General features: G+C 39.8%; 2 protein-coding genes, 1 long non-coding RNA gene and 1 pseudogene across 4 annotated transcripts; all 4 read right to left on the reverse strand.

Annotated features, from left to right (window-relative positions):
• Positions 1-1,739: 1,739 nt before the first annotated feature.
• Positions 1,740-55,665, reverse strand: dhx36 (DEAH (Asp-Glu-Ala-His) box polypeptide 36). Its single transcript, XM_088345261.1, has 26 exons — positions 55,156-55,665; positions 54,855-55,012; positions 54,228-54,305; positions 46,072-46,318; positions 45,935-45,973; positions 42,518-42,688; positions 42,372-42,451; positions 38,681-38,755; positions 29,737-29,903; positions 29,561-29,642; positions 29,349-29,489; positions 28,291-28,396; positions 25,745-25,832; positions 24,791-24,846; positions 24,647-24,711; positions 23,605-23,748; positions 23,243-23,360; positions 21,119-21,217; positions 12,937-13,110; positions 12,788-12,874; positions 12,625-12,708; positions 11,242-11,341; positions 10,399-10,489; positions 9,117-9,237; positions 4,645-4,797; positions 1,740-2,147 (listed from the first exon to the last, which is right to left on the reverse strand). The coding sequence occupies exons 1-26, from the start codon at positions 55,381-55,383 to the stop codon at positions 1,902-1,904; spliced, it is 3,198 nt and encodes a 1,065-aa protein (XP_088201387.1). The 5' UTR covers positions 55,384-55,665; the 3' UTR covers positions 1,740-1,901.
• A 7,979-nt stretch (positions 55,666-63,644) lies between these two features.
• LOC148357615 (putative G protein-coupled receptor 149) lies at positions 63,645-96,604 on the reverse strand. Its single transcript, XM_088346353.1, has 5 exons — positions 95,638-96,604; positions 91,570-91,746; positions 87,598-88,025; positions 69,072-69,215; positions 63,645-65,785 (listed from the first exon to the last, which is right to left on the reverse strand). The coding sequence occupies exons 1-5, from the start codon at positions 96,509-96,511 to the stop codon at positions 65,288-65,290; spliced, it is 2,121 nt and encodes a 706-aa protein (XP_088202479.1). The 5' UTR covers positions 96,512-96,604; the 3' UTR covers positions 63,645-65,287.
• Positions 96,605-97,720: 1,116 nt separating this feature from the next.
• LOC148357616 (uncharacterized) lies at positions 97,721-111,854 on the reverse strand. Of its 2 annotated transcripts, XR_015851583.1 has the most exons (4): positions 111,772-111,854; positions 110,550-110,703; positions 98,743-98,966; positions 97,721-98,331 (listed from the first exon to the last, which is right to left on the reverse strand). It is a non-coding gene; the product is annotated as an uncharacterized LOC148357616 (long non-coding RNA). The 2 variants fall into 2 exon arrangements; XR_015851582.1 differs by lacking the exon at positions 110,550-110,703 and having other exon boundaries at positions 111,772-111,832.
• A 19,317-nt stretch (positions 111,855-131,171) lies between these two features.
• LOC148357617 (U2 spliceosomal RNA) lies at positions 131,172-131,318 on the reverse strand (annotated as a pseudogene).
• Positions 131,319-144,179: the final 12,861 nt, after the last annotated feature.

Below are 144,179 nucleotides of genomic sequence, written 5' to 3' on the forward strand. Positions count from 1 at the left end.
CATGCGGTTTATATACAGGTGCGGCTTGGGTAAGTACAAAATCGGTTTTCCTCTTAAAATGTGGTGGGTGCGGCTTATAATCAGGTGCGCTCTATAGTCCGGAATTTACGGTGTATATATATGAAAAAGGCAAGAAGTTTGGGGGGAAATGTACAGAGGCAGAATACAGCTTCAGAGCCAGATAGACAAGAGAAGAAGTTAAACAACCTCATAAAAGAGGCAATCCCACAGGAAGACTTGGAGTTAAACTGAAGACCATGAGAGGGAAGTCCTCAAAGCACTCTGGATCCAAATCAGAGACAGGCTCGCGACTTTGCAGAGGCCAGAGAAAATCAGGAGACGGAGAAGCAGGAAAAAGAAAGGTCACAGTTCTTCAGGACCATTTCGTGTTTTAAGGAGTCTCCTTGATGAGACAAAGAATCGGAAGCTGGAATCCCGAGCGCAGGAGCATGAGGAGACCATGAAAAGCTAGCTAGGTAATCACGAGAGGAACATTCTTCTTGGGTCACTAGGTTAGGTGCCGCGCCCTGCTGAGCCTTAATCTCAGTTTGATACATCATCTACAGGTTGATTAGCATACAAGACCGGGTATACAAAAGTGGTATTGAAGTTCCTTTGGAGAATGATGAGAGTTGCCTGGAGACTCGAGCATCCCATCCAAGTGGACCCAAGAATAAACCACATTTATCACAAAGAACAGGGTTCTGGTAACAGTTACCGGTTCAGAGTATTCACTCTACCTAATGTGGAATGTAAGTTTTTCTTTTTAGTGGTGACAAAGAGAATGACTGCCTATCTCCTGGAGAACAACTACATTGACATTAGCTACCAAAAGCCGGTATTCCAGGATTCCCAGGCAAATTTCATTGGAAGTAGGCAGATAAGGCAATGACTGAGAACCCAGTCAGGCCAACGACTACCAGCCTGGTAAAGTAATTTGGATGATGTATACAGCCTGCTGCAGACAGCATCATGTACTTCCAAGCTACTAAAGAGATTTGAATAACTCTGCTGATGGGCCAAAATGAGGATAAAAAAAGTCCCGCAGCCTGTCGATCCGGAAGGGGGGCCAGGAATGACCCCATCTCCTTCAGAGTGGATGGCAAAAAGATCCCATGCCCAAAACATATCCCGTCCAATTGCAAGATGGCGCTGGTGCAGGGTACGTATAGGTGGCGGTACGCTCTGGTCTTGCGAAATCTTGCAGAAGTCCTCAAAGAGCAGAGAATTGAAGCTTCCAAAGATATAACCACTGATCCGCTTCGTTGGAAAAAACACAGAAAATCCGCTAAAGAGAGAAACCACCACTTTTGATCCCGGTAGAGGTAACCGTCACTTGGCAGAGAGGAGTAGAGGCTACATATGAAAGAAATACAAAGTCACAGAGCTAGAAGTCGAGAGTCAAGAAGTGGGTTGGGCAACATATATCTACCCTGTGGAGGTTGGCTGCAAGGGGTTTGTTGGAACATCCATCAAACACATCTTCAGGAATATTGGAGTGAGTGGAGTAAAACTGAAGAAAGCAATCAAGGATCTAGCAGTAGAGGCGGAAAGAGCAGTCTTCTGGCTGTGGCTGAGAAGAAAAGATGGGTGGAGAAAAGTGGGGTCCTAAAGGTAACTGCAGGGGGTGGCACCAGCAGCGGTGCAGAAACGCCATTAACGTAGTTCTTACCCCATCTTTTTTAAATTTCGTTTCAAGGGGAAAGGTGACAATGGAATTTTATTTAAAAAAAAATACATTACCGTAACTAAAAAACTTTATTATTTGTTTTCATCACATTACACACAAATGGATTTTTTTAAAGTATGTACATGTGTGAGCAACTTTGAATTTGTCACACGATTTATTTTTTTTGTTTTTAATGATATTTGCAGGTCTTTCACTCAGGTCTCACCCCTTCCTAATTTTTTTCATCCTCGTCTTCATCATTGAAATAAGTATGTTGTCCCCTGGGGGCCCAATTCCTGTCATAGCCTCGGGCCCCGCCCTTGGCCGGCCCCGCGGTCATCCTCGTCTCCTGGGTGGTGATGAGGTCAATGATGGCCGTGATGACAGCGCACTCTTTGGACTGCTGGTTTTGCCAGTCCACGGGACCCGGATGGTGAAATTTGTCCTCAAGAAGAAAATCCAGCTCCCGCTTGAGATTCTGAGGAAGGATAATCAGAATGCAAGGCGAGAGAAGCCATCAATGGGAAGTTTGAAATTAAACATCTTTGGCAGGTGGCTACCTTAGACAAGTGATTAAGAAAACCCTGAAATTTCTTACACCATCGAGGAGCGACAATATTGTACAAACGATTATGGGTAGGTAGACCCAAAAATTTTACCCAGGACATCCTTGAGGGAAGGCCATTTTGGACGATTGATTAGCAACAGCCCAGATTTGAATACTAGGGAAATCCCTGAGGGGCAGTCATCGTAGACATACGATTAGGCACACCTAAAATTTAGGATTATTTTCAGTTGCAGTAAATTCTTTCCATTTTACTATTGGGAAAGGATATCTTTTTTTTTTTTTGCATGGCCCATAATAAATGTCTATACCTGATATGTTAACCTTGCAATAATACAAATTTCATAGTGCTATGTTTAGATGTAACTTGAAGCAAATGGTGAGCAAAAAATCTGTTAAACTAGTCATCTACATGAATTACCTTTCATATAACTAGAGAGCAGACTCCACGCTTAAGAGTTGAATCTCTTTTGTTATACCTTGCAGCATGCTGTGGGTGGGTTTATTCAACGTTTTAGCCATTGTTATTTTATCTTCCATTTTCTAGCCATTGATGATTAAAACAACAACCTTCTGTAATCTTGGGATGATGCACCTGTCCTTTTGGACTCAACGCTAGAGATCGATGACGCCACACATAACAACACCATAAAAAAACGAATGCCAGCTGCCCTTAATCACGAGGGAAAACAAATACAATCGCAAAATGAAGCCACCAGAGAGCAGTGTCGGCATCATTTTTAAGAAGACTTGTTTTATTTTTCTTCATTTAATGCATTGTCTATTGAGGCAGACTGCAGAGAAGCTCCCAAATTTACCCAAAATACAATCAATTTTCAAAACCCAACATTGAAATTTCAGCATTTTTAAGGATTTCAAGCACCCGTACAAACCCTGTCAGAGATTAGTGCCAGAGCCATTTAAACTGCCTTATGTACTGCGCACACTAATACAAATACCTTATTTTTACAACAGTTATAAAAGGGCGCAGTCTCTGTTGCTGCTTCTATTTCTGTATAGAAATACGATAGAGCACTGTTGCCCTCTTCTGCGGCCTTTTTAATCAAAAGAAAGTTCTTTAAAGCTCAATAATGTATTTAATATAACAATGTCATAGAAACCCCTCATAGTTTTCTTTTCAATATTTGATACAATAAGAAACAAAACATTTAATTTTTTATCATTGAAGTAATATTATTCAGTGTTGGTTTTCAGTTTAATTTGGAAACTTTTTATTTGAGATATTCCAATATATTTGTGACTGAATAATTATATAATTGATTTTGATCAGTTTGAATAAATTGCATAGTGATGCCGACACTGCTCTCTGGTGGCTTCATTTTGCCATTGTATTTGTATTCCCTACGATGTATGTCGATGGAGATTTTTCGTTTTCCGGAGTTCCGTTTAGCGGAGTGGATGACGTCACACGCTAAGCCGGAAATCGGAGAGGAGGTTAGCTCCGGTAGCTACCGGTTGCTCCGGTAGCTACACATTAGCGTCCGAGATGCTAGACATGATCCACGTTTCCGTAAAACATAGCAAACTCCACTCCCTGTACGCTTTGATGTTTTTCCCCATCACAGCCAGTTTGTCTGTCTATTTTGGTAAAGAGTTCACATTCACCATGATTACGGACTGTACAGAAGACTTATAACGCCGCTAGCTGCTTAACCTTAGCTCCGGCACTGCATCCACGATAGGGCCCCCTCATCACGCCGGCGCGAGAATTCTTCAGGGCAAGGAGTTGATTCCTCGGATTAACGCATTTTTCTGCATTAAACCCCATAACGATATGATAGAAAGTAATCCAAAGTGTATGGACGGCACCGAAGACTTATAAAAAAAAACATAATTTTTGTGACCCAACCGTAATACCGTAGTGGGTTCAAGAAAACCGTACTCATTACGGCAAAACCGTAGTACTTGGCAGGTATGCCTTTGAGACCCTTTGTGATTAAGGGCTGTACAAATGAACATGACTTGACTTGACATGTGAAATCAAGTGTCCTCTTCTGTGTATGCATGGTGGGGTTCAAACAGGAGATGCATACAAATCACATTTAGTTTGAAACGTGAATTATCTCACAAAAAACATTGCATTTTACCCAAAAATCGGAATTGAGAATTATGCTCTATAGTGTGAACTTAGCCTTATATACACACCTACACTTGCCCCTTTAGCAGGGATGCCCACTTCACCCTTTAGCTGCTTCATCTAAGTCCTCAGCTACGTTCGGCGCTTTACATCTTACACAGAGCGTGCCGCACAATTTGAAGAAAATCTGAGACTTTCATTTGCGCCTTATGGTCGTGAAAATACAATACTTGTTCAAGTGTTACTACAAGTACTAGTACTGCTGCCTAGCATCTTTAGAATTGTACGTGGGTATATATATGTATGTCTAACCTTGACGAGGTGAGCAATGCGCGCCTGGGCCCTGAATACGATCCACTGGTCCACGGCGATGGTCTCCTGGTCCTCATCCTTCTGGATGCTGATGTCGCCGCCGAAGAAGAGTAGGGAGAAGGGCGACACTTCTGTGCAGTCATACAGAAAGATCTGAGGACAAAGAAAGTGTGCTGGTGTCAAAAAAGAAATGTCATCTTGTTCTCCCTATTTCAAAATAAAAGGAGAGAAGGTCGAGATGAACGTTATGAATTTGGTGAAAGAAAAAGTCAAGTATTTATGTGTGGGTCCTAATTTGGTAACATTTATAAGTGAAGTAGACCCCCAGGGTACAGCGTCCCTGTGTGAAATAATGCTTTTTTTTTACCCCACTTAACAGCATTTTTACCACTATATAAGATAGAACAACAACTTATTTTGAATGCCCATAATAAATAACATTCAAATTTTCCTTCCTAGGACATCTTAGACAACTGCCAATAAATGATAAAGTAGCCTGTCTGCTATTGATTGACGTCACATAGAATGCTGGTCTGCTATTGGTTTGAGTCATGGCATCATGAAAAACAAAAATACTATTGGCCTACCACAATGCATTTCTCTTTTATCGTTCGGTTAAGATTCTCGTGTCATTTGTACAGATTTTACATATCAGCAATAAAATGCATTATTTTATTTGTACCAAATTTATTTGCTATGGGTCCCAAGGCTTTTAGTGATGCTAAAGAGAAAAGAAACATGATAAGCATGGAAATTGACCCTGATGTTTTGTCTATTCATTCAGTTCAGAATCTTATCTGCCTTTGCTGTGGAAAATTGTACGGATTCAACTCGTATATGGAATTTTATGTATCTGTTCATTCTAAATTGAGGTTACATGCTTGAGAGTAAGCGTATGACCAAGGATGTCAGATGAGTACATCACGTTTTGATACACAAACGTGTTTTGACTAGAGCTAGACTGTTAAATAATTTAATTCCCTCACTGCAAGGGATCCAGCGTGATAAAGGATTTCCAGTGTTGAACAGCTTTTTGCCTTAATTGTGATATCTCTGTGTCCCGTCATCTTTGCATTTTGTCTCCAATTTGAGGACAGCGCTTTAGGAGTCAACGATAGAACACTGTCTCTTGCTGTGATGCTAAAGGGAGAAGAAAAAACATAATAACCATGGAATTAAAGCTTGTGAGAAATGCTGAGGGCACACAAATGGTTAACCTTGACAAGGCATATGGCTGTGACCAATTGACGATCAGGAATATTACCGTAATTTCACGACTATAAGGGGCACCTAAAAGCCTTTATTTTTTTCAAAAGCTGACCATGCGGTTTACAATACAGTGCGCCTTATATATGGATCAATAGTCGCAGTCTCGCAACTAAGGCAAGCAGTGTAGTCTGCAGTGTATGCTGGTAACCACCCGCGAGAAGTGAAAATCCGCGAAGTAGCGACGCCCCTTCAAAAATGCTTAAAAAAAATACATATTTTTTAAAAATAATTTTATTTTATTATTTTTATTTTTTAGACCCGCGAAGCGCTGAACCCGCGAACGTGGAACCACGAAGTAGCGAGGTCCCACTGTATTGGCTAAAGTTATTCAGAGGTAAAGGAGGCGGGTCCTTTTTAGCATTTACAATCTCGCATAAGCTAAAGCGGGGCAAAACAAAGCCTGCAATTGGCCAAAAAAGATGTGAATCACATGTTTGGTTGCTCTACTGCCTGGAGAAAACATTTTTTACTACTGTAGTCTGTATTTGTAAAAAGGAATTATGGAGCTAAACAGACAGCTAGCAACAAGCAACGTTCATCGATGCAGATGCTTCTCTGCGGATTTTTTCTTTTATTTGTGTGTTATTTGTGTTTTGGAGTGTGTAAATATTTTACTACACTCACGGATGTAAGAGGACCATGGTTGCGTATTATGATTTAACGTGATGGCTGCAAGAAGACTTTGGTGAGCTACCCCAGTTTTATATTAGCCCAGTATCTTGTTCCAGACTGATATTAATGTTTCTGTGATGAGTACATTTTTAAATTAAATTTAATTCAAAGTGTTGATTGTCATATCCACAGTAAAGAACCACGTTTCCCTGCAGAATGAAATTCTTACTTTGCTGTTTACACAGTTGCCAGCGAAAAAGAAAATAGAAACTAAGAAATGGTTGTCATTTCTTGAATCGCAAGAGTTTAACCTTCCGAATGATATGTGGAATGACGCATTTTAGTGTTTGGTGACATCGTATAGATGAGTGTCTGAGACACGTATTTGCTTCCTGGCGAGCCATCTGAATGTTAAGGGGTTAATAAAATATGACTGTTTTGTTGAAGTTCCCACTGTAGCGCCTTATAGTCCGGTGCGTCTTATGTATGGAAAATATAGGACCAAAAAATATTTTTGGGGGGTGCTACTTATAACCCGGTGCGCCTTATAGTTGTGAAATTATGGTTTTATATATATATATATATATATATATATATATATATATATAAATAAATATAAAATCAGTTAAAAGACGATCAAAACAAGTAAAACCTCCGGAGAGCATGGATTTCCTCCCAAGTAGAAGTCGTTTTAATTTGAATCCGTTGTCTCCTCCACCAAATGCATCCATCTGGTACTCCACTATACGAGCTCAAGTCATGGCCCACCAAAGGTAAATTATATTTTATTTAATCATATACACGTATGGTCCACATGGGTAACACTAACTATATACTGTTATCAACATTTTTGATAGTTTTTCTTCTGTGGTACAGGAGGTTTGGATCAGTTATACATAGCTGATAGTGTTTTTATACTCGCCATACGAAAAATGTCACTTTTCCATCGCCTTCCCCAGAATGGTTCAATGTTGTATCCTGGGGGTATACCATACTAGTGTTCACAATGCTGATTTTGTGTGCGACTTCTCAACAAAAAGCTATGACTTGCAGAAAAAATCCATAGCAAAATAACTTGGATGTCACAGATGTGCCTCTGTCACCGGTAATAAAATTTACAAACGCTGCTTAAGAGGCAGCGCACATTTGAGAGGACCATTTTATCCCGGGAGTGCGGTGACAAAGGCAATAAAATCACAAAAAGGTGGAAAGCGGAGACGACCGCCTTGATTCTGAAAGGTCGGAACGTGACGGGGCGAAGCCTCTCGCTGTCGGCAACAGTCTCTCAGCTTGCCTTAGCCCTTTCAAAGTAAAGGAGTGTTTGAAAGCCAATGATATCATCAAATATTTATTCCGGCTAAAGCTGCCAACCTTTAGCCACTTAACCACCCGAGATGGGGCCAAATGTGGCAGCAACACACAAACACGTGTAGAATTTAGAACCATTTCACCGCACAAAGATGCGAATATTTCCACTTTGTGATCTTTAAACCAGCAGTCACCAATCTATTGAAGCGGAGAGCTATTTTTTGTCACAGATTACAACAAGTTTGATATGCATTTTTAAAAATAACAATACATCATGTTATGACTATTTTGTCACTTCTATATTATTACATTATTATCAGGTTGTAATTATTAGAATTGGAGTTAAAATAGGTTCAATCAACCACAAAAAAATGTGCCTTGTATAAGGGCACTGAGTTATTTATATAAATATAAATCATAGTCTCCTTTACAAAACCAAATTCTAAGAATTGATCATGTATTTTAAGACACTACTTATGTTACAATACTTATGTATCACGAGGCTCTTTAACTCCACCCGGCGGAGTAAAGGCCCACATTAAACCACACCCCCTACATTGCATATTACCGTACTTTTATTGCAGTGTGTATTTTATGTAGCACTATTTAAAATACTCTATACAACACGCTACAGTGGGTATTAGCACGGCACATTAGGTATTTGTATATTGTATTCCTTTTGCTTTATTATTGTATTGTTCTCAGCGAAGGGATGCTGCTGGAAATGTGAATTTCCCTGCGGGGATGAATAAAGTATCTATCTATCTATCTATGTCAATGATTTCTCAATTACTTTCGCCCCCCCCGCGACCCTACTGACAATAAGCGGTGCAGATATTGGATGGATGGACATAAGTGGTGTCAAGGAAGATGCAAGTCACAACCACTAATAAACAGTAATTAGACGTTTGGTAACGCACTTATTACAATACAAGTATTAACATAAACAGACCCTTAACTTGGAAATGCAAAATAAAAGCATATATCGTAGCTTTCAGGTTTAAAGCAATTGAGTTGGCCGATAAAGAAGGAAACAGAGCTGCTGAATGTAAACTTCACATTGATGAATCAATGGCGTTTCGGCGTCTCAGTGACCTTTACCAGTGTGTGTTTTTTAACCAGCCCTGTTTGCGCTGTTACTAGTGTTGCGTCTGTGAATTGTTGCTGTGTCTCTGCTTTTTGCTCGTGCATATTTGTTATTAAAACTTTGAAAACTCTGCAAGTTTGTTCATTGTAATTATATTGTATGCCTGTTTCTGTACAAGCGTCAAGGTATGGCTTACACTGCTCGTCCTCATTTTGAGATTGTAGATGAGCCACGTGTAGTTGAAATTGGTCTCCTCGTAGTTGACTGACTTGGGGTGGATGCAAACTTTGACGTTGTGCTGAGTGTAGACTTTCACGCTGCAAGAGGAAACAGAGTGATTGTTCTTAATGTGATTAAAAAAACATAAAAAATAAAAATCCCAAAACAAAAAACACCCTAACAAAAAAAACATACTTCGACTCATCTGGTTCAGAAAATAAATTCACTGCTCGAGGTTGCAGCTTAGAATTGAACTAAAGCGTGTGCATTTCGAAGACATGCTACAGTAGCCCAAAGGATACCACTTGTAGAAATTCTGAAGCATACTTCCATAATTTTTTGCAAGGACAGATTTCAGCCTGTGTGAGGACATAAAAGCTGCTATTAATCCTCAAACGTAACAACAAAAGACTGAGTGAGCTGGATACACCTGAAGCGGCTGGAGAGAGAATAGCAGGAATTGGTCAGAGGTGGTGTAAGTGGCGAACTATAGCAGTCACTAAAAATATTGTAAGAGCAAACCAGGATTTGTCAAGCATTGACCCTGAATCACAGAACTCTGCAACATAAGTGGCTAGAGAAGTACAGTTGACGAGGAAAAGCGGCAGATGCCTGAATAACGGAACTCGGCGACATTCGCTTGCAAAACCAGCTGAAGGGCATTACAAAAATCACTTATACGAAGCAGCTAACAGCAATATTGGTGTTAATGTGAGTGCCTAACGGAGAAAACAGTAAAGGAAAAAAGCAGAAGATGACTGAATAATGGGAGTTCGCAACTGTCACAGGGCTCAGCTGTGATAGGAGAGTCAAACTCACATGCGGGGCTCATCCGTGTGCAGTAAGTGGTTGTTAAGTGCAAAAAGCACTAGCTATTCTTGCAAAATCATTGTTCAGGCTTCCGTAGAAGTAAGATGGGCACTAAACATCAGCTTCTTAAAGTTGTGAAGTGTAATTACAGATTTTTAAATCTACGAGCCTTTATAAAAAAATCATGTTTATGACAACTTTGGATATCATTACAATTCTGCTCCAGCAGTTGTTTTGCTTTTTTTTTTTCATTTCTTCCTTTTGCTTTTAGCCTCTGCCAGCACGGCGCAGAAGGGAAGTGCTAGCTCTGACAGACTCATGACGGAGAGCAATTTGCCCTCGGCACGATCGTCTAAATCAATCGTCAAATAAATATAAACAAGCGAGTAACACAAAAGTGGAACTGGTCAACTCTAAAAAATATACATATTTTAAAATAATTTGCTCACCCAGGCCTTTTTTTGCTGTGCGATTGTCGGATCATGGCTACTTTGGGATACAGACCGGCCACGATCACCGCTTTGATCAGCTCTTCGTTGTCTGCAAGGGAAAAAAATCAGCTCTGGTCCATTTATGTCAAACTCAAGTATTAGCATTTCAAATTATAGCAAAAAATAATCTCATAATCTAAGATAAGCAAAGTTTTCTGTAAATTGGATGAGGTTTATTTTTCAAAATACATTTAACTTTTTGTAGAAACATGACAAAAAATTGCCATTTTGACTAAAAAAAAAAAAAATCTTATTTCGAAAATCAAAATCAATTTTATTTGAAGTATATTTTTGCAGAAATATTTTTTTACAAGCAAAATTGTCCAGGCTCATCGTTATGTCCATTATATACGTTTGTTTGCTTTTTATTTGTGTTCTTGTAAAATACGAATATGCATGTTTAAAAGAAGCGAAATCATTTTATCTGCCACTGGGTTGCACTGCAAGAAATAAAATGTAAAAAAAAATTATATTTATTTTCTTATTTTTAGTGTACTTCTTGTAGAAAGATATTTTCCACTTATTTTCTAGTAAAAAAAGAACCTGACTGTCTAAAAGAAACTAAATCATTTTAGATTTATTCATTTAAGATACGTTTTTCGAAGTAGAAAATATATCTCAATATTAGTAAAATTACTTTGTTGATCAGAATATTTTCCTTATTTAAGGTTTTTTCTTTTAGTTTCAAGAAAAATATCGAAAAAAAAATGTCAAAAATTAGTGAAATGTTCTGCCTATAGGTTAAAAATGTATTTCTTTTGTAGTGTACGTTTTTTTTATGTGCTCATTTTATTTATTCACCTGAGTTAACATTAGAGTTGGAATTTTTTGGGTCTTTGCTGCTGATAAATCTTGCATGCATGAGATGTTCTGCAATCTGGCCCTTCATGTCGTGCAGCATCTGAAAAAATAAGAAATAAAAGTCACAAGAAAAAAAAATGTATGGAAAAAAGACGAAATATACATACCGTATTTTCTGCACTACAAGGCGCACCGGGTTATAAGGCACGACAATGGGAACGTCGACAAAACATTCAGATAGTTCAGTCAAACTTATTACCCCCTTAACATTCCGAAAACTTGCAAAGAAGCAAATTTGTGTCATAGACACGTGCGGATGCGATGTCACTCAAATGCATCGTTCCAAATATCATTCGGAAGGTTTAAGTCTTGGGATTCGAGAAATGCTAACCATTCCTTAGTTTCTATTTTCTTTTTCGCTCGCAACTTTACTGTGCATATGACAATAAACACTTGGAATTGAGTTCAATTTAAAACATCGATATCACTCTGAAACAAGATACTGGGAAAATATATAGACGGAGTAGCTCACCAAAGTCGTTGTGTTCAATAATAGTGTGCAACCATGGTCCTCTTATATCCGTGAGTGTAGTAAATCCAGGAGAGTAAAATATTTACAAATAAAGAATGGTAAAACATGTTTCCTCTATGCCGTAGACAACCAAGTTTGCTATTCACATTCATCTTTTTCGGCCAATTGCAGGCTTTGTTTCGCCCCTTTAGCCTATGCGAGCCTGTAAATGATATAAAGGATCCGCCCCCTTTACCTCCGAATAACTTTAGCCAATAGTGACCGATTCAACTGATGATTGACACATCTTTTTCGGCCAATTGCAGGCTTTGTTTTGCCCCTTTAGCCTATGCGAGCCTGTAAATGATAAAAAGGATCCGCCCCCTTTACCTCCAAATAAGTTTAGCCAATAGTGATTGATTCAAACAATGATTGACACATTGGTTAGCCAATGAAACGTCAGTATATAAATCCTAGCATACACCGCGGACTACTTCGCGTTCGGGGGAAAATCTAGACGGCGGCTGCTTGCATTAGTTGCAAGACGTATTATAAGGCGCATGGTCAGCTTTTGAAAAAAATTAAGACTTTTAGGTGCGCCTTATAGTGCGGAAAATACGGTAATTAGAATATATAAATAAATGTATGATCTACAAAAATATATAAATCAGAAGAAGTCACTTTACAAACACTGACAACTATAGCAAAGGCACACTTTCTTCAAACTAACATTAAAACTTAAGTCTTTTTACGTATTTCAAGCACTTGTACAAACCCAGATTATTACTCACGGGCCTGGTTCGGTCAGGCTGTATTTTTATAGGCAAAATTTTACTTCTAGGTCTCATGGCATATTATTGAAAAACGCTGACCTGGAGTGTGTTGGAAGACAGGAAGTTGTCCCAGCAGAAGTTCCATTCGCACCGGCTGCCTCGCTGTTTAGCTTCCTCCCATCCCTTATGAGTGAAGATAAAGACAATTCAATTCAAATTAAGTCTAATTGCGTCATATGACGCATAAGATGTTCGCTACTACCTTAAAAGCGTAGACCACAGTCAGGTGATCACTTTTAGAGTTCCTGGAGAGCACTTTCCTTCTCTGGTCTGCAATTTTCTCTTTGCCCTGAGAAGAAGAAAGTCATGTGAGGGACTTGCTGTTGCTTTCATGTGCAGTTTGCAAGTTACCAGGGGTATAAAAAAGGGGTCTTTGAAGCTGAGGGAGGCGGCAATGGTCAGCACGGGGTCGAGGCAGCCCAGCAGGGCACCGAACAGAATCAACTTTCCGATGTGAGGTTCCACAGGTAGGCAAGCCAAGTGGAAACCAAGCGCTGTCAGGTTCTCCGAATGGTCCAAGGCGTTCTGAGACACAGTAATATAATTATGCGCAACATTAAAGAGTAGGACAGCTTTATATGAGCACCTCTAAATGCAAGATTTTTGGTATACGACATACAAACCAATGTTATTTTTTGTTTAAAAATATATCATTAGGTCGAGAAATTTGTATTACTTTTACACAGGCAAATCCTCACTTAAGTCTCTGCCATATTTGTCTGGTCCCACATTAGGTCGAGAAATTTGTATTACTTTTACACAGGCAAATCCTCACTTAAGTCTCTGCCATATTTGTCTGGTCCCAGGCCGCCACGCGATGCACTGTGCCACTGGCCCTCGATAGTACCTGGCCATCTAGTGGTTAAATATTACACATTGGGGCTTTAAATTCAAACTGATTTTAAATGTGAGGTCTTTCACTTCAAAAGTATTTTACTTGCTGACGCCATCCTTTGGCTGAAATCATCATTGCAGGCTCGGTCAAGCTGCCTTTTCATCTTTTGGGGGATTTGGGTTGGCATTTGGACTCTATTTGAAACAGTCCTTTTTTTTACGTTCACTTTTTTCATCCTTGCATGTGAAATTACTCTCCACCTCTCCCTTACCCCGTCTCCTTTCGTTCAGCGTTATGCGCTGAGTGGCCGGAACACCGATGATAAAAGATAAAAGAAGATTGGCGCGCTGAAAAAAAGAAATATAAAGGCTCTTAAAACTCAGTTGAGCAATGTTTACACATACTTAATAGAGAAAATAACTCATTTTAAAATATTTTAAGGAGACCTCAGACTACGCACCCCACCTTTAATTACACACTAAGTGCTTACATTTCATTAACATATGTAAGCATGTTCTCATACCTTTCAACCGCAGCCAATTGCTCTCCGAATAAATGGTTGCATTTCCCCGTTATGAAGCAACAATAAACTTTATGAACACAAAACAGTACAGTGGGACCTCTCTACTTCGCGGTTCGACGTTGAAAATAATAATAGTTTAAAAAAAAAAAATCACATCAAAATTTTTTTTTTAAAATTAATAAGAACGTAAAATATTAGGGGCCGGTCACACAGCCGTTTGCGGCTGAATCACGGCTAAAATTTTGCGGGTTTTTTTTTGCCCGTGGTTGCCCGAGATGGAAAATGCGCAAAACTGGCCAACCCGCTGTTCATCGGTGGTATGCCCGCAAAACAGACGCCGGCGACTGTTCCGCTTCCTCATCGCGTCATTTCTGCGTCATTTTCTCGTGTGGACCACGGGTATAAAAGCTCCCGAGCCGGTGTGGTGCCCAAATCCGACTCCTACGCATCACCCACACCGCCCCACCCCCTCGCGTGACTTTTTCATCCACGTTAACAAACGCATTTTGTAGAATACGATCGCACTTTATTGTTTAAATAAACGCGTTATATAGACTAGGATCTCCCAATTGTTATAATTAGCTCGCTTTATAGTTTTAATAAGCGTTTTATATAGAATATGATCGCTTTCGTTGGAAGCGCAGCAGAATGCGCGTTCACGCAAGGGGGGGAGGATTTACCGTTCGATTACGTTCACAACAAAAACAAAGACGGAATTGTTTAAGTTGTATTACATTTCCAACAAATGCAAGACTAAGTGGTTTTGGTTATATGTTCGCCATTACATTCCCTAAAAGTGAGATAAAACGAGGTCAACGTGGTTGTAGTAGCGAGGGGATGCAAATCTCGGCACCGGGCTGTAAAAATCATAACCGCACAAGACACAGTCCGGTGAAGATCAAGATTTCAAACTATGGCATCATTTTTATTTTATTATTTTGAAAAGAAATGTTAAGAATTACAAATGGATTAAGACGAGGTCATTACGTTGACGGGGGGGATTTAAGGGTTATTGGTCTATCTTCTTTATTCATTATCCATTATCGATCAGTTCATAAAACCCTAATAAAAAAAGCTTAGGAGCCGGGACTCTTACTCTCAGCCAAAAGGCCAAACTAAGGTCCTAGCATTAAAGCCTTGCTACGACCATTGCGAATGCACCGAAAGATTTATTCGAAATGAAGAGAAACTAGGCTGACGGGGATCCATGTTCACCCCCTTAACGTCACGAGCACAACTGACGTGTGCTCGGCATTCGCGCTGTTTATACGCGGAGAAAGGCGTTTGACTGTCACACGCGTAACACGCTAATTTCACGTAATAACACCGCGATACAGGCGCAGAACATGCTATTACCATGCTCCACCCACGATTACCCGCTGAAATTTCCCGTCCAACCCATGTGTAAGCACGCCCTGGCCGCGGCCAGAGCACGTCGTTCCGCGTCATTTCCTCGTGTTGACCACGTGTGCGGTACGCGGTTTAACACGTGCTCAAACTTTTGAGCAGCTCAAAAGTTTTGAGCGCGGCCAACCACGTGAAAATTTCCGACCGCGAGTAAAGCACTGCTCTATCTCGTCTATATGGCGGTCTCAAAACGTCCAACAGCGCCCAACAGCATCTGCTTCACGGCCAGAAATTTCTGGCCGTGGTTCAGCCTCAATACGCTCGTGAAAGGCTGTGTGCCCGCGCTCTGAAGAATTGAGCAGCGCCAAACTTTCTCGCGCTGCCACCCGCGCGCGAATTTCCGACCTCGTGTTAAGCACTGCTGTATCTCGTCTGAATGGCGATCTCAATGCGTCCAATAGCGTCCGCCTCAAAGGCAGAAATTTCTGGCCGTGATTCAGCCGCAAATGTCTGTGTGACCGGCCCCTTACATTAAAATTAGAAATTACATTATTTTACAAAATTTAAAAACAAAATAATCAATTAGAATTAGTGATTGCATCATTTTACAAAATGTTAAAACACAAAGAAATGCACGTATACGCTAAGTGTCACGCCCATAAACGCAAGCTCATTGGCCAGCACTTGCTGAATACTCGACTCCCCATTGGCCCATTCACTACAGTAGAACACGCTTATCTTGTACGTATACTGTACAGCACAATACAGTACGCTTCTCGCCATTACTGTAGTTAGCCTTTGTCTCGCGGTCTTTTTTTAAGTTTTGTGAAGTCCTTGTGATGGCTCCTAAACGCTCTTCATCCCTTGGTGCAGCTTGTGAACCGAAGAAAAAGCGAAAGATGCTAACAATTACCGAAAAATTGAGTTTATTGGACAAATTGAAAGCAGGAAATAGCTACGCTAGCGTAGCCCGACAGTATGGCCTTAACGAATCCACCGAAGGAAGAGAAGAACATCCGCAAAACTGCTGCAATATCTTTCACGAAAAATGCCAAAAGGGTTGTAGACACCCAGAATAAGACCATGGTGCGAAAATGCACTGGTTATTTGGATCCACGATTGTAGGGCGAAGAAAATCAGCCTGGATGCAAACCATCCCAGCCATCTCCGGGCAGTGGGCAGGGGACACCCTGAACTGGTTGCCAGCCAATCGCAATGGCCGGTTGGGAAATATCAATAATGAATGTTTATGCACCAATTGAGGAAAAGGGGACATTTTTTCAAGTATTAGCTAAAGTAATAACCAACTGTGCGAAGGGAATGTTACTTATAGGAGGTGACTTTAACACTGTACAGAATTGCAAAGTGGACAAGAATCCTTCAGTACATGGAACAAATACAAAGAGGTCGAGGATGTTGAATAACATAACTAAAGAATTGGGATTGATAGATCCATGGAGAGAGAAGAATCCCCAAACTAAAGATTATACTTTCTATTCAAACCCGCATGGCAGCTATTCGAGAATTGATTACTTTTACATTTCAAGACAACATATGCATACAGTAGTAGAGTGTGGTATAGAGAATATTACTGTAAGTGACCATTCTCCAATTACTTTGAAACTAAGTTTAGACAATGAACCCCATTTTAGGTATTGGAGGATGAATGTATCTCTCCTCTCAGATAAAAACGTAGTACAGGAAATAAAACGGTGTATAAAAGAATATTTCCAAATCAATGACAACAATGAGGTTTCTCCATCAATATTATGGGAAGGAGGGAAAGCTGTAATAAGGGGGAAATTAATTGAAATATCGTCCCGACTGAAACGAATACGCTTAAATAATCAGAAGGAATTGGAGGATAAGATTAAGGAACTAGAAGAAGAACATAAAAAAACACCAAATGAATCCAGATTACAGGTATTAAAAACAACCAGAAGCAAATTAGATGAACTTTTGACAAATAAAGCAGAAGGGGCTCTGCGCTTTGTGAACCAGAGATACTATGAAATGGGCAATAGAGCCAGTCGACTGCTAGCCTTCCAACTTAAAAAGGCCCAAACAGATAGAATTATATCACAAATAAAACATCCTATCTCTAAACAATGTTTAGTAAAACCCAAAGGTATAGCAGAAGCATTTGCAGATTATTATAAAGAATTATACAAGGACTCAGAAAATGACTTAGATAACTACACGGCACAAAACTTTTTAGGAAAACTACATTTACCAACACTAACAGGGGGGGATACATTAGAAATTATTCGCCCCATTACAAAACAGGAAATACAAGATACAATAAATAACTTAAAAATAAATAAATAACCAGGAACGGATGGATTCCCGGGGGTGTTCTACAAAAGCTTTAAGGAAGAATTAACACCAGTACTGCATAAAGTATTTAACTAGATAGATAGATAGATAGATAGATAGATAGATAGATAGATAGATAGATAGATAGATAGATAGATACTTTATTCATCCCCTAAGGGAAATTCACAACTATGCTCTAACAAAAGGAGATCCCCCAAATCATGGTCGGAAGCCATCATAACAGTCTTGCACAAAGAAGGAAAAGACCCAATATTGTGTGAAAGCTATAGACCAGTTAGTTTACTTTGTAATGACCTAAAAATTCTTACAAGCATACTGGCAAAAAGAATGCAAAAATTTATAGCGAAATTAATTAGAAATGATCAAATAGGGTTTATTCCGGGAAGGCAGGGTGCAAACAATATTAGGAGGATACTAAACATAATTACGAGCACAAAATCTAAGACCCAACCCTCGATGTTACTGAGCTTGGATGCACAAAAAGCTTTCGATGGGGTGAAATGGAGCTTCTTACATCAATCACTTATAGCTTTTGGCTTCCCTCAAATATTTGTTGAATGGGTGAAAATAATCTATAAAAATCCTAAATCTCGTCTTAGAGTAAATGGTCACTGTTTAGATTTCTTTGATATCAAAAGAGGAGTCCGGCAAGGGGATTGTTTAAGCCCACTCTTGTTTGCAATAAGCATAGAACCACTCGCAGAATCAATTAGACAAAATGAGCAAATAAGGGGGATATTTGATGAAGGAGGAACAGAACATAAAATATCATTGTTTGCAGACGACCTGTTGGTAATGCTGAAGGAACCTTCGTTATCAATACCACCACTGTTGGAGAGCCTTAAAATATATGGAGAAGTAGCTGGGTATTCAAATAATGAGAGCAAATCAATAGCAATGATTATATCAGGAAAATGTCCAACAGAGGTGATTGAAAGATTTGATTTTAAATGGACAAATAAAGGGTTTAAATATTTGGGAGTGACCATTACACCACATTCCACACAGCTGTTTGATGCAAATTATGGAATGTTGATAAAAGAAATAAGGAAAGACTTGGAAAAATGGGAAATTTTGCCCTTAAGTCTTATCGGAAGGATAGAAACAATTAGAATGAACATATCACCAAGACTATTATTCCTGTTTCAATCCCTTCCAATTCTGATCCCGGCATCCACATTTAAAATGTTAAATAAATTGATAACAAAATTCCTTTGGCAAAACAAGAAACCTAGAATAAAATACAAAACCCTGTTAGCTCCTAAAGAAAAAGGGGGCCTAGACCTACCCAATATTAAATATTACTATTGGGCAGCTCAAATTAAAGCACTCATCTTGTGGATTACTACAGACAAAGATACGATATGGGTGGACATGGAGCAGCGATCTTGTCCAAATATGCCTGTGGAATCGTTACCATACATATCAGTCACGAGGTGGAAGAAATTAAAAATCCAGAATGAATGGATTAAGCGAACTATTAAAACTTGGTCAACAATACAAAAAAATTAAAAATATCAAGATCTGTGAATAGGGCTACCAAAATAGCGAAAAACCCAGACTTTAAACCTGGGGTTATGGAGGTAGGGTTTCAAAAATGGGCCCAAAAAGGACTGATGTTGATTACCCAAGTATTGGAAGCACAGGCAATGAAATCATTCGAACAACTCCAACAAGAATTTGACCTACCCAGAAATGATTTTTACAAATATTTGCAACTAAGGCATTACCTCCAGAAACACGAGGAATGGGGGAAAATATGTAAGGAGCCAACTAAGGTAGAGGAATTATTAATATCATATACAAAAGAACAATCAATAAAGGGGGTTATATCAAAACTATATAAAGCCCTGAGAATGGATCTCAGTAATGAGGACATGGCAGTTAAGGAAAAATGGGAACAAGAAACTAATGTAGCGATAAAAGACAACGAATGGGAAAAAACATTGAAAGAGGGACACAAAATAACCAACAGCCCGACATGGAGGGAGTTTGAATGGAAAGTAAAAATGCGATTCTTCTATACACCCTCTATCACTTCAAAATATAAAAATACCTCAAATCTATGTTGGCGTAACTGTGGGGGGGTCGGAGACTTTACACATATTTTCTGGAATTGCCCTGTAATATTAAATTTTTGGAGAAGTATCCAGAGAGAAATAAAATTAATTGCTGGCTGGGAGTTGCGGTTGGACCCAAATGCTTACGTAATAGGAATTTTGCCAGAAGAATTACTATCTGGTCAGCAGAAATATATACTAAGGGTAATGCTTCTGGTAGCAAAGAAAATGATCACAGTGTCCTGGCTGAAACCACAACCTCCTGACATAAAACAATGGAGAGACAAATTAAAGCAAATGTACATTATGGAAAAAAATCACTGCAAGACTTCAACTGAAACTTGACCAATTCGAGAAAAGATGGAAACCTATCACACAAATTTTACTTGATGTCTAAACACCTCCCCCTATTTATTATGTTTTTTTTTATTTTATTTTTTTTTTTTTTTTTGGGGTGCATTTTTTTATTTATTATTCTTTTATATATTTCTTTTTGTATGGATGTATTGTATGAACATTTATTCTTCTTTTCTATTAGTAGTATTTTTTCTTCTTTGTTGTCCCTTCTGTTATTTATGAGTGTGTCAAGTGTATATATTTTGTGTTGATGTAAGATGGTGGAATCAAACCTCTGTCAAAATTGGTGTGAGAAATAAAAAGTTAAAAAAAAAAAAGAATTACGCGCCAAAATTTGTAATCTACGATGACGTTGTCGTCTGCTACCAGTGGCCGACACGAGACACGATACGAGAGAAAAAACGAGAGAAAAATGTTTCCCCTTTAAAATTATATTATTGCATACAATTTAATATCAGAAAACAGAAAATATGGGAAAAATGTTTAAGTTGACACTTATGCGATCTCCGAGACTCCTCCTTGCAACGACCCTCTTTCCTCTGCCAACTGCACACATATTCGTCACAGCAACTCCCTCCATGGTAAATACTTATAATAAACTCGCATTTTACTTTATCAATATAATTTTATTCATATAATTACTGTTTTTTTGTTTAATTACTACTTGAATGTGGTTTTAGTGTTTAGGAAGATGTGTTTTATACCAATTTGGGGGTTACTTGGATGCTTTTGGGAGGACGGTAATGGACCAATTAGTTTTTCATCATTTCATATCAGGAAAATTTGCTCGTTACATGAGCAATTTACTTCCATCTTTTTCTATGCTTGCGGGACATGGACTCTCACAGCAAAACTGGAAAAGAAAATCCAGACCATGGAGATGCGATGCAACAGGAACCTTCTAGGCATCAGCTACAAAGCCCATGTTATAGATATTTAAGAAGAGTCCTACAATATGAAGTAAAAAGGCTGTAAAAAGCAAGCACTTAATTGCTTTTGGGCTTTTTTCATTTGTAAACCAAAATGTGTGTTTTTTACAGATTGAATATTGCCCCCTATCATGCTCTCGCTTACCAGGTATTTGAGGTTCTTTATGGCCAGGTCAACTGCTTTTTCTGTGGGAGAGTCCAAAGCTTTTTGCAGGAAGTGGGCGATACCCCCAAGCTTCAGTATCTGGAACACAAAACCCATCACACACAAATTACAAAAATAAAATAGCGCTAGTTTTATTACTCCCTCAAACAGGTGGATGGAGTTCACCTCTCACGTGCTGGCTTCTCCGCGGAAATTTATTCAAATGGCTGGAGGCTGAACCTCGAGAGTGACGCTAAAAACACACTCAATAAAACTGCCGGTGCAAACACTCGACGGGAACGACCTATGCCTTTGTGTTCCATTAGCATGCTCTAAGGCAAACCCTGAGTGGATTGGGAGGCTTTTGCAGAGAAGGCGCTGGAAATCGACGTTTTTGAAGAGCCGAAGCCATAAAGAGCAGAGGTCTTTTGTCCTAACGGCTTTCAGCAATAGTCGACTGAGGATAATGATTTGCAGCCACAACCGTGTACTTTATTTTAGACAGGCTAGAACGGAAAGCCTCCCGACAAAATTGCCTTTAGCTGGTCCCTGTTCAGAGAAATATGGGATTGTGGGTTCAAAGATTGCGCCTTGAATTAATGCTATAGATTTTAACTGGAAAGAAAAAAAAAAAACACTATCCATGACAAATTTATCTCTCAGAAATTCTCTACTGGGGACAGTGCAGTCAATTTTGGGCGGGTCACAAAGGCACGCTTCACCGGCCTATGTCGAAAAATAATGCACTCTGCCAGCCCAGTGCTCTCAATATTTAACCGGGAATAATGGATTGCGGCCACAAATATGCATTTCACATTTAATGTGCGTTAAAACGGCACACCTCCTGACAAGTGATTTGTGCTGGTACTTGCTCGCAGCACTATGTATTTGGGAATCACGGCCGCAGTTCATTTTAGGCAGAAATAACGGCAAAAATGTGCTTTGCTGGCTGCCGCGCGCAGGAATGTGGGAAATATATATATAAAATATAAAATATCAATATCAAATATGGAGAAGGGGCAAATGAGTGTCTTGAATAAGATATTGTGTTAATTTTCTTTGCTAGAAATACAGTGGGACCTCGGTTATCGCGGTTAATAGGGACCAAAACCACCCGCTAAAAGTGAAAATCTGCGCCCCTTCAAAAAAAAAAAAAAAAAAAAATAATAATAATAATCTCATCTCATTATCTGCACTGCTTAGCCTTAATAGGGTCGCGGGGGGGGCTGGAGCCCATCCCAGCCATCACCGGGCAGTGGACACCCTGAACTGGTTGCCAGCCAATCGCAGCTGCAAATCACATAAGTTCTCGCAGCTAGCTGCGTTCTTCATCATAAGAGTCGTACAGCTGGGCGATTTTACGTCCGCCCGGGACGATCGGAGACAAATACACGACAGGGTTTTTATTTGCGCCGCACCGCGGGTGCCGTTCGGTCGCTCCCGCGAGCGAGCCCTTAACCCGCGGCGCGGGTACTTTCGGGCGCAATACGCACGACACCGACACAGTTACGGGGGTCCCGCGCGGACGGCCGCCTGTCGTCGCGCCACGCTCCTGGGGTCATCGGACGAGCGGGCTCCCCCAGTTACGGGGATAGCCCGATCACGCCCGCCGCCTTTTCTCGCGTCGCGCCGTGTGACGCCGCGTCTGCTGAACTCGCTCTGTCGCGTGGCCCGGGAGTGACCCCCGCCGCGACACAACCCCCCCCAATTTTTTTTTTAACCATTACAGACCGCGAAGCTCTGAAGCCACGGACGTCGAACGGCGAAGTAGCTAGGTCCCACGTTATAAGAATTTTAGTGTGCATATTTGAACGATTTGTATGCAAATCATCACTGCAATGATGCGCCGCTATAAGACCTTTAATCAGATTTTGAGTGCATTTTTTTCTGAATTGAAGAGAAGAAATAAGAGAATAAATAATCTGTATGAGCCTCCAGGGATCAATTATTAGTATCAGTAGGAAAAAAACAATTATTGTGCATCTCTAGTTGATCTAGCAGGAAACTATTGGACATCACACCAATAGTGGATATATGTGAATGAGAACAGCTAAGCTAGGGAAAAAAAGGACCAAACTACTGATTGCAGCCTGTGATTGGACAGCATGTTACCAGCAATCAGACCTTGATCTGCAGGCACAGCTCCTCCAGCGGAGTTCGCATGATCTCTGGCAATTGGTAAGCATCCAGGAGGCTGGCTCGGAGACCGTTGTACAGATGATAGCACTTTCCTGGGCACACTCTAAGCATGCCAAGCAGACAGGGGAGGGAAAATATGTCAGAGAAGGAGGACCGAAAAAAACCCCAGCTTAATTGAGATTCAATAGCCTGAAAATGTGTTCTGTAATTTGCTCCAGCCAAAGCAAAACATTGTTTTGTGATGTTTGGGCCAGAAAAGGGAATGATAAAAGGAAAATTGGCACGACGTAAAATCACTGAGGTACTATAGACCCAAAAATGAGTAAGAAGGGCAAACACAGACGCACCTGCCAGCTCGCCCTTTCCTCTGCTTGGCATTGGCCAAGCTGACCCACTCAGCCATCATGGTGCTAATATTGTTGTCGGTGTCGAAGTTGGTTTCTTTGATCTTGCCTCCATCGATCACAAAAACAACATCGTCGATAGTGATGCTGAAGAAAAAAAAATAGACGGGAAACTACTTAAGAGAAAATAAAAATGCTTCGTTTTGACTCAGAATTGTACTCGAATATTAATAGGGACTCGACAAAAGGTTGTCAGGCTTTGTTCAATCCAAAATAAAAACAACAAACACTCACTCAAGCTTGATTTCCAGATGTGGAAGGTGCTGCATTGCACACTACCTCATCTTACCGAAAACAGGAAACCACTTCAGCGCAAATGTTCGAAAATCCTTAGTTTTGACTCTGAGTTGGGCTACAATAGGGTTAAAAAAATCGACACACTAGCTCAGTGGTTCTCAAATACCATTAGTGGACTGAAAATTGAAACATTGTGATAAAGTTCTCTATTTTCTGTAATGCAATTTACAAAAATGTCATGCATTTTGGATTCAATACAGATCAACCGATATATTGCTTGCCTTTTATCATTTTAATACTGCTGATTATGGCTTACAGGTTACTAGGGTATTTTTTTCATGATATACTAACATCTTGAGATTGGACATTTGAGTTTTTGCTATAATCACCAATATTAAAACCAAAAATCCTTGCAATATTTGAGTTGATTTGCTATGATTCCAAAATGTATGACATTTTTGTTTTCTAATTGCTTAATGAAAACATTATGAACTTTATTATATTATTCTTTTTTTCGGCGACAGTCTTATATATAAAATCTTTGACAAAGGCGGTGTAAGTTGCACCGCAGGGAATTTAGCAGCTACTTTTAGAGATGTGATTGAGAATGTGGACTTTCTTTAATTTGCGAATTAGTATTAGTCTCCAGTTAGTCAGCCACCTTCACGTTCTTAATTATCAGTGCTTTGTAGACCCACGACTGAAATCCATACAACTCTCCACAAACAAATAAACATTTTCCACTTACCTGGTCTCAGCTATGTTGGTGGCAATCACAATCTTCCTCACGCCAGGTGGAGGACGTTTGAACACCTGGGAGGAGCAGACAATGAGACTGGATTGCGGTTAAAAATCAGACCGAGCGTTTGTCTGAGACTTTTCAATTGCTTACCTGTGTTTGGTTGACTGTCGGCATTAGTGAGTGCAGTGGGATGATGACAAAACGATCTGCAAAAATACAAACCAAAAATCTGCGCCGTTGACTCAAGCCATGACAAAACAGGTTCTTTTTTTTCCGGTTTTTAATTGGCCCTTTTTCTCATTAACCTCTATCTCCATTGCAGGTTTTAAAAAAGACAAATTCGCTGCAGACTCATTGACAAGATATTCCTTTCATTCCATGTCAGCTCAAAATTATGTTTCGCCGAAAGCTGTCATTAGCCTGAGCTGTGCTAATCCATAAGTGAGGAGAAAACACGCAAATGCCGGAGGAAGAAAAGGTGTGGGCCAGAATAAAATAAAATTTGATGGCAAGTAAGGGTGCACAATATAATTCGGACCACTAAATGGCCTCCGGGCGGCAACCTTCAGACAGACCTCTGTGATGGATAAAATCAATCACGCTTTATAGCTTGTTGAGCACATCTCTCTAGACAACACATTTGGGAAAATGGGTTGGTAACAGATAAAGCTGTTGAGACACATTTAAACTCGATGGAAAAAAATAAAGACATAAACTGAGCTATAAGTTATGTATTGATAGCAAATGTTAGAGCAAATTATGTTATATTTTTCACTTAAAGTGACAGTGTATAATAATTCACCAGGAGAGGTTGTTGTGTCTTTGAATGGAGCTTAATCAGCTGCATTTAAAGAAGACACACTACGGATACACTTTGGCAAAATTTGGAAGCCTACTTCCATATTTTGTTGCGTAGCAAAGAATAAATTCCAGTCAGTGGCGGGACATGAAAGCTGGTATTAGTCCTTGCCAGTGACAACAAAATACTGAGCAAGCAAGATAAACCAGGAGCGACTGAAAAAAAGCTGGAGTTGGTTAGAGCTGATCTAACTGGCTTACTCTCGAGATGTTTAATAATGACATGCATCTGCAGTGTGGGCTTACCAGATCTAAACATTTGCTGTGCCATCAGCAGGTCATTGAGTTTGCTTATGTTGTCCCAGCCTGGTAGGAAGACCAAGATTGCTCCTTCCTAACAGACAAAAAAAAAATTATAAGGCAATAAACAATAAAGTTTAAGTGAAGAAAATCTCAAATCATATTAAACCGTGGCACTATGAGCTCAAAATTTCTTATAAACAAGTTATTATACAAGCCAAATTTGCTGCAATGAGAAAACTTCAACGGATCAATTTGTATTCTCTGATTGATGCTTTTTCATTATTTCAAAGCACCGCTTTCACAGGAAAGAAAAAATACTGTCGGGATGATATTAAATTGTGCGGAAATAACTCACCAGAAACATTTTAGCTTGCCAGATAATGTTTGGTATCAGTCTACAGTGTCTCCAATAATCACTGTCAAGGAGACTTATTATTACTTACAATTTCACCCAAATGTTCATGGCTTAAGTGTCTAATCAGGGCGCGCCAGAATCATAATTAGCCACTCACCCAGCACAGTTGGCCGGATCCTGTATTGAAGATTTTGACAGGGCAGATCACTTTCTTTCCTTTGACTTTCTGACATATGTCACAGTTAATCGGCGACTCGGCTGGCTGATCCTCACTGTGACTGACGGACTCAACTCTTTTTTTTCAGAGAAATTATAATGGCTCCAGTCTCTGTGTGTTAAACACTTCTGTCTCATTGTCCTGCTTTTTAACTCAGTGGTCAAAAAATCCCAAGGAACAGACTGATGTTTATGAAGAACAGTTTTTGGTTCTATGTATCATATATATATATATATATATATATATATATATATATGTAATCATGCACTTAATAGTTTAGACCTGTAATTTACAGACAATCCATACAAAGACTAAAAACATGCAGGTCTTGAATTCTCCAACTAAAAGCAATCACACCAGTGAACAAAAATTCATCGTCCTAACGAAAATGATGTTACAGTGGAGCACAATTTTACAGCAGCACAAGCTTACGATATTCTCACATTGCAATGTGGAAAACGATGCCCTTATTACAGCATGTTCCCCGCCATACAACAACAAATTATTTCACATGACCAAAAACATACATAATTCTAACTCTTCAGTGATTGTGTGTATGACTGTGCGAGTTACGTGTATCATACATCTTGAAGATTCTTGTCCACTATTGTTCCACCCTTGTATAAAATGCTGCTCTGCTATTGGTTTGCATCACCACATCGTGAAGATGCAGATAAGCTGATGACTGAACTAAATGCCACGACTCTAGTTTTTCTCTCTCTTCAGAATATAATTTAACATACTTTAATTTGTTGAGCTATGGGTCCCAAGACTTAAAGTAAGGATGATGGGAGAGGCAAGAAGGTGATAAACATGGAAACAAAGCTTTGAGATAAGCACACACATTGTTACCCTCGCTAAAGAATATGGCAGTAAACAACTGCCATAAGGGAATAACAATCTTCCCAATTGTAAGGTTTAATTTTAATCAGACATCAGTGTCTGCATCCACCCACTCACTCCCCTGTACCAAGTCACGTCTACCCAAGAACACAATTTAATTTTGTCTTTACATATATACATTATGGAGTTAACCATACACACACATACTATATAAAAGAAGTACTTCCTAAATACTATTTTGTTACACATTTTTAATATGTATATATTCGATATGTATAACGATGACAGTCTAATAGTATTGGTTAAAGAAGAAAAGAGTGGGGGTAAAAAGTGAAAGATGCCTTGATGACAAGATTCTGTGAGCATCACATGCAGGGCTCAGCTGTGGAAGGAGCCACCGGCGAGCCAGTCTGCAGCCAAGTGACTATCATGAGTCGCTAGTGAAGGAAACAGGGCGGGGGGTTGTTAGTGGAGAAGAACCAGATGCCTGAGTGTGTGTTAGTGGCTAACTTTCGCGGCTTGTAGAAGAAGCTAAATAAAAAGGCCAGTATAAGATTGCGAGAACAAAGCAGAATTTGTCAAGCTTCAGGAACCAGAATGAAGGAACTCCACTATTAACATTTAAGTAGCTAAGTTTTGAAAGGGAATCACGATTCTCGCAATTTGAAGTTTTTCAAATCAGTTTTAATTTGAATGTTTTTACAGGAGTACTGGGGGTTTGAAAGGCATTAACTTATAACAATAGGTTTATATCCTCCACCATACAACACATTCACCTTACGATCCCCACTTCAGAACCGATCAATGTCGTATCCTGGGGGTCTACAACAGATCAACTAAAATCTTTGCAAGACGAATATGGACCTCAGAATTGAGAAATAGTAAGTAGCGAAGACGCAGTCGGAGAGCATCTGTGCAACGGCTCATTAGCGCCGATCCGCTGCCCAGTCGCCATGTCATTTCCTCAGATCTTATGTCACTGAGTGCTTGATGCTAACCCTGCTGTTCTTCCATCTGCTCAACCTTCACACATACCATGCGGTTGGACGCTGCTAAAGAGAATTCTCAATTTTTGCACTTGATCCAATTGCACCGTGCGGGTGTACCAAATGAAGTCCTATAAGGAAAGCACACCTTTTCATTGAGCACTATATGGCGGATGAGCGCCAGTATAAGGTCCAAATCGATCTTGTCATCTGCGTCCAACAGCTCAAGAGTGGCGATGGTGCTGTCAGAGTATCTGTTGAACACATGTGACAAAAAAAAAATAGTTACAGTAATCCCTTGCTTTAGTGCGGTTACATTACTTAGTGGATTTTCATTGTGCATTGTGTGCTGCATTTTACTTTTCTAGTCAGTGCCGTCACAGCAGAGTGTGCTTCAAATGACCGATATACAGCATCTGCTATTCCCAGGCAGTCTTCGATCCAAGTACTAACCAAGCCCAACCCTACTTAGCTTCCCGAGATCAAGCGTTCTCAGGTTGATATGGTAAACAGGTATGAAGGCTTTATCAAAAACACTAAACTTTCCTTTCCGTTTCATCCGCGTCAATGTCAGGGCGCTGAAATGTCCTTTAATCCTTGAGGAACGATGAATTAATTAATGAATGAAATGTTATTTCTAACAAAATCAAAACAAATTATGTTAGCATAACATGTCCGAGTAGGAAGAATTATATGCTTATTTCACCCTACTCCTGCGACTATATTAATAATTGTTTCTCAGTTAGCTCTTCTGTGTATTTACATATAACAAAGCTCACAAATGTACATACTGTTTTTACATAGGTTCATATTATAAGACACTAGGAAAATAATAATAGCAATAAATAAATGCAATAAACCATACTTCTTTATCTTTTTTATCTATAAAAAAAGTAGACCAAAATAAATCGCACAAAGGAAGGTAACAAAAGATAGCACGAGAGGGGAGTGGGTAGCAGATATGCTTATTTGGTCCCACCCCTTATTTAGTCTTTTATCTTCTGTGGATGCAGTCACTTCATCACCACCACCATCATCATCATCATGATTTTTAAATATCATTCAGCCCCAATTTCTTCCTCTCTGTACTTTGACATGGTCCAAATGAAGTATCGTTGCTCTCTTTGACAGTGACAATAAATATCCCAAATTTAAATCCACAGTGTGATACAGCTTTTTGGTTAGAATTCACATTTAGTGACCTACTTAGACTGGAGTGTGCGCGCAAAACAAGGCCAACTCTCCTTGTACTCAGCTTCTTTCTCTTCTTTCTCGGGTCTGGACTGACGACCCTGCCAGAAGCCTCTCATCCAGGCGGGTCGTCTGTCCTGGTTTTTGGGGCGGTATCTAAAAAAAGAGGGATAAACACTAATCAAACAGGTTCAACAGTGTCACAGTGATGTATTAATAAATTGTACTTTATCATTTCCACTATGTCCTCAAGGAGGAACTCCTCCACTGGGAAGGTCAAGCCCGGGATGTGAATCATGGGGCAACGGTCTGGAGGACACCACACAAAAAAGCATGTCAATTATTGAAAACATTCGGATGGTAGATGCTGAGAGATGAGTCTTTTCATTAAGGGAGCAAATACCAAAGTACTTGGAGAATTTTTCTGCATTGAGTGTGGCACTCATCAAGATGACCTTGAGGTCGTGACGCACGTTGAGGAGGTCCTTGACGATGGTGAGCAAAACGTCTGACTGCAGGCTCCTTTCATGGATCTCATCAAGAACTAAATGACTGATGCTCGATAACTGCCTGTCCAGGAGGCAAACAAAAAGTTTTTTTCTCATTATTTGCACAGTTGGCAATTTTTCCATGCATGAGGTTTGGATACAATTATTTCATGCATTACCAGCATGCAAAAGATTATAAATCAATTCATTTTGATTGTTGTATTCTTAAGGTACTACTTGTAAAAAATGGCAAAGTATTTTAAATCAGATATTTACAAGAAGAATTTTGAAGGTAAACAAATACATTTGTACAGAGATATATGGCCTGCAGGCCATGTTTTTGGCAGTTCGCAGCATACATTAAATAAATTATACTTAATCCTAAAAATGTTTTACATACTTTAATAGATTTTGTAACGTAATCACTAAAACTGGATAATTGACAGCAGTTTGCAATCTTTTTAAAATGACTTTTTCATTAAATGAGCATTTTTGTAAAACGTTGTTAAAAGCTATTAGAGTTTCTATAAATATATACAGTGGGACCTCGGTTTTTGAACGCCTCTCAGTTCGAATAACTCGGAGTCCGACCAAAAATTTCGAGAAATTCTTGCTTCGATGTTCGGTCAAAAAATCGGAGTTCGAACGCCGGCAATGCGTGAGTGCATACGCTAGGTGCGATGCTGAGCGGCGTACGGGTGTTTTAGCCCCTTATTATGCCTCCTAAGAAAGTCAGTGCAAGCAACAAAGTTGCTACAGGTGAAAAAGGAAAAGTAGTGCGTACAACTATTGCATTTGAGAAAAAAATAATAGCAAAATATGAAGGAGGTGTGCGAGTGTCTGATCTTGCTAGAGAATACAGCATGGCTAAATCTACGATCAGTACGATACTTAAGAATAAGGAGGCTGTGAAATCTAGTGATGTGGCTAAGGGAGTGAGTGCTATAAGCAGGGATCAGAATGGAGATTTTCATTTTCAGCTGAAATAGCCAGGGTCCAACAAAACAGAAACCATGTATTTTATATATATATATATATATATATATATATATATATATATATATATATAAATTAAAAAAAAAATAATATATTGACATTAAAAGCATTTGTAATATTGAACATGAGCATGATGATACAAAATAATTTATTTTAATCATGTTTATAACAAATTTAAAATTTTGTTTATCCTGTTCTAAATATTGTATAAACACAAAAGATAAAATCATTTCATAAATAAAAAGATTTATAAATACCTCAGATTGGGATTTTCTGTCACACAGGGGAACCAGTGGTTGACTGCTGCTAGTATTTGAAGTGGAAGGATTTGGAACGGCCAATAATGTTGAACCGGTGGTGTTACTGTTAGTTTCACTGCTGATTTTAAATGCGGATCCGAGTGCATAATTTGATCGCCGGCAAGCTATTTTTGCTTTGTGCTTGTTCATTTTAGCATGATCGATCCGTGCCACACAACCTCGCGTACCATAATTGATCAGATCGACACAGTATAGACACTTTGCTTTCCCTGGAACATCACACTTTGCGATGAACTGGCTCAAAGTTTCTGTAACTTCCTCGATCTTTGCGCCGATTTTAACGTTTACTGTGACAGTCTTCTCCAGCCATGACCACTTAAATTTATTCTTGATTCCTTTATCAATCTCGGAGACAAAAGCCTTGTCTTCTTTTCTTAGTATTTTCATATTTAATTTTTCAAACACTCATTTCACCGTTTGAAAAGACCGGAAGGAGCGCCATGTTTGAGAAAGCCAATGCTCTGAACAAAAGCTCCGCTGATTGGTTATCAGCGAAACTATCGACCAATGGTCTAAATGCTAACTTGGGGTGACGAAACAGTCACGTATCATACTTCACCCCCTAGACGATTTACGGGAATGACCTTTGGGGTTCAAAAACAGCGGAAATCCGCGGAAAATTCTGATCCCTGTATAAGCAAGCAACGGCCGTCCACCTGCGCCTTCTGCTGACCACCACAAAGGTAAGAAATCCTATCCATAATTCTTTTCTTTGTCCTTTTTTTTAATTTTTACACGTTCATGTTAGCGTAATCTTTCGTACGGAAGATTACGACAACGCGAACGTACGATTAGCCTGGGTTAGCTTTATGTGAGTGTTGGAACGGAGCCCAACTTTTAGGGTGTTGGAACGGAGCCCCCTTTCCAATGAACCGCTCACCACTTGTTGTGGAGACCTGGGTGCTAAATGACTTGTAAACGACCTGATTTTTTTATTTTTACACGTTTATGTTAGCGTAATCTTTCAGATTCAGATTCAGATTCAGATCTACTTTATTGTCATTCTAGTACACGTGTATACAGAACGAAATGTCGATGGATCTGACTCCCACAGTTTCCCTCAGTGTCCTTCAGTGTACAGATATAAATAAAGCTGTATTGTGTTATTTACCATAGTGCCGATAGTGCAAGAAGAGACGCTAACCAGATGTGCAAGATGGGCAGTCAGGTTAACAAGTCAGGTACACAGTACCATTATATTGTAAACAATAACACTGTAAGTAATAACACTGTAAGTAACAATAGTGCAGAGATCAAATGTGCAAGGAGTGGCAAGCTATAAAAAAAAACTGCCACTAGTGCAAAAGTCAAATTAGCAGCCGTTTAGATTTAAGTTAACTATATGTTAGATTGACCATTTAACAGTCTAATGGCCAGGGGGACTAGACTATTGCGGAGCCTGGTGGTCCTGCACCGCACACTGCAGTACCTCTTCCCAGAGGCTAGCAGAGTGAATAGTCCATGATGGGGGTGAGAGGGGTCCCCGGTAATGTTCTTAGCATGGGATAAGCAGCGCTTCTGGCCAATGTCCTGAAAGGAGGGAAGTGTAGTCCCGATTATTTTCTCCGCTGTCCTCGTTACCCTCCTCACACTACCCCAGTCGGTAGCGCTGCAGCCTCCACACCACACAGAGATACAGCTGGTCAGGATACTCTCTATGGTGCCCCTGTAGAATGTGATGAGGGATGGTGGGGGCAGGTGGGCTCTCCTCATCCTCCGCAGGAAGTACAGGCGCTGCTGTGCCCTCTTAACCAGAGATGCAGTGTTCACGGACCAGGTGAGTTTGTTTGTGATGTGCACCCCTAGGAACTTGATACTGCTGACAACCTCCACAGCCTTGTTGTTGATGCAAAGTGGGGCATGGTTGGGCTGGTTTTTCCTAAAGTCGACAATGATCTCTTTAGTCTTGTCAACATTCAGGACCAGGCTGTTGTCCTTGCACCAGCCCACCAACTGCTCCACTTCCTCTCTGTAGGCCAGGTCGTTGTCATCCCTGATGAGGCCCACCACCGTTGTGTCGTCAGCATACTTCACGATGTGGTTTGTGGCGGACCTAGGGACGCAGTCGTGAGTCATCAAGGTGAACAGCAAGGGGCTTAGGACGCAGCCTTGGGGGGAGCCCGTGCTGAGGTAGATGACATCTGAACTGTTCTGACCTATCCGCACAGATTGGGGTCTGTCACAGAGGAAGTCCAGCAGCCAGTTCCGCAGGGGGGTGTTGAAACCCAGAAGCCCCATTTTGTCTACCAGATGTTGTGGGATGATGGTGTTGAATGCTGAACTGAAGTCCAGGAACAGCATCCGCACATGGGTGTTCTTCTCCTCTAGGTGTGTCAGGCTCAGGTGAAGCGCAGAGGAGATGGCATCCCTGGTGGAGCGGTTTGTCCTGTAGGCAAACTGAAAGGGGTCGAATGAAGAGGGGAGACTGGAGGTGATGTGCTCTTTAACCAGTCTCTCGAAGCACTTCATTATGATAGGAGTCAGTGCAACGGGCCGGTAATCGTTGAGTGATAAGATCTGGGTTTTCTTTGGCACTGGGATGATGTTGGCAAATTTGAAGCATGATGGTACTTTGGCTTGGTCTAGCGAGGTGTTGAAAATGTCTGTTAGTACACAAGCCAGCTGATCAGCGCACTCCCTAAGTACCCGCCCCGGAATGTTGTCCGGGCCTGGAGCCTTCCTTGTGTTGACCCTTCTCAGGGTCTTCCTCACGTCAGATGAGTCCAGGTGGAGTGCTCTTTCGTCCTGATTTGGAGCCGCTTTCACTGCAGGGGTGCTGTTTTGTGCCTCGAACCTACCAAAGAAATTGTTGAGGTCATTCAGAAAGTCCATGCTAGTGTTCTGCACTGGGGTGGTGTTTGGCTTGTAACTGGTGATGGCCTGGATGCCTTTCCACATATCCCTGGTGTTGGTTGTGCTGAGGAAACGTTCCTGAATCTTTTGACTGTACGTTCGCTTTGCTAGTCTGATGGCACGGTTCAGGTTAGCCCTCGCTGATAACAGCGCCTCCTTGTCACCAGATCTAAAGGCAAGGTTACGTACTTTTAGTTGATTGCGTATTTCAGCAGTCATCCAGGGCTTCTGATTGGCACGGGTGCATATAGTTTTGTTATTGCTGACGTCTTCTGCGCATTTACTGATGTAGGCTGACACAGAAATGGCGTACTCATCTATATTTATTTTGTTGTTGTAAGTGGCAGCCGATTTAAACATGTCCCAATCAGTGCACTCAAAGCAGTCTTGTAGTGCCTCCATAGCCCCCTCAGACCACACCCTCACCTGCTTCACTGTTGGTCTTTCTCTTGTAAGCAGGGGCTTGTATGCAGGAATTAGCATAACAGAAAGGTGATCTGATGAGCCTAGGTGGGGGCGGGGGGCTGCTTTATATGCACCTTTGATGTTTGTGTAGGCCAGGTCTAATGTGTTCCTACCTCTTGTAGCAAAGTTTACATGCTGATGGAAATGCGGGAGAACTGTTTTCATATTGGCCTGGTTAAAGTCCCCCGCCGCAATAAAAATGCACTCAGTATAAGCATGCTGCAGTTCACTCACAGTTCGGTAGAGAATGTCCATTGCCTCCTTCGTATTAGCGCTGGGGGGCACGTACACGGCCGTAATGATGGTCGCGCTGAACTCCCTCGGTAAGTAAAACGGTCTGCAGATCACCGTCAAAAGTTCAATGTCTCGTGAGCAGTGATTCGAGATTATCTTCGCATTTCTGCACCATTTATTGTTTGTGTAAATGCATAGACCGCCGCCCTTGCTTTTGCCGGTGAGCTCGCCGCTTCTATCAGCGCGGAAAGCAGTTAGCCCCACAATGCTAACCGCGTCATTCGGGATAGATGAGTTTAGCCATGTCTCCGTCAGAATCAAAGCACAACAGTTCGTCAACTCGCGGTTCGATGAGAATTCCACTTGTAGATGGTCCAGTTTGTTGTCCAGGGAGCGGACGTTGGATAGGAAAATCGATGGTAGAGGCGTTTTGAAGGGTTTAGCCTTCATCCGAGCCGTTAGCCCGGCCCGACAACCTCGTTTCCTTCCCCGGTCACAGCGCTTCCGCTTGCCACTTTTACTCGCTGCTTTGTAGGCCTCTGGCTTCTGTTGACGTAGCACTCCGAGGCTAAGTAAACACTCCAGAGTGGTCGTCGAAATTTGCGCTGGATTTCTGGATGTTCGCATATCCAGCAAAAAACTGCGATCGTATATTAATCTGCAGTTAGAGTTGTCTTTGTTCGCCCTCATAGACTGAGTCGAAGATTGGGGTTTTTGACCAAAATGTGAGAAACTGTCGGGAGCAAATCCGGCCGCCGCCGAGCAGGGCGCCGCCATGTTTCGTACGGAAGATTAAGATAACGTGGACGTACGATTAGCCTGGGTTAGCTTTATGTTTACGTTAAACATTCAAGGTAAACATTCAGGGTGTTGGAACGGATTAAAACGATTTACATTATTTTTAATGGGAAAAATGATTTCGGTGATCGAACAAATCAGTTTTCGAACAGGGCTCTGGAACGGATTATGGTCGAGAACCGTGGTTCCACTGTAATAACAACATAAAACATAATAATTCCAAACTAAATATTTTAAAATGTATCAATATTTAAATATATATAGAATAAAAAACAATAAATAAAATACATGTATAAAATATATTTAATACTCTAATAATATAAAATATTAAAAATATTTAAGTATACAAAATATTGAATAGAAAACAATAAAATATATGAAACTGTAATACAGAAATACAATATAAATTCACTTGAATATATAAATTACAGTACTATACAAAATATAAATAAACAAATCATATATATACATATATATGTATATAAAATCTATAAACTATTATTAATATAGTATAAAATAAAAAATAAAGAAAATGCATAAACAAAAAATAAAGTAAAAAATGAAATATAAATAAATTAGAACGATGATAATTATAATAAAAAAAAAATATATATATATATATATATATATATATATATTTATATATTATATTAATTATACCCTATATCCCTCCATTTTTAAATTAATCTGATAAAGGTAAAGTATGGGCACTCCCTAAAGCACATGTGTCAAACTGCCGGCCCGCGGCCCACGTCCAGCCCGCCGTGTAATCATATCCAGCCCGCAAGACCATTTTACATTATTGTTATTAATGGCCCATCAATATGAACAACGCCGTCTCATCCCTGGACATCATATTCCGACGTTTTACTCACTGTACCTATTCCTTCATATATGACGTATACTATACTATATACCAAGGGTCGGGGAACCTATGGCTCGCAAGCCATATATGGCTCTTTCTATGAGTACCTATGGCCCAGGGACAAATTTAATTGCATGCAAATTTTCTCCATCTTGTTCAAAACTTAAGCCAATGATCCTGTTCAGATACACGCAAAGCCAAACCAAAGCTGAATTACAAAGCAGTACCGTATTTTCTGCACTATAGGGCGCACCGGGTTATAGGGCGCACCCCCAAAAAATAGTTTTTGGTCCTATATCTTCCATAGATAAGGCGCACCGGATTATAAGGCGCTACAATGGGAACGTCGACAAAAAAGTCAGATAGTTCAGTCAAACGTATTACCCCCTTAACATTCCGAAAGCTTGCAAAGAAGCAAATACGTGTCGTAGACACGTGCGGATGCGGTGTCCGTACGATGTCACTCAAATGCATCGTTCCAAATATCATTCAGAAGGTTAAAGTCTTGGGATTCCAGAGATGCCAACCATTCCTTAGTTTCTACTTTCTTTTTGCTCGCAACTTTACTGTGCATATGACAATAAACACTTGGAATTGAGTTTAATTTAAAAAAAGACCCATCACAGAAACATCGATATCACTCTGAAACAAGATACTGGAAAAATATATAGCCGGAGTAGCTCACCGAAGTCATTGTGTTCAATAATAATGGGCAACCATGGTCCTCTTATATCTGTGAGTGTAGTTAATCCAGGAGAATAAAATATTTACAAATACAGAATAGTAAAACATGCTTTCTCTATGCCGTAGACAACCAACCAAATTTGCGATTCACATTCATCTTTTCCGGCCAATTGCAGGCTTTGTTTTGTCCCTTTAGCCTATCCAAGCCCGTAAATTATAAAAAAGATCCGCCCCCTTTACCTCCGAATAACTTTAGCCAATAGTGATCGATTCAAATGATGATTAACACATTGGTTAGCCAATGAAACGCCGGTATATAAATCCCATCATACACCGCGGACTACTTCACGTTCGGGGAAAAATATAGTCGGCGGCTGTTGCATTAGTTGCAAGACTTTGCGACACACCATTGAGCCATATATAAGGCGCACTGTATTATAAGGCGCATGGTCAGCTTTTGAAAAAACTTTTAGGTGCGCCTTATAGTGCGGAAAATACGGTACTTTTCAGAATATATAGGGCACGTTTTCACTACAATTTACAAAAAAACTCGTTTTGGCTGTACAACGCTAAAGAATCCTTTATATAAAAGCTCACTATATAATCTGTGTTGCATGTTCAGATACTTGTTGATGAATCCACTGAACAAAATGTAAATACGCCAAAACACCGGAAGAGAACTTAAAGTTATTTGATTGGGTGAGTGGGAGGGATGGGTGGAGCTATGCAAAAAGTGCAAGCACTCCCTCCCATCTCTTGCCCTACTCCGTCTGCACCAAAGGTAAGCACATCAGGCTCCCTGTTTACAAAATAATTTGTGCAGCATTTTACATAGTTCTACCTTTGACAGGAGGTATATTAAGGAGAGCAAAATCTTTTGGGATATTTAAGTTTTTTTTAATATACTGTATACATTGACATAGGAGCAAAGGAATTTGAATGTTATTTTAATGTTAAGTTGTTTAAGTTAAGTTCTAAGTTGTATAATTTAACAAGATATTTTTATTTACAGCAAAATAGTAAATACTGTATAAGTGATTTAAGGTTTAAATGTAATATTCTTGTCTGTTTTTATCCATATTTATGTTCCAAAAACATTCAGTATAAGTGTGTTCAATAAATGTTTATCCTGGTTGGCCCGCGACCTTAAGTGTGTTTTGAATTTTGGCCCCTTGTGCAATTGAGTTTGACATCCCTGCCCTCAAGCAATGACCCAGTTGGAGGAATAATACTGAAGTCATTTGTGTTTAGTACATTTTAAATCAGGGTTCGAGAAATGTTTGTTGCATCTAGCACAGGTACAAATGCATTGTACTAACCTGTAGGCTCTGCAAAAAACTACAGCTGTTTGTCAGACTGCAAACCCCCAAAATGACTCACACGGGGGTCAAGTTGTGCCAAATTTGGAATGAGTAAAAAATGTTCTAACTAAAGTTGGCACTCTCGCTTTCCAGCGAGGATGCTCTGGATGCGGGGAAGAGTGGGCGGGGATGACTCAACTGTGTTTATTTTCTTGGCCAGAGAATGGGGAGGGTCCTTACTGATGTGTCTGGCATTAACAGCGAACACAAATCTATAAAGGCTAGTGAAACATAGAAAAAAACAGCTGAAGTCAAAATAAATTCTGGGAGAAGGGAGACTTACGAGTCGGAGCGAAGCCACTGAAGAATAATGCCCGTGGTACAATACAGGATGGAACCTTTTCGCCGTGGTAACTGGCTGGGACGAGACAAAACAGAAAAGTAGTTTCCAAATTAGGTTCTAATACATTTTACATATTCATGAGTTAAGTTTGACATCTTGCAAAAACTTCCGATGTTTTGGGATGTGTAAAGAAATCCAAGAGAGCAGGCCATTATTTTCCTATTTTTTGACAATTGGTGTTCATTATGATCGTTGTAGCTTTCATCTTCGCTATTGTTGTTCTTCCCCATTCACATCCAATTTATATCAGTTTTTTTGTCCAACAATTCAATAATGAGCATCGGCATTAAGCACAAGCTAATGAAATTCAAAACATGACCGCGCAACTGCTACCAACAAAATAAAAATGTAACCCAAAGAAAAAAAGTTGAATAGGGTTTGATAGCAAAAAATAACGATAACGTTGCAGAAAAAGCAATGACATACCAAATACAAGTATTGATTAAAAATGAATCCGAAATGTTCAATATGAATGCAACATGCTTAGAAAACGGTCATGATAGACATGTGTCAGTCGCGTTAAATATTGCCATCTGCAAACCAAGAAAAAAAAAACACCAAAAAATTGTAATCGGTGCACCTCAGGATTTAACCCATCACCGTTCCTATAAAATTGGCCAGCAATCCTAATTCAAGACGTACCCAAATTAAACTGAATACTGTTCTTAAACCGTTTGGAGAATAGGCAGTTTTGGTCTCTTTTGAGAAGTAACACTTTAAGGTCTTGTGTCAAACTGGAAAAAAAAATCACAGCAGGTACTACTAACATTTAGTCAGTGAGTTGGAACACACAGTAAAAGAAGGTATTGTTTGCAATCAAATGCCTGCAGATGAGTGTAGCATGGGCATCTTAGCTGGAAAATAAGTGAGACAGTAGGCTGAAGCCTTACCTGGTACCTTGTCAAATTTGATCACAATCTGAAAAACTAAACATTTTATTTTACACATTTCTCTAATGGCAGGTCTAGCAGTTTCCAAAAGCGTCTAGTTTACGGCAATAAAATCTTTGCAACTGGGTATTTTAATTTGGCCATTTATTTAGACATTTTGAAAGAGTTTCAAATGTTTGAGTTCTCTTTCCAGAAGTCAATCAATGATTGAAAAATGAATCACGAGTGGCGTTACGCACGTTTATTTTAGGTTCTAATTTGAAAACACAGTGTATATCCGTGTATGTTTTTTTTCAGATTTCATCGGCTAACAAATGTGTATGTCATCAGTTGATTACTGGCTAAAGATATCCGAAGCCGAAGTAGGTCATGACGCTTTATTTCAATACAGCCCCTCATAGATTGGCAACGGCTAAGGACCATGAAAAAAAGCTTTCAGTTGGCCGAGAGTGCTGTCAATCAAAATGTCAGAGGCTGACAGCCATATTGGAAATACTCTGATGAGTCTGTTCCTTTCAAAAGGGGAATTATGGAGGAAAACAAACTGAGTACAAAAAGGATCTTCAAACGATGCAGGAATGCTTTTAGGCATTTTGTTTTCTGTCAGCATTGTAGTGTGTTTTGAAGAAAATATTTAACACTGTTGGATTCAATGGAAGGTCTTCAATATAACAAGTTCACGTTTGCAGGGAATCCTATAATCAGATAACTACGAGAGCACTTTTTGGGTGAGCTATGCCGGCTTTATAGTTTTCGGGTAACTTGTTTCAGACTGATTGTGATGTTGATGTGATAAGTACATTCTAAAGTGGCCATCATATCTTGAATCCTAAGAGTTAGAGCTTTCCAATGATATGTATCAGTATAAGTATTTCAGTTTCTGGTGACATTGGGAAGACACGACTTTGTTTATCGACAGTACGACGGCTCGCTGGCTGAACATTAGGGGGGTTAACCTGTGTGAGCAAATTCATATTATCAGAGTTATTCTGATCTCTGCCACTTTTATAAAATATCATGTATTAGTATAGGCCACAACTATATAGTTATAGAAATTGTTTTTAACCCCTTAAATTCCGAGAAGCAAAGACGTATGTATGTATCCAGTCAATGGAATAAGTCACATATCATTGTAAAGCTTAAACTCATGGGATTCAAGATATGATGACCATTTCAAAATGATGTCATTACAGACACGTTAAGATCAGTCTAAAACAAGCTACCTGAAAACTATAAAGCCGGTATAAAAACTCAACAAAAAAGTGCCCGAGTATTCTAATGAATATGATTCTTCCCAAAATGGTCTTGTTAAATTCACAACAGTACAGTGATCCAACCGTGTGAAATATTTACTCTTCTATTTTTTGAGTGTTCTAACTTATATTACTCAATGTTAATAGCACTTGCAGTGATTACTTCAATTGGGGGTCAGGACTTTAGAGTGTAACCTTTCAAAAGGGATCAAAACTGTCTACATTCTTCAAACAGTTCAAGACCAGCCTTCAGTTTACTTTGGGTATGCCTTGGACAGGGATTTTAGGCAAATTATTCAGGATTGTTAAGGGGTTAACTACCATATGTCCCAAACTATAAGTCGCTCCAGCTATCAAATGCATAATAAAGATGGAAAACACGTATAAGTCCCCACAGCTATAAACACACTAAACCAGTTTTGAAACAGTTTTAAATGCAGATCCAGATTATGTAAAGTTTTTTTTATTTTATATGTGAATACTTTATATAAGAGGTGATGTCTTTATATTTTTCTTTTTATAATTTTTATATTGTATATTTTCACAAGTGGAGTGCGACCCTAATTTTGTTGTTGCAACACAATAATATAAAAGGCGATTCTGATACTGACTGGGCTATAAGACAAGTTTTCAGGGGAAATTTGTTGAATAGAATACTACACCAAAAACAGACATCCTTTACTATTTAAATGCTAAATAATTTAAAATAAAAGTAAAATAGAGCCAACAAAAGGCTCAACGGTATGCTTATGTTAAATGACACAACTGGGAATGTGCCGTATTAAGAGTTATTCAGATAACTATAGCATTAAAAACCAAGTTTAACAAAAAACACCTATGTCGCTCAAAATACCTAGTAAATAAAACTCGTGAAAATCCTCATCCTTGGTGTCAATTTCATTAATTCCGCTAACTGCTTGATGTCTTGTTGCCTTTTTAACAGCATTTTTTTCTACATGCAGATTGAACTCGACAGGAGGATATTTTTTGTGCCATTATTGCAACTGATCATGTTGAAATGATCAACAAAGACCCAGAGTGGTTTAGTGTGAATATAACAAGTGAAACTAGATACCGATAAGTGTTAAGAATTCACACATAAAACGTTCACAAATATAAGGCCCACCACAGACCAAACTACCCAAAACAGCGACTTTCGGTGCAGAAAATTCGCATACTGTGTCTTGTTTTGTGCATCATCAAAATGTGTAATTTAAAAAATCTTTTAAATGTCCTCTTGATAATTTTTAGTCTGTTTTTTTCTGTTTTTAATATTGGACCATGCGTAGGAGAGCCTTTAGAATAGATTTGGAATTAGCATTCTGGGGGGTTATGTACAGTCCACTCCTGTTCTCCTTGCGAGTTTAAATTTCATTGACGTCTTCTACATATTTGGAAGGTCTACTTTAAACTTATCACCTACCCAAATTAATTCTGAATCATGAAAATATGAATGCGTGTGCCATGTCCAATGAAAAATTCCCTTACCTCTGCAATCGAATTTGGTAACCACATGAATTTCCCCCACCAACCCTTTCCGCCCTCTCAGAGGCCACGCGCTCAGCAACCTGCGGAGGCACCAACGGGTAAATTAGACAAAAAGTCCACTCGAGATAATGTGAGATAGGACGTACCGAGATGGCGCTGATCCGACGGGGCTGCGTGCAAACCACGCGGCATGTGGAGCCCATACCACGCTTAATGTGGTCATCGAGGATGAACTGGGTCACCTGGGTTGTTTTACCGCAGCCCGTTTCCCCGCTCACCACCAGAACTTGGTTGGAGTTGATCAACTCAACCAGTTCCTGATTATTTCAGATTGGATGGAGCAGAAAGACAAGAACTGCGTCAGATAAGAGGTAGGATCAGCCAAAAAAGTCCAGCCCGACCCGACCCGAGGGTATAACAGCCCTAACCAGCCTGAACCCGACCGATCAACTTGATTTGAGAGACTGAGCCTAAAGAAGACCTGGAGGAAGGGTGAATGCTGCCTGGATCTTCCACAAAGAAAAAACACATGACGAGTGGATAATTTAAAAATATAAATAAATCTGCAAGCCCAGCCTGGCCCAACCTAATGATTGACATTTAATGCCTGTGCCCAAGATAATACCTCTAAATAGGAGCGATGGAACTGAGAGTTTGGAACTGCAACATAGTTTATGTGCAATTAATCATAAAACTAAAAGAAGATCTGGTATGCTAACAGTTAGCATTTATTGATGTTGATTGTTCAACCTTGTACTGTACACCGTACCTAAACTTAACTATTAAGCAACATAAAAAAAAACTCAAAACTCACCAGTATATATTCTTTATCCTTCACAAAATAAGGCACAACACTCAACCCTCTTAAATTTTAATTTAAGTCAAGTCGTGTTTACTTGTATACTGGACTGTCTCAGAAAATTAGAATATTGTGATAAAGTTCTTTATTTTCTGTAATGCAATTAAAAAAACAAAAATGTCATACATTCTGGATTCATTACACATCAACTGAACTATTTCAAGCCTTTTATTATTTGAATATTGCTGATTTTGGCTTACAACTGAAGAAAACTCAAAAATCCGATCTCAAAATATTAGAATACTTCCTCAGACCAAGTAAAAAAATAATTTTATAACAGCAAAACTAAATCAAACATTTGAAAATGTCCATTGATGCCATTAGTACTTGGTTGGGAATCTTTTGCACGGATTACTGCATCAATCCGGCGTGGCATGGAGGCAATCAGCCTGTGGCATTGCTGAGGTGTTATTGATGCCCAGGATGCTTCGATAGCGGCCTTCAGCTCATTTGCATTTGTAGGTCTGGTGTCTTTCATCTTCTTCCTAACTATACCCCACAAATTCTCGATGGGGTTCAGGTCAGGGGAATTAGCAGGCCAATCAAGGATAGTGATGCCATGGTCAGTGCACCAGTTACTGGTGGTTTTGGCACTGTGGGCAGGTGCCAGATCATGCTGGAAAATGAAATCCTCATCTCCATAGAGCTTTTCAGCAGATGGAAGCATGTAGTGCTCTAAAATCTCTTGGTACACAGTTGCATTTACTCTGGACTTGATGAAACACAGTGGACCAACACCAGCAGCTGACATGGCTCCCCAAACCATTGCTGACTGTGGGAACTTCACACTGGATTTCAAGCAACTTGGATTTTGCTCCTCTTCAGCCTTTCTCCAGACTCTGGCGCCTTGACTTCCAAATGAAATGCAAAACTTGCTTTCGTCTGAAAAGAGGACTTTGGACCACTCTGCAACTGTCCAGTGCTTCTTCTCCATAGCCCAAGTCAGACGCTTCTTCCGTTGTCCTGAGTTCAGAAGTGGCTTGACCATGGGAATACGGCTATTGTAGCCCATTTCCCGGACACGTCTGTGAACTGTGGCTTTTGATACCTGGACTCCAGCTTCAGCCCACTGTCTTTGAAGCTCCCCCAAATTCTGGAAGCGGCTCTTCTTCACAATTTTGTTAAGGCTGCGGTCATCTCTCTTGGTTGTGCAGCGTTTCCGGCCACATTTTTCCCTTCCAACAGACTTTTTGTGGATATGCTTTGAAACTGCACTCTGTCAACAGCCCGCTCTTTGAGAAATTTATTTTTGTGTCTTACCCTCCTGAAGGAGGGTATCAATGATGGTCCTCTGGACAGCAGTCAGATCAGCAGTCTTCCCCATACTTGTGATTTAGTTTACTGAACCAAGCTGAGTGTTTTTAAGGCTCAGGAAACCCTCGCATGGTGTTTCGAGTTAATTGGATGATTCAGGTGATTAGTTGAATAGCCTACTTGTATACTTTTTCATGATATTCTAATATTTTGAGATAGGATTTTTGAGTTTTCTTAAGCTGTAAGCCAAATTCAGCAATATTCAAATAATAAAAGGCTTGAAATAGTTCAGTTGATGTGTAATGAATCCAGAATGTATGACATTTTTGTTTTTTTAATTGCATTACAGAAAATAAAGAACTTTATCACAATATTCTTATTTTCTGAGACAGTCCAGTAGCCCTTATCCACAAAGAGTCTCAAAGGGCTGCGCAGATTATTGAAAACAACAGACTATTATTACACCATACCCTGATCTAAAACCTACATGAGGGCAAGGAAAAACTCAAAAACCTCAACATGAGGAAAATGAGGAAACTTCGAGAAGGGGCCGTACATGAGGTAATCCCCCTTCTAGGATGACCAACACAGTAGTAATTAAAATAATATGAACTGACGAATTGAACTTTTTCAGGCTGGTGTGAGAAACAAAATAATTTATATCATGCGTGAAAGTGGTAACATATATATATATATATATATATATATATATTTTTTTTTTTTTTAAATATATAGTCATATGAAATATGAGCCAAACAAATAACTTGATTTGATAGACAAGATGAATTGAAATAAAAACATTTTTGTTGGGCTTGGCAACTTAAATTTTGCCATTGTTTCCGCCATGCAAGTGCACTCTCGCGGCCAAAATCTATTATCCCTGATCCGGCATTGCTGGGTGCAAAAACCGGCAGAAGGCACTTTAATCAAGACTTAAATTATATGCAAAGTAATGGCTAGAAATACATTATGCCCGATTGACTTTTGGTGAGCCAGGGCCGCTGAAGCGTGCAATTGTGGCAAGCCTAAAATAACTGCACTGTTTTGGCCGCAATGCATTATCCCCAGTTGACTATTGCCAATAGGGGGCCAAGAGAGCAAATTTGTGCCATGCGTGGGGGCTGTTTTTTCCAGTTCTTTACTGCCTAAAATTAAATTTACCCAGCCAGCTGCAACCAATTATCCCCGGTTGACGATTGCTGCACACTGGAGCCCGCAAAACGCATGTTGAAAATGGCGGTGGAGGGTAGGTGGAAAGTTCTAATTCATATATCAATGTTGGTTTTGGTCCCCATTAACTGCAATCAATGAGGGATTGTAGTATAATGGATTTGTAGATTTCAGTGTTTAAACATTACCACATAAAAATATTTGAAATGTGCAGTCGCGGTTCCTAGCATGGACACAACAAAAATTCAAGGCATCTTATAATTAAAAAATTACAATTAACCTCTTTCTTCTTGTAGGACGGCAACTTCTCTCTGAACATCTGTACAGAAAAAGGAGGAAAATAACACATTTATCTATAAATACAGGTGAGTAAAACAATACAGGTGAGAGAAGCAACACATGCTCTCAAAAACTCACCAGCATCTCCTTGTATTTGGAGTGTGACATTTTACTTTGCAGGTCTCTCTTCAGTGACTCATCGAGCGAAACGTCTCTGGCTGTTTCCTGGAGAAGAAATTCCAAGTCTTTGTCATTCCTCCTTAGTTTCTCTCTGACTTGGCCGTCCTCCAGTCGCTGCTGCTGCTGCACAACATCCTCATCATCAGCATTGTCGTCGTCCCAACTGTCAGGGATCTCATCCTTAACAACTGTCTGAGTGATGGAACTAACAGAGAAATAGGAAAAATAAGAGACTTAAAGAACCAGGAATCATTTGCAATTAAAAAGTCAAGTCAGTGGGGATCTGGTTAGTTTGAATGGTGGTCTCTGCTTCAATAGGCAAATCGAGGATAAACCGACAGGGATATATGTATGATGCATCTCCAGCCCGCCAATTTAAAGTGATAAAATGTCAGTGACACCTCAAGCATGAGGTGAGAACTTGCAGGAAGCCTGGTGCAGGAATCAAAATTCTGAAGCATGGGACAGGGTGGCAGACATTTTCATTCGTGCCCGATGAAGCCCTTGTGACATTATTTCATCAAATTACCCCGATGATGAGGAATGGTAAAACCTTTCATTTTTAACTTGCTGCACTCAGCCTTGTTTTGGAGGAATGGAAATAGGACACTGTTCATCATATTCCCCTATGTTCTAGAAGTAATGGCCAAAATAACTGACAGAAAGATGAAGTTAGGTGGCTCCAACAAGGCAAGTCAGACAATGAGTTGTGCACCATACCAGTGTTTATCAACCACTGTGCCGCGGCACACAGCAATTAATTGCCGTACTGTAACGTTGGGGAATTAGTCAATATGTGTGTTTGTGAGGTTTAGCGAAAGCCATCTTTCATTTGGATTTACTTTTATCAGAGATGCAATGGAACTGACTAGTGATGTCCCATTGCGGGATTTTTTTTTCAATAAAGGAAATGTGCCTTGGCTCAAAAAAGGTTTAAAAAAAAAACAGCACCTTACTAATGCTAAACGTACTGTGTTACAAGATACAATGTAGATGAGAATTTTTTAGCAAGTAAGCCATAGTTGTCACTTGTCATTCATCTATGTACTGCAGTGCCACAATGCTTTGCAACCCGAAAATACCACAGATGATGAAAATGTACGCGGTTCCTACTTCACAAAGATTTACTTATTACAATGGTTTAAGGGTAGGATCTGCTATATTTTTGTGTTGTTGTTTTCTTTGTGGAGGACCTGCACAACATGCACTTACTTATACCCAAGTAATTATTTCGATGACTACTTTTTACTTCTATTTAAGTGATTATTCTGAAGTAACTGTTAATCTTCTGAAGTAACACACTTCAGCGCTTCACCTGAAAACCATACGTAATTTGGCGTTGGAGTACACGCCTTGGCGCTGAAGTTCACAATTGATTCAAGGGACCCGAATAAACCCGAAGCTGCACTTCTGAGCTGCATTTTGGTGCTGCGCATACATCAGCCGAAGAAGGCACTTTGGTGCTGAAGTGCACACTTTGGCGCCGAAATACGCACGGTTGCAAAATGCAGCTTAGGCTATACTTCAGGCCTAGTCCCTCATATGAATCGGTCGGATTTAGGCTGGTTCGGGCTTTTATACCCGTCGGTCTTACCTCTAAGATACTTCTTGTTCTGCCCCACAGGAAAGGTAAAATTGAAGTTTATTTTAGTTGGTTTTCCGTAATCATTATGCAGATGACACTCAACTGTATGTGCCACTGGAGACAAATGGATAGTTAAATTGTAAAAATCTGGAGGCTTGCCTTACTAAGATTCAAAGATAGATGTCACGTAATTTTTTGCGTCTTAACCCAAAAAAAACTGAAATGTTGATTATTGGTCCAGCTCATTGTCGTGAGTTGTTTTCAAACACTGCCCTGAACCTAGACCAATGTAATATCACCCATAGCGACCCGGTCAAAAATCTAGGTGTTATATTTGATCCTAATCCGTCGTTTCAGTCACACGTGAAAAATATTACTAGAATAGCTTTCTATCACCTCCGTATTATTGCGAAGATTCGTTTGATGCCGTCCCAATCAGATGCAGAGGTTTTAATTCATGCATTTATTACTTCTCGACTTGATTACTGTAATATATTTCTTTCTGGTCTCCCGATGTCTAGCATCAAAAGTTTGCAGCTGGTTCAGAATGCGCCAGCTAGACTTTTGACTAAGACAAAAAAGTTTGAGCATATTACTCCTGTATTGGCCAACTTGCACTGGCTCCCAGTCCACTTAAGATGTGACTTTAAGGTTCTCTTATTAACATACAAATGTTTGCATGGACTTGCACCCTTTAATCTCTCTGATTTGATATCCCCCTATGTTCCTGCACAGAGCCTCCGGGTCTGAAAATGCCGGTCTACTTGTGACTCCGAGACCCAAGAAGTCTGCAGGCTCGAGAGAATTCTCCATCCGGGCCCCGGTGCAATGGAATGCTCTGCCTCCAGAGATAAGATCTGCAACCTCAGTGGAAGTTTTTGAATGAATGAATGAAAATTTTATTTCGAACATAAAAATAAAAACAGGACAAAAACAATGAGTCAACAACGAAATAATGTCCCACAAAATGTTCGAAAAGGGGTAGTCAGAAGCAGATGCTTATTTTTCCTACCCCTTTATCTTCCCTATTAAATACATTTTATAGATAGCTCCCTCTTGTGTACAATACAACAAAATCTCATGGATATACTTATTACATAGGTCAGATATCAATAATTATAAGTTACAATAATCACATATTTTATACACTAATCTTCGCAATACCCATCCCTCAACGTCATAATGCGCATAATGTCACTGCGGCACCAGTGATAATATCAATAAAAATAAACACAATATTTATAACAGTTCTGATGTGATAATAGCACAATAACAACAAGTTAGCCATGGTTTGAAGTGCAGTATTTCCAGTCTCCCTCATATCCCATTTTCTTCATCTCTGTATTTCGCCAGTAATGCTTTTTTGTATTTAAATTTGAACACATGGATATTTGGACATCGTTTGATTTCATTTTGCAAATTATTCCAAAGTCTGACTCCACACACAGACACACACATACTTCTCCTGGTGGTTCTCACCTTTGGGATTTTGAATTCACCACAGCCCCTCAAGTTATAATTTCCCTCTTTCCGAGTGAATAATCTTTGTATGTTTTCTGGCACTATGTTTTTGTTGACTTTAAATAACAGTTGTGAAGTGAAAAATTTTATTAAATCATCCAGTTTCAATAAATTGGACTGCATGAATAAAATATTGGTATGATCCCGATATCCTACCCTGTGTATGGTTCTTATTGCACGTTTTTGAAGGATAAAAAGGGGCTGTAGTGAACTTTTGTAATTATTTCCCCAGACTTCTGCACCATATGTTAAATATGGCAGAACGAGAGAACAATATAATAAATACAATGCATTATAATGTAAAAGAACTTTGGTTTTATTAATTATTGAAATGCTTTTAGATACCTTTGTTTGTATGTGTCTGATGTGTGTTTTCCAACTTAGTTTATTGTCTATTATGACCCCTAAAAACTTAATTTCTGATACAATGTCTATTGTGACACCATCCATTTTTACTTCTAAATTTTGATTTGCCTTACGATTACCAAAGAATATTACTTTGGTTTTATTTAAATTTAAAGATAATTTATTTATATCCATCCATACTTTTAGGTTAATTAGTTCACGATTAATACAGGTTACCAAATCCATATAGTTATCATTTGAATAGAAAATGTTAGTGTCATCTGCAAATACTACTATTTTCAATAGTTTTGAAACATTAAAAATATCGTTAATATATAAATTAAATAGCTTTGGTCCCAGGATAGAACCCTGTGGTACTCCACAACAGATGTCCAAATATTCAGATGAAAACTCTCCCATTTTTACATATTGCTTCCTCCCCGTCAAATAACTTTGAATCCATTTCAAAGCCACTCCCCTGATGCCATATCTTTCCAGTTTTTTTAATAGTATATTATGATTAATGGTATCAAATGCTTTTTTTAAGTCAATAAATACCCCGACTGCGTATCTCTTCTTTTCTATACTGTGGGTGATTTCTTCTACTGCATCAATAATTGCCATTGTTGCTGATCTGTTTGCTCTAAAACCATATTGACTTTCATTAATCAATTTATGTTTATCTACAAATTGTTCCAGTCTATTATTGTAAAGTCTCTCTAATATTTTAGAGAACTGAGGAAGCAGAGATACCGGTCTATAGTTTGTAAAAATGTGCTTGTTCCCATTTTTGTATATTGGTATAACTTTTGCTATTTTCATTTGATTTGGAAATGTGCCTGTTAGAAATGATAGATTACAGATGTAGGTCAATGGTTTCACAATGCTGTTTATAATTTGCTTAATTAGTACCATATCGATGTCAAAACAATCCATAGACGTTTTGTTTTTACAGTTGTTAACCACGTCTAAGATTTCTGATTCCGTAACCCCAGATAAAAACATGGTCTTGGAGTTCATTTTTATTAGTGACTCAAATTGTTTACCACTGCACTCTGGGATATTTGCAGCAAGCTCTGGTCCAACATTTACAAAATAACTATTGAAATTCTCCACAACTTGATTTAAATTATATTTTTCACTGTTCTTATTAATAAAATAGTTTGGATATGCATTGCTTACATTCTTTCCTTTTATTATACTATTTAATATATCCCAAATACCTTTGATATTACTTTTGTTATGATGTAATAAATTGGTATAGTATAATTTCTTGCTTGCTCTTAATATTCCTGTCAATTTGTTTTTATACGTTTTATACCGGGTTTCGGCTTCCTTAGTTCTTAGTTTAATAAATTTTCTATATAAGTAGTTTTTTTTCTTACAAGCATTATGTAAACCCTTAGTTATCCATGGATGATTTACAGATTTATTCTTAATATTAATTTGTCTCATTGGGCAATTTTTGTTGTACTTGTTGGTGAATATTTCCAAAAATATGTCAAACGCACCATCCACATCATCTGTACCATATATAGCATTCCAGTTTTGTTTAACTAAGTCATCATACAGTGATATAATAGTCGCTTCAGTTCTAACTCGTTTGTAAACATAATCCTTAATTGATTCTTGTCTAGTAACCTTTTCATCATATACTGTAAATACTGGTAGGTGATCAGAAATATCACAAACCAGTAACCCGCTGACATTTGTAAATTCCATATTATTTGTAAATATATTGTCAATGAGTGTTGCACTGTGTGAAGTGAGTCTACTAGGCCTTAATATAGTTGGGTACAAACTCATACTGTACATCATATTAATATAGTCATCAATGTTTTTATGGTTGTTTGGATTCATTAGATCGATGTTGAAATCTCCACAAATGAATAGTGTTTTGGCGCTTATTGTTGAATATGTTTTTTCAGCCCAGTTTGTGAAGGTTTCCAGATTTGAGCCCGGTGTTCTATACACACAACTGACTATGATATTTTTCCTTTTTTCATTTTGCGATTGGCTGGCAACCATTTCAGGGTGTCCCCTGCCCACTGCCCGGAGATGGCTGGGATGGGCTCCAGCCCCCCCGCGACCCTAATGAGGATAAGCGGTACGGCTGATGAGATGAGATGAGATGAATTTCTATTGTAATACATTCAAGTAAATCGTCAATGACAAATGACATGTTTTGTAATATTTTCGATTTTAATCTTTTGTGCACATATATAGCTACTCCACCTCCTATTTTGTTAGTTCTATTTACATAGTTCAGATTATAATTATTTAATTCAAAATTTACACCCCTTCCCTCACTGAACCACGTTTCAGAAACTGCAATAACACTAAACGGGTTCTCAAATTGTTGTAAGTACTCAGTGATGTCATCAAAATTTGTGTACATACTTCTACTGTTAAAGTGTATTATTAAGAATTTGTCTTCAGATTTAACAAAGGTATTGTATTCATTTCCAGTATAATATTTGCAATTGTCTGAGCTAGCTGATATGAATTTGTGGTCAGGATCGAAGTCATCTAATCTTGAATTATTGGAGTCAGTGTGATTAACAATGCTCAGTTGCGGTAAATCATGGCCTAATATTTTATGATGGATTTTTTTATTGTGATCTGTAATAAGGGTGTCCATATTGTCAGTCCAGGATGCCATTGTTACACTTCAGGCAAATCTGTCCATCTCCTGCATTTCTCGAACCCATAATATTTTTGCTTGTTCCGGAGTGCCGTTTAACTTTATGTATACTCTGCAGTTTAAAGTCCATGTTCCTTGTATTTTGTTCGTTTTCCTCAAAAATCGAACCTGTCTTGCAATGTCAGAGTTTTTTTTGCTTAAGTGTTCATTTAAATAAACATTAGTCCCTTTTAGTTTTTTTCCTTGCTTAAGGATTTCATGTTTCCGTTTTCTGTTAACAAACCTTACGATGGTCGCCTTGGGTCGGTTGTCACCTCTTGTTAATGGGTGGCATGCTTCTATGTCCTCAGCATTGATGGATATGCCTTTTTTACTCATAAAAGCAATGACCTGTTGCTCAGCTGAATCCTCATCAGCATCTGTTGCAATATTTGTATTTGCCACAGCCTTGGCATAGGTCCGAGGTTTGATGTCCAAACCGGTGATAATGATGTCGTTTATCCTGGTATACTGTTCCAGATCTGCTACGCGTCCTTCTAGTGCAATAATCCTCTTTTCTTTCTCCATGTTTTCGTTTTTTAGGTCTTTGATTTCTGCCATTAAACTCAAAATTGTGTCTTGTTGTCTGGTGACGATATCCATTTTATCCATTAAAAAGCCGAGTGACTTTTTAATTTCCTCGAGTTCTTTATCTCTGCTCGGCATCTTGAAAATTTCACGTTCCTCTTACGGCACCGTCCGCTGGTCGCATCACCCAATCGCCCTCTGAGTCTCAAGTTGTTATTTTCGCCGGACTTAGTTTCCCCGACTGTTGGTCGCTATACAAGTAGCGCCGCCATGTTTGCCAGCGTCAACAATGGCCGATCTTTAACGTTGTGGCGACACGCTTTTGGCGTTATGGCGACTCGCTCTTGACGAAGCACACTCAAACGAGCGAAGAGACGATTCGACGCCGCAGAGTCAACCAAAAGCCGAACGGTCGACGAGCAGGAAAGAAAGCGGCTGCGGGGAGTGAAGGCGAGTCAAGTCCCAGCCGAATCTAGACTTAAGACACACTTCTATTCCAGAGCTTATGTTTGATGCCCAACTCATAATTTGTATTGTCCTGTCTTTTTCAGACTGCCAGCCTGGTGGTGATACGGAGGAGAAGGACAATTCGAGATGAGTCAGCGGACAAGCGTCTGACCCGAAGCGTGTTAACGCCTGCATTGACCAGCTGGCAGAGATGGGAAACTGTGTCGTGGCTGTCATGGACTTTCTGGACTAGTTCACAGGCTGGGGGCGTTGTTGCTGTCATGCACTTTCCGGACACATTTTCAACATGTTACCTAGTGTTTACCATGTTTGTGTACTGTAATGCTAAATTTTAAATCTATTTCACCCTGGTCATCCTGGAAGGGGGATTACCACTTGTGAGGCCCCTTCTCAAGGTTTCTTTTTTTTCCTCACGCTGAGGTTTTGAGTTTTTCCTTGCCCGCATGTTGCTTTAAGATCAGGTAATTGTAATCCTGTGCAGTCCTTTGAGACATTTTTGTGATTAAGGGCTATATAAATAAATGTGACTTGACAGGAAACTCTCAGACAGTAAGTGACGTCACATTGAGAGCCCTATTAGTTCAGTCTAGTTAAATCAGTGCTTCGCAATAATTTTCTGTCGTGCCCTCCAGTTTTACTATGTTTTGAATTAAAGTGAAGCTTGGATGCGAACTTTGACTAAGCATGTTAGTCTTAGACGAATTCAGCCGCTTCTAAATTGTGTACCAAGCTTACACATTCAAGAAGAGCAGGAAGGTTTTGGAATGGATTAACTGCAAGAGTCAAGGGAATAATGTAATGTACTTGTACCTAATTGCACCAATGATCAGCACATAGAACCATAATCAAATGATACACAGGAGGATAGTTACATTTGCCATTATATTCCTGTTTGTAGTCAAGAACAAAATGACAGCAAACCCAAATCTGCATTGAAAATCTCTCAGTGATAGAGAAAAAAAAACTTGAAAATCCAATGTTTACCATTTCTTGTGTGTTCTCTCTTCTTCTTCTGATTTTATTTTCTGTTTTTCTTCTTCAGGAGGGTCTCCGTCAAAGTAGCTGCACAAAGCACATTGAGGGCTGCGTTAGCGACGCGTTATTTAATTTTATTTAATACATCAGTAACTGACAGTAGTTGCTGTGTTTATGCCCAATTGCACCCAATCCCAGACCTTTATACAACACTAAAATATTAATACAGTGGAACCCCGGATACGGTTTATTGACTTTTAATTCACTGTCACCCATCTTCTTCTGCCTTTTGCATCCACCCGCTAATCCACTCGTCCAGCTCAAGTCACACCAAAAGGCATATTACAGTATTCAATTCTATGCACATATTTTACATATTAGTACTTAAACAATACAATTTTCTTGTTTTAATGTTTTAACTGCTGTACCAGTGTTTAAACCACGCCGAGTCTCTATCCCCTCGTGTACAACGATTTCACATTGCAATCCCTACCTCAAAACGGATTAATGTTGTATCCTGGGATCTAATGACCTATAGTAACTGTTTAATGTTTTTTACTAATTAACGGTAAAGGTCTACATTATTTAATATTGTTGTCATAATGAAAAATAGAGTTTCAGGTTTAAACGGCTCACCAGTGGCCACTTTTACTGGGAGGTGCACTCCAGCTGTCTGTCGTCGAGCCTTTCGGGTCTCTGTTCGTTCTCCCCTGACCTCGCTGCTCATTCTGGACTGAGTCGAGGAGCTTAATAATGTTCTTCTCTCTGCCCTCATCCATTTGGACCGCGGCACGCTGCACACATGAAGAGTAAATTAAGTGCATGTAGGGAAAACTATCCAACACTTGAGTAAATGATTGAGAAAGTCGAGCTACAGTTCGTGCACATCTAGACAGACCGTAATCACAATGAGATTACAAGATAACTGTAAACATACCGATCTCCGATCAGCTTGTTGCTTCTTCACAGCTACAGATATTGCATACCACATGCCAATCTCCCGGCCCTTTAAATGAGGTGGATGGCGACCACCACTGTTGTCCTGGTCGGAACGGCCCCCTCCCCGGTGACTTCGCTCTCCGCTACCATCCCGATACCCCCGACTGCCACGCCAGCTATTGCCTCCTCTTCCGCCTCGTCCACCTCGCCCATACTTCGAACTCATGTTGCCGCAAGCAATGCTGGCAACGTCGGCACAAAAAGACAGAACTTATCAAAACAGCTGAAAGCAAACAGTGTTAGCATTAGCATTTAGCGCTAAGCAATCCTCTAAAAGAAGAAGAGACCAACAATAATACCAAGCCTAATTTGACTCGAAGTTTACTAAAGACTGAGATAGTGTGGTTAAATATATCGTTCGAAAACAAGCATATACACGAGCTGCCATCAGTTAAAAGCGAGTTTGCTTTTACCCCGGTGTGTCGCACATGTATTACGTCACAAGTAGTCGACAATTGAAAATACGTAAGCGCCGTAATAGGTCTACATGTCAAAGGATAAAACGGTCAACCTCCAGGGCTCCATGCCCTTACAAACTGTCGTATTTTCCCTTACAAAATAAAAAATAATCTAACACCATATTTTTTTATCCAAACGTGTTTATTTATGTAGTTTAACATGTTATATTGTACATGTGTTTCGTTATATCATATACCCGTATATTGTTAATTAACATTTTGTTGTGAGATTGCTCGACATGAATGAGGTTTATTATTAAAAAAAAGTTCAAAAATTAAGTAGCTTGGACGTTCACTGTAGAAGGAATAAATACATGCAAATATGATTAAGTAGAATTTTCTTATTCAAATTATTAATTAATTTTCTCCATTAAATTTTTGTTGGTAATATACCGATTAAAGGGATAACCACAAACCTGTCTTTTTTCATTTTCTCCTTTTATACTTCCTTTTTTCTTAACTTCTTTATACAACATAATAATTCGTAATATAATGTATCAAAGCAAGTGAGCAGTTTGAGAGCTGGCTCTCTTTAATGAGTTAAGCCAAAAAAGCCGGTTCTCTAAAAACAGACGGACTTCCTTTCACTACACAAACTACCACATGAAATCCAAAGCGGCAGACGCATGCGCACAGTAGCATCAAACCGCTCGCTTCGTTTGCAACGAAAAAAAAACGATACAGAGATACAGGCTACTGTGGCGAACTCTGACTTGATTGATTTGCCATTTTGTGATAGTCGGTGTATACCAAATGGTACCCATCATTGACAAATTTGCTTTTTTCCGTAAAGATTTCTTTGTATGTCGTACACATCTTAAAATGCATAATAAATGTAATTTTGTACGTACAGGTTGACAGGTATGACTTATACTGGAATTCCCCACTACCATCCCCCCGCACGTGTCGTGGGAAAAATGCTCGCCTAACGCATACCTAAAACTGCGACAGGGTAAGTGAATTGCAGTAAAGAAAAGCCATGTATATATTTCTCTATATGTAGCAGCATCTCCAGAAATGTTTCATATTGGTGGCGAGATGAGGCCAATATGATCTTGGGGTGGCAGACCAAAACTAAAAGCCATCATTTTGGTTGTCTAAGATGGTCAGGGGAAAACTATCAGAAATACTTAAGGACACACTTACTGATACACTTGGGTGTACTGTGTAATATTTTATGTTACTAATGATTTATGTGCATAGTCCATAACCGCCCAGTCAACATTTTAAGTTACACAACAATTCTGTTTTATGTATATATTAGGTAACGTTAATGTGACACAAAAATATTTATTGCTGAATGAACAAAATATAACAAATAGTACTTCCCAACAGGGATCAACAGATAACCAGCCTATACCGTATGTGCAACATATACTTAAGGTAATGCAAAATAATTACTATAATGAACAAAAAAGTAACAAAAAGAGCTCACGAAAAGGATCAGTATTCTCTGATTTTGAAGACCAAGGGTATACGTATGTTTCAGAACAGTTTTCATGGCCTGTTGCTAACGCATCCAAAATGTCATCAAGATTTATGGCTTAGCCCTTTGTGATTCAATACTTTGCACCCCTAAATGGCCAAAACGCTCATCTAATGAAATGCATAACTGATGCTACAACAATCTTTATCATACAGCCTGCTTTGTTAGGTTATAGAGCATGTTATTTTATGAAACGTTTATTTTTCAGTTTCAAAACAATAAAGGTTACTTATACAAAGCTTACACATACTTATATAAACCTTAAAGATACATTCCATATAAAGTATAGCACTGAAGCAACTTACGAACAAATTCAACTTACGATCGTCCGAAATCTCGTTCATAAGTTGGGGAGCGTTTGTATACATGTCTAAAAAGCACAATTCGGCGAGTGTGTCCTAACGTTTTCTGGTACTTACTAAGTGCTTCTCAATTATATGCTGTCACGCCCCCCTCGGAAGAAGAAAATCCTCTTGCGCCTGTAAAAGAAGTCTCTTCATCTGGTTTATTATCTATAATGGGGTCACTTGAGGGTCTGCTCCAATTCGTATCTACACTTTATACTCCATTCTTATACACTCTGCTATATACACGGCGTGAAGGTTAAATGTCATCAAAACAATGTAAATGAGCGCGCCACTGCTCCTTATTTTAAGTTAAAGTGCTATTGTACTTGATTCTTCGGAAGGTTCAAATTTTAAAAAAGTTCCCAGAAGTAAAACGTGGCTGCACCCCCTTTGACAGTGCCTCGCGCCCCAAGGTTGTCGTATATACTTTCCTTGTAATGAATATTTAACATCAACATTCTATAGCATGAAGTAGCATGTTCCCTATGGTGAGATCCTGTTTGCCGAATGATAATAGAGAATTTGGCAAGTAACGGCATTAAAGATAATCTATGTGAGGCGGATGTGCTCTATCGGAAAATACCACGTAATTAGATGTAGAAAACAGTCTGGGATGTTTCATCTTTTTTCATGCACAGACACGTTTGTATTTTTCATTATGTAGTTTGTAGATACATGCAGTGTGGTCGGTGTCTGGTTGGGCACGGTCAGATTTACAAACAAATTAATCTACAACCTCCTTATCATTTGTGGCGGTGTTGAATCTAGTCTTAAAACACGTTATATTGTAGAGCTTATGAATGACCTATATTTCATGATGATATCTTTGTATTGTTTATTGATGCTTTAGCATCATCAATTGCAGCCTGGTCATCGTGGAAAGGGGATTACCTCATGTGCGGCCCCTTCTACCGGTTCTATTAATTTCCTCATGCTGAGGTTTTGAGTTTTTCCTTGCCCTCATATAGTTTTTAGTTCAGAGAATATTGTAATAATAGTCTGCAGTTTGTACAGTCCTTTGAGACCTTTTGTGAATTAGGGCTGTACAAAAAACTTGACTTGATTGGCTGAGCAGTAAGGCAATAAACTGTAGTATAGATATTTTTTTTATTGACTTACGGTACCTTATCTCAACTCATTAATAATGACTATGTGATATATATATATATATATATATAGTCTTATATTTTTTCTTCTCAAAGCCTTTATTGCATGCTTTACCCTGGAGTGCCATGTCTAATTTCATTGCATACAATATTCTACAACATTGATATCAATAGCAAAAAAGACAATTTTATTTCATTTTCCAGACAAGAAAAAAATAACCGAATGGCTTGACATGCTGTTAACTTGTCCTGTGAGGAGTGCAGGAAATAAGAATAATTGGTTTTATTATCGCCCTCTGCCATGAGGCAAAAGAATTGCGTGCCTCACTCTGCATCTGCAGACGCTTAGCACGGTAGTATGTTGCATATTAATTGCAATAACAGTATTCATGAAATGTGGAAATTACGCTTTTTTTTAATCCAAGGATTGTGAAGTTAAATGAGAAAGAACTAACACAAAATAAATATAAGCTTTTAATAAAATGTTAATATTATATTTCCACAATGACAGGTGAGCCACAGCTTCACCTTTCTCCCCTGGGACTGCGAGTCACTGTTAGTAGGGAGGCCCTGAAATAAAAATTTGGGGCCAAAATTGAATATATGTAATAGTAGACCAAAACCCAGAAAGAGCAATGCCAAAATAAAATACCAAAACAGAAAAAAAGAAGAAAAAGATAGAAAATATAGAAAGTGTATGTATTATTTTACTGTCTAAACCAGACTTAGAGAAACGTATTCATGCATTTATCTCGTGCAGGTTAGACTACTGTAACGGCCTTCTGACTGGACTTTCTAAACGAGCTGTTAGACAGCTGCAGAACATCCAGAACGCTGCTGCTCGGGTCCTGACTAGAACCAGGAAGTACGACCATATTAGTCCTGTGCTCATGTCTCTGCACTGGCTTTCTGTCGCTCAGAGAATAGACTTTAAAACAGCTCTGCTGGTGTATAAGTCTCTTCATGGTCTAGCACCAAAGTACATCTGTGACATGTTGGTCCTATATAAACCATCTCGGACCCTGAGAACCTCAGGGACAGGCCTTCTGCTGGTGCCCGGAGCCAGGACTAAACAGGGTGAAGCTGCGTTTCAGTTCCATGCAGCTAAACTCTGGCATAGTCTTCCTGATGACGTCAGACAGGCGTCTACTCTGACAGTGTTTAAGTCCAGGCTGAAAACAGCTCTGTTCAACTGTGCATACAACTGAAAGGGTTCTATCTGCACTCTTCACTTTTACTTCATTTTAATTCATTGATTTTATTATGTTTTATCTGTGGTTTTAATGCATTTTAAAAAACACATTTTAAATTTTCAATGTCTTTTCTTCTATGTTTTAACTGTAATTGTGTGTTTTCAACCTGTCTCTTTGCCATTTCTGTAAAGTACTTTGAATTGCCTTGTGTATGAATTGTGCTATACAAATAAACTTGCCTTGCCTTTTTAGCCCTGACTTTCTTAATGGGCACAATATAAAATGAAAAAATAATGCTTGACCCAAATACTGGAAAGTGGAAAACCAAAATATTTCTCTAAGATAAAAAAAACCCTGTTATTTTGAAGGGACAGTGTATATTATTTAGCACCTCTTAGTGGTTAAAACAAAGCTTAATTAAAAAAACTTTTTGGGATTTAGATAACAAACAAAAATACATGAGCTATCTATTATTTAACCATGAATATTTTATGGTTGAGTAATTTTCACTGAAATGACGAAAAATTCTGTGTGTCCCTATTATCTGGTGAAGGCAAATTGGGTTCTGACAAATGCAACCCCAGCATTATAAGAATTCAAATTGGGGTTAAAACACACAAAATATTTCTAAATCCCAAATGTGTATTTCCGCACAATTTGCATACATTCATGCAAAACTCAAGCTGTCTTACTGATTAGAGCAGAAGAGAGATTTTAATTGTTCTTCTGATTGGAGGCACTGTACCATACATTCATGTCAGCAGGGGGAAAAATACAAACTATAACACACAGAAACACTGGAAGAATCCCCTTAAATAATGCAACTAATTCTTGTTTGCGAAGCAGTTTCTTCATCGTGCAAAAAAAGAAAACACAGAGAGAAAAATACATAATGGATGTGGAACACTTGCGACTAGAAACACAGCATCATTAAAATAGATACGCCGCAGTGAGCAAGAGAAAAATATATTTAAAACACCTGTGCCAGCCTCATCCAAAACTATTATCATCATCAGTGATGACCCGTTGGTTGAGGTGACTTTAAAAGAATAAAAAAAATGTTTTATATATATATATATATATATATATATATATATATATATATGTGTGTGTGTGTGTACAATGCCGGGAAAACGTATTTGCCTTCGTCTCGATTTCCTGTGTTCATTGCATATTAATCACTCACAAAGGTTTCAGATTATCATACAAGTTTTAATCACATAGAGGCAACTCAAGGAAATATTAAATGCAGATTTGAAATGTTGAATCCATTTACTAAGGCACTAAAAAACCTATGTGGTCCAATGTGAAAAGGTAATTGCTCCCTAAACCTACCAGCGAGTTGGCCCACCTTTGGCAGTGATGAGAGGAATCCATTGTTTACGATAATTAGTAGTTAGTCTTTCACAACGCTGTGAAGGAATTTTGGCCATCTCTTTTTTGCAAAATGGTTTCAAATCCACCATATTGGACGGTTTTCTAGCATGAGCTGTCCGTTTAAGGTCAAACCACAGCATCTCAATAGGATTTAGATCTGGACTTTGACTTGGCCACTCCAGATCCTGAAGCAGCAAAGCATCCCTAGATCATCACACTGCCACCACCATTGTTTACTGTTGGCATCATGTTTTTTTGTCAAATTCTGTGCCATTTTTACGCCAGATGTAATGGGATGCACAATTTAAAAAAAATATATATTTTTTTTATCTATGAGTCAACAGAACGTTTCTCCAAAGCTCTTGAATATAATTAAGAATCTTTTTGGCATATTTGAGACGACTCATTGTGTTCTTTTGTAAGAGCAAGGTTTTTTTTTGCCTGGGAACTCTCCCCTGCATGCCATTGTTGGCCAGTGTCTTTCTTATAGTGAAGTCATAAACACTGACCTTAACTGGGCTGCTTTGCTGCATGAGGACCAGGCTGTGGTTGACAGAATCATGAATTATTGTGTTTACCAGAAGATCCTGAAGAAGAACGTCCGGCCATCATTTCATACCCTCAAACTCAAGCACTCTTGGATCATGCAGCTGGACAACAATCTGAAAACACGCCAGCAAGTCTACCTCTGAATGGCTCATAAAATCAAAAAGGTTTTGGACTGGCCAAGTCAAAGTCTGAAATTTAAATCCAGTCAAACAGTCAGTCAATGCAAGAAAACCCGTCAAAATGGCAAATTTGAAACAATTTTGCAAACAAGAGAGGGCCAAGATTTATCCACAGGGCTCATTACCAACTATCATGAACGTTTGATTTTTGATATCGCTGCCAAAGGTGGCCAAACTCACCATTAGTTTCAAGGGGGCAATACGTTTTTTGATCAGGGCCAGATAGGTTTTGATTTTTTTTTGTGCCTTAATAAATGGAATCCACATTTCAAAACTGCATTTTGTATTTCCTTGGGTTGTTTCTGTGTGATATTAAAATTGGTTATAGGATATGAAATCTTTTTGAGTTATAAATAAGCAAAAAGAACAGGAATCAAGAACGAGGGGAAACTTTTCAGGGCACTGTATATAAAACAAAAACTAACAGAGATGAGTCCGAATGATGAGTCAGAATCACGGGGTTAGATGACCCATCTCCTAGCAGCCCGGTCATTGGTGACATCAATCGTGTGACCTTATTTTTACCCTTAAACTATGTCCAACCCCATTTTTTGCTAAATACTATCATGTATCTAAAACGGCCAAATTTGTATTCATCAATCCTAAATTGTCTTTTGCAAAACACAAGACAGTCAAGAAGTCCTGCATCCAATCCCAAGGTAACTTATGCTTTCAAAATAAATGTGAAGAGTATGGCAGTCAATTACTTTGTATGGGTCGAGCATTTAAAAAAACAAAAAACAAAAAAAAACTAAAGAAATTAATGAGGGTCGATGTGATTAATAAATTGTGGGATGGAAAAAAAAATAACAAGAAAAATCGCAAAACCATAATTGTATATTATTGTAAATTTTCATCAGATTTTGATTATTGCACTAAAAATAATAATTGGTTGAAATAAATTTAAGTTAGAAAAAGAATAATAGGCAAAAAAGCAAATCAAAATTTTGCAAAAATGTTTTCTCTTTTTCGCTGCATTTATTTAACGTTTAAAAAAATCATTTTAATAATATAATACTTGAAAATTAACTTAAATAATCAAAATTTAAAATAGGACATTAAAACAATTTACACTAAAAACAATTATTTCAACTTTTATTGATAGAATTATTTTTGTCATATATTTTTACGACTGAATAGTTAAAGGTGATATAAAAGAGATCAAAAAGTTTTCAAAATGATTACTTAAAAAATGTAAAATATTTCACAAGGAGTACCTCACAAAAAAAAAAGTGGGAGCGGTCTGACTTTGGGGATTTTTTTCTTTTGAAACTTTCACTGTAACCACGGAGGGAACCGGCAAAGACAGGTGTGCTTGCTATGTAAACATTTTTGGCAGCACCCAAAGACGTTACAACCCAATCACGCTGATAAGACGTTAGCGCTTTTCCCCACAAAAATGTGAAAAAAGGCATAACTTTGGAATGAACGGAGGTGAAGTGTTACCAACCAATATCGAGCAATCGGTCTCTTGTCCCCACCAATATCTTGCGATCAGTTAAAAAAAGATGAGGGGCGCGAGAGGATTTCTTCTTTCCAGGGGGGACGTGACAGAAAATCATTAAGAAGCACAGATAAAAAATATATGATGGGATATATTATGAGAAACTCTTTTTAGCTCACAGATAATGGGATCGAATTCAACTCACCCATGATCCTCAACAGGACAGGCAATCAAAAATGTTTCTGCATTGATTGTTACTTTAAATGGAAAGAACGACAAGTTAATCGATGCTGTTGAGCCAGATGGAAAAGCTCCAGCTCTCCCAATCAATTTACTTATCAATAACAATTCCCAGATTAAAGGTCTGTAGAACTGTGAAAACTGCAATATTGTCTCACCAAAAGTAAAGCGAATGGGTTACAGCAATGCTCTAAAATTAAGTATTAAACAAAGTGGTTGGAGCGAAGATCTGTCCCCTTAGATCATAAACGTTAGTAATAGAGATGGGTGATCGATGAATGGATCAGAAACTGACAAATAAATTGTCCAGGCTCTCAAATAAGCTATTAATGTTCGTACCCAACCATGGTCCTCAACAATTGCTTCAGGGTGAGACATCCAGTGCATGTATAATAAATAATTTCCAGAGGCCTCCTCGCTATGTCTTCAGGGCTTGTCCAAAAACTTTGCGCAGGCCTCGGGGTGGACACGTGACATGCTACCTAGCTGGACTATCCGTGTATCTTGGTAGGTGGAACAAACAGGAGATGGGTGCTAATGAGTTGACCCTAACTTCTGGACCAGATAAAATGTTTTAGGTACAGTATTCCCTTAACATTTCCATTTCAGCTTTCTCATACTCGTTGCATTGTGGACTTTTTTCTCTTATTAGATTTCACGGATAAATACGTACTTGGCAGAGGTACATTGTTACAAAGAATGACAATACAAAGGAAATTATTATTATTATTATTACATCGTCACTTTAAATGGTAAATAGGCTGCATTTATATAGCACAATGACCAGTCAGGTTAAATCTCATGACACCAGAACTGTGTCGCACACGCGCTAACCACTACGCCAGTACGCCGTACTGCTACCGTTTAAATACATCTTATTAATATTAACATCTTATTATATTTATGGGTGTTTAGGTATACGTTTTATTCAAATTGTGTTTATTTTTGAATAGGTAGGAACACATAAAAATTATGCCATTACTCCCTATAAAAAAATTGTTTTGATACTCAAAAACAATTTGGTTTTCGAACACTGATCCCAAAAGGATTTCCTGAGGCCTTCTGCTGCCATCCTTATCAGTGTGGATGAGCCTCCCTCACATCTCTTTCTTCACATGGTTAATCCGTGCCTTGCCATAATTGTATTTATTTTATATTTTTATTATTAATAATGTTGTTTTTATTTCATTTAAACCATTGTGTGTGTCTGTGAACTTGGTGTTTCAGGTTGATGGGTGGGAATTATTTTTTTTTCCTATTGTACATTGACATCTTTTATACTGCACTTTGAGATTCAATTCATTGGCTGAAACAGGCTTTCTTTGATTTTGAATACCAAGGTTTCAATGTGATACTCAAAATTTCGGCACAAAATAGGGAGAAAATCCTCACCCAAAAAAGCCTGGAGAGGGGTGGGCGCCGCCAGGCGGTATTTGCCCAAGACACATCAAAAAAGGTGGTGCTCTGACGACCCTGACAGTTAAGGATCTGTGAACCAAGGTATTACTGTATGTGGTTCCTATCTTGCAGAAATTCCCTTTGTAGGGCTGGTTATGGAAAGCATTAACCGTGAAAATCAATGGAATACTGTATTCCAATAGGAAAGTTATCTATGTGAAACACTGCACTACCTATGTCTCTCCATTAGTAGAAAAGAACACTAACAGCTGTCTTGAGCTTACTGAAGAGTTTTAATCCTCCCCATTTCCAGCTTGTTTTCTATAAGCCTCGTTGAGCAGCTGAATTTCCTCCTGGTATCCCACGCTGCTTTGCGTCTGTCGGCGACTGTTCTGCCGATGGGCCTCCACCGTGTCGGGGATGGTGATGTTGATGGCCTCCGCCTCGGGGTTTCCACCAGTAGGGATGAGAAGCGAGTAAGAGGCCGTTTCACCCAAATCGCAAGAGACGAAGCGGTTTTCCCGGCGCGAGTAACGTAAAGACGGCGAACGGGCGTGAGTTGAGGACTGACTGATGTTGGACACGATTGATACGCTGTCCATGGCTTCCTCATTGTCGCAGATCTCAAGGACTTCCAGGTGGATTTTCACGTTGGTGTCTCCCACCCCGGTTCCCATTCCGATGTCCAGTCCCATGCTGATATCATTGATGCTTACATCAATTGGTTGGCCACCTGTTTTGCCTTCTACACTTGGCTCGTGGCCAACAGATTTTGAGCGGTACACCTCCACCTGTAGGACAGAATATTAAGTCATGTCATGTTTATTTGTATATCGCTAATCACAAAAAGTATCAAAGAGCTGCATGGACCTTCATAACATCATCCCCTGATCTGAAACCTACACGAGGCCAACAAAAAGTCAAAAACCTCATCCTGAGGTAAATAAAGAATCCTGGAGAAGGGAAAACACATGAGGTAAACCGGGATGACCAGGCTGTGATGAATGTTGCCAGGGCATCAACAGACAATGCACAGCCCATCCATCCATCTATTATCTGCACCGCTTATCCTCAGTAGGGTCGCAGGGCTGCTGGAGCCCATCACAGCCACCTTCGGGCAGTGGGCATTGGACACCCTGTACTAGTAGCCAGCCAGTAGCAGTGCACACAAAGACAGACAACTCATTCTCTCATTCACCAGCCAATTAACCTGACGCATGTTTTTGGAATGTGTGAGGAAAGCGGAGTGCCCAGAGGAAACCCACGCAAGCATGGGGTGAACATGCAAACTTCACACAGGGAAGTTTGATCCCATGACCTCAGAACTGTGCCGCACACGCGCTAACCACTGCGCTGCCGTGCTGCCCTACAATACACGACCATGAACATTTAATATAGGTAATAACAGAATGTCCTGTTGACAGCTTCCTGACCCCAAATTTTGACCAATATTAGAATAGGACAAAATAGAACTATTTTTATTGTCATTGATTACAACATACTGTGCGTACATTGTTTAAAAATAGATAAACATCAATATCTAGCATTTTTTGTGCTTTTCCCTCATAACTCCTACACTGCCAAACCAGGCAAATTAAGTCTATAGCCTTGGATAAGTTCAATGTCATTGACGTCTAAAGGAGTTAATCATAGTGAATTAGTTGTTGTTATACATTTACACCATTTCTGATTCATGCTGGCCGAGTGGCCCGTGAATTATAATTTTCAAAATTTGCAATTATTTAGGATGTATATTAAATAAACAGAAATAAAAGAGAACATTTTATTGGATTTTTTTTTATCATTTAAAAAAACTTAGTAATATACACATATATTAGTTAATATATTTTTCTTATAAATTAATATAAATAGTTTATATTTTAAACAAATATATCAGAAATATTTTAATTTATTTTAAACAAAGTAATGTAGATTATAGGATGAATACAAATGTTTTTGTCATTTTAATATATACTTACCGGTATATGTATTTATAATTGGGATAAAATAAAGAAAACGTTTTTTGTAGCTCACCAGTGTTGGGTCACATTTCCAAAATTCACTAAAATACACGGCGGTACAGAAAATTCAAAAGTGATGTTTTACTGATGTCACAATCACCCGGATCGGGAACACCTGTGTTCAGGATTTGGCGCCAACAGCCAGGACAGCTGATTGGCGCACCCTGTACATTTAAATCCCCAGCTTCCGGTAACACTTTTATCTGATTGTACTATGCGATCTGTTGCCATCTGCTCAGAAAGCCCGTACCTCCGACTCTTTGCCTGTCTCCTGTTTTTCTACTTGATCTCCGTTGCCGACCCGTTTCCGAATTTGCCTACGACCTGCCCTGCCCGCCCAACTCCTGATCTCTCTTCCGAACACAACGACGCTCTTCTTCTCTAGCCCCAACCAACAACACGACGACTACGCCTGTCCACGACCATTCCCGCCAAGCCTTCACCTGCCTGTCAAGTCTCGACAATCCGTCAAACAACGGATCGAAGATTCACGTCTTGTCATTCCTTCCTTCCAATAAAAACCAAGAAACGAGAGCAAGTGATCTCAGTTTTCCTTCCGTCCCGCCTGACAACTGATTTAATTATACTGGAATACTATAAACAGCAATGTCATTATTGAAATGGCAAATGGACCCCGCCCTAAAATCCAAAAGCTTGTTCATGCAAATTTTCACAGAGATAATATTTGACCAGTCACACCTAGTTCCTTTTGTGGAAGGTCTCTTGGCAGCCCAAAAAGCGGAGCAGCAGCTTGTGTGAAGAGCTCATTTTTGCATGGATATTCTGGGCAATTTATGTGGTCGTGTCAGCACTTCAAGCACAGAAAGAAAATGCTGTGCGATTCCATCACAGGATAAAAGGTTGCATTGATCATGTTTTGTTGGGAGCAGCTTATCCTCTAAATTGTGCTGTGCAAATATTTTATATAGCTTGTGTTATATTTTACTAGTTATTTCCTTTGTTGTTGTGCTCTGTGCAGCCTTCTGAGACTTTTTAAAGCGCTATACAAATAAATATGACTTGACTTGACATTTGATAATCATTTGTTAATTGCGTCCAAACAAAACAATACACAGTAAAACATTAATATGATTTCTTTAAATATTTTTTATGATTTTCATATGATTTAAACCAGGGGTGTCAAACAGTCGGCCCGTGGGCCGAATTAGGCCCGCTAAGGGATTGAATCCGGTCCGCAAGACAGCGCTGAGGGAAGCGCAAGTGAAAAACGAGCTGGAGGTTAAAATATGTCCACTTGATGTTGCCAAAGCCAGGTGTTGTACATGTATTTCTTTCTCTTTCCCTCTCTCTCTTGTCCTCTCTTTTCCTCTCACTCTCTGTCTCTCTTTTTCTCTGTGTTTTTGTACCTTTTTTTCCTCTCTCTTCCTTTTTTTCCTTTTCTCTCTCTTTTCTCTCTCTTTTCCTCCCCCTCCTCTTTCCCCCCTTCTCGCTTTCTCTCCTCTCTTTCTATCCTTCTCTCATTCTCTCTTTGGATTTCTTTTTCTCTCTCTTTCCTTCCCCCTCTCTCACTATTTATCTTTTTATCTCTGTTGTTTCTCACATTCTCTCTCTCTCACTCTCTTTTATTGCACTCTCTCTTTCTCCCTGTCTCTATTTCTTTGTCCCACCCTCTCTCCTTTTCTCTCCCTCTCATTCTCTGATTCAATAGATATATTTTTAAATTTTAAATAAATATGATTATCTTTATTTTCTCTTTCTTTTTCCCTCCTCTTTTTTCTTTTTTCTTTATTTTTACTTTTCCCCAATTTTTCACATGTTTCATCCTATTTTTCCGTCTGCCATTCCTGTTTCTTTTATTTTCCTGATTTTTCTTTTGTTTTCCTTTTTCCTTAGTTTTTATTTTCAAAGTATAAAAACATTTTCAAAATAAGGGGCAAAAAAAAAGCAAATACCCATTGCCCAGGCCTAAATGCAATGAAAGAAAATTTTACATGATCAACAACTTCAAACAAATTTAGAAAAAATAAATAATAAGTGATTTGGATGAATGGAGAACATATAGATTCCAAATGTAAATTAAGAGACTCGTGCATACCCTCTTGGCCTTGTTGGGGGAGATTTTTTGTCCTTCGCTGCTGACCTCGTAGGTAGACAGAGAGAGGGTCTTCCCAGTGGGCGCTTGCAGGGACACCGTCCCCTGAAAGGCGCACAGCGGGATGGAAAGTCCGGCTGAAGACTTCTATAGTATAAAAGTGCATGAAGAATTATTTAATTTTATATCAAGTTTGTTCTTCATTATAACCACCACAACATACTAATATGATTTATGTTCCATTTTTGGGGAGAACTTTGGATTTGGTTTTAAGTGAGTCATTAATTTTGAAAGTATATGCCAGGTGTATAACAATCGTGACGAGAGAAGAAAACAGTGGAAAAATGGACTATATGTAAATCACAGGACTCCAATTCCATATGTCTTTGTGTGAAAAAAAGATGATTTCTTGCAAGCGACAGGACATGAAAACTGGTACGAATCCCTGCAAGTGATAACAGAAAAAAACAACAGGCAAAAATAGCTGGATAGGCCCGGATCGGCTGAAAAGAGTGAATAGCTGGAGTTGGACAGAGCTGGGGTGCTCGGGTAGCTTTAGCGGCTAGCGGGAGAAGAAGTAACAATAGTGGCAAACCATGGCCCGAAGTTGCTAACATGAATTGCTTGAGAATGGAACTGTGTGAAAAAAGTGGACGCTGCGGGAATCACGGGACTCAGCAACGTTCACTTGCATGACCAGATGTTAAAGGATAGTGACACTAAAACACATCCATAGCCTGCAGCCAAGTGGCTAACATAAGTGGCTAGAGAAGGAAATAGTAGGAAAAAGGATCAGATGCCTGAATTAAGGCTATCATCAGATACAGGGCTCAGCTGTGTGCAGGTAGAAGCTAGTGGTGAATGATTACACACTTAAAAGACAAAATAAGATGGAGCTCCCTGTCTCCATTACCTCTTCACTGTCTTTGCATCAGCAATAACAAGAAGAGGAGCAGAGTGGGGAAAAAGACAGCGAGTGAGACTTGAATGCTAAAGATGCATCATATACAACATCAAATAATGCTTAGAAGCCATTGGCGTGATGAGAACATAGATAAGTCAGCGTGTTGAGGAGACATAAATCAGTTTAGGCCCTGGAAATCAAATCATCAATGATCACGTTTCAGGGCGCAGGACTGGATGAAGGTCGTCCGGTTTCTCTAATAAACGAATGGCAGTCGGTGTGGTGTTGTCGCATGTGATTTTGTAAGTCATCTGCCTTTTTTTGCAAATATCTCGTTGTCCACTACAACTGACGCCTGTCATCAAGATAATAAACTTTGATCCTTCGAATGAGATTAATTGGTTTCTCGTTAAGAATAAGTCCATATTTGTTTTGTGAGTTGGCCCTAGACATACTGTAAGAAGATGAAGACAATCATGAGGAAGGGTATTTAAGGTGGCTAGTTGCAAATTGTTCTCCTCTTTGCATCTTCTTTGAATGGATCGAGACTTTCTGTTCTCAGGGAGGTTAGATCCGTAAAAGAATGTCAACTGCAAATTATTAGCTTTGGTTTTCAGTATTATGTCATTCAACCTACCAGGGTTGGGGAGTACGTAATGGAATACATGTATGTGAAATACAACGTCGTTACGTTACTGTATTCCTTTACAGTTACAGAAATAACGACATATTCAAATTAAAGGTACATTAAGTAAAATAGGGATTACTTTGCAGGATTACAATTTAAAACGTATAGTTCTTATACATAATGCGTCGATAGACAAATTGTGTCGCAATTTCAATCGCTGACACGAAAGAGAGAGAGATAAGGTTTACACACGACGCCGGGAGCTGTATCTGTTATGCAGATTGTACAGACTTGCAATTAATCACCACTGCATGTTTGTCAAAGTGTGTTGCAGGTAAAAGCACTTTTATTTTTGTCAGTATTTTGTTTCTCATTCAATGTAGCACTCTTTTTGTCTTTTTTTTAATTGGCGCATGACTGCAGCTTCATGAGGGTGTTAGGCCACAAAGTTGCATTTAGTACAACAAAGGTACATTTAGTAAATGCGGTACCTTCTCAAGGTTTCTTCATTTTCTTCATGTTGAGTTTTTCCTTGCCCTCATGCAGGTTTTAGATCAGGTGATGGTGTAATAATAGTCTGTGGTTTACAATAATTTGTGGCATGTGCAGCCCTTTGAGACTCCTTGTGATTAAGGGCTATACAAATAAACATGACTTGACTTTTTTTGTATTTCTCAGTTAATTGTTTTTCAAAACCCACTCGTTGATCACTGTGTTGTGATGTTGTGAGAATGTTTTACTTAGACTAGTAGATCTGAAAACTTTCAACAGGTTTTGCATCCCCACTTCAAACAAGTAAAAACACTTGGTGTTTTTAAAACAATATTGCGTTCTTAATGTCCTCTTAATGTAAACTAAAACAGAGCATATGTCGTCTGCTGTGTGAAAGAGGTTTATTTTTTTTCCTAATAAACTATGCTACGTGGTTAAAATTTGAGCATTGTTTGAAGAACTACAAGCAACTACCAAACCCTGGTTTCCTGCAGTTCTTTTTCAATGTTATATAGTTCATTTATGTTTTGCAAAATTTAGTAATTCTATCATTTTTTTTTGTATTTTACAAGTATATTTGGTAATGGAGTAATCTGAAAGTAATCGAAAATAAACCAATTACATTACTTTAAAATCATAGTATTCGAATTACGTTATTGATTACATATTTCCAGAGCTAACTAGAAACTTATCAGATTACATTTTTTAAGTAACCCACCCAACCATGCAGTCTACATTAGTAACCTACCCTACATATTACAATCACAGATGACAAGGGAAATTTTCCTAACACAACACATTTATTCAAAATGGGGGAGGAATCCATGTTTGGCATTTAATTTGTTAGCTGGTTTATTTTACCAATTGAACCGACTCACCACACTACACAAACTTAACACTGCCCTCCAATGACCGGAGAGAGCAATTGGTTTGTATTTTTATTTGAATGATAACTTTTGATTGAAATGACCTAGAGACATGCTTCTTTTTTTGACAAACTTGGAAAGTTATGGCCACCCACGTTTGACATGCCTGGTTTAGGGGAAGAATACCAAAAGCTAGCTCAGAAATTTCAGTTGTCAGTTTCCACTGTGAGAAACACAATAAGGAAATGGAAGCGCACGCGCACAGATTTAGTCAAAGCTGGAAAGGCAGGCCAAGAAAAACCAAGATGAGCAGATGCATGAGCAGATGAACAGTCAAATCAACCCAAAACTTTTTTATAAATCCTATAAACTTCATGACACTCCTCAAATTTCACTTTGTTTTTTAATTTTGTCTGCTATATTGAACTTAAATTACTGTACTGAAAAACCTGTGCTTTATAAAAGCATACCGGTCAACCTGTAAGTTTTTGCCGTACAAAGTACGTTTATTATGCATTGCACGACGTACAAGAAAATCTGTGCAAAAAAACGCAAATTTGTCAATTATGGGTACCATCTGGTATACACCGACTATCACGAAACGGCAAATCAATCAAGTCAAACGAGTTCGCCGCGGTAGCCTCTATCTCAGTATGGTTTTTTTTCGTTGCAAACGAAGCCAGCGGCTTGATGCTACTGTGCGCATGCGTCTGCCGCCTCTGATTTCATGTGGTAGCTATGTAGTAAAAGGAAGTCCGTCCCTTTTTAGAGAACCGTCTTTTTCGGCTCAACTCATTAAAGAGAGCCAGCTCTCAAACGGCTCAATTGCTTTGATGCATTAAACTACGAATTATTATGCTGTATAGAGAAAAAAAAGAGGAAGTATAAAAGGAGAAATTGAAAAAAAGACAGGTTTGTGGTTATCCCTTTAATCAGTATATTACCAACAATAATTTAATTCAGAAAATTAATTCATAATTTGAATAAGAAAATGTATTATTCTACTAAATTATATATGCATGTATTTTTTCCTTCCACAGTAAACGTCCAAGCTTCTGAATTTTTGAACTTTTTTATAATACACCTCATTCATGTCGAGCAACTCAGTATCTCACAACAAAATGTTAATTAACAATATATTTATTATTATTAAATACTTGGCTGGGCTCAACTCTACCCCCAAAACTCTTTGCTCAGCATTTATGTACGTTAAACATAACCAACAGCGTATCCAGCAACAACTTACAACAGGCCTCTTTACTTAAAACAGTAGACAGCCAGTTCCATTCCAGACGCTTGCTTTTCCTCTAGTGATTGGTCAATATGCATTTTTCCATGATTTTTGTGGTTGACTTTACATTTGTTGAGTATTTAAAAGGTAACATTTTTTGGTATTTTATCTTTAAATTTATAAAGATGTACTTGTATGTTCCAGTGTTTTTCAGGGATGTGTTTCACAATTAGCTTTTTAAAAATGTTATAGTTTATTCTATTTTGTTGCTTATTCGTTGTTGCACTGAAGTCAATATATTTAATTGACTTTTTGTTGTGCCACAAAGGGATTCCAGTTGCTTTACTTTAAAGTTCCCTAGTACAGTATAAAAAGTTTCAACGTTTAGATAAATGATAAGCTGACTGGATTGGGCAAATTAAATGCGTTTGTAGTTTAGTAAAATAATGGATTAAAAAATATCAATTTATTTTATGCATAATATTACAATATTATGGGTAATATATTGATCAAAAGGATCCCCCAAAACCTGTCTTTGTCGCGACCAGAAACGAATCAGGACCCAAATGCGTAACATAAGCATAAGTTTTATTGCCAGGAAGAGGAAGGGCAGCGCCCGCGATCCGGTGCCCGCCGGATGCGGGAAGCAAGCCGCTCACACAATCTGATTGTGATCCGAATATGGAAGTGGATCTTCCGGAGCAGGGATAGCGGTGTCGAGGACGGAAAAACAAGTCGATAGCAGGGACAGGAGAGCAAAAATATGGTTGGAATTAAAAACGGGTCGTTAGCCATGACGGGAGAGCAAACGTGGTCAGGGACGGGGACAAACAAGGGTATCAGGAACAGACGGGTGAAAAAACAGGTGCAAAAAGCGAGACAGATGGGATTCAGAGTGAATGTTCTTGCCTTGTAGAAACAGAGGTTCACTGATGGACTGACAACAGGCGAGAGACAGGACTGGGCTTAAAAAGGACAGGGAACCAATCAGGTAGCCCGCAGCGGCTGGTGCCAACGAGCGGGCACAGGTGATTCGAATCAGTCATCATGACAGTCTTTTTTTTTAACCTCTTTTGTCTTTTTTCATATTTTGCTTCTTGTTTTCTTAGCTTTTTACTTCTTTTTTTATCCATTTCCCTTTTTTGTTTCTTTGTTTCCTTGGTATATGATTTACTTTTATCTCTATTCTCTACTGTCCTAGTGTTTCTTATTTTTCCCTGAGTCTTCCTTTTATGTATTTACTGCGTTTTATCACATTTCTCTTGCTTGGTTTGTTTTTTTTCCTTTTTTTGTCAGGGACCCCTCTGGGGTCATGCAGACGCAAAATGCAGAAGCAAGGTATAATGCAACAATGCGTTGTTTATTCAGTCCAGATTTGGTACTCATGTGGGCCAGATGGAATCGAGGCAACCGTATCTTGATTAGCAGAGGTAAGTTGTCGAGGTCCAGGGGCAGGCAAGGTGTTGGTGAGCTGAAAAACTTACGTTGGCAAAAGGCCAAATGTTCAGCAGGCACAATACGTGGTCGGTAGAGGAGCCAAGGGTTCGGGACACTGAAAAAAAGACTGACACGCCGCTAAAACAACACAAGAATGGCAACGGATTGGCAAACATGCCCAAAAATAGGAGTGCTTAAATAGTGAGCAAGAGAAGTGATTAGGGTGCAATCAGGGCAAGGGCACTGATCGCGGTCCTTGTGTAGGTCTCGCGAGTTATTGTGCTGCTTCCCGCCCTGAAACAGACTGTTGGAAGATGCATCTGAGCGCAGTGGTCAATGCCTAAAGGGAGTTGCAGAGTGCTGAACGCCGACTCCATTCGCCTGTAGCCCACGCCTCCACTCTTCTAGTAAGGTGAGACACAATGAAGGCTATCTAGGACCGCTAAGGGGCGATCGCTCCCGCCATCATGCTGAAACATCACATTGGGTCAGGCATGACAGAACATTATCAGAGGTGCCAGATAATTTTTCAGGGCGAGAAAGATGGATTAGGTTTGTGCTTGAGAGCGTGGTCGGGGGCGGGGGAACTCCAGTCAGGCGGGGGAGGTCTGCCGGAACCACTGTGGGGCCGGTAATTCCTGCCAGTCCCTCCTTTATTTGCCGAAGTTGGTCCGTCAAGCATGACAAAATTGTATTCTGGTCTTCCAACTACCTCATGACATTGTCGTTCAGAGAAGCCACTGAATGTTCCTGCTTAGACAAGGGCGTTGCGTACATCATATGTGTCTGCTGCTTCCATGCTGGCTAGTTCCTTCTGTTAGGGACCCCCTTTGGGTGGCGCGGAAGCAAAATGAAGAAGCAAGGATGAAAGCAACAATGGGTTCTTTATTTGGGCCAGGTTCGGTGCACAAATGGGATGGAAAAATCAAAGCAACCAAATCGAGGTCCAGGGGCAGACAAGGTTTGGGTGACCCGAAAATCAAAATCTTTGGCAAGCAGAGTACATGGTCAGAAAAGGAGGCAAGGGTTCAGGACGCTGAAAACAAGACAATGCTGAGACCCCGCTAGAACGAGACAAGTATGGCAATGAACTGGCAAATATGTCCAAAAACAGGAGTGTGAAATAGTGAGCAGGACAAGTGATTAGAGTGCAATCAGGGCAAATGACACAGGTGTGTCTGGAAATCAGAGCCAAGGAGGAAGTTACCGAAAAGGGGAGTGTCACGACCAGCACACAGGGTAGACCCCCTCCCGTAACGCTTCTCACAATTTTATTGAGATATAGGAAGAGGAAGGGCAGCGCCCGTGATCCGGTACTCGCTGGACGGGAGAGCAGACGTGGTCGGGATCAAAAACGGTTCGTAAGCCGAGACGATAGAGCAGACGTGGTCGGGATCAAAAACGGGTCGTAAGCCAGGACGGGAGAGCAGACGTGGTTGGCATCAAAACAGGTCGTAGACGGAGACAAACGGGGAGATCAGGAACAGACACGTGGGAAAACGGGTACAAAAACGGGACAGGCGGGAGGCAGGGTCAAAAAGGCTTGCCTTGTAACAACAGAGGTTTGCAGACGGACTGACAACTGGAGAGTGACAGGACTGGGTCTAAAAAGGGACAGGGAGCCAATCAGATAGACCGCAGCGACCGCGCCAAAGAAGCGGGCACAGGTGCTTTAGATCGGTAATGATGACAGGGAGCTAGAGAACCAAACTTGACAGCCAGACTGTGACATTTTTATTGTATTTTATTTGCTCTTTTTTGTTGTTTATTGTTGTATTTTTGATGTATTTTGCCTTTTTTAAGTCATTTCGTAATGTTATAATAATTGTACTTCGAAGCGCTTTTCAGGCCACCCAAGGTCGCTGTACATATACAGTAGTAGGACACAATTTTGTGGATAATGTTACATCATGATTGGTATTATATGGATTAAAGCAACAAAAACAATCCGAACAGGAGCCAAAAGAGCCAGCTGCTTTTAGTCAGCCGAGCCGAAAGAGCTGCTTCTCTAAAAAGAGACAGAATCCCCAGTTTGCCATCACTACAAAGTGAAATGAAGGGAGGGGCTGCTCCCTCTGTGGGGACTGACACACACACTGTGTGCTGTAGGGGGCAGGAAAGTCCATGCTTGTGTGCGCTGACATAAACAATATGAATGAGAAAGCATTTGCTCTGCCCAGGATGCCGTCACTACTGCATCCACTTTTCTTTGGGTGGGCAGACCGTGTCCGTGGGTGGGCACTAAAAATGGAGGGGTTACTCAACAGATTTTCTCCTATCGCTGGACGTCCCCATTACCTGAAATAAGCAAAAGCTTCCAGCAATGGCATGCTGTTACCTTCAATGCTCAACTCTAAAGTCCATCTTGAATTTCGCTATCAATCGAAGCATTTGTTGTGATGTAGGAGTTTTTGTTTTTTTTTTTTTCCATCATGGCGGCGCGACTATACGCAGCGGCTTGTGACTCTCCAGTAACTCTTTTTACTTTAAGTGTTCTTTTATCTCTCATCTTTTCTTTGATAAATACCTGTTCGGCAACTATCACCTTAAGTCGCCAGGAACTTATTAACCTGGGTCTAAGATTAGATTTCGACTCATTTCACGATTACAACACCAACAACAACATCCCAAAGGACATACGAAGACCACCGGGATCTCCCTGGGTTACCTGCCCGCCCAACAAGCGACGGAGACGGCGGAGGGAACGTAAACAAAAACGAGGCTCCCGGGGAGGCCTAGCGAAGAAGCTAAAAACACGACCACACCGACAAGCGCTTCCGAGTATCTTCCTGACCAACGCCAGATCCATCGTACACAAAATCAGTGAGCTTGAGCTGCGGATAGCTACCAACAACTTCGTACGGAATAGCAACATTTTTGTGATCACGGAGTCATGGCTTGACCCGCGGATCCCCGACGCTGCAGTTCAGCTAGCAGGACGCACGCTACACCGATACGACCGCAACGAAGACTCCGGCAAAAAAAGAGGTGGGGGACTATGCATTTACGTACATAATGCGTGGTGCAATAACAGCAGAATTATTGATGCACACTGCTCGCCCGATCTAGAGTTTCTGGCGGTATCGTGTAGACCATTCTATATACCGCGAGAGCTAACTGTGCTCATTGTGATAGCTGTTTACATTCCTCCGGATGCTAACGCTAGCACAGCGCTAAACCTTCTACTCGCTGCCATAAACATTCAACAGCTTGCACACCCCGACGGAGCTTTCATTATCGCTGGCGACTTTAATAAGGCATGTTTAAGGACTGTTCTTCCAAAATTCTATCAACATGTGAACTGTGCAACAAGGGGTGAAAAAACTTTGGACCGCGTTTACAGCAACCTCAAAAACGCATACAAAGCTTCCCCCCTCCCCCACCTAGTAAATTCGGATCACCTATGCCTATCCCTTACCCCCTCATACACCCCCATCCGAAGGAAAACAAAACCTGTAACGAGGACAATACAAACGTGGCCTGAGGAAGCCCTCTCCAAGCTGCAGGACTGTTTTGATCAAACTTGCTGGGAGGTATTTGAACACCATGACCTCCAGAAATTCACTGACACTGTTTTATCTTACATCCGTTACTGCACGGATGAAGTCACAGTATATAAAACAATCAAAAACTACCCAAATCAAAAACCCTGGATGTCCAGCGAGGTGCGCACCCTCCTCAAACACCGCAACAGCGCCTTCAGGTCTGGAGACAAGGCTCTTTACGGGGTGACCATGTAAATTATAACTATAGCCTTATCCCCCTTGTCTTATAACATTATCTTCTCTGTTCCTTTATCTTCTTGCTCATACCTCACTATGAATGTGTAAAACTGGAGTGTCATGCCCAATTTCGTTGTCACAATATGTTAGCCCATTTGTAACAATGACAATAAAGGTATATTCTATTCTATTCTATACTAATCAATAATAGCTTTGGAGTGTCTCGTCTGATTCAATAAAAATAAGTCCTATTTATTTCGCACACTAACTGTATCTATTTATTGACAGATCTGCTGGCAGAAGGCTAAAAGGGTTCCAGTTCGGTGCCACAAAAAACACAAACTAGGCCTCGAAAGCGCTTGCCGACAAAGCCCAAAGTCACCGAGAGGCTAAAGATGTCTTTAAGCTTTAATTCGGTCTCACTCTGTTCAGGTAGGAGGCCAGAGGGGTTTACAGTAAACAGCAGAGTCAATGGATAATGACATCTGCTCCGCTAATGAGCAGCAAAACACAGTCGGCGCACCGTAAATCAAAAATATGGTGTTGTTGATCTACTGTATAGCTTTGTAGGTCCCTGCAGCCAGCACTGCACGATAAATGAGCTGCTTTTCCCGCTCCTTGGGGAGTGGGGGGCTGTTTAATTTAGTCATTTGTCAGACTAACTGTATTTTCAATATATGAGGCAACCATGTTTATTCACTAGTCTGCCGAAAGAGCATCAATCATCTTTGTGTCACAATGGCTTATAGATTGGTTTTACATTGAATTTGACATGAGTTGAAGAAAAGAAGTACTACTTGCATATAAGGAACAAATTGTCTCCCAACCTGAGAATTATTTTATTTTCAGAAAGAATTCTGTTCTGCCCCCAAAAATGAATTTAGGTTTTGATTTTAGTTTTTTATCTGTTGTTGCACTCCTGCATACTTGCCCATCGACGCCGACTTAGTTAAGTCCACAATGGATGGTCTTAATTACAACAATGTGTTACTTTAATCCCTTGCTCCTTAGCTTCCTCAGTGCATTTCAAGTTTAAAAGAAACATCCCATGATCCATTATCCCCAATCACATGTTGCTGGGGGTAATGGCCGGCAGAGTGCCAGGCGACTCTCTTTACTGTGCGATCCATTTTTCCTGATCACATATTGCTATGAGCGTGGTCAAGCAGATGGCACTTTTGTCTGTAACATCTATAAATCAATCCATTATCCAAGTTGACTATTGCTGAGCACAAGGGCGGGCAGAGTGTACTTTAATTGGACCCTGTGCCTCTTTTTTGCCGTCCTGTCCCCCAAAAGGGATTGCACTCGTGTGGTTGTGATCCACTATCCCCACTCTGATATATATGGCTGCAATCGCGGGCCAGCAGAGTACATGTTAAAATTGGGTGAGGGGGCAACTTTGCGTATTTTTGGAAATTGCAAGGGATTCTGGTCCCTATTAATTGCTGCATTAATATTTCAACTGCACTCGTGAGGTCATGGTAAATTATCCATGCTCACTTATTGCTGAGAGCAGGGGCTAGCGGAGTTATTATTTTTTATTTTTAGGTCGGGCTGCTGAAGCATGCTATTGTTGCCTTGTTAAAATGAACTGGACTGTTTTGGCCATGATCCATTATCCCCAGTCAGCAATTGCTGAGAGCAGGGCCTGAGAGAACAAATCTTTGTCATGCGTGGCGGCTCTTTTTCCTATTATTTTCGCCTAGAATTATCCGAAACACATGCTGCAGTTTATTGCTGCAATCGCTGGACCAAAGAGTGTTTTCCCCGGGCCTGTCAGCTCTGTTTTTACCATGCTGTCTACCCAAAAGATAACTGCAGTCGGGCGGCGATCCATTATGGCAGATTGCATATCGCTGCCAGCGGGAACAAGCAGAAGGCACTTTTGTTGAAAGGCGTGCCATTCTGGCACACCTAAAATGAAATCCATTGTTGTGGCAACGATCCATTATCCCAGATTACCCATTGCTGAGAGAGGGGAAAGAGAGAACAAATTTGTGTCATGTGTGGTGCCCTTTTTGGCATGCTAATTCCACCTAAAATGAACAGGACCCATCTGGCTGTGATCCATAATCCCCAGTTGACTATTGGGGGACGAGTGTTAAACATGGATGGGGGAGCTTCTCAGCACAATTTCACGAATAGCGGCGGGTTCCTGTCCCCATTAACAACGATTAAAAAAAAGGGATTACAGTAGCATACAGCGCTAAACCACTGCCTGCCCTTGGAAAAGGAGACCACAACCTCATTCTGCTTAAACCACAGTACAAACCAAGAGTGAGGAGGCTACCAACAACCACACGCTCATTTAGAAAATGGTCCACCGAGGCAGAGCAGGCTCTGAGAGACTGCTTTGGATGTACAGACTGGGATGTCCTGCTAGGGTCCAGCAGTGGGGACATTGAGGAGATGGCAAACTGCACTACTGACTACATTAAGTTCTGCATGGACAATGTTGTTCCTATAAAGACTGTACGCTGCTATGCCAACAACAATCCCTGGATCACGAGAGACATCAAGTGCCTTCTGAACCAAAAGAAGAGGGCCTTTAAAAATGGTGATCATCAGGAGCTAAAACGAGTACAGAAGGAGCTCAAAGTCCAGCTCCAGAAAGGGAAGGAGCAGTACAGGAGGAAGTTGGAGAAAAAGCTGCTGAACAACAACATGAAAGAGGTGTGGGAAGGGATGAAAACAATTACTGGCTGCAGCACCAAGCAGAGTGTGGCTGTGGATATAGATGTGGGGCGAGTCAACCAGTTGAACAACTTTTTCAACAGGTTTGACCACTCCGCCTCATCCTCACCCCTGAGTTGTGCAGCTGTCCTTCCCCCTCCCCCTCTGGACACTAGCATGGAAGACATCCCCCCACTAAAAATAACTTCAGCCCAGGTGTGTGGGGAGCTGAGAAGGCTACGAACCAGCAAGGCAGCTGGTCCGGATGGAATATCCCCCCGACTGCTGAAAGCCTGTGCGTCTGAGCTGGGAGACCCTCTACAGCGCATCTTCAACCTGAGCCTTGAACAGGGGAGGGTCCCTCAGCTGTGGAAAACATCCTGCATCATCCCAGTCCCAAAGAAATCAAGACCAGAGGAACTCAACGACTTCAGGCCAGTCACCCTGACATCACATGTGATGAAGACCATGGAGCGGCTGCTGCTGCACCACCTGAGGCTACAGGTCCGTCACGCCATCGACCCACTGCAATTTGCTTACCAGGAGAAGGTGGGAGTGGAGGATGCTATATTATACATGTTACACCGATCCCTCTCTCACCTGGATAGGGCGAAGGGGGCTGTGAGGATTACATTTTTGGACTTCTCTAGTGCCTTCAATACCATACAGCCTCTGCTACTGAGTAGGAAATTGACAGAGATGGGAGTTAGCTCACACCTTGTAGAATGGATTACTGACTACCTGACAGGCAGACCGCAGTATGTGAAACAGGGGGGCTGTACATCGGACACCGTGGTTAGCAGCACAGGATCTCCGCAGGGGACCGTTCTCTCTCCGTTCCTATTCATTCTATATACATCGGACTTTAAGTACAACTCTGAGTCCTGCCATGTGCAAAAGTTTGCAGATGACACTGCGATCGTGGGATGTATCAGAAACGGGCAGGAGGAGGAGTACAGGAAATTGATTCAGGACTTTGTCCGATGGAGCGACGCAAACCACCTGCACCTAAACACCACCAAGACCAGAGAGATGGTGGTGGACTTCAGGAGAACCAGAACTCATCCGGTTCCTGTAACCATCAAGGGAGAATGTGTAGAATTTGTCCAGACCTACAAATACCTGGGTGTGCAGCTGGACAACAAACTGGACTGGACTGCCAACACAGAAGCTCTATGTAGGAAAGGGCAAAGCCGACTTTACTTCCTCAGAAGGCTGGCCTCCTTCAACATCTGCAAAAAGCTCCTGAAAATATTCTATGAGACAGTAGTGGCAAGCGCCCTCTTCTATGCGGCAGCGTGTTGGGGAGGCAGCGTCAAGAAGAAGGATGCCTCTCGTCTCAATAAACTGGCTAGGAAAGCGAGCTCTGTTGTGGGCAAAGAGCTGGACAGCCTAACAACAGTAGCTGAGAGACAGGCACTGAAAAAGCTGAGGTCAATCATGGACAATCCATCGCATCCGCTTCACAGCATTATCTCCGGACAGAAGAGCAGTTTCAGTGACAGACTGCTGTCACTGTCTTGTACTACGGACAGACTGAAGAGATCTTTTCTTCCTCATGCCATGAGGCTCTTTAACTCCACCCGGCAGAGTAAAGGCCCACATTAAACCACACCACCTACATTGGATATTACTGAATCTTACTGCATTATGTGTTCTGTGTAGCACTATTTGGTTACTCTATATAACATGCTAAAGTGGGCATTTGCACGTCACACTGGGTATTTGTATATTGTATTCTTTTGGCTTTATTATTGTACTGTTCTCAGCTCAGGGATGCTGCTGGAAATGTGAATTTCCCTTAGGGGATGAATAAAGTATCTATCTATCTATCTATCTATCTATCTGCTGGGAAAACACGTGGGTACCATATAATTACCTTTTTAAAAGGTAAAGGCAGTTAAAAATGTGGCCTCTTTACCATCTCATATCAGTGTTTTTTTCATTTGAGCTCAAATTAAAATGGATTGAGAGCAGTTGCGCAGTTGAGCGTGAGGCCTTCTCCAATTTTTTCGACGTCAAATGTCATCCCGTCATCCGAAGCAAATATTCATTGCAAGCAGCCGCAGAGAGATGAGGTCACCGTTGCCCTCGGATCTATTTATCGACATCTAAGGGAAAGTCTTGAAACCTGCGATGTGTAGTCATGTGTATATTAATTGGATTTAGCCATTAGAGGCTGACATATTTTTGTAATTGCTCTTTGTCCAGCACAAGGACATAATGATGGAAAGCCTTTTACTTTGTTTTCTTTGTTCGATTTCCACGGCAAATTGAAATGATAAGATAGAGTTCAAATGAATAAATGTGAAGACTTAGAATTGAAATTTATTCATGAAATCCTCAGACGTACACTGTATCTCTGCTCTATTTGGGAAATCTAAAGCATTTTGGCTCAGAAGTAACCGGCGACGTGAAATTCACAAGGCGTACAATCCACACACTTGCTTTTGCTCACTCTCATTTTGAATCTTGTTTAACTCCAGTCTATTGACTGCAACCATATGTGTGTGTGTATGTGAATGTATATTGTCAGGGTTGGGTAGGGTTGCTTTAACTTGATTACTTTCAATTACTTTTGGATTACTCCAATACCAAATATGCTAATAAAAGACAAAAGAAAATAAATATGAATAAAATTACTAAATTTTGTGCAGGCTTGGGGAGTAACGGAATACATGGAACGGCAAAAATGATGTTGGCAAGCTGTTTGGATTTATTGTCATTTTGTTTCTGTCGCATTTTATGTTAGTTTTGCCGGAGATCAAAGAGAAAAGCTTACCACGTGTTGTGAGTCATAATTTTATTCATATTTAAAAAAAATAGATTTGCGCATGTGGGGCCAGAAAGGGCATTGCTCAGAACTGTCTCAAAAAAATATTAATATTGTGATACATATTTTTTTTTAATTCAATTGAAAAAAATCTTCATACATTGTAGATTCATTACATATCAACTGAAATATTGCTATTCAAAATAATGTCGCATCTCAAAATATTGAAAAAATATATACTAGCAGGCCTTAAGCCATAACCAGCAAAAGTTAAACAATAAAATATTTGATATTTTTCAGTTAATTTGTACTGAATCCAGAATGTATGGCATTTTTGTTCTTTAAATTGTAGAACAGAAAATAAATAACTTTATCACAATGTTCTGTATTTCTGAGGTAGTCCTGCTCCTTTACTTGAAGCTTATCACAAACGAGCAGACATAAAACGCAGACATAAAACTTTAATTTCCCTTTAGGCCAAATGCAAACACACGAGGGGAGAGTAAAAGACGACTGTTTAACACTTCTGACTCCTTCATCCCTTCATGGTTGACTATTTGAATAGCATACAAAAGTAGAAATGCGTACTAATTATCTGGCCGATAGTTGTTACACCAATAAGAGCCAAATATGATGTCACAGTTTTCAGCCCGATTGTAAAAAAAATTACCCGGTAATGAGTCGCTTGAAGCCACACAATAATATTCAATCAGACAACACTTCTAAGTTTTTATGTATCTCATTATAATCGGATTTTCTGCAGAAGTAGTAGCACAACTTGGCCGTGTTTCCTCTCAACCTCTTCATATTTTGCGTGAGGCATTGTAGAGCTCGACCATAATCAATTGCATGTCTCAGGATATGTACAGGCTACTGTAAAATTTTAGGTACCGTATTTTCCGCACTATAAGGCACACCTAAAAGCCTTTATTTTTTTCAAAAGCTGACCATGCGCCTTATAATATACTGTAGTGCGCCTTATATATGGATCAATATTAAGTCGCAAAGTCTTGCAACTAAGGCAAGCAGCCGCCGACTAGATTTTCCCCTGAAGGCGAATCAGTCTGCGGTGTATGCTGGGATTTATATACCGGCGTTTCATTTCCTAACCAATGTGTCAATCATCATTTGAATCAGTCACTATTGGCTAAAGTTATTCGGAGGTAAAGGGGGCGGATACTTTTTATCATTTACAGGCACGCATAGCTAAAGGGGCGAAACAAAGCCTGCAATTGGCCGAAAAAGATGAATGTGAATCACACGTTGGGTTGCACTACGGCATAGAGAAATTTTTTTTTAGTATTCTGTATTTGTAAATATTTTATTCTCCTGGATTTACTACACTCACGGTTGTAAGAAGACCATGGTTACGTATCATTATTAAACGTGACGGCTGCAAGAGAACTTAGGTGAGCTATGCGGCTTTATATTTTCTCTGTATCTTGTTTTAGAACGATCTTGATGTTTCTGTGATGAGTCTATTCTTAAACTAAATTCAATTCAAAGTTTCCCTGCACAATAAAATTCTTACTTTGCTGTCCACACAGTTGCCAGCAAAAAATAAAATGGAAACTAAGAAATGTTTGGCATTTCTTGAATCCCAAGACTTTAACCTTCCGAATGATATTTGGAACAATGCATTTGAGTGATTGGTGACATCGTACAGACACTGTATTCGTACATGTCTGAGACACGTATTTGCTTCTTTGCAAGCTTTCGGAATGTTAAGGGGGTAATAAGTTTGACTGAACTATCTGACTGTTTTGTTGACGTTCCCATTGTCGCGCCTTATAATCCGGTGCGCCTTATGTATGGAAAACATAGGACCAAAAACTATTTTTTGGGGGTGCGCCCTATAACCCGGTGCGCCTTATAGTGTGGAAAATACGGTAAATTTTGTTTTTGTTTTTTTTCAGAATGTTTTTCGTCTTTCTTTTTCGTCTTCATATAAAGATTGTTGATGACGATTGAAAGCTGCCCGTTCCATCCTGAAAACAACACAACGTGTTACTTTTCTGTACTAGACTTACAAAAAGTGAGTTTGGATATTTTAAGGTTTTTGTACTCCTTTAGTACATTTATCAATTTGATTTGCGTGGCCAACAATGAGAGAACTCTACACTCATTATCAGCCAAAACGTTACATTTGCCTGACGCAATTTCTTCTTTATGCATCAGTATTTGTATATATTTATTTTATATTCATATTTACTTATAGGTGGTGTATCCAATAACCCTATGGCCTTTCTGGAATAGATAAACCCATCCATCCATCCATCCATAATCTGCACCGCTTAGCCTCAGTAGGGTTGCGGGGGTGCTGGAGCCCAACCCAGCCATCCTCGGACAGTGGGCAGGGGACACCCTGAACTGGTTGCCAGCCAGTCGCAGGGCACACAGGGACAGACAATTCACTCGCTCATTCACACCTAGGGACAATTTGGACTGGCCGATTAACCTGACATGGATGTTTTTGGAATGTGGGAGTAAACCGGAGTGCCCGGGGGAAACCCACGCAAGCACGGGGAGAACATGCAAACTCCACACAGGAGGTTCGAACTCATGACCTCAGAACTGTGTCGCACACGCACTAACCACTGCCCTACCATGCTGCCCCGGAATGGTTAAATTATGCTCATAAGTACATAATGTCATTATAGTTCTAACTGACAAACAAAATAAGTATTTATCAATTGATGAAGTCAAGCTCTTGTCTCTCCTACCTTCGTTTTTTTAGACAGTTTTACCAAAGTTGAATGTTATTGAAGCAGTGGGCCGCCAGAATTATGTGATGTTAATAATATTTTGGCCATAAATACTCATAAAATATTTCCAAAGTTTCTGTCAGATTATTTTCATTACTTGCCCCCTGGTTCCAGATGTGTGCTTTCATACTCAAACATATGACTAATCACATTTCAGCCATTAGTTTTTGCTAGGCTCGGAAATCTTCCTGGAGGCTTTCACAAAAAATCCTCAAGGCCGTCTACTCTTTCATCTCTGTTGGATAAAGCTGTTGGTTTAACCTATCGGATTCCAAGTTGGAGGGTTATTGCCTGCTTGCAGGCCTTGGGAAATGTCACAGGTTTCACAAACTATGATTGGCTTGGGTGCGGTAATCCTCAGAAGCAATTGCGCCAACAGCCGGTAAACTTGAAGAGAATGAGCCGCACAAGGAAATATAATGTTGTTTGGATTAAATAGCGAAAAATCAGACAACTCTAAAGACAACAAGCCTTTTGCAAGTGGAAACATATTTTGTCTGCCACTTTCAGGCTGCAAGCCTAAGCCCGACACGACCTGATCAAAATTTTGTTGTCAGTTGAACCTAAAAGTCAAACAATTATGTTTAAGTACGACCGAGCTTCTCTCTCGCTAACTTAATTTAACTATCTACCCGTTATTGTTCTTCTTTGTCTGTATTTAGACAGTCCTGTTCAACCGAGATTTTGTTACAAAAGACAGGCTTTACATGTCGCGTATTCGGCGGGGCGCGAGGCCCTGCATGTACCCCCTGCCCCTATTGCACAGTCTGCGTTGCCGGCTCCCGAGCGGACTGCGCCAGACCTAAGAACTGGGTGTGCACCTTTTTTTTTCTAAATATATCATGCTGTAAAAAAAAAAAGTTATCAATTATTAGTATCAGCCTCCAGAAGAAGGCTTTCATCATATATCAGTAGGAAATGAGTTATCGTGTATCGTGTCAACAAAAAGCAATACATTGAATTTCTAGTGTGGAAAAAAAATCAGGAAAGCAACAAATTGCCCCATGAAGGATTTGCCTTTCAGAATTACTTTACCTGTCTTGGCGTCCTCTCCGATTTGCTTCGGCACCACTCCCAGTCCGTCAGCTCAATTTTGCGGCACTCCTCCTGCGACAGCCTCCTCTCTGAGCTCTCAAACACGGACGAAGTTTCTGTGAGGTTACGCTCTTTCTCTTCGAGATCCTCAATGGCCGGCGTGTCCCTCCCGCTGAAGTCATCTTCTAAAAGGAGGTCTGGAGCGAAGGGGGCATCCACAGGCAGGTTGGTCCCAAAAACAAAATCAGGGGCCAAACTGCAAAGCCCGCCACTTTCCAGGCAACTGCCAGGGAAATCGCCGTCCAAGAGGCTGCGGTAGGCCTGCGTGCCAGCCTGCAAAGCACTGTGAGAGAGAGGGGCGTGCGACAGCTTGAAGACCCCGCAGCCTTTCTGAAGGGAAAGGTTGAACTCCAATTTTCTTTTTATGGCTGGTAAGAGAAGAATGGACTGTCCGTTATTTCAACAAAGTACAATGTAGTAAAGGGGACCTCCAGGATATGGCGTACCCAACTTATGTTTTCACATTATCATATATATTTTTTCGGCCGCTTGTTACAGCATTTTCCCCACATATGACATCAACACCAAAATGGTGGCCTAACATGTGGGCTTCTCTAAAGGATATCTCAAATTGTGTAATATACTGAGTAATTACAAATTTCTAAACCTACAACTCTTTAAGATAATTATCTTCATGTGATGTGGTTTTGGTTAATATTTAAATTGTTCTTTTTCTGTCCTTTCCGGCTGCTTGGCTGGTGGTGAAATGAGGGAGAAAGACAAATCGAGATGAGTCAGCAGACCAGCACCATGACCTGAAGCATGTCAACGTCTGCATCGACAAGCCAGCAGAGATCGGGAGCTGCGTCCTTGCTGTTATGGACGTTTTGGACGATTTGATAGGCTCTAGGTGTTGTTTCTTACATGCACTTTCTGGACAATTTTTTACATTTACCTTTGTTTTTTTATTGACGATTACTACGCAATTGGACCCTGGTCATCCTGAAAGGGGGAATACCAGTTGTGAGGACCCTTCTCAAGGTTTCTTATTTCCCTCATGTTGAGGTTTTTGAGTTTTTCCTTGCCCGCTGTTTGTCTAAGATCAGGGCATGGTGTATTTGTTAACTGTGCAGTCCTTTGAGACCTTTTGTAGTTAATGGCTATACAAATCAATGTGACTTGACTTGAATATTTGAATTTAAAGAGTTTTATTTGAAAAGAAAAGTAATTTTACACCACTATGGGGTCACTATGTTATTTACATTGGTGCTTTAATTTGGGATTTCATGCATATCTTTAATGCCCTGGATAGTAATTTTTCTTTTCATATGTATATATACGTATATATATATATATATATATATATATATATATATATATATATATATATATATATATATATATATATATATATATATATAATATACACATATATATATATATATATATATATATATAATATACACACATATATATAATATACACACACATATATATATATATATATATATATATATATATATATATATATATATATATATAAATACACATATATATACACATAAATACATACATACATATATATATACATATACAGTGCATCCGGAAAGTATTTACAGCGCTTCACTTTTTCCATGTTGTTATGTTACAGCCTCATTCCAAATTGTATTAATTTAATCTCTTATCTCAAAATTCTACACAAAATACTCCATTATGACAATGTGAATTTTTTTTTTTTACTTTTTTTGAATTTATTAAAAAAAGAAAACTAAGAAATCACATTTACATAAGTATTCACAGCCTTTGCCATGAAGCTCAAAATTGAGCTCAGGTGCATCTTTTTTCCACTGTTTATCCTTGAGATCTTTCTACAGCCTAATTGGAGTCCACCTGCAGTAAATTCAGTTGATTGGACATGATTTGGAAAGGCACACACCTGTCTTTATAAGGTCCCACAGTTGAGTGTGCATGTCAGAGCACAAACACCAAGCATGAAGTCAAAAGAACTGTCTGTAGACCCGCGAGACAGGATTGTCTTGAGGCACAAATCTGGGGAAGGATACAGAAAAATTTCTGCTGCTTTGAAGGTCCCAATGAGCACAGTGGTCTCCATTATTCGTAAATGGAAGACATTTGGAACCACCAGGACTCTTCCTAGAGCTGGCCGGCCTTGTAAACTGAGCGATCGGGAAAGAAGGGCCTTAGTCAGGAAGGTGACCAAGAACCCGATGGTCACTCTGTCAGAGCTCCAGCGTTCCTCTGTGGAGAGAGGAGAACCTTCCAGAAGGACAACCATATCTGCAGCAATCCACCAATCAGGCCTGCATGGTAGAGTGGCCAGACGAAAGCCACTCCTTAGTAAAAGAAACATGGAAGCCAGTCTGGAATTTGCCAAAAAGCACCTGAATGACTCTCAGACCATGAGAAACAAAATTATCTGGTCTGATGAGACAAAGATTGAACTCTTTGGTGTGAATGCCAGGCGCCATGTTTGGAGAAAACCAGACACCGCTAATCACCAGGCTGATGCCATCCCTACAGTGAAGCATGGTGGTGGCAGCATCATGCTGTGGGGATGTTTTTCAGCAACAGGAACTGGCAGACTAGTCAGGATAGAAGGAAAAATGAATGCAGCAATATATAAATATATCCTGGATGAAAACCTGCTCCAGAGCGCTCTTGACCTCAGGCTGGGGCGAAGGTTCATTTTTCAGCAGGACAACGACCCAAAGCACACAGCCAAGATCTCAAAAGATTGGCTTCAGAACCACTCCGTGAATGTCCTGGAGTGGCCCAGCCAGAGTCCAGACTTGAATCCGATCGAACATCTCTGGAGGGATCTGAAAATGGCTGTGCACAAACGTCTCCCATCCAACCTGATTGAGCTTGAGACTTATTGCAAAGAAGAATGTGCAAAACTGCCTAAAGATAGGTGTGCTAAACTTGTGGGATCATATTCAAAAAGACTTCAGGCTGTATTTGCTGCCAAAGGTGGATCAACAAAGTATTAAGCAAAGGCTGTGAATACTTATGTAAATGGAATTTCTTAGTTTTCCATTTTTAATAAATTCAAAAAAAGTAAAAAAAAAAAAACGTTTTCACATTGTCAAAATGGAGTATTTTGTGTAGAATTTTGAGATAAGAGATTAAATTAATACAATTTGGAATGAGGCTGTAACATAACAAAATGTGGAAAAAGTGAAGCACTGTGAATACTTTCCGGATGCACTGTATATACACATATACTGTACATATATATTTATGACAGCAAGCCGTTCCTTTTTTGCTACACTGCGGCTTTATAAACTGTGCGGCTTCATCTTTTTTAATTTTGTGGCGGCTCTGAGGAAAACGGCAAGCTGCTCTTTTCCCCACTGCACATGGTCTAATTACAAAACAGTGTAGTCACATCTGGTAACATTTATGATGCCCTTCGAGAGAATTCGTCCATGTTTTTGCCAATATCATTCATATAATGCATAACAGGAGGAAAACGGGAAGTTTGACAGTACTCTGTTAAATATTTACAATGAACTCTTGATAATTCAACCTTTTCACCCACAAATCAAGTCCTCGACATCTGAAATGAACATGAGTTGAAGTTATTTTTCAAAAACGCTAAACTTGTCTTTTCATATCATTGGTTTCAATGTCAAGTCGCTGAAGTTTCTTTTAATCCTTAAAGAACGATGGCAAATGAATGCAATTTGGCCCGGTACCGGGGAAACCACGAATGTCAACAACACAAAAAGATTAGTCTGTGTAGCAATCTGGCACTAATCTCCACAGTATGGTTGCCCTGGTGCTATCATCTACAAATATAGGCGTTTTCTTTTGGCACAGTAGTAAATAAATTCTTGTTAAATTTGAGCATAAAGCTTTTAATCAGTTGCACTCTGTTGTCCATAATCTACAGTACGCATCTATGCACATTACTTATTCGGTCCAACACTGTGCTGAATTCCTGGCTACCTGAAGGGTCGGCTGTAGGCTCCCGGTTGCAATTAATGAAGCATCCGCATGGCATGTGGATCCAACGGTTGGAGAGAACGAAGAGCGGCGTGACGGAAGGCGCAAGAAGCGTCAGGAAAAAGCCGAGCGTCTCCAAGGACGAGCTCCGTGCTTGGGCTGCGTGGCGCACGAGCATCACTGTCTGTGAATGAAAGAGAGGACGACTTGAATACCAATGAACCTACTCAGGTATGGGTATCACTCATGATTGTTTTCTGGGTAATTCAGAACTGCTTTTGTTTGGAGCAGTTTTTGTAATGGAGTTTTCTTTCACAGGGAAAGCTTCAGAACTGAATTGTTTTGGCTTGTTTTAGGGTCCTCATCCTGTTTTTTGGCGTCTGAAAATATTTTTTATACCAGGGGGCGCCAACCTTTTTCAGGTGTCCAGCTACTTGTTCTTAGTAAATAGCGCAAAGGGCACCCAGTTTGATATGAATCTTTCTAAAATAGTACCTTGGGTAGATAAATTAATAGTAAGCTAAAAAGGTAAACTGTTAAAAATAAAATAGATAAGGTAGATAGCTAGCAAAGAGAGTAAAAAGCCAAATTAATAGCCAGACGGAAAGTTAAAAAAAAGCTAGATATCGAGCTAGTGTCATGGTTGCCATGGCGCCCAATTAGTCCCTGCCGTGTGGCGCCAGGTTCTGTCACGGTTGCCACGGCGCCCAATTGGCCCCGCCCATTGACACCAGCTGAAACGCGTTGACAGGTTGCTGCCGGACTACTTAAACGCTGTCTTGTGAGTCGCCTGGTGTCAGAGCGTCTGCGAAACTCCTACTAGTCTCTGTGTGACATGCCAAGTCCTGTGAATCTCTGTTTTTGCCTGTGTTTTGATCCTGTTTTATTTTCGGCCCGATTTGTTTGATTTTGACCACTTATTCGTTCCGCTCAAGCTACTTTCGCGACCCACAATCTTCGGATCGAGTGAGCACTCATTCCTCTTCTCCCCAATAAACAGTGAGTAATGTTACGCGATTGGGTTCTCATTCCTGTTTCCTGTCCTGGTTGGTGACAGCTAGAGAGGAGGCCAAAATTTTGCCTGATATCTAGCAAAAAAGGTGAAATGGTACTAGATAGCATACAAAAAAATGTAAAAAGCTGGCTACATAGCTATGAGACTAAAATGGTAGCCAGATAGCTAGCCAAAAAAACTGCACTTGATTTGCTCATTCGCTTTATAAAACTCATATATTGTATTGTATATTATTTGAATAGATTATAATTCTATTCTCCTAATTAATTTCGTATAAATCATTATCAATGCGTGAATTGATTTTTTTGGTCCATGAAGCTGATGAACTGAAATTATTTTCTTTTACATTTTTAAAATAACAACTAATCATTTTATTACTATGTTGTTACTATGTTATTAGTTGGGTTAATTATTCAAAAAGTTAAATAGGCTCAAACAATTAAAACTATAATTTTACGAGAAAATCACAATGACCCAGCACTGGTGAGTTATTTTGAGAACAGGTCCGCGGGCACCTCAACTGCTCTTTGGGGCCACTCTGTTGCCCACTGGCACCATTTATTGAGCTATGCCAAACAAACCTGAAACGATTACAACAGGGGTTATCAATGTGGTGCCATCTAAGAACACCTAAGGAGCCAATAAACCAGCTCTGAAAATAGTGTACCAATAATTGATCATTGACATTTTCTAGGAAATTGTATTACTAACAGACATTAGGAATGAAGGTCTATTTTCATATGTGGCAGCTATACTGTACTCCCTTGCTACTGCCTGCTTAGTACTTTGCGGGCTTAGTGCATCGTGGGTTGAATAATATTCTGTTATCCATTATCCTCGGTCACATATTGCAGAGTGCACTTTTGTCGGGAAGCGAGCTATTGTCGCCTGTTTAATATAAGTGCATGATTGTAGTCGCAATGCAATATCCCCAGTCGACTGTGGCGGAGAGCAGGGCCTGGTGAAGTGATTTTTTTTCAGTTCAGGCTGCTGTAGAGTGCTATTGAGGCCTAATTAAAATGAACTGCTCTGTATTTGGTCGTGATCCATTATCGCCAGAAGATTATTGCTGAGAGCGAAGGCCGAGAGCAAATCTGTGTCACGCATGGCTGCTTTTATTCCGTTCCTTTCCTCTCAAACGAACACCACCGATTCAGCCGTGATCCATTATGCTCATTTCACAATTGCTGCAAGCGGGGGCTGGCAGAGTGCCAATCAAAAATGGGGGATACTTTGCGAATTTGGGCATATTGCAGGGGTTCTGGTCACCATCAAGTGCAATAAACAAGGCATTATTGTAAATCCAAATGTGAGGTTTGAGGCGAAAACACGTGATTACAGCGCTGACGGAGGGAAGGTCTGCTCCTTAAAGTTGTGTTAAAGTGTTAAATGGGCTACCAAAATTTTCACACCTTTTTGTATGACTCAAGGAGTAACTCACAGAGTGTCTGTGGGCTTTTAAACAGTATTTTTGACTAGAAATAAACTCTCATTCCTCACACTTGAGCTGAGTCAACAAAGCCATATTTCATCTCCATCCACTTTCAATTTCCTTTTGTAGCGCAACTAACTGACTTTTGTTATGCATCACAATACGGTACAAAATCATGATCGAGGTTTTGAATTACAGGATCAATTCTTCCAAAACGATTTTTAAACTTTTCCTAATCACTCTGTGACTTTATAAATAAAAGATCCTCTATTGCAGGGGTCGAAAACGTATGGCTGACGAGCAATATATGGTTATTTCATGAGTACATTAAGCTGAGAGTTGAATATAGTGCACACATAGCTAATGTAGCACCATTATAACAAAAGGTTCATTTCAGTATACAAAGAGCATACTCCCCACTACAGTTTACGGTCAAAGTATCACCCCAACAGACCCCTTTTGGCTGTAAATCACTAAATCATCCTTAATATAGAAGCTCATTAAACAATTTAGGTTCAGTGTGGAGACGCTTAATGATAAAATCCCTCAGAATAACTAATGACATACAGAAACGTCAGCCATTCCCACAGATAAATTCAATTGGTTGAGTGGTAAGGGTGGGTGGAGCTATCCACACAGCGCTTATCTGTCTGCCAAGGGCTGTCTGCACCAAAGGTAAATACTTCTGTATCATTGTTTGCATGCTTTTGTGACATTTTTACAAAACAACTCTACTTGCACCTTGTTTAAAGACCGATATTTATGAATAAAAAAGGTCAAAATGAGCCTCAACGATTTTAATTAATTGCGAGAAGGAGTTATTTGTTGATAAGGGACAGATGTAGGCTCTGTCATTATTCTTATTCCATAAATGTTATCAAATAATCACACTGTGAAATAAAATGCCTGGCGAGTGGGTTTGGCGGTTTTGAAGACTTTTTTCTTAAAATGTATGGCATGGCTCTCTCTCTTTCTGTCAAAAAATTGCTCTTATGACTCTTTGGGCGAAAAAGGTTCCCGACCCCTGTTTTACTTGTTGACTGAGCCTGTATGGGGCCATTAGTATGGGAAAAATATGCTTCTGTACTTAAACAAACTGGTGCTCAAACATCAACATACCCACCAACTGTACTGCTTTATGTGTTAGACTACTCCTTTCTCCTCTTAAGAATGCCTACCACTTTTTAAAAAAAGCAACCTGTTATTTTTTTTTTTTTTCAAAATCAAAACAAAACAAAAATATTGACTCCAGACCAATTTGAAGCGTGACTCCGTCTTTGTGTGTAAATAAACCACTCCAACAATTGTTCGATGTCCATTTTTGTAAGTTTGCCACTTCTGGTTTTAAACAATCACATGTTTTAATTATTTTGTCATCTTTAATATTCTGGAAATGGGTTTTGTTTTATGCGTAAATATAGAATGTACAATGAAACCTAAGGCTTTTTAATGTCAAACGGTTTGCATCTGTACATTAGTCCGGAAGGGATTATGATCGAGTACTGAGTTATCACTTGTATCCAATTGAAGCTAAAACAAGTTATTATTTCCTCTTTCGAAGCAAATGACATGCAATCTCTCAAATGCAATTAACGTAAGTGGTTTGTGGTTTTCATGTTGTTACTCATCATCATCGGCATCCACAAAGTCATCCGGACGACGGCCAAGATCATTGAGAAGCGCTTTTGCGCGACCACCACTGGCGAGTCCCTCACTGCCAGCGGCATGGACCTTCTGGCGGATAGGGTCCCCCCCTTGTCAGCCTCTTCCCCTAGTTCGCACCCTGTCCCGCACGAACTTGGGCTGAGCTGGTTGTAGGCGCCCCAACTTTTGTCCAGGCTGTCCCGGGAGAGTGCGTATATGTCAGCCAGAGATCCTGTGCGCTGCACGCTACTCTGCGGCTCTCCGGAGCACAGCAACTGGTAGGTGAGCGGCAGGAAGAAAAGGAGCAAGCCGCAAAAGCACAGCGAGTACAAAGAGAAGAGCAAAAGCGTGTAGAAGCTCTCACTCTCCGGGAAGCATCCGAGGCGAGCCTGCGCGAATCCGCCCCAACCGCACAGCGGCAGCACGCTGACGCCCAGGCTGAGCGCCCAAACGCCGGCAATAGCCCACATGACTCTCGGTGGTCTGTGCGCGGAATGCAACGCGCCGAAGCGTTTTGTCACATAAAAAGTGTATCCAGCGATGAGGCACGCTTTCATGTTGCTGGAAAGCCCCTGGAAGACGTAGAGGAGCCCGGCTAGGGTGCACAGATTGGCCGAGCCGCCTTCGCGCTCCCACTGCAGGAGGATGAAAAGGGAGAGCGGCACCACGCTGAGGAGGTCGTCCACGGAAAGCGATGCTACGATTAGACTCAGCGATGTCTTTCGTCTCATTTGCAGAACGGACAGGAGGGAGTAAACGCCGCCGGCGAAGGTGGCAGCGGCCAGCGTCGCGCACGACGCAAGGAGCAGCAGGCGGACGCGTCCTTCCGCCGGCAGCTCGGGTGGAGCGGACATTGCGACTTTCTCCCTGCAGGACCGAGATAAAGTTTGCACGGGGATCAAGGCATGACGACTGTTTGCTCTTCTAGGTCGTGGGCTGTGTGTGGAGTCTAGCAGGTCGCTTCCAGTGAATGATGAGCGCACGTTGAACATCCCCGCCCTCTCTTTCTGTCTCAGTAACGATTGGGCCGGGCTTGGCTCGGATCGACATATTAAAGTAGCCTACAAACAATTACAGTGATACCTTGGTACGCGACCATAATCTGTTTAGGATCGGTGTTGGAAGACTGAATTGTATACATAGTACTGTATAGTTTATGGGACTATGGCAAATTGTACATTTGCTCCAAATATTCAACATTATAGAGACCCTACAGTTGAGTATTGTCCTTGCTTGAAAGAGTCTCATCATCTTGGGGGAAATAAACTACCCAAGCTCGCCACCCTTGGCCTTAGGAGATTGGTGTGATGCCGGAGTGAGATGTTCCCATTTTTTTACAGTCATGTCCCTTTGAAGTGTTATGAATACCTGCCAAAACAACTCTGTAACCGAACTGTTTTTAATAAGGAAGGGGATCTGTTGAGGTTCTTGTTGTGTATGTAGTTGGGTTGTAGTAGGATTCAGAGACAGGCACGGACGGTACATTCATAGAGTGTTTACTTAACTTCTTCCTCGGTAGTTCTCAAGCACAAGTACAAGGCTGCACATTAGTATACAGCGACACCGCAGGAAGGGGAGTGTATTACACAACACCACATATTCCCTTTTGTTAGAATAGGACACAAACAGTAGCATTAATCTGAAATACGCAATAACTCTTCGGTAAGTATGGGCTTATAGAAAACATACATTTCAATATTCATTACCAGATTAGAGGTAAATATTTATCAAAGGTAAGCAATATTGTAAGGAACTATACTGTCAATATCGGTAAGCACAAGTGTGTAAACCTTGTAAACGTAAGCAGACTGTATGAACAAACATGACAATTTTTTTAAACAATGAACATTCATCATGTCTTTTTTTTTTTTTTTTAACATCATCACATCTTTTCTGTATCTTTTTTTTTTAAGTCATGTAATCTTGAAGCCATGCAGGAGCATGTCGTTTTCTCGGTGCACTCGGAGAGGGATGTGGTGAGGGCACAGTTTCAGTTTCAGGTGGCTCAGCACCTTGGTTGCTTGGCAGGAGACAAGCATCAGCATTGGCAAGCTGTGGCGCTGAAGCAGCAGCACAGGTGGAAGAATGGGCAAGGTGGAAAGCATTCCACACCTTTCCATCAGACAGCAGATAAGTGGCTGGACCCTTTTGGGCTACCACTGTCAGTGGCTTGGTGAACTTTGAGTGTCCTTTGGCAATGATTCCAGGTTTGCGGATGCAAACCGCAGAGCCAATCTGGAGGCTGGGTGATTTTGCACTGCAACGTTTGTCGGTGTATTGTTTTGACTTCCAGTGTTTGTTTTTTATGTTTTGTAGCATGTTGCCTTTGTCAGCAGTGGGACACATGGAGTGAAGACCTGTGATGTGAAGCTTTGTATTCAGTGGTCTACCATGCAACAATTCAGCGGGGGATACTGAAGTCACGGCATATGGTGTGGCTCTGTAAGTGTTTAAAAACTCAGTGAAGAAGGTTTTCAGTGGTTTACCTCCGATGATGGCTGTTTGTAGACAGTCCTTGAAGACTCCGTTGAAACGCTCAATTTCACCGTTGGCCTGTGGGTAGTACACAGAGCTGCGACAGTATGTGATGTTCCTGTCACTAAGGAATGCTTCAAACTCGGTCGACACGAACTTAGGGCCATTGTCAGTAACAATTTCCTGTGAATTACCTTCTCTGCTAAACACAATGGAAAGAAAAGTCATAACAGAGGCAGAAGTAACATTTGAGCAGAAGGCAATCTCAGGCCATCGGCTGTAATAGTCAATGAGGGTGATGGCGAAGCGGCAATCAGCAGGCGCAGAGTGAATAGGACCAACAATGTCCACAGCAACCTTTTCCCAGGCAGCAGTTGGGGTAGGCACAGGCTGTAATGGGGCAGTACGTGTGGTTGCGGTTTTGTCATGCTGCAAGCAGGTGGTGAATGATTTGATGGCGAGCTCAACGTGAGAATCCATTCCAGGCCACCAGTACAAGTCTCTCAGTCTTTGTTTTGTGCGGACGATCCCTTGGTGTGTAGCATGAGCAAGTTGGATCATTTTTTTCCTGTAGCTGTTGTGGTATCACAACACGATGAGTGCCACGTACAATGACACTGTCCTGCACTGCAAGCTCATTTTGCACACGGAAGTATGGCACGATGAGGGGGTCAAGGCCTTTTGCAGTACGAGGCCATCCCTTCTGCATGTAGTGTCGCACCTTCTGTAGCACCAGACATTCCTCACACGCACTGGAGAGCTCATCAGCAGTGACTGCAGCAAAATCAGGAGACACAGCAGCCACCATCTCTAACTCCATCTCCTCGTGGTCGTCTGTGATGGGGAGAGGCAAACGTGACAAGCAATCTGCAGTAACATTCTCATGTCCCGGTTTTGTATTTGTTTACAGTTTCGTCAGCTCCTCCGACACCTTGTCACGCACGGCATATGGGAGTCTGCGTAGCTTTTGCTGGACTGGAGGGACGTCTGCACGCACTTGACCTTTGTGTATAAAGCCTGTAGCAACGCCTAAAGCATTTGCAGTGTTGACAGTGTGACTCATCTCCGATGCGGCAGGTGTTGCAATCTGCCCATCTTGTATGTGAAGGCGAAGTGCAGTGAACAGGTCCATTCCCAGTAGTGGAGTACCGTCAGGAACTATGTAGAAGTCAGTATGTGCACTCTGGTTGCAGTATGTAGCAGTAAGTTGAAGACAGCCCAACACTGGAATTGGCTTCTTCATGTACGTCACCAGACGTACAGTAGGCTTTGAGAGAGGCACATGCATGAATGAATGTCTGTAAATTCTCTCTGGCAGAATTGAGACTTGAACTATTAGTAGTAATTGACTGTTCATCATTCGCATGGAGAGCAACTATACACGTAAGGCGCTTTGGGACTGCAGCTGTAGGGGGTACATGACACACAGTAAGGTCTGGGACAGTAACTTCTCTCACTGATCGAGTAGGAATTGCGCTGCGGCACACTTTACTAAAATGTCCAATTTTTTCACATTGGTTGCATTTTGCATTTTAGCAGGGCATTTGGGGTCATTTGCTAGATGAGAGTTGGAGCCACAACGGTAGCAGGTTTTGTGTTGATTCCTTTTATCTCTCGAGCGCTGTGTATGCGTACTGCTCGGATTCCTTTTATCTCTTTGTTGCACGAGCTTCACAGTGACGTCGGGCACGTGCACAGGCTTCTGCCATAGCGGATTCGATCTGTGTAGCAATAGTGATTGCTTTGTCAAGTTTTAAGTCCGTTTCCAACAGCAAGCGTTCTCTGATCCTCGAAGAGGACATCTTCTCAATGAATTGATCCCTAATCATATCATCAGCAAACGTGCCAAAGTCACAGTTAGTAATTAATTCCCTCAATGCGGCAATGGACTGAGCAGTGGTCTCGCCGGGTCTCTGAGCACGCTGACGGAACTTGCTACGCTCAGCCACGACATTCATCTTCGGTACAAAGAAAGTTTTTAGCGCATCACAGGCAGATTTGTAAGAAGTGCCAGTGTCGGGAAGGGAAAGAAAAATTCTCTGCCCTTCTGTAAACAGTGCAGCAGTAGTTTTCGTTTGTCCGGCATGTCGTTTGCAGTCAATGCTAGCAGGTAATTTTCGAAAATCTGAATCCACGTGGTGTACAACATCGTAGGCTCACCCGGGGTTTCAAGCAAAGCAGGGGGTTGTGAGATTCCGATCCAAGTCATCCTTGTCGCCAATATGTTGTGTATGTAGTAGGGTTGTAGTAGGATTCAGAGATAGGCACGGACGGTACATTCATAGAGTGTTTACTTAACTTCTTCCTCGGTAGTTCTCAAGCACAAGTACAAGGCTGCACATTAGTATACAGCGACACCGCAGGAAGGGGAGTGTATTACACGACACCACAGTTCTGTTTTTTGAATTTCTGGTAAACGCATCTCCTTAAGAGCTAAACTTGTTTCTCATTGTGATTTTTATTAAAAGAAGCTAGATATATATAGATAGACCTAACAGTAAGGGTTATTATCTATACAATAATAAGGATTCAAAAATACCAAAAATATTTTTAAAAATGTGTACCTAAACAATACTAATCATTTAAATGTGTAGATAAAAAGATGAAACATCCATCCATCTATCTATTATCTGTACCACTTTTCCTCAGTAGGGTAGCGGGGGGGCTGAAGCCCATCCGAGCTATCTTCGGGCAGTGGGCAAGGGACACCCTGAACTCGTTGCCAGCCAGTCGCAGGGCACACAGGGACAGACAATTTGCTCGCTCAGAAACACCTAGGGACAATTTAGACCGGCCACTTAACCTGACATGCATGTTTTTGGACTGTGGGTGGAAACCGGAGTGCCTGGAGGAAACCCACGCAAGCACGGGGAGAACATGCAAACTCCACACAGGAGGTTCGATCTCATGACCTCAGAATAGTGCCGCACACGCGCTAACCACTGCCCCCCCGTGCTGCCCAAGATGAAACAAAGATTTAAAAAAAAAAAAGTTTTGTCAATCCAGAACAGATGGTAGACCCAAAGGCGTAACGTTTCACAACACACTTTATTGCAGAAGCGGAGAAGTCAGGCGCAGGAAAGCAAACCCAGCAATTCGGCAATCAGTGGGCAGGAGGAGCAGGGAGCTCACGGGATCAGAGCGTGGTCGGAAGGCGGAAATGAGTTGAGCAGCCGGGACGGGAGATCGGGTCATGGTCGATGGGCAGACACGAGTTGGGCAGCCGGGACGGGAGATCGGAGTGTGGTCGGTGGGCAGAAACGAGTCGGGCAGCCGGGGCGGGAGATTAGAGCGTGGTCGGAGGTAGGAGAAAGTCAAGGAATCAGAGACGATTGGGAAGCCAGGGGCAGAGGAGCAGGACACAGGAAAGGACAGGACAGACGGATGCCAGAGTAAAAAAGTGTTTGCCTTGCATGCGTGGAGGTTCGCTGATGGACTGACAAGTACTGAGTTTAAATAGGAGGGGAACCAATCAGGTAAGGAGCAGCAGCTGGAGCCATAGGAGCGAGCACAGGTGAGGGCAATGGGCAATCATGACAGTTTTAAACCATTCACTGTAATTGGGTGAAAATATAAGGGCACTGAGTGGTTGACAATTATAAAATATTGACGAATTCTGAAAAGCATTTTGAAAGAGATGATCCCGTATTTATGCCAAACAAGAAACATAAGTTAAAACCTAAAACAATTCAAAAGCATATACTACCCGGCTTCAGCGCTGTTAGGGCAGACAGAGACACAAAAGCCTGCGGGAAGCGGAGAGGAGGTGGACTCGCTATCTACATGAACACGAAGTGGTGTAACCCTGGGCACAAAGATTTCCATCTGCTGCTGGGACGTTGAACTTTTGGCCTAGCATGTGACGTCATCCACTACGCTGTTGCTAAACTACAACACAGCACCCAGAGGCCATCCTGTTAATCTGTTAATAAACAACAAAAGGATACTGCTGGAAGTGTGAATTTCCCTACGGGGATGAATAAAGTATCTATCTATCTATTTACCTTCAAGCAGTGGTTCAATGGTAGACAGCCTTACACTATACTCGTAATTCTCAATCAGTCCTTTATTTAACTCGATTGTTGTTGTCACCGTTTTTCTCTTTTCTTTCCCCTTCTCACTAATAAATTACAATGTATTTATTCTCATTGAAATCTGTCTAATTCATGAGATGAAAAAGATCCACCCTGAAGTGCCATAAAATTCATAATAAATTAGAATATATCAGTGCTGGAGGCAGCTCAACAGCAGTGATAGTACATGAAAAGTGTAAGCAAAGGGTATTAATATAAAAAGAAATACAATTTAAGATAGAAGTAAAAATAAAGGATAATTGTCACCAACTTTCTTGGAACCCATTATTTTTTAGCAAAAAAGGCAATAAAATGCACCAAATCCCAATACATTTTTAACACATGTTTTTAGAAAGATGATTTCTTTCAAATGATGCTAACCAACTGGGCTATGATTACTGATGTGGATCAGCTGTGCCTGCTCTTTTGGCGCCAACTGCCCCGGACTCTGAGTGGCTCCCTGTCACTATTTAAACCCATGTCTTTCAGTCACCTGCTCTCAGTCCGTCTGCAAACCTTAGTTTACTCTAGGCAAGCTTTTCAACCCTGACTTACTCCTGTTTTTGCTCCCGTCTGTTTCCCGGCTTCGTTTTATGATCTTGACCACATCTACTCTCCTCTCCTGGCTTTCAACTCGTTGCTGATCCCTACCACGTTTTTTTGCTATCCTGTCCCGTGAACTGACCCATTTTTTCCGTTCCCGACACCGCCATCGCTCACGACGGAAGTGCCACTTCCGCGTTCAGAGCAACCTGCTTCCCGCGACCAGCGATCATCGGATCGTGTGTGCAATCCTTTCCTTTCTTCCTTTCTTCCAACTGAGAGAAACGTACGCAAGTGGGTCTTGTTTACGTTCTGGTTCTGACACAATCATCTTACCTGTACACGTGTTTGGCTTCAGGTTTGTTCTAGTTCCGAATTTTTCGTTGGACACTGAAAAAAAAAAATCTATTTTTTTGAGTCGAAAACCTAGTTTTTTAGATACAAAGCCGTTCGAGTACAGAAGTATCACTGTACTGTGCGGATCCTTCTGGGGTGTGCTTCATGGCCACCAGGGGCCAGTATAATAACAAACAGGGTGAAAAATGTCCACTTATCCCGGAGTACCATAAGTACTTTTTCAAGAGGAACTTTAGGCTAAATATGGTCCGTTTCAGACATGATTTTGTCTCAAAATCGACTTCTAAAAGTATTTAGCGCATCTATTGTGGACTAAATTTCACCCAAAAATAGTCATGTTCATCTCATCAGCAATTTCATTCAAATACCGACGGTCCAATACTTGTTGGTTTGAACACACAGTTGTTCAAGTACCAATGTATCACTGTATACATGAGAATGAATACATCACCCTCCTCCCAGCTCATCATTAATTTTATACACAAATCCAAGCAACAAGGGAGTAGACAATTAATTCGGTATCGTAATTCCCTCAACAATCCATTTAGATAAGCGAAAACTAATTAAGGTGGGGCAATAAATTACACGTAAGCAGAGGTGGCAGCGTGGAATAATGTGGGCGAATGTTGTCCCTTTGAGAATAAACAAAAACAAGGGTTTTTTTTTTCCTTGTATGAAACTAAACGATTAATTATCCTTTGAGTCTATTTTTTCTTGAAGAGCCAGGAATTTAATAGTTCAAGCAAATGCAAAATATTCCTTTTTAAACTTACAAAATGAAAATAAGTTGTCATGATTACTGATCCGGGGCACCTGTGGCTGCCCCGTTGACGCCAACAGCCACAGGACCTGATGGCTGTTAGACTCTTTTTGAACTCCTATCTTCCGAAAAGAACCCGTCACACTGTCTGCGAACCTATGCTCTCAGCTAGGCAAGCTTTTGTACTCTCCAACAATATCCTGCCCTGTTTCCTGCCTGATACCTGTTGCCGACCTCTTCTCTGGACCTGTTTCTGCTTTTGCTCCTCCGTCCCGGCCATCGACCTGTCTTCTCGCTGCCAACGACTACCCTCGATCGACACGGAAGTGCCACTTCCGCCTTTCTGCTATCTGCTACCCGTGACCGACGATCATCGGATCGTGGATGCAAGCACCACCCTCTTTCTTAATAAAAACTGAGTAAAACGAACGCTATTGGGTCCCGTCTCCGTTCCTGGTCTGTGACATAAATAAATAAAAGTACAACTGAATCAATGAATGAATTTAAAAAATTTGATTAACTCCTCAATATAAAAGTTGTCAGTTTGAAAAATTATCAATAGGTGAATTAAAGTTTAGGAGTTTATTTTTCTTCTTATTAATATTCTTTATTCCTTTTCAGATGCACAAAGTACAACACATTTATAATTAGTTAATTTGTAGTCAATGTCTCTTTTGTACACAATAATGGTGGATGGTTGGCCATAAATGGTCCTAGGGCCACACTGTGGACACCACTGCTCTTCATTGTATTGGAATGTCAATGCAGTGTTTATTTGGTTCCTAAGGCATTTGTCGTCATGGCAAAGTAGATGGAAAAATGAAATTCTTACCATCACAAGAAATATTTTGCACCGTTGTGTAAAGTTACAAATTTTAGTAATACTGTATTATTAATAAAATAATTGACAGTTATGTTACCAAGACACAGGTGGGAGCTGCTTCAAAATGACCAAAAACATCCTAAATGGGTCTCATCTGAAGTTGTCAACAGCAATTAGGAAGGTCCCTGTGCTAATTGTTTCCCAGCATGAGTTGTTAAAATTATCATCAAATTATGACTTGCTAAATACAGAGAAAAAATTTTTCGGGGAACTTATCGGTATCAGCAGTTTGATTTCTTCGATGAGTCGATTATTTAGGCTCAGATGCAGCTAAGCCTTTGCTTCCCTCTCTTCCCTCCTAGGTCGCGCCCTCTGGTTGGATAAGCGACCTGGGGCAGAACCACTAAAGCCGGAAAAATAGCATTAAATGGTCTGCTAACTCCTGAGTCCTGACATGCCTGAGAGTCAAGACCACTAATAGTATAGAGATTTTTAAAAAGTCAGAGGTAGAAAAGTGTGTGTGTGTGATTAAGAGAGAGTGTAAAAAGTGTAGTTACCTTGTTTTAGGGAACCATGTTCAGGTGGGGACATATGTATTCGGTCTTATCATAACATAAATTATTCAATCAAGCGTGTTTGTGATTGAGGGATAGCATAAAAAACACTACAGTGGAAGGCTGAGTGATTAGCTGTTATCATAACGTTATTTCACAAATCTGGCTTTAAACCAGACTTTTCAATTCAAGAGCTCCGTTAAAATTTTAATGCACTTTTTGTTTTAAGTCAATTTAGGTCATGTTGGTTATATTGAGGGCAGCACGGTGGCGCAGTGGTTAGCGTGTGTGAGGCACAGTTCTGAGGTCATGAGATCAAACCTCCCGTGTGGAGTTTGCATTTTCTCCCCGTGCTTGCATGGGTTTCCTCCGGGCACTCCGGTTTCATCCCACATTCCAAAAACATGCACGTCAGGTTAATTGGCCGTTCCAAATTGTCCCTAGGTGTGAATGAGCGAGCGAATTGTCTGTCCCTGTGTGCCCTGCGATTGCCTGGCAACCAGTTCAGGGTGTCCCCTGCCCACTGCCCGATGATTGCTGGGATGGGCTCCAGCTCCCCCGCGACCCTACTGAGGATAAGCGGTGCAGATAATGGATGGATGGATGGTTATATTGACATTCTTATGTCTTTATTGTAAAAAACATCAGGGAGGTATTTATGTTTTGGTGTACCTTTACGAGTTTACCTGCACTTTTAGCGTTCATGAACCTTTATTTGGCTTTTATTATCAGATCAACAGCGCAGAAAAATTGTGCAATGACATCAACAGAAACATATTTCCAAAATGAAGACTGATAAATAAAACACTAATATAATGTTTCTATACATATAATACATATACATATTAATATAATTCTACTTTTGTTGGTCAGTTGTGTGTGCTGTTCAGGGTGGTGATGGGCCTTGGGAATGACCAAAGAGAGTTTTGTATGAGTCGTAAAATATACAAATAATTTATTCCAACTTTCAAAGCCTGACACAAAAACAGTCAAATGGGCTGCTGTGAAACGAATCCTTCATATGAAATGAAACCAGCCAGATGTAATAGTCAATCTTCTTCAAGCACATCCAGATGTCATTTAAAGCCACCTAAAATGTGTCAGAGTAAGCCAAACTATTTCTTTAACTTTTATATTACAGGTTGTTTTTTAAATCAAGCCGAAGGCTCAAAGCAGACATCTTCATTACTCGCCTGTATCGGTTTTCATTGCGCTGTTGACTTCTATAAACACTCTATTAAAGCCTGAGATTAAAGAGGGAACAATTTTGATATCACAACTTCCGACAACATATCCAAACACATCTCATAAATCTTACAATATAATTGGCTTGAAAACCAAAAGCCCTGGTGAGGAAGTCAAATAAATGTGAGTAAAAACTCATGAAATGCAATCAAGATTAGCATTAGCAATCACAAAATTCCGCCGGGAGATTGAAAAAATATCTAAAGTAAAAGATGACTCTGAGTTCATTGGGATTTTCTTAGAAATGTAAAATTTAACTGGCGTGAGAAATCATTGACATCATCAAAGGGTATGCTTACACGCGATAATCTTGCGAGTCATCTGATTAGAAGTAAGATTGGGCCTAAAATAGAGCCAGACCCGCGGGTATATAAGCCCGAACCCTAACGATTAACTTGATTTGAGAGACAGAGCCCGGAATAAACCCAAAGCTTTGCTTCAGCGCATAAGTAAACCTCAAGCTTTACAGGTTTGGGTCAGGTTCAGGCCCCGGCCCCAAAATCTTACCTCTAATTCTGATTATGTAAAGTATTGTAGTGTAAATCCGATTAAGGTCTTAGTTCGACTGAGAGTTTTTTTATTGCAGTAGTTGGGTTAGTCTTTTCATTTTGCGATTGCTAGTTCATGTATAGGGCAGCACGGCGGGGCAGTGGTTAGCGCATGTGCGGCACAGTTCTAAGGTCTTGGGAACCTCCTGTGTCGGTTCAAATCCAGCTACCAGACTTACTGTGCGGAGTTTGTATGTTCTCCCCGTACTTGCGTGGGTTTCCTCCGGGCACTCCGGTTTCCTCCCACATTCCAAAGACATGCATTTTCAGGTGGATTGGCCGGTCCAAATTGTCCCTAGGTGTGAATGAGCGAGCGAGTTGTCTGTCCTGTGTGCCCTGCGATTGGCTGGCAACCAGTTCAGGGTGTCCCCTGCCCACTGCCCGATGATTGCTGGGATGGGCTCCAGCACCCCCGCGACCCTACTGAGGATAAACGGTGCAGCTACTGAGATGAGATGAGTTCATGTATAGCATTCGGGTGATCCGATTGTCCATTTGTATTTTCTCTCATCCAGGATATGTTTATGCCACAGCGCACTAGGGGATTTGCAGTAGAGATTGAAATGATACACGCAAACTCCAGCTATTCTCTCAAAAAAGCCTCATTGGTATTGCTTGATTTCTTTGGGACTTTACCGTGTCTTTTTCTGCCCCCACAGTAAAAATGTATACATAGTGGATGCAACATTTGGATCCACCCATGTATGGTGTAAGTCTTTGCTCTTGGCAAGCACAAGCATATTTTGTAAACACACATGACCCCTACAAAGCTACGACTATAGAAATACTTCAAAATACATATACATGAGGGCAGAACGGTGGAGCAGTGGTTAGCGCGTGTGCGACACAGTTCTGAGGTCATGAAATCGGAACTCCTGTGTGGTGTTTGCATGTTCTCCCTGTGCTTGTGTTGGTTTCCTCCGGGCTCTCCGGTTTCCTCCCACATTCCGAAAAACATGCATGTCAGGTCAATTGGGCGGTCTGAATTGTCCCTCGGTGTGAATGAGCGAGTGAGTTTGTCTGTCTCTGTGTGCCCTATGACTGGCTGGCAACCAGTTCAGGGTGCCCCCTGCCCACTGCCCAGAGATAGCTGAGATGGGCACCAGCACCCCCGCGACCCTACTGGGGATAAGCGGTACAGATAATTGATGGATGGATTGATATATACATAAATACTACAAAAATAACACTACAGTAATACTATAATACAAATATACTGCCACAAGAATATTCAGACAAAAATACTACAAAAATAATACTGCAGAAATATTACGACAGATATACTACAAAAAATATCCTATGGAAATACTGCAAAAACACTCCACAAAATATCACAGAAAAAAAGTACAGTAATACTTTAAAAATATTACAGAAATACTAAAAAAAAATCAAACTGCAGAAATAATACAAAAATACCACAAAAATACATCTAGAGTAATACTACAAAAATACAGGCTGGTTACGCTGCCATTAACATGTCTTTACATTAGAATGCGAAGAATCATTACTGATTTGTTCACTCCAGAGTTTACCCCATTTGCAGATCAATGGTAGAACTAATTCAGTCAGTTGACTGTCCTTTGGGCATTCTAGATAGGAAAGCCAAATGCCTTGGCTGTGGTATATCTAGTATTAATGTCAAAAGTTAAATGCGGAAACAAAGCCTATCTGTGTAAAGATGTCGCTCCGCCCTTGTAACCAGAGAATTAGCTAACACCATGCAAACAATTCATTTGGATCGCTCCAAAAATGTTTTGTTTATTGCTTGCAAGTAATGGCAATCAGTGTCTTTAAATAGATAGAATCTTCCAAAATTCCATATGTAAGTCACTCAGTGCTCTTATAAAATAATATGTTTTAGTGGTTGACTGTGACTATTTTATCTCCAATTCTAATAATTAAAACATTGAAATGACAACATAAGAATGTAATGATTACCAATTGAGAGCACCTGAGACGGACTAACTGGCGTCAACAGCCCGGACAGCTGATTGGCTGATGCTCTCTTTTCAAATCCCCGGCTTCCAAGAGGAAGCCGTCAGATCCTTATGCGAAATGTTGCCACCAGCTCAGTAAGCCTTTTCGTCCGACTCTGTTCCTGCCCTGCCTTTTTCTGCCTGATCTTTGTTGCAAACCTATTTCCAGACCTGACTTCGCCCCGTTCTGCCTGCCTGTTACCTGACCTGTTTCGCCCCTTTTACCCGCCTGCCTCCTGCAACCGACCTCGTTTACGAACTCGACACCGCCTTTGCTCTCCAGTCCCGGCCGACAACTTGCAATTACTGCCTGTCTACGATCCTCCTCGCCAGACGCGGATCGTGGACGCAAGCCCTGCTCTCCTTCTTTATCAATAAAAACTGAGAAAACGAGTGCTATTGGGTCCTGTGTCCGTTTCTGGTCTGTGACAAAGAACACAGTGACAACATTGTAACAGCATGATAACTTCTAAAAATCCATATGAAACTAGTAGCCCTTCACACTATTCAGTAACAAAACAAAGTAGCTCTAAGTTTAAAAAAATGATGGTAACTCATGCTCTAGTCTGGTTGGACCAGGGGTTTTCAACGCTGTGCCTGGAAGCACCAGGGTGCCCTCTAAGGAGAGTTGAGGTGCCCTATTCTGATAATAGCTCACCAGTGCTGGGTCAAATTGATTTTACAGTATTTTTTATTTTTTTAATTGGTTAACCGAGCCGGCTAACCCTATTTTTGACAATTAACCTGGTAATAACATAGTGACAACATGATAAGTTGTAATTTTAGAAATTCAAATAAATAAATTCCAGTTCATAGGCTTCATGTACAAAAGAAATCTACTTAAGTATTGATATTTTTTCATGCAATTAAGCTATCCTGCTACCTATTTAGCTTTGTAGCTACCTATCTTCCCACCCCCCACCTTTTTAGCTATTTAGCAAGCTATTTAGTTCACTTTTTACAATTTATGCATGCTATCTAGCTATCATTGTACTTTTTCTGCTAGTTATCATGCAAAACTTTGGCCTCCTTTCCAGCTAGTTAACTAGCTTTGTTTTTAGCTTTCTATCCGGCTATTTAGATGGTTGTTTACCCTTTTTCTATCAAAAAAACTCGAGATTAAATTCCCCACATGTGTTCTTGCCCGGAGACCTTCGCTCTGAAAAAGCTGGTCTACTAACGATCGCAAGAGCCAAGAAGAGATCCGCAGGTTCGAGAGCGTTCTCTATTTGGGCCCTGGTACTGTGGAATGCTCAGCCCTCCGGGATTTGAACTGCAACCTAAGTGGAACTGTTTAAATCTTGGCTTAAAACACACCTCTATGCTATTTCTTATGAATTACTTATATTTCGTGTTGAAAATATATGTGAATGGTTTATTAATGCTACTTCCATTGCAACCTGCTCATACAATTTCTTTTCTTTTCTTTTTTTATTACATTTTATATTAAACTTTAATAATTTTGTGTTTTATCTTTAATGTTACTGTTTGTTAATGTGACATCCATTTCAGCCTGGTCATCCCGGAAGGGGGATTACCTCATGTGCGGTTCCTAGTCAAGGTTTCTTCATTTCCCTCATGCTGAGGTTTTTGAGTTTTTTCTTGCCCTCCCGTAGGTTTTAGATCAGGAGATGGTGTAATCATAGTCTGTGGTTTGCAATAGGCTTTGGTCTGAGCAGTCCTTTGAGAATCCTTGTGATTAAAGAGAAATACAAATAAACATGATTTAACTTGTTTTTTATTTTTTTTACCTGTTTTCCTTTAAGCTACCCTTTTTGCTATTTAGCAAGCCATCTAGCATAGTGGCTAAAAACGTAGATCAAAATAGGTGCCCTGTGTGCTGAATAATAACAAAAAGTATATCTCAGTTTGAAAAGGTCGGAGACCCCGGGACTAGACAGATTAAATTGACCAGTAAATTAAGAAATGCACAGAAGTAGCTACAAGTACAAAAAAAATGATTGTACACTGCATTCTAGCGACTTAATTGGGTATTACAATACTGCAAAAATAAATACAAACTGCTGTGATCACGGTTGGCATCACAAACGCGTTTTACATGCAAAATACACAACGTAATTTAAGGAGATTTACGCTACACACAAAAAAAGCCCAGTTAGTAAAAGGCAGGAAAAAAGTTTAAATTACCACTCTTTAATGTGAAATATTGTTAGAGGACAATTTTGTTTTGCTCATTCTAAACACAGTATTCTTTTTATTATTTTAAGAATAATATCAAGAATTATCTTTAGCAAATAAAACACATACAAGTGTCCTTATACATGAAAAATGTCAGCCGTATCAGAAAAATCTACCCATTTAATCCATGTGTTGTCCTCATTTAAGGACAATGTTTGTCCTTATTTTTTACAGCTTACTTGGAAATAGGAATAAAAACAACATATATTAGTTTCTGTTATTGGAACCTAGTAACCAAGGGAAAGTCATAGCATTTTAAGTTAAATAAAATAGTATTTAGTGGATTTGTTTCTGGGTTAACAACATTTTGAAGTACCAAAAAAAGTCAGCATTTTATTTTGAAGTTGATAAAATAATAATTGAAACGTAATTTTGACTGAAATATAAAGAGAAAAGGAAAATCGTATTTATAACCATTCTTCAAAAGAACTATACAATTGTATTGAAAGTTTTTAATACATAATACATCTAAAACATGAAAAGAAGCACCTAATGGTATGGATTTAAAATATATATATTTTAATAATAATTTTTGGTGTGTAAGTAAATATTATTACATACCTGTCAACCTCCACGGCTCCATACCCGTACAAACCGTCGTATTTTCCCGTACAAAATACAAAATAATCGTACACCATTTTTTTTCCGGAATGATGCATGATGGGAAAACCCCAGGCGGCCGACGCATGCGATTGACAAATTTGCGTATTTTTCGTACAGATTTCCTTTTATGACGTACTCGTCTTATAATGCATAAAAACGTACTTTGTACGGAAAAACCGTACAGTTTGACAGGTATGATTATTGTAACTGTCTGTGTTCAATTGTTTTCAATGTTATGTGCAGCTAAAACGTGAGATGTATTGAAGATCTTCCCATTACCCACTAGATGGCAGTATCGATTAATAAGCGATCCCACAAATTGATTTCAGTTCCCTTGAAAACACAATATAATCCAAATCTCGCATATCAATTTACCAGAAACCGTTAGCTAAGGAAAGACTGGACGGGGGCCTCCAGCTGAGTCCCTGCTGAGTTTGTGAGTGAGGAACAAGATGTGAAGAATTGTGGGTTTTTTTCTGAGAAGTGGGGCTCACCACGTCTGTAACATTTGACCCCCTCCCATCGTTGGATCCTGCGCCACATTAACCATCACTATGAATTCCTTTAAATCGCCCGGCATAATTAAATCAATTACGCCAAGGAAGAAAAGAGGCTGGCGAGCAGAAAGATCGACAGATTCTTAATGTGAAGACAATCAAATCAAATAGAATATATTTGTAAAGCACTTTTTAGGCATTAAACTGCAACTCAAAGTGCTGTAAAAACATTCAGTGTACAATAAGACACTGAAGTCCCCTCGTTTATTCCCGCCCAACAACCTAATACACGTAATACAAAGACACACACACAACGGTTAAAATACAATAAAAACAAACAAAAATAAATAACAATAGAAATAAAAGATAATTATGGCAAGGTACAGACTAGCCATATGAGGATAGGTACTCGAGGGAAGCTTACTCACACTGATAGGGATGGCAGCGGTTAGCGTCAGAATTTTCAGTCATCGAACCAAACGCTACCAATGTACCAATCACCCCCCACCCCCACGAGGAAACATTGAAATATAAAAGTACAACGAAAAATAATAACAACTGAAGAACAAAACATAACAATGTGGAGTAAAAAGTAAAGATGATATATTAAAATATTAGAGGGTAAACAAATCAAACTAAATAAAAATGATCAATCTCCCAAAGTCCAAAATCAAGAGCCTTCAGCTGGTACAAAATGCTGCAGCGAGGCTTTTAACTAAGACAAAAAAGTTCACATTACCCCGGTTTTAGCTAACCTGCATTGGCTCCCTGTTAGATTGAGATGTGATTTTAAGGTTCTGTTGACAGTATACAAAATCATGCATGGACTTGCTCCCTCATATCTTTCAGATTTAATTTTGCCCTATATCTGGAGCCTTCACTCTGAAAATACTGGTCTACTAGTGATCCCAAGAGCCAAGAAGAGATCTGCAAGTTCAAGAACGTTCTCCATTCAGGCCCCGTTTCTGTGGAATACTGAGAACCGATCTGCAACCTCAGTGGAACTGTTTAAATCTAGGCTTAAAACACACTTATATCCTATAGCATAGGAATAACCTATATTTTATGTTGACAATATCTGTGTATTATTTGTTATTGCAACATCCATTGGAGCCTGGTCATCCTGGAAGGGGGATTAACTCATGTGCAGTCCCTTCTCAAGGTTTCTTCATTTTCCTTATGTTGAAGTTTTTGAGTTTTTCCTTGCCCTCGTTTAGGTTTTAGATCAGGGGATGGTGTAATAATAGTCTGTGGTTTGCAATAATCTGTGGTCTGTGCAGCCCTTTTAGATTCCCTGAGATTAAAGAGAAATACAAATAAACAGGATTTAACTTGATTTTTAATTTTTTACCTGTTTACCTTTCAAGCTACCGTTTTAGCTATTTAAGCCATCTATCCTAGTGTCTATTTTAAAAATGAGCTGAATAATAACAAAAAGTATATCTCAGTTTGAATTGATTAAGTGATTAAGGGCTATACAAATCAACATGACTTGACTTGACTTAAAAGCTATATTAAAAAAGTGGGTCTTAAGCATTCTCTTAAAAATATCAAGGATCCCCAAGACCTGATGTCCTCCGGCAGACTGTTCCACAGGTGAGGACCAAACTGGCTGAATGCTGCTTTACCATTGGTGCATGGCCTCACCCTAGGAACAGTCAACAAACCTCTGCCAGAGGACCTCAAGGACCGCGAGGGCTGATATAATGAAAGCAGATCAGATAGAAAGGAATGGCCCAAGACCATCAAGACATTTAAAATGAGTAAAAGCACCTTAAAATTGACCCTGAAACACATAGGGATCTAATGTAGCTGTTTTAAAACTGGTGTAATGTGATCCATAAGCAAACGTGCTTGATACTTTATACTTGAAAAAGTAGTGGCACAGCAGCTGAATGATTTCATGTCCGTAAACAATCTCTTTGAATCAATGCAATCAGGATTCAGGGCTAACCACTCTACTGAGACAGCTCCGATTAAGGTAACCAATGATTTCCTACGGGCAATGGACTCTCGTGCATCATCACTTTTGCTGCTGCTGGACCTTAGTGCTGCATTTGACACAGTGGACCATAATATCTTGCTAGAACGGTTGGAAAAATGGATTGGTCTCTCAGGAAACGTAGTCTTATGGTTCAGATCTTACCTCTCAGATAGGACACACTGCGTTAAATATGGCGAATTGACATCTGAGCCATTTAGTGTTACTTGTGGTGTTCCGCAGGGTTCAGTGCTTGGCCCCCTTCTCTTCAGCATTTATATGCTTCTACTAGGTGATAATATTCGCAAGTATAATATCAGTTTCCATTGCTACGCAGATGACACTCAACTGTATCTCCCGATGGAGGAATCTGCCACACTAAACTGTGGAAATTTGGAGGTCTGCCTCACTGAGATAAAAGAGTGGATGTCACTCAATTTCCTGCATCTTAACTCTGAAAAGACTGAAATGTTAGTTATTGGTCCATCTAAGTCCCGTGACTTATTCTCTAAAACCGCTGTGAACATAGACAATTGCCACATCACACAGAGCGAATCACTTAAAAATTTAGGTGTCATATTTGACCCCGATCTGTCCTTTCAAACACATATGAAGAAAATGACTAGAACCGCTTTCTTCCATCTCCGTAACATTGCTAAAATTCGTCCTATACTTTCTCAGTCGGATGCGGAAATCATAATTCACGCGTTTGTTACCTACCGTCTCGATTACTGTAATGCACTACTTTCCGGTCTTCCCATGACCAGACTCAAGAGTCTTCAGCTGGTACAAAATTCCGCAGCGAGGCTTTTAACAAGGACAAAAAAGTATGATCACATCACCCCAATTTTGGCTAACCTGCATTGGCTCCCTGTTAGCCTAAGATGCGATTTTAAGGTTCTCCTATTACTATACAAAATCATACATGGACTTTCCCCCTCATATCTTCAGATCTGATTTCCCCCTATGTCCCGGCCCGAAGCCTTCGTTCCGAGAGCGCCGGTCTCCTGGTGATCCCAAGAGCCAAGAAGTGTTCCACTGGTTCGAGAGCGTTCTCCATCCGGGCACCGGTGTTGTGGAATGCTCTTCCTCCTGAGATCTGATCTGCAACCTCAGTGGAAATGTTTAAATCTAAGCTTAAAACTCACTTCTACTCTATAGCATACGAATAACCTAAACTTCTTATATGTAATAACTTGTGAAGCGCTTTGAGACTATTTGTGATTAAGGGCTATACAAATTAAAATGACTTGACTTGACTTGACATGCTGCTGAACTTGTAGTATCTGTAACCTGGCAGTGACTGGAGGGCAGTGCGTTACAATTGTCTAAACGAGAAGATATTAAAGCATGGATCAGCCCCTGCGTTTTTGCCTAAGAGAGAAATTGGCGGACTCTGACCATATTCTTGAGATTAAAAAAAAACATTTTTATTCATATTTTTGATATGTGGAATAAAATTGGGCTCAGCAGTGAAAATAACGCCACCATTTTTAATGCAATCTGAAAGTCTAAAATCTTGTATTTTGGGTAAAGGTTTCTCTTTCTGACTTTTAGGACCAATGACTAAGAACTCTGTTTGTCCTAGGTGAGGATATCTATAGGACTTGTGTCATCAGGTTACACGGCAATGTAGAGCTGGGTGTCCTCAGCGTAATGAAAGAAATTGACCCTGAGTCTCCTGATGACATCCCCAAGGGAAAGCTATATAGATAGAAAAGTACCAAGTAGGTAGAAGCAGAGGTAAGGTAGCCAAAAATTTTACTCAAGTAACTCAAGTAATTCAGAACTATATGGCACAGATAGAAGTAAAAAGTACTTGGTGAAAGAACTAATCTTGTAATTGTAACTGTAGCAACATCTTTTTTTTTTGAACAACCATTTGATCAGATTATCAAATCATCAAAGTTCATCCAATAAACAAAACATCACGTTTACTCTAAGAATAGATTAAAATAAGAACGGTAAATTCAAGTACCGTTCTTGGGCTCAATGTTTTTCTCGACGTTACTGGATGAGGTTGCGCTGTTTCAATTAAAGCCTTGAAAGGTGGTGACTCAAACCACAAATAATGGTTGGTTGGCCTCACAAACAAAATCCAGCACCAGCTCGTCAAGTGTTGCTTTTGTTACCCGCCCTGGGGCAGCAAAGGCTGTGATTTTGGCATTTTTAATAAGAGTATCACTTGACGAGAAGGACTTGAGCTTTCTGAGGGACTCTTGTGAGTCTGTGTACTCTGACAGTTTGTTTGGGTGAACCCTCTGTGGATTCAAATATTTATGGAAGGCTACAGCTATTTACACTGTGCATACTGTGCTACCTGGTGGTTGTTTGGGTCACTGGTCAAATCAAAATTAAAGAAACGAGGACTCTGACAAAAAAATGTGCCTTAGCAAAGACGGACAGACGTGTACTTTTTACATTTAAGTAATAGAATGAATGTAGCCTAATGTAGCGGAGTAAGAGTACAGTTTCTCAAATCTACTATGGTAGAAATAAAAAGTATAGTGATTTAGAAATACTCATAGAAGTACAAAATGTCCCAAAACGGATCGGCTAAGAATTTACATTTTTTCCAGTAAATAAAGAGTTTTCTTAATGTAAGAAAAAAAAAGCAGACATGTCTGAAATTGTGCATGGCAAATAGTGTAGCCTATTCATTTTAAACATTATTTCTGGGCTGAAATACACAAAATATTATTTTTTTTGTATCTTAAAGCTTAAAGCACTTTATTGCTACTTGGTCATCATTTATATAGTCAAGTAAACTCAAGTCACATTTATTTGTACAGCCATTAATCACAAAATGTCTCAAAGGACAGCACAAGTTACAATTACACCACCCCCTCATCTTATATATAGCGCTTGTCAAGTCAGCAAAGACCTCCTGTAGTGCTTTACAATGTGCTTCACACACACACTAACACACCTCAAGGCACCTACCATATTATACATATACATATATCACACATATACAGTGGGACCTCGCTACTTCGTGGTTCCACATTCACGGATTCAGAGCTTCGCAGGTCTAAAAAAAAATAAAAATAAAATAAAATAATAAAAAAACTAAAATTATATATATATATATATATATATATATTTTTTTTTTTTAAGCAGGTGCAACGCTCTCAAGGCATAATGCAAAAACCATTATTACGCTACATCGCAGATTTTCACTTTTCGCAGGTGGTTTTGGTCCCCATTAACCGCGATAACCGAGGGATTACTGTATGTTATACATATACATATATATATATATATATATATATATTAATATATATATATATATATATATATATATATATATATATATATATATATATATATATATATATATATATATATATATATATATATATATATATATATATATATATATATATATATATATTATGCTTTTTTGGTAAAAATACAAAAGTACGGAGGTTAAATTGTAAAGACAATAAAAGTTTCTTCTTTTTGATTAAGTCTATCACACATCTTTTTGGAACGTAACCCACACGAGAAATGAGGGTCCAATGTATTTTATAAAACCCTTTGGGAGAACCCTACTCACATCAAAGTCGCTCGTAACTATGAATGCCTTCTTAGTCCGTTGCCATGGTGATCACTGCATATGGAGTCCTGCTAGCCTATGACAGGTTACATTCATTTGGAAGTGATGAAAGGAGAGCACCATGGCAGTCGTGTGACCAACAGTTTTCCGTTTATGTGTGTGTGTGTTTACTCCTGCTGAATGTTTTGGTGTATGTATGTTTTTTTGCAATTAATGAGCAGGGTGGAGGTTTTCATTATGGCCCCATTAGCACTCCTCCAGGGCTCATTTAAAGGCTCCTCTAATGGATTAAGCACACTGTGACTGATGGAAATTACCCCCCCCTTTGAATGCTGGGAGTGAAATGTTACTTTTGAGAGAAGCAGGTATCACACAGTGCGAAATACCCCCCGGATACGCCATCCACACCTTACAATGTTTTCACTCTACTATGCCCACCCCTCTTTACAGCATTTTCACCCAAATGCCACATGAAGAAGTAATTATTTTAGGTGCCCAAAAACTTACTTTTCTAAGATGCCTGTCTGCTATTGGTTTTTCATCATGGCATCAGTAAAATGCAGATTTGCTATTGTCTAAATTACCTCTCACAATGCCTCATTTCTCCCTCTTTGTCCAGTGCATTGTTGACATTGCAAATTGGTGATAAAATACTGTATTTATTTACTCTAGCTTACAAGGCTTGCAGTGATGCTAGAGGGAGAAGTAAAAACATAATAACCATGGAAATTAAGCTTACGATTATCAAGAAGTACAAACTTTAAGAACAAGGAGACATTTAAAGAAACCAAAGGCTTGACAGTTACTGCAAGTTCAAGTTTTAAAACATTTTATAAATTCAATCCAGCGTCTTGCAACAACCTACCGAACAGCCCCCCCTCCCATGAAGACAAATTGAGAAAATAAAGGCAAACAATGTGTTATCCTCACTAGGGAAGAGAAAAGAAAAAGGAGGCAATTAAAGGATATTACCATTTCCTCCCCTTTTGCTTCCACACTCTACGCAATGTACCAGCTCAAGTCACATACCACCAAAGGTTGTTTTTCCTTGGTTGGTTGGTTTGATCCATCAACTAGGGTCATAGGGGCACCATTTCCTGTAGTGTACCTTGGGCAGGTACAGCCCAGTTTTTCCTTTACATGCTTGTCTAAATTATACACTCCCTCCCGCAATGATCTTTTTTCTCTTTTTTTAATTTGTTTAATTTGCGGTGACGCTAAATGGAAGAACACAAACAAGATTACCTTGGAAACAAATTTTGAGATTATGAAGAAGGCAAACACACCATTACCCTGTCTGAGAAATATGGCCGTAACCAATTGACGATCAGGACAATCATTAAGAATAAAGAGGCAATTAAAGTAAATAAGTCTTCTAAGGGGCTTACATAATGTAAAGTTTTATTTGCAATCTACAGTTTCCTCCCCCCTCTGCATCTACCTGGTACCCCAATGTACCAGCTCGCCACATATACATGTATATGTATGTATGTTATATAGTCCTATGCACAAATATTACACATAGGAATTAATCATTATATTCTATGTTGTCATTTTAATGTTTATATTTGGAGAACCAGGAGTATCCCTGGGGTCTACTATACATATTTTTGTATCTTCATTAGAATGTTTTTGCGGTATATATTCCTCGGAAAAGCACGGGAGAGTGATCGGTTCCTCGGCAGCCATCTGTGCAGCAGCTTGGCTCCCATCCCCGCACGGAGCATCTGACGCGCAACCGTCCCCGTTCAGCCGACTCAGAAACGAGCAGTTTGGCTGCCTTTAAAAAGAAAAAGTCTCGCCCGCTTTTGAACCAGACTATAAATAGCAAGTGTGCTTTGCCACCGGGGGGTTATAAAGCAAAGAGTAAATGTCGTCGGGCTTCCATTGCTCAACATCACACGCTTGGATTCTGTGTAATGTAAAAGGCTGCCTTCATGGATGTGCATTTTTCTCATTAGGCTACGTGTAATATTCACAAAGAAATGAAAGGAAATGTGAACAATTATCTTAATGGTGATAGCGGCTACGATGACAGAAATGTTTTCATTTACCCATTCTTCAATCTCAAGTGCTTTGGCAGGGAATAGTGCTCACAAAATATTGCTGGAGCATAATGTAGAAAAATGCTGCCATTTTCTTAAGTGCTCGGACTCATTATGGTAAAGCGTGATGGGAAACTTACCCCAGATGCTTTTTCTGAGAGAGGAAGCTGAGAGATGTTTTGAAAGACACAATTGTTATGCGACAGCAGGAAAAATGTGAAAGAAATTCCTTTATAAAAGGGAATTACATTCTAATTATTCTACTGTCACAAATGGAATATTAAATTTTTAATTGCTATGCAGGGCTAATTTACTCAGCCCATTCTTTTACATCTACTGATTGATTTTAAAATTCACTCAACAATTTATTCATAAATACAAACGTTATTTACGGTACTTTTAAGGTTGAAATATGCTCAGGAGTAGAATCTAAATCAAACCCAATTTATTTATATAGCACTTGAAAGGAAACTCAAAGTGCTGTACAAAAACATTGAATGTACAGTAAGATAAAACTAGTCCATAAAGTTCCCCATCTTCTGGAATATTTCTGTAAACCAACCTATTTTTTTGTTAAAATACCAAGAAAAAAAAATTAACACATTCATATTCCTTTAGATTTGTATTTCTTGCAAATGTTGTCATGTGAAAAAGACGTAGCTACATATTTCGTCATTTTTCCTTTTTGGGGGCATTTTTTCGCATTGGTAAATATAGCAATAATGTTTAATATGATTTTTTTTGGATCAACTTTATTTGGAATTGAAAGGAAAGCCACCAATGACATTGATATCAAAAGTACTTTCGATACTTAAGACAGTATAGATTACACGAATTATTTTGTCAAAAAACCCATTTATATTCAGATTAGATGACATATTTTTTATTCAGTTAGAATTAGTTGTTAGAATTTCCAATTTGTGTGGCGTATATAATTAAAAGAATAATATGTATTTGGTTTCTTATGACTACTCTTCGTTTCTGGACGGAAGAACGTGATGCAAATTTTCAACGCTAGCTTGAAGCGCAGGGAAGAAAAAAACGCTGTTTTTCAGTGTCAGAGAAGAAGTCAATTTTTTGGCGTAGAAAAAAAACTAGTTTTTGGGAAAAAAGGAAACAATCTAGACACTTTTATTAAAAGAGAAAACAACTACATTTTTTTTACAAGAGAAGAAGCAGTTTGACAGAAGATAGTTTATAGTAAAGAATAGAAATCTGGTATTCAGGAAAGATTAAGACGACACAGGTATTCAGGGCGGAAGAATAAAATGATATTTTTCTGCAAAGAATACTATGTTGGCTTTCTTTTATCTAAGATGAAGCGTAAGAAAGAAAACACTAACTTTTTGTATGGATGACATGGAGCTCTTTTAAGATGTACCAAGAAAATTACGGGAAAGAAGCAAAATTTAGTTACCGTCAAGGGGCGACACTACCTTTCAACAAGCTGCTAGTTTAAAAAATAGGGGAAAACCCTAATTTTTCCTAAAGGAGATGCCGCTAGTTTCTAGCACATAACACATGTTCAGTAATTGAAAATGAAGAAGACGGAGCAAGGTGTCAATGGAGAAGAAGATGCTAGTTTTCTGCCTAAAAGACTACGTTGATTTTCTTTGTAGAGAAAGAAGCTAACTAGTTAACTGCGTAGCAAAAGATAATGCTAGTTCATGAAATTTTCAAACAGAGAAGGTGCTGGATTTTGTGAGGAAGAAACATCTAGTTTTTGATAAAGAAGAACGTAATACTAGGATTGGTCAAATAAGCATACGTGTCAACCTCCAAGGCTCCATGCCCTTACAAAATGTTATACTTTCCCTTACAAAATACAAAATAATCTTACACCATATTTTTTTCAAACGTGTTTATTTAGTTTAACATGTTATATTGTACATTTCATCTCATCTCATTAGCTGCACCGCTTATCCTCAGTAGGGTCGCGGGGGTGCTGGAGCCCATCCCAGCAATCATCGGGCAGTGGGCAGAGGACACCCTGAACTGATTGCCAGCCAATCACAGGGCGTTATATTGTACATGTGTTTCGTTATATCATATATATTGTTAATTTACATTTTGTTGTGGAATACTGAGTTGATCGACATAAATGAGGTTTATTATAAAAAAGGTTAAAAAAATAAGTAGCATGGAAGTTCACCGTAGTAGGAAAAAATACATGCAAATATAATTAAGTAGAATAATAAATTTTCTTGTTCAAATTATTAATTCATTTTCTGCATTAAATTATTGTTGGCAATATACTGATTAAAGGGATAACCACAAACCTGTCTTTTTTCATTTTCTCCTTTTATACATCCTTTTATTCTTAACTTCTTTATACAACATAATAATTCGTAATATAATGCAGCAAACCAAGTGAGCCGTTTGAGAGCTGGCTCTCTTTAATGAGTTGAGCCGAAAAAGCCTGTTCTCTAAAAACAGACCGACTTCCTTTCACTACATAACTACCACATGAAATCCGAGGCTGCAGATGCATGCGCACAGTAGCATCAAACCGATCGCTTCGTTTGCAACAAAAAAAAAACCTTATAGAGACAGCGGCGAACACGTTTGACTTGATTGATTTGCCGTTTGGTGATAGTCAGTGTATACCGGATGGTACCCAAAATTGACAACTTTGCGTTTTTCCGTACAGATTTTCTTGTACGTCGTACATGTCTTAAAATGCATAATAAACGTACTTTGTACGGCAAAAACGTACAGGTTGACAGGTATGAATAAGAAAATGCTGTTTTTTTACATAAAAAGCTGTTTTTCCCCCTATCCATCCTCTATCTAAATTTAGAAGTCTGGGAGTAGGACAATGCTAGTTTCCTGCCCACATTACTCCGTTAATTTTAATCATAGAAGGAAAAACAAATTAACGGCGAAGAGAAACACATTGCTAGTTTTTTATAAAGATACAAACTTTCAACGTGAGAGAAGCTATTTTTCGAAATATAAGAAGGTGACAATGGTTTTTGATGAAGGGGAAATAGCTAGTTTATGACAATGGAGGAGGCGACACTAGCATTCAACAAAGAAGTAAACAACCCTAGTTGTTGACATTAGAAAATAAGCTACTTTTCCCCCAAGAAGACAATGTAAGTTTTGGCAAAGACGAAAAATGTATAATTCTGGAAAGAAGAAGTCGATACTTGTTTTTGGTGAAAAAGACGCTAGCTTTCTGCACAGAAGAAGACCTTCGATTTTGATATAAGGGAAAAAGCTAATTCGTAATCGCCAGTGAAAATAATGACTTTTTTTTAAAGGACCAATGCTATCAGCTAACGAGATGCAGTTCAGCGCATGCCTTTAATGGACGATTTTCTTGGAAGAGGCATGTTTTTTATTAATCCTTACCTCCAGGTGAATATTTTCTCCACCAAAATGATTTTATTTATATGAAAAAAACATTGCATTGTGACATAGGTAGGACATAATTTAATATTTCTCTTTTATTGCGAATGAATCGAAGAAATATGTGTCTTCAATATTGGTCTGTATCATGCAGGCTTTTGGGAAACACATTTGCTACCACTTTTAGGCCAAAACCAGCACTTTTAGTGAATATTAGACAACCTTCCCTATGTAATCACTTGTACAAAGCATCAGACTTTTTGGGGCTTATTTTTTACAGCTGCTATATGCAGCTGAATAAATAACACCTTAGCATTATCTGTGGATTATGGTAGCTAGATATTATTGATCCTGATCTGAATTCACACAAGGTTGTTGTTATTTGGCAATCGGGACAGGTGGTCCCAGATGGCAATTTCAGTAGATCAAGCAACTTGTAGACACTGATGATGTGCTATGGGAGGAAAAAGTAGTGAAGAGTTGAGGTGCTTAGGACAGGAAAACAAGATAAAAGTTTCTACGGGTGTACCAGGAGATTTGGCCGCTCTCTTATCAGAACAAAGTGTTCCAGAATTCTGGAGTGTTGACACTCTGTGCTTTTGAACCTCTAAGGATCATGTGACAAAGAAGCTTTTGTGACCTTGGCAGGCACTCAGAGTAACACTCGTAATACCAGCATGAAGCCAGCCTCGGCATTTCGCACAATAGCAAGTAATTAGTCGCACTCTAACCTGAGAAGAATTGTAAAAACATTTTCAATTGGCCTCGGCCTTGCCATCACATTGGCTATGTTTACATCTAGGTAACAGTGTAACTGTGATCAAAAGTCCAATTTTTTGTCAGCGAATTAGCTGGAGTTTTTTGGTAGTCCCACAGTCCTTTGCACCATGAAAATATACCTGATCATTGAAAGTGGGCTTGCATACAAGCAGTCGGTTTACTCTAATGCCTAAACTTTTATCCCTCAATTGTTGCGGCTAATGGGGACCAAAAACCCTGGCGATATGCGAAAATTCACAAAATAGTAAAAGTGGATATTGGATGGCAGCCACAGTGCAGTTCATTTTAGGCGTGTCAAAATGGCACGCTTCTGCTGCCGTAACTGAAAAATAATGTTCTCTGCTGACTTCTGCTCTCAGATATAGTCAAACAGGGATATTGGATGTAGCCAGAATCATGTATTTTATTTCAGGTGGACCAGAATGGCATGCCTTATACGTGATCAGGGACAATGCATGGACGCATTTCATTTCAGACAGAAAGAATGGAAAAAAACAGCCGCTACGCATGACACACATTTGGTATCTCGGCCCCTGCTCTCAGTAATTCTCAAATGGGGATGATGGATTGCTGCCACAACCGTGCATTTCATATTAGGTGGGCCCGGACGACACACCTCCCGACAAAAATGCCTTAGACCTATCCCCACCTGCAGAAACATGGGATGAGGGATGAAGGGTCGCGGTTGCATGAGTGAAGTTCATTTCAAGCACAATAACTGACAAAAAAGATTATTCAAGCCTGACAAAAGTATGCCCTGTCAGTTCCTGCTTGCGGCAAAATGTGATCAGGGTTAATGGATCTCGGCTGCATGGCTGCAGTTCATTTTAGAGGGAAAACATGTGGGCTTCCACAAATAACACAAATTTGCTCTATTAGCAACCGCTCTCAGCAATAGTCAGCTTGGGATAAGAGATTGCGGCCAAAATAGTGTAGTTCGTTTTTAGATAGGCCACAATGGCGTGCTTTATTAGGCTGAACCAAAAAAAATGCTCTGCATCCAGTTCACAGGTTGAAAGGCTTGAATTTTTATTTAATATTTTCCTATTTTTAAATGTTTTTCAACTTAACATAACCTGGGGCCGCAAAGTACAAAACGCGAATTAACTCGCATTAGAGACAGTTTGTTCTCAAGGGTCATCATCACTTTAAACAAGTGCAAAAATGTGAAATGTTACCTATGACTTATTTTGGATTTCTTGTTACTGCTGAATTTAATTGCACTGCATTTCATTGCGCTATTGTTAACGATGCACTATTCTTTCATTGCACAATAAATATAACTTAGGCCAGTCTTAAAGCACTATGTTGTAAATATTTTTATCTTGATAATATTTCTCCTATGTTTTCTCTTTAAAGTTTTTATTACAGCATGTATTACCTTGGAGTGCCATGTCGAAAAGTGTTGCTGTCACACTTCCCTTGTCAGTCCGTCAACGAACCTCTGCTCCGCAAGACGTGGGTTCTGACTCGGTCCTGTTTCCCTGTTGGTATTTTACAGTCCAGTATTGTTCCCCCTTTTTTTGTGCTGTTTAATATTGGTTTCCAGTTTCGTTCCCGTCTATTTTTGTCCTGTTTATTACTCTCAGCAGTTTTCGTTCCCATCTTGTTTGTTCTGTTTATTTTCTATATCCTGTTTCATTATCTATCTTGTCTGTCTATCCCGTCCTGTCTGGTATCGACCCCATCTGTCTGATATCAACTCGGGCAATTGGATATGACCTCGTTGGTCTCTGGCTTCCCGTCTTTACATTGACAGACCGCTGTCGAATGTGCAAGACTCCCCTTTTCCCATAAAATATAAGGCTTGTATGAGAACGTCACGCGTTTGGGTCCTGATCCTGTTCTAGTTCTTGACACATGCACGAGTAATTGGGAAATGGAAGACTAATACAACCATTACAATCGGAATACTAGGAGTTGGACTACCACTCAAGTAATGTTTGTGTTTACATGGCTTTCATTATCGTAATACCAGTAATATTTTGTTTCCAATTGGATTGCTATATATATTGAGCTGGTTGAGCTGTAATCAGGTTTACCAGCTCGACACCAAGCTGTCAGCACCCAACAGGTAAATAGTCGCAGCGGGCATTGGAGTTAATCATTGGCGGTAAATGAACTGATCAAGAAAGTGCCAGAATGTCATGCGGGGTTTTGGACTGATTTCCAAACGAGGACGCCAAAATGAATTTGGATGTTTTTCTCGTTCGTGCTCTACAATCTGAGTTCAAACACAGCTTCAAAAGCAGAATTCTGGCAGTCAGCTTTGTCGAACGTCACCAACGATCAACTCCACTTCACCTGTTACTGTGGACAGTGCTAAAATATCTGGGCATTAGAAGCTCAAAAGATTTGAACCTCGTAAAGTCAAACAATAAAGAAATGTATAAAATAAAAAAGATCATGATTAGCAAAAGTGTTTGGCATCATCTCTGTCGGAAATTGTACTGGTAAAATAATCTTGACCATAATGTGTCTGTTTTAGTTTACATGATTTGTTTTTTTATTCCAAAAATGAAAAATATATTGATATGTTTTAGACTATGAGTTTATCTTAAAGAATTACATGTATAGACATACACAAAAAGGGGTTTAATAAAATATCCATCGGTCCATTATTTGCACCGCATTATTTTGGAATATGGGAGGAAACCGGAGGGCCTGGAGAAAATCCACGCAAGCACAGGGAGAACATGCAAACTCCACACATGAAGGTTCGATCCCATGACCTTAGAACATTGCCACGGAAGTGCTAAACACTCATTCCCCATGCTGCCCTGTGGTAAAATAAATTGTAAAAATATATACTGTCACAAGATTTAGTACTTATTAATAACCTGAAAGGTATAAGCTTATCTGACACTATAAAATAAGTTTTATGATATAAAGGAAAATCTTTTTAAAAATGGGCACAATCGTTATTTGATATTGCAGATGGTATTATTGTTCCTGTTACGGTTGCCATGGCGCCCAATTGGAGCCAGCTGCAGCTCGTTGACGGATTGGCTTCCCTTCTATTTAAGCAGTATGCAAAAAAAAAAATAATAAAAAAATAAAATAAAATAAATAAATAAATATATATGTATATATATATACACACACATATATATATATATATATATATATATATATATATATATATATATATATATATATATATATATATATATATATATATGCGCAGTGGTTAGCACGTGTGTGGCACAATTCTAAGGTCTTGGGAACCTCCTGTGTGGGTTCAAATCTAGCTACCGGACTTCCTGTGCGGAGTTTGTATGTTCTCCCCATGCTTGCGTGGGTTTCCTCCGGGCTCTCCGGTTTTCTCCCACATTCCAAAGACATGCATTTCAGGTGGATTGGCCGGTCCAAATTGTCCCTAGGTGTGAATGAGCGAGTGAGTTGTCTGTCCCTGTATGCCCTGCGATTGGCTGGCAACCAGTTGAGGGTGTCCCCTGCCCACTGCCGGATGATTGCTGGGATGGGCTCCAGCACCCCCGCGACCCTACTGAGGATAAGCGGTGCAGCTAATGAGATAATGAGATGTATATATATATATATATATATATATATATATATATATATATATATATATATATATATATATATATATATATATATATATATACATATATACTGTTTACATATTTATCCCCAAAAGTCATATAGTTAATAGTTATAATAGAATGAGGAGGAAAATAATCTATACCGAAATAATAAAAAACGATATTGAAAAAATATAGTAAAAAAAAATAAAAAATCATCAGATGAGCAAAATGATCTGCCAAAAGAACAAAATAGTTTTTTCTTTCTTTTTTTACCAGTATCTGCGATCACTCACCAGCCCGCATATCTGACGCTCCCCTGTCGGCGACCAGCCAGGAGGACACGGGTGTTGACAGCAGGGAACTTCTATCTCCCGGAGAAGCCGAAAATTTTTGACAGAGTCACCGCACTGACTTATCCTCCTGTCACACTTTCTGCCAAAGACAAATCTTTCCCTTGGAATTACAGGATGAAAGCAATTTTGAGATTTTCTTGATTTGGAGGCAGTGCCGAGGCCATACCAAGCAAACGGGATGATGGCAAAGCGAAGGTACAGAATTCTCTCACTGTTTCTGGGTTCCACTTTTGTGTCCTCAGTGAGATTTTGTTTAATTCATCAGTTCTATTTTTAGTGTAAGGTGTCACAAAATATGTAGATATATTTTAGCAGCTGATATTTCCATTCTTTATTCATTCTTCATAGACTGAACCCATCCAACCCAGAGATGGCAGCCGGACTTAATTTTGAAGAAAAAAAACTTTGAAAAAGCTACTAGAAGTAAGAAAAGGCAATTAGCTACTGGCAAATTAACATGATGGTTGGTCATAACATGGATACTGACGTCCCTAGTAGGGAAAATTCAAGTCAAGTCATTTATTTTTGTATAGCCCTTAATCACAAAGAGTCTCAAAGGGCTGCACAGGTTATTGCACAGACTATTATTTCAGACTATTATTACACCATCCCCTGATCTGGAACCAACATGAGGGCAAGGAAAAACTCAAAAACCTCAACATGAGGAAAATGACGAAACCTTGAGAAGGGACCGCACATGTGGTATCCCCCTTTCAGGATTACCAGACAGCAAAGGATGTTGTAATTACAATTAATACAGAGATATTGTCCCCCCAAAAAATAAAAATAAAAATAATAATTGTGTATGTTAATCGAACCGTTTAGTTTGAATGTGGCCTCATCACTCCACTCTTTGTCGGAAAGTGTGCATCTTTATTGCACAAATCCTAGTACCACTCGTGATTCTACACACTTCGGTATGGATCTTCATCATTAGGATCATGGATTAAACTTGGAATGTAACTTCTCCATTAACAACGTTTCATCATGCGATGGACAAATCATTTAGAAACCTATGGACAAGTCTGCCGCAAAGACTTTCCTGGACTCCGTTGAAACTTTTCCAGTAATGTTTCTTCTTTTGTGGGCCTCGTCAATAGACATAGTCTTCCGGGACACTTCTTATGAATGTCATGAACAGTTCCATCAGCTTCATATTTATCCTTAATTTGAGTAACTCTTGTTGGTGGTTCTTTGTTATACTCCCTCTTAAATTGTTGTGCTACTGTATTTTCATACTTCCAGTGGAATTTTACAGCAAATTACATTTCTTCAAAGTCAAGTCTGGGTGCCATCACTCGGTTCAATGAGTTCAGTCGATAAAGAAAGAATATATAATTGAGTTATCAGCTGCTAAAATGTGTATACTTTTTTTCGGACATCCTGTATGTACTGTACTTTGCGGAATCACAGTGTCCCTTTACATCGCCTTTATACTCAAACCAATCAGAGAAAGGCTTTCTGTTTCCTGGGCGCTGATTCGAATCAATCATTTACATGACTGGTGACAAACAAAATAACCCCCTATACACGTCTTTTGCGAGGAAACCAATCAGGAGGCCAACCACGGACGACGCAAATAGACAGAGTTTCTCTTATTAACTTTTGAAATTAAAGAATAAGGATAATTTCATTCAGATCACTCACCAAAATCAAAGCGATATTGTACTTGTTTGCACTCGCTTCAAAAGTGTGCTCCATTGCTGAGTCCTGTCTTTTTAGAAGGTGTGCCCGTATGTGCTTGCCAGAGTATGGACTTCCCCTATAGATAGATGGATACAACTGTGGCATTTTCCCAGTGGGGCAGAAAATATGTCCCAAAGAAATCAACCAATGCAAGACGCTTTTTAGCGAGTAAGTCATAGTTCGCATAAATTACTTGTGTCTGTACTAAAAGTCCCACTGCGCTTTGCGGTGACAAAATATACCTGATGAGAAAAGTTGCGTGAGTACAATAATGCCCACACAAAAAAGATGAATTGTCCTGCGCTATAATTATAATAGGGATAACATTGGAAAAAGGACCAGTGATAAGCAAAATCCGTCAAGTATTTTAACAAATATTATTCAACAAGCGTGATGGCCCGTCTGTTGCTGGCCTTGCTGTTGCCTGGCATTCTACTTAAGCGAGGTTGTTTGGGCTGCAGTGTCTTAAACAAGTGCCAGGGAGCCACTAGGGGATGCCAAAGAAGTTCATGGCCTTATTCAGCTCCAGAACCGTTTGTACACAAAAACAGATCATTATAGATTTTGTTGGTATTTGTTGGGAGTGCCTTATCACCAAACTTAACCCAAAACACTCCAAAAGGTGTAAAGTACAAATGTGTAAATTTCCACAAAAATCAGTTCACCTTTTTTGGAGGTTATAAGTCACATACAAACACATACGCAGACACGCAAATCAGAATCAATAAAAAGGTTTAGACAGATAGATAGATAGATAGATAGATAGATAGATAGATAGATAGATAGATAGATAGATAGATAGATAGATAGATAGATAGATAGATAGATAGATAGATAGACAGATAGATAGATAGATAGATAGATAGATAGATAGATAGATAGATAGATAGATAGATAGATAGATAGATAGATAGATAGATAGATAGATAGATAGATAGATAGATGGATGGATGGATAGATAGATAGATAGATAGATAGATAGATAGATAGATAGATAGATAGATAGATAGATAGATAGATAGATAGATAGATAGATAGATAGATAGATAGATAGATAGATAGATAGATAGATAGATAGATAGATAGATTGATTGATTGATAGATAGATTGATTGATAGATAGATAGATAGATAGATAGATAGATAGATAGATAGATAGATAGATAGATAGATAGATAGATAGATAGATAGATAGATAGATAGATAGATAGATAGATAGATAGATAGATAGATAAATAGATAGATAGATAGATAGATAGATAGATAGATAGATAGATAGATAGATAGATAGATAGATAGATAGATAGATAGATAGATAGATAGATAGATAGATAGATAGATAGATAGATAGATAGATAGATAGATAGATAGATAGATAGATAGATAGATAGATAGATGGGGGGTTTTTAAGGGTTATTGTTCTATCTTCGTTATTCATTATCCATTATCCGTTGTCGGTCAGTTCATTATACGCTACAAAGCCTAGGAGCCGGGACACTTACTCTCAGCCAAAAGGCTAAGCTAAGGTCCTAGCCCTAAAGCCTTGTTGCGATCATCGCGAATGCACCGTTCCCGGTGGTACTGCAATACCGGGCCGATGCGTGGAGTGGACAGAGCAAGCTCTTAATCCATCTCCGGAATGCAAAAATCAAAGGGCCAAGTTTAGGACCTAATACTCTCGGCCTAAAGGCCAAGCTAAAGACCAAACATAAAAGCCCTGCTAAGGCCAAGCCAAGGACCATATAGATAGATAGATAGATTATTTTATACTCTGAACCCCCAAGCACACTGCGTTGTTTGACAAATAAAATAACTGTATTAAGGTATGGTGTTTTTTTATTCAAATAACTACAATACTAGGGCGGCACGGCAGCTTAGTGGTTAGCTCGTCCTTGGCACAGTTCTGAGGTCATGTGTTCGAATCCAGTTACCAGCCTCCCTGTGTGGAGTTCTCCCAGAGGACACTCCGATTTCTTCCCACACTCCAAAAACATGCATGTCAGGTTAATTGGCCGATTCAAATTGTCCCTAGGTGTGAATGAGTGATGCGCTCCAGCACCCCTGCCACCCTACTGAGGATAAGCAGTGCAGATAATGGATGGATGGATAATTACCATACTCAAATATTAAACCACAATGTGATTGTGGCAAAGGTAGAGAAGAAGAAGGACTGTCAATCAGAATGCACAATGCACAGTCAAGTCAGTGAGGAAATAATAATGTATATCCGCTTGCTTAACATAAACAATGTAGTTCCCTTTTTTATTATTGGACACCTGCAAAGATTACATAGCCTGCCAAGGTTATCCGTTATCATTGTAACTATTATGAACTGTTTAAATTATTGTCACTATTAGCCAACCATGTTGCTGTTCTTTGATTCGCTTTAGGGCTTTTTAAAACCCAGGAGATGTGAATGAAAAGAAATGGCTTAGGGTAAGACCTTAAGACAATAAATAGATAATATTGTCCGCTACCAGCATTTTTAACATAACAAGCACATCGGTCTTTGCTCGTCTCCTTCCGCGGTCGCAGTGAAGTGCTACGTAAGCTTCTTCAAACGTCGTCTTAGCTTAGCTAACACTAACCCGCACCACTATTTGAGAACCACTGGTCTACATGATTAACAGTGAATTTTATGACTTGTTGGATTGCAGAGATCGGCAAAACAGCTTGAACTTTGGGAAAGCTTTCTGACAGATGATATAAAGAAATGAAGGTAGTAAGAAAATGAAAAGGATGATATCATTAGTTATAGAATGTACAGTTTAAAGGTTGTTTTGCTCAGCTAAAACCTGGAATTGTCACGTTGGGTCCGCTCATTAGGCGCCAGCTGCTGCTCATTGCCTGATTGGCTTCCCTTCAATTTAAACACATTGCTCTCATTCCCTACTTGTCAGTCCGTCAATGAACCTCTGCACTTGCAAGACGTGTATTTTGACTCTGTCCGGTATCATGCTTGTGTATCCAGTATCCGGTATCGACCTCATCTGTCCAGTGCTGTCCGGTATCTTGCTCCAATATCCAGTATCCGGTATCGATCCCGTCTGTCCTGTCCTGTCCGGTATCTTGCTGCAGTATCATATATCCGTTATCGATCTTGTCTGTCCCGTATCTTGCTCCAGTATCATATATCCGGTATCGATCCCGTCTGTCCCGTCCTGTCTGGTATCTTGCTCGATTATCCTGTATCAATCCCATCTGTCCTGTCCGGTATCCTGCTCCAGTATCCGGTATCGATCCCATTCTGTCCGGTATCTTGCCCGTGTATCAAGTATCCAGTACCCGGTATTGATCTCGTCTGCCCTGTCCTGACCGGTATCTTGCTCCAGTATCAGGTATTGATCCCGTCTGTTCCGTCCTGTCCAATATCTGCTCGTGTATCCTATGTCTGGTATCAATCCCGTCTGTCCTGTCTGGTTTCGAGCTCGTCTGCCTCTGACTTCCTGTTTTCCAGCGCCTGACTTCTCTGTCTCACTTCTTCCGCCCAGCGGTCGCCGAATCACTGGCGTTTATCTTCACGAGCATGACTTCCCCATTCCCGTAAAATAAAGCTTGTGTGAAAATGTTACGCGTCTGGGTCCTCCGTCTGTTCGGGTTCTGACAGGAATACTTGCTTTGACTTATTCTTTACCAGAATTTGTAGGTGTAAGTGTAGGTGATGTCCTCTCTTTCCTTATTTTCTCTCGTTACATTGATCAAGTAACAAGTTATAATGAGGATCAGTGCAATTATTCTACTAAATTCACTTAATAGAGACGGATATGGAATGGACGATTTGTGAAAATCGAGGGATTACTGTATTTCTTGAATTTCAGAAAGTACTTTAGAAAAATATCTGTTATAAGTAAGTTTCATCTTCAGCCACCGCTTTTCATTTCCTAAAAATAATAAAGTCCGTTCGTTCCGAGTCAGCTATCGCTCGTCTCCAGATTGCCAAGAAAGAGCGAGTGTGTCTCCGGGATTAAACGAAGTCTTTCTTGAAAAACACACATCTATAAAATGAGCGGAGTGTCTTGTATCAGTCAGGGAATTACAGAAGAAGCCGGCACTTGAAAGGCTTCCATGTGCTCGCCCTAATACTCGTATCTCCCACATTTCTCGCAGCCCCGAGACCGACGTGAGGTTGAAACTCAGAGTTTCTTCTCTGAGTGACAGGAGCCTGCTCGTCACGGTGTTTTTATGCAGGCCGACATCAGAACCGTGCTGTTACAGATAGCCAAATGTCTCCCCCTGACGCTTTCCCAGTGAGATGTGGCTGATAAAACAAAAACAGTGGAGTGAACCCCATCCAAGCAAACAATCTCGCAGCTCACATCAAAAATTAAAAGATAAATGTTGCAAATCGTCAACGAGAACCAAATTTAGGTGAAACAGAGCACATGACAAAATCTTTTTTGGAGCTCTTTCTTTGCAAAGTAAGAAGACACTTTTCTCAGAAATTTGCTCACCTTTTTAAAGGCCAAACTCAAGCACCTTCAAGCCCCATTTCCAATTTATCCAATAACATTAAAAGAAGAAATCTGTTGTGAATCATGTATTTTACAGAGCCCAAAAAATATGGAAATAGGCAAAAATACATGAACTATTATACCAAGTTTACATTTTCTAAATATTCATAGGTTGAGACATTTTTAATTACTTTACATAGTCGAATCCATACCTAGTAGTCTGGCATGTTGCTGCTACGCTGTGCTCATTTTCCTTCGTATTAGACAATACAGTGCCATTTAGTGCTCAAATATTACCCAACGTACCTTAAAAGGTTATCATTTTCCCAGTACACATTGACGTGATGTTTACCTTTTAAAACTTTTTGGACTACCCAGGACAAAAAAATAAATAAAAAATTACAAAGCGATAAAACAGGAATGGGGGTTTTAATTTATGACCAGGCCGGCAAATGATAAAGAGTTTTGACGGCAGGCTTTGCACAGCTGGCCCATGTGAACGTATTTCATTGTGTTGACGCGGCCATATTTTGAAAGCTGTCAGTTCTACTCTGCAGACTTTGTCATTTGCTTAGCACATACATGCGAATTGTGTGTGGGGGTTTGTGTTTGAGTACGGATGCAATGAAATATAGACGGCGGGGACGAGGTGACACAAGACAAAGCTTGCGTAGGCGCAAAATTTCTCGGAGGGAGTTTTGCTGATAAATAAACACCCATGTCGGGAATCAGATCCAATGTCATCTCAATAACGACATAACAACAAGATGAGAGGACCAGTGTTGGGGAGTAACACGCTACAAAGTAACTTTTCTCTGTAACCATTATTGTAACGCGTAATTAATTTCTTTTTTAACTCGGATGTCATTACAACATTGTGTGTCCTGAATTTCAACGCCAGGACAAATGAATGAACCCTTAGTCTAGTTAGCCCAGTTAGACTGTGCACTTCAATTATTTTCTGTCATGCCCAGCTTCTTATTTGTGTGATTAAGTAGTTTGGTCTTAAGGGGACATCTTAATTTATGTGGATGTGTGCTTTCCCTCACAACATTTTTAACATTGCAGACGCACCAGTCTTTGCTTGTCTCCCTCTGTGATCACAGTGAAGCGCTACATACACTTTGTCAAACTTCTTTGTCGTAGCTTTGAGGAGGAGACTTTTGTTCCCCTCTTTACCCCGTCTCACTTTACCTGTCTACGAATCTGTTGTAAATATTTTGTGTGGGGTAACTTGAGGGTCTGCTTCACTTTGGGTTTACACTTCATACTCAATGGTTATACTCGGTGCTATATGAACTGTGGCCTAGTGTTGTGGAGATGCAATTTCACTTTATTCTGGAGTAGTTAAAAAAAAAATCCAAAGTCAAAGGCACCCTCGCCCCCCTTGATGGAGCCTTGCGTCCCCAAGGAGGGGGCGGCCCTACAGGTATAGTGCTTCTCAACTGGTCTTACTTGAGGATCCACCACCCCACCGTAATTGCAAGCCATGACCCAAATTAAGACAACAAATGACCACTTCTTAAATGTATGAATGAAAAGCATTGCATAGAGAAAGTAGAATATATTTACATAAAATAGAAGAACAAAACAAAATGGCCAGCAAAACCAAAATGTCTTTGAGTAAAATATTCCGTTTTGTGCTCCATTAGCTGCATTTTTAAAGGGACAGTGTGTATAGGGGCTGAGTGGACCCCTTTTCAGCCAGGGAGTATTCCACCAAAGGCCAGCCCACTTAGCTATGGAGGAGGAACTTGAATGAATGGAACAGCAGCAAGCTCTTTTGATGCAATTTTATCGGGAAGAAATTCAGGTATATGTTGATAAGTTAACAGAAAACACTTCGCCATTTTAATTGAAAGAATAATTAAATAAGGATACCGATATAGATAAAAAAAATATTTACCTATGGACAGTATCAGTCATTTGAAATCAACATTGCTGTCATGATTGCTGATTCGGGGCACCTGCTAATGCCCCGTTGGCGCCAACAGCCCCATGCACTGATTGGTTCATGGACCTTTTTTAAACCCCCGTCTTCCAAGAGGAAGCCGTCAGACCTTCCTGCGAACCTATGCTTTTGCTAGGCAAGCACCGTACCCTCCGACAATCTCCTGCTGTGTTTTCTCCTGCCTGTTACTCGTTGCCGACCTGTTTCTGGACCCGTTTCTGCCCTGCTCTTCCGTCCCGGCCATCGACCTAGTTTGCCCTGTTTCTTGCCTGATACTTGTTGCCGACCTTTTTTCTGGACTCGATTACCGCCCTTGCTCTTCTGTCTCGGCTACCGACCAGCTTACCTGCCACCCACGACTATCCTCGTTCGACGCGGAAGTGGCAATTCCTGCCGTCAGCCACCCGTGTCCGACGATCATCGGATTGTGGAAGCAAGCACTTCTCTCTATTTCAATAAAACTGAGTTTAACGAACGCTATTTGGTCCTGTCTCCGTTTCTGGCTTGTGACAATTGCATTTTTTTTCCCAACACATTATTAGGCTTTACACTAAACTCTTATGATGTAGCTTTACTATACACATTTTAAGTAGGCTACTTAAAACATCAAAATCCTCCTAAGCAAAGCACTGGTCTCTGTAACTTTGTTAAAGACAATGTCATTGTCTATAATTTCCTTTTCAATGAACATCGGCATGAAAGCCTTCAAAAGTTCCTGATACAATATGTGCCTAGTTTTCACAACATTTAAAGCGGAAAAGCTCCACTCACATGCAACTTGAGTACAGGAAAGGCTCAACAGGAATTCACCGGTATATGCTAGCCCAATGACATGGTAGGCTCTGTATATTGTGAAAGGACCTGTCTTTCTCTTTTTTATTTTTTTTCTCATTTTTGTCTTCTTTTTTTCCTATTTCCCAAGCTTTTTCTCTTTATTTTTTTGTTGTATTTTTCACATTTTTCTTTTGCTTTCCTGCTTTTGATTACTTTTTCTCAAGTTCCGTGTGTTATTTTCATTCTTCTCGACGACTGTTTCTTATTTTTCTCTCTTTTCGCATTTTTTTTTTGTTCTTCTGTTGTTTTTTTATCATTGTTGTCTTTTTTCTTCTTTAGTTTTATTTGCCCCTGAAAAGTAATTTTGTGCATAATTTTCAATATATCGATAAAAGCAGGTAAAACAATCTGAAGAGGACTTTGGGGCCGAAAGAGTTGGCTTTTTTTAGTCAGCCAAGCTGAAAAAGTGTCACGAGGTGGGTGAGGTGACCGGACCAGAACGGAGGCAGGAGGCAGGAAGGGAGAACTCAATTGCGTGACGATCAAAACTTTTATTTACCAAAATAAAAGTTGTCCAAAACTCAGGGACAATACAGAACAAACAGGCTTTAACAAAAACGTGCAAACACAGGTTTCTTCCAACTCAACTAAACAGAACAAGGCATAACAGAACAGAAAAGATGTATAATGAGCCAACACCCGCAATACCCAGAATCCAGCCTTAAATAGCAGACACGCAATTAGCTGATCTGCTTCAGCTGGTGCCCAGGGGGCGGGGCAGACCGGTCGCCAAGGCGACCATGACAAAAAGCCACTTCTCCCCCCCAAAAAAAATCATCACCACGTGCTTATTTGAGTGGGAGGGGCTACTTTGTAATTACAGTTAACTGCTAAAATCTGCAAACATGTAGCACAACTCATATCATTCGCGCTGTTAAGTCTTAATTTGACCAATACACAAACAAAGAATGGTGGTGGGCCAAACCAAATTCAAATTTAGGAGGGGAGATGGTATAACTCACCTCATCTGTTGAGTTGAATGTGGCCAAATAGCTGACAAGAGTTGTTGCATGAGTAAGGTTGGATAGTACGTGTTGAAATTATTTTTTTCATCCAGCCCAAGTTGTCACTCCGGCATTGAGTGTGTAACATTTGTCCACTAGATGCTGCTGTATTGTGTCGTGTGACAAAACAAGAGTGCTCCAAAGCACAAGGAAAAATTCAAAATGCGGAGGCTCAAAGTGACCAATCCGCACAATGTTTATTCTCTTTTTTTAGTTTTTCATTACATTTCACAAGGTTTTTATTTAACCTATGCAGCAAGGTGGTGGAGAAGCATGTCAGCACCCCCTAGGTGGACCTCATGTATAAAAATACATTAATGTGTAAGTACAAATTTGATAATAGTCCATGTATGTTTTCTTATTTTTCAAATCAATATTGGTTTGTTTTGTATTTAATTAAATTTTATACCAGTAGGAGGTGCTAAAAAATAACCAATGTCCAGTTAAAGAATTTCAAAATGCTTCACTTCAGTAGCTTTGGCTTCAATATAATTAAATCCATCTACTGAAAATAAGTTAAGATAACCCTCAGGTTTTTTTTTTGTTTTTGATTATTTTGCCAAGACAAATGCCCGCAACCCCTTAAAAATGGGTCCGGGACCCACCTTTGGGTCCTGACCCACCAGATCAGAAACACTGCCTTAGTTTACCAGCATCACTTCGCTATTCATAACGTCAAAATGGGATTGGCATGTTTATAAGACCCGACATAGTACAACTCAATACAGTTACGGTGGCACTGTCTCAAACACAGAGTGGAAGAATTTCTCCTGACTGATATTCTCCCAACTATATATACTTGCATCTAAGCTGTATTTACAACAATACTATAAAATACTAAAATTAGGGGGTTAGAATAAATGCCCAAGTTTGGAAGAGGCTGTGGCTTATACAGGAACAACCAACAGACGAGAAATCAATGGAACAATAGAACGTACAAAATTTACAGCTAATGGCGTTTTAAATTTTACGATAGAGTAATCCTTCATTTTTTGCAGGGGTTGCTTTCCAAAAATCTCCCACTATAGTTGAAACCTGCAAGGTACGAAACTTTATTTATTTATTTAATTGTGTATCATATACTCAAGAATTAGCCAAATTTACAAGCTCAAGTATTTTTTAACAAACAAAATTAAAGAACTGTACTGTCAAATTATTTTTTTTTTAAAACTGCACAACTGTATGGATTAAGGACACAATCGACTTTACATGATACTTTTCCACCATCATGTGGACGTTTTGAAAATCTGCATTTACTTTCTGGTTCTGTCCTAGAGAAACCATATTTTTCCATTATCAAACATAATGGAAAAGACACCAGGGAGTCACAAGAGCGTGCCAAAAGGCCGGACGTGCCTCCATAGGGAGTTAAGCGGGTTGAGAAGTCCAACTTTGTTGGCAAAACCTAGAATCTTCCTCTGTTTAGCAAATCATCATCTCAATGCATGATGACCTTTTGACCCAAAGAGCCATAATAGGAAATTTTTAGATTATTATTTTTTGGGGGAGGGAGCCTTGCCATACATTTGAGAAAAAAATATGAAATAAAAATAATACCAGAGCCTGTGTCTCATATCAACAAATATACCGTTTTAACTTTATCCCCCACCCGCAATTAATTAATACCGTTGAGGCTCATTTTGACCTCATAAATAATTGTTACAAAACAAGGTGCAAGCAAAGTTATTTTATAAAAATGTGACAAAATACTGCAAACAAGTGTTTGCAGTCGGCGCTGGGCAAGAAAAGAATGCGCATGCTTCTGTATAGCTTTGCCTATTCCTATTGCTAGGGCTTTTGGGTAAAAAATGTGTTTTGGATTTGAGTTTGTTCTGTGGCTTTTCATCATTAAGTGTCTCAACAATGAACATAGATTGTTAAATGAGCTCCCATATAAAGGATTATTTAGTGATTTAAAGCTATAACGGGGTCAGTTGCTTGACAACCTGACTGTTAACATTGTTAAAGTAGTGACCTATATACACGGGACTGAACTTATAGTCGGAAAAATGCGGTATATACGGTAATAGCTAGATAGATCTTTTCAGAGTGATGTGGGTGTCTGTAATCTGGTGAAGATCTCAATTACTTTTTACATGAAGTAAGTAGTAATGGTGACAAATGCCTTTTTTTCCAGTAACGCCTCTGGCACTGGTGAGGACACACACTGGAGGTGACCGGACTTTTTCGGTGATGTTTTTGGGGCTCAGGGGGCAGGGGGGTACAAAGTCGATAATGATTTGCAGTTAATTGCTCAGCTGTCCCCTGGGTGACCTTGGTTAAAAGGACTGGAAGCCAATGACCACTCGGAGCTAAACTTGTAAACAGAGCAAATGGAATGCTGCTGACATTTTGAGGTACTTTAAAAAGAAAAGAAAATTTGGTGTCATTGCACTAAGTAAGCAACGTAAAATGCAGGCGGTGTTTCCAGGCACAAACTGCGGCCGTCATAAATGCCAGTTAACTACGCTGCCAACTTTTGGAGTAATGCTACACCGCACATAAAATGGACTTAATTAAAGTAAAATATTGTAAATCAACAGGGTGTCCTGAACGTAACCATTCCAACGGCCCACATAAGCAATGTTCGTTAGCGTGTACTCTACTTCAGACAGAAATAGACAGAGAGAGAGAGAGTGAGAGTGAGAAAAAGAGAGAGAAAGAGAAAGAGATAAAGAGAGAGAGAGAGACAGAGAGAGAGAGTAAGGGAGAAAGTGAGAGAGATAAAGAGAGGGAGAGAGAAACAGAGTGAGAGAGAGAGAGAGAGACAGAGAGAGAGAGAGAGAGAGAGAGAGAGAGAGAGAGAGAGAGAGAGAGGAACAGCTATGGAGAGAAACAGAGGGAGATTGAGACAGAGGAGAACAGAGAAGATACAGAGGGACAGGGAGAGAGACAAACAATAGAGAGAGACAGAGAGCAACAGCGAAAGAGAGAGAGAGAGAGACACACAGAAAGACAGAGACAGTGAGACAGAGACAGAAATGCAGAGACAGAAATCTAGACAGAGAGAAAGACATATAGATTAATGGACGGATAGATAACACGATTCATTGTTCTCAATTTTCTAACTAACCTTTTAAGAATGTAACAACCAGTACTTGTAACTTTTAACGTAACTTCCCCCCCTCATAAAACACATATTTTTTTGTAAAAATCTAAGCTAATTTATACAGATTTTTTTGGGTCATCTGTAGTTTGGAGTCTTAGCATCCTTCATATTTTTCTGTGTGACACTCAGAAGAAAGCGATTGGACATCTTTTAACCAATCTGACAAAACCATCAAATCAAATGTTGATGTGTTCTAAAAAATTGAATTACCAAAGCCTTTCATAGGTACACATTTTGTAACTATAGTTTTGTTATGACAAACGGCGAATATAGAGTTTTTATGGCAACTATATCTTGTTGAATAATATATCATTTAGCAATTCTAGGCCTAGTTTAAGAAGTTGTAAAACTTTTATTTCAAATCAGATTCCGACACTATCAATTTTCATTATTTTGTAGAACTTTTGCAAAAGTAATTAATTGATTATTGTTATCGACATACTTTTAAAATGAATGAAATAAAAACATTCATTTATTTGATTTGATTAATCGACTACAGTAGTCCCTGTGTTACGGCGTCCCTACTTACGATATGTTTACGTTATAACGTGGAATACGATGCTTTTTGGGCCTGTGGTCACGGCATTTTACCTATTATACAAAATTAACAACAAATTATCTTTGTGCCCTAAACTTACAAATTAAAACTTTGCAGTGTTCGTACGTATCGTGAGATGCCTGTCTGCTATTGGTTGCCGTCATGTGGGAGGCGGCTCTGTTATCAGTTTGTATCAAGCCACTAGCTCCATTGTACCAGCTCAAGTAATATCACACAAAAGGTGTATAAAATGACATTTTTCCTTTACATGAATATTTATTGATAATGTGATCATGAACACAAAATAAAATGGGGAAAAAGGGATTATACTTTACGAACTGTTTACCCTTCAAAGATCTTTGCTACGTGTTAGAGAGCAACAAAAAAACAAACACTCCCTTTTAGATTCACCCACTGAATTTCCCTATGGTGAGTGTCATTTGTGTACATAATTGATTTGTTGCATTGATCCTTTTTGTACTGAATCGCCAAAGCTTTTCCAACGTTTCAAAACATTTTAGGCTTTTATCCTTTTCTGTCATCAGAGGCCTCATGAGGTTGTTGTTGCACACAATAAAGACAAAGGCAAAGCTAAGTAATATCTTTTTATCAGAGCTTCTCGGGTGAATGTTAATTTGTGTCAAATGCATGATTTTTGTGGCCAAGGTTCTTTTTACTCACCAGGCCCACAATTATCATAATTAGAACGATTTTTCTGCACCGACGTCAAGCAGGTTTTCCCACTGATGATTCTTTTTTTGCCACATGCTGTTAATAAAACCGACTGCTTTTTAATCGTCCTCCATAATGAAATATAATAGTACAATTTACAAAGTTGTGAGCTAAAAGAGCAGAATTTAGTCCACCTTTTTCCTGATGGTCTGTTGCTAGGCAGATTTCATTTGACTCAATCAAAACGGCAAGATTTGCGTGATATACATTGCTCGGCATGCCAGCATCGGCATCTACGTAACCTTGGCAACTGGGAAAACGTTTTATTTTATTGTTGCAAACACGAGTTTAGAGCATGGGTCAATGACCTTTGAGCTACTAAATTATTGCATAGGATATTGATTAATTTTATGTATGCTTATGAAATAACTTAGGTGGCCTTTAATTATATTTCATTAATTCTTTTTATGTGTTCTCACAGTAAATAAATAAATTAAAATGAAAAACAAATTGGCTGATATCATTATTTTACCTAATACATTTTTTCCTATGGCAGCAATAAATTGTTCCGAATTGTTATCCTAATTTTAACACTACAGCCCTGGGAAGTCACAATGTCTTAGTATGGGTTCTTCTATGATTTTGAAAAGGCTTGTTTTGTCTTACAGGTAAAACACATAAATTAATAAGAAATACGTTGTACTGTCCTCAAAATACTTTCTGGTCTAAAAAACGTTATTAGTTGGTTCTTTTTACCCTAATTTCAACACAACATACCTAGCAAGTCACAATGTCTTGGTACTGGTCTGCTATGGGTTTGAGCTGGCTCATTGTAGTTTACATGGAAAAAGGAAAACGAAAAAAGAAAAGGACATCGAATTTTGCACTGAATAGAGCCTGGTCTATTTTAGATGTGATTCAGTACAAAAATCGATACTATGATTAGAATTTTTTAAATCTAATTTGAACAAAACGTCCCTAGGAAGTCACGATCTCTTAGTACGGGTCTGCTATGGTTTAGAAAAAACTTGCTCTAGATGAGTGTTAAAAGAGCCCGCCCACTTGACAAAAAGCAACTGACATTAGATTTTGCACATAATCTGATCAGGTTTGTTTTAGATATGATTTAGTCAAAAAATAGATGTTATTGTTGGCGTTGTTTACCTTATTTATAACAGTAGATCCCAAGGAATTCACAATGTCTTACTACAGGACTACTATGGCTTTGAAAAGGCTTGCTCTACATGAAGAATGAAAAAAAGAAGCAGCAGACGTTGTACTGTGTTGTCTGTCTGTTTTAGGCTTGCTTTAGTAGCAAAATAGACGTTATTAGCATACTGGTTTTCATCCTAATTTCAAAACAATATCCCTGGGAAGTCACAATGTCTTAGTATATACCTAAAATAGTTTTTGAGAGGCTTGTTTTATATTCGTGTTTCTCAACAAATGTGTTGGGACCCAAAAGTGGGTTCCGAAGTGGGTCGCAGGCTTTGCCTTGGCAAAAAAATGTAAAGAAAAAAAGAAAAACCGGGATTCAATTAAACTCCTTGACAGTAGATGGCGATGATGCCCTGCAAATGCGATTTGACACTCGCCACTTCACGCCACAGAAAAAGTTTGCCGCATGGCCACATGCAGATACAGCGAAGTATATGTCATACGGATTTTATTATCTTGAAGACAAAGAAGACAACAAGGTAATTGTGTTTGGTGCAGTGAAGTGCTAGCACATAAAAGCATACATCTATCATTTCATGTTTGGCCATTTCAGTCTGTTAAAAAAGCTGTTCTGCTTCCCAGGAAAAGGTAATTACTGTAAGTAGTTTTGCATATTTATTTTGAAGGAGACTTTCAGACAGGAAAGTATGTCACATTGGGACCTATATTGGTCCAGTATACAGTATGTTCTTATAGACATATGGGATCATCGCCATCAACAGCCGTCTGTTTTCGTTGTTGTGCCTTCGGCCCCATGTAACTGTAGGGCAGGGGTTGGCAACCTATG

Source organism: Urocampus carinirostris, chromosome 10 (genome assembly GCF_059441175.1).
Source record: "Urocampus carinirostris isolate Australia breed hairy pipefish chromosome 10, RoL_Ucar_1.0, whole genome shotgun sequence".
Lineage (NCBI taxonomy): Eukaryota > Metazoa > Chordata > Actinopteri > Syngnathiformes > Syngnathidae > Urocampus > Urocampus carinirostris.

Excerpts from the sequence above, each read along its gene's own strand:
- LOC148357615 (XM_088346353.1), bottom strand. The coding sequence starts at position 96,511 with ATGTCCGCTCCACCCGAGCTGCCGGCGGAAGGACGCGTCCGCCTGCTG. Across the intron at positions 69,216-87,597 it reads CGGAGAGGACGCCAAGACAG|AAGTCTTCAGCCGGACTTTC; the intron begins GTAAAGTAATTC and ends TTTATACTATAG. Across the intron at positions 65,786-69,071 it reads CCCCCAACAAGGCCAAGAGG|GTGGAGGTGTACCGCTCAAA; the intron begins GTATGCACGAGT and ends TCTGTCCTACAG.
- dhx36 (XM_088345261.1), bottom strand. The coding sequence starts at position 55,383 with ATGAGTTCGAAGTATGGGCGAGGTGGACGAGGCGGAAGAGGAGGCAAT. Across the intron at positions 29,904-38,680 it reads CAGTGGCTTCGCTCCGACTC|GCAGTTATCGAGCATCAGTC; the intron begins GTAAGTCTCCCT and ends CCTCCTGGACAG. Across the intron at positions 12,875-12,936 it reads ACCCCTTTTTTATACCCCTG|GGCAAAGAGAAAATTGCAGA; the intron begins GTAACTTGCAAA and ends TCTTCTTCTCAG.